General features: G+C 47.3%; 1 protein-coding gene and 2 long non-coding RNA genes across 3 annotated transcripts; 2 read left to right on the plus strand and 1 right to left on the minus strand.

Moving 5' to 3' along the window:
* The first annotated feature begins 9149 nt into the window (after window positions 1-9149).
* Window positions 9150-10935, plus strand: LOC144405438 (uncharacterized). Its single transcript, XR_013467032.1, has 2 exons — window positions 9150-9661; window positions 9763-10935. It is a non-coding gene; the product is annotated as an uncharacterized LOC144405438 (long non-coding RNA).
* Window positions 10936-44439: 33504 nt separating this feature from the next.
* On the minus strand, window positions 44440-45040 carry LOC144405449 (uncharacterized). Its single transcript, XR_013467042.1, has 2 exons — window positions 44916-45040; window positions 44440-44637 (listed from the first exon to the last, which is right to left on the minus strand). It is a non-coding gene; the product is annotated as an uncharacterized LOC144405449 (long non-coding RNA).
* Window positions 45041-45680: 640 nt separating this feature from the next.
* Window positions 45681-95490, plus strand: LOC120816315 (cadherin-2). The gene is made up of 16 exons (XM_078098579.1): window positions 45681-46214; window positions 47707-47815; window positions 76897-77108; window positions 80491-80658; window positions 81540-81695; window positions 82388-82532; window positions 82671-82843; window positions 83799-83936; window positions 84265-84450; window positions 84899-85152; window positions 85733-85875; window positions 86797-87030; window positions 87714-87947; window positions 88151-88290; window positions 92132-92296; window positions 94249-95490. The coding sequence occupies exons 1-16, from the start codon at window positions 46155-46157 to the stop codon at window positions 94453-94455; spliced, it is 2724 nt and encodes a 907-aa protein (XP_077954705.1). The 5' UTR covers window positions 45681-46154; the 3' UTR covers window positions 94456-95490.
* The last annotated feature ends 48689 nt before the right edge of the window (window positions 95491-144179 follow it).

The raw sequence follows: 144179 nt of genomic DNA on the forward strand, positions 1-144179 counted from the left end.
CAAGGCGAAGTATTGTGAGGGTGTATCAGTCGAGAGCAGCATATTGTTCCGCTGGAAGAGAAAAAGGAAGCAAAGCATTCCTACAACTGTGCTGCCCACCGGCTGCCAACGCCAACTTTAACTGGATCGATTCCAGATTGAATTAGCCTCGGCCAGAGTGACATCACATCACTCCAGGCCCCAATAAAGCCTCCAAATGTTACTCCCGCCTCTTTATTTCCTACTGCTATCATTCATCATCACCTCCATCTGAGGTGAAACCAGGCCTTTGCCGCAGTATTCAAGCAGCACTCCTCCTCTGCGCTGCGTTCTGCGCGTCGGGCTGTGGGTGATTCACCGTGTCTCCGAGGGTTCCGCGCACAGATGGATGCCTTACGTTTTGGCGTAACACCCCCCGCTGCTCATTACCTCGTCTCTTCAGTCTGCAGCGCCGCTGTCCTGCCCGTGAGGAACGCAGGGAGCAATCCGGGGAGGAGGCGCCTGGACAATAACCCTGCGCTCGCCGGGAGGCCCAGAGAGCTTCTGGGTGTGGATGTTCAACACGTCGCGGCCCACAGGCAGCTCACTTTCAACTGTCCAAGTGCTCCGCAGTGTGTCGGCTATTTATGTCCTTTGGCTGGAGCCTCTGCATTACCTCCCAAAGCCCGTTGACGTGGTCAATGTACTTTGGCTTTGTTTGATGAGTTCATTTACGTGATATATAAATGGGAAGAAGACAGAGTGGTATTGGTAGAGTGCCCCCCCCCCCCCCCCCCCCCCCCCCTCAGGGGGAGAAAGGCAGACTTTCTGCACACGGCTCTTCCCACAGGTCCGGATCCTTTCACACAGTTCTCCTTGTATAAATCGTATGAGAAAATGCCCACAAATGACACTAAACCACCGTTTTGTGTCCAAAGCGGATGAGTGCGTTTGCTGGAGGTGTCCCTTTAGTCGAGAGACGCCCGTGTGCTCCGCTGTCTTCACATTCTTTCATCACAGCATGTGGATTCCAGCGGGGCCTCTGCTTTATTTTTCTTGGATAAAAAACACAGGTTTGCTGTTTATCCGTACGATCAGCATCTGGCTCCTATTAGCGAGGGATGCGAGCTCGGATTATTAGGATTACTGGTGGAAGGACGGGATTCGTAGCAAGGTTAATAATAGCAAACTCCCCTTTTACCAGCAGCAGAGAGGAGGGCCTGCAGGCTTTCACTGCACTGCAGACGTCTGAGCCGACCCCCACTTCTGCAACACGGCCCATGAGAAAAAATCCTGGCTAACGCACAATAGAGACACACACGAGCAGGATAACACAAAGAAAACGTAGGTGCACATATGATGATGAAGACGAATCAACTCACAGCAATTCCCTTTAGAAAAGAACACACATTTACACTGATGTTGTGTGTGTTTGTGTTGAGGGTGTGTACGGTATGTGCACATATAAAAGGACCACAGAGGAATAAACACAATCCCTAATCTCATTGATCCGCGCAAAAATCATTCAATTATATCCACCGCTGCTGGTGGCACCGCGCACAGGGGGGGGGGAGGTAATAAAGGCATCAATCTCTTTCTGTCATTACACAACGATAGAGTCAGGACGCAAACAAAGACCACAATTGAATCCCGCAAAACGAGCGCGGCGACAGGCGGCCCACGTTTAAAACCTCCACGACCATGCAAAGATGGCGGCCGCCGCACAGTAACGCCGCGGAGGGACCCGGCCGCCGTTATCCAGGGTGGGAGACAGTGGGTGGTGTACTTCCAGAGGGGAGAACTGGGTCCGTGGGCGCTCTGTCGGAGGGTAAGCCTTTAAGTAAAGGAGGTCTATACGAGGTGTGAGAGAAGAAGAGAGACAAAGGATGTAAGAGAAGAGGAGGGAGAATTTACAGAGCTCCACGGATGCACGTGGCACTAAGTGACCCAGTTTAGCAGCCTATAGCCTGCTACCTATTATCACAGGGGAAGACAGTTTTTCTCCTGCAGCTTCGGCACTGAGGGCGCACCGGCTCTGATATCAGCGTGACAGCTACAGGCTTGCTGCCGCCCGCTCATTGATTCGGGGGCTGTGTTTTGATCCTGTTCATTAGAGCTCTCTAAGCGGTTCAAGGGCTTGTAGGTTTGTGACATTTCGGCGAGTCACATCAAAGGCTTTGGCATGTGGGGATGCGTGGAACAGTCGGGGGTGTGAGGGCTGTGAGCCTAAGGATGGTGCACAAACACACAAACACACACACACAGCCTCTCTAACTACATTATACACTAAAAGTAAAAATAAGTACGTTTTAGGGTTGTGAGCTAGTTTCTACTTTGATATCGCCCAATTACGCTTCCTGGAGATCGCAGAGAGGCGGTTCAATCGCCAGGGGGCGGAAGTGGGCTCAGCATCTTATGTGGCTTTGACTTAATAAAAGACGTTTGCAAGAAATACCGGAAAAGTTCACGGAAAAACAACTTCAAAAATACTGATCTTTCAATTCAATTCAATATCTAAACTCCAATGAACTCAATGTCTCTTTTATTCAAATAATGGTTCTGTCTTAAAAGTCGACACGCTTACGTGCAGAAAGTTGTGCTTCCACCGGTCCTCAGAGGCAGGACAGCTGGTCAGCCAGTCTGAAGAGTTCGTGAGCAGACCACCAACATGTGTGGGATTCATCTGTTCATGTAACAGATGCTCCCAGTGATGAACATCCCCACCTCTTAGTTCCGATGGTACGTTGGTTGGAATCCCCTTCACATTTGAGCCGGGAAAAGCAGCGTGGCGCCTCCCTTCAGTGGAGTTCATACGATCCGCTGACCTCTCCCAGTTCCACTTCTTGGACTGGCAGCGACCTTTGAAACACAGGCATACGAGAAGCTGTTCCGCCTCGGGCCCTCGGAGGCCCTTTCTCCCTCCCGTAAAGCAAATGTTAGTTTTAGAAGTGGGTTTGATCAGGCTATCAATCGGTGTGTGTGTGGGGCGTGGAGAGCGGAGGCGCTAGTTTGATGTATGGCACCAGATGCCCGCCGCCAGATGTTGTTGGGGTCTGACATGCCGGTCGGGCACGAGGCTGCTTTTCAGCGCTGGCCGTGAACTAATTAATCTACTCCCGCCCTGGTTTCACAGAAGGTCACACTAAAAATACGCGAGCTTGTGAATATCTGAACGTCTCGGTCTGGTACCGAACCTTTTGTGTCTGAGAATGCACCCATTCCCCAGCACGGCTCGCTAATAACGCGGCCGCGTTGCCAGCGCATGCCTGGTGTCCTCTTTGTGGGAGCACGTTACGGCCAGAGAGCGTGTCTGCCAGTGAGCGGATAAATTGAAACAAGATGTGCTGGCCTCTCGCTGCTTTGAAGGTGTTCCACATCATACCTCTGATTCTGTGGAGGGTAGGAGACGACCATAAAAGGACATTCTGTTTACCTTAACCTGCCAGCAGCTGCTCGCCAGATGTTCCAACGTTTTTCTTTCATCTCCTCGCACAAACTTTATTTTGATTTAATTTTTTTTTTCTTACAGCAAGTTTGTTGCTCTGCATTTTGCGGCGGTGAGAAAAGAAGAAAAGTCGACTTTCTCCTGCTGGAGGGAGGAGAGTTTGTTTGTCTGGCTGAGATGGAAGGATTTGGCTGGGGAGGCAGAAGGGGGGGGTCTCTCCGTCAGCCCCCAGTGCCGATGAGGACATTGATACCGCAGAGAGTTCAGGCTGGGACCTTTAAACATCCATTAAGTCCTCTGCTTTGGCAAACTCATTTACACGTGTCCGACTTTCTCTCCCTGTTATTCTAACGGAGGTGTTTCCTCACAGCCGCCTGCTGATAACTGCTGATAGCTTTTTAAAGTCATTCTCTTTTAGCACGGGGACTTGTTTTGATGAGAAAGTGGAAAATGATTGGAAACATCAAGTTCCAGTTACATTACAATACAACATTAAGTATGTTGTGCTCCAAAATCATAAAGTGTCTCCGAGTCACCAAATAGCTGAAAATACAGGATGTAAATAAGTTGGCAACGACCAATGAGCCAATGACTAAACGGTCTACGTTACCCTTGTACTTGATATGTTTCCTCTGTTAAAGATTGAATGCTGTCTGGTTTGATTTAGCAAAACGTCACAGATCTGATGGTTTGTGTCCTGACACAAGACTTTATAAAGAGGGGAACGACATCTTGATTCAAAGCTTATGAAGATCAAGGAACATGCGGTTTGAGGGACAGTGCTCTCCATATTGTCCATGAACAGAAAAAGAAACACAGGCACAACCCGGTTGGACAGACAGACGTTGTCGTATCAGCATATTTTAAATGCTGGATAGTGAAACATGGCAGAAGACACTCAATCGTATCATAAAAGGTATATTTACCATACAGCATGTAATGGTCAAGGACGCATTGCAACACCATTTCTACTCTATTGGGGTTTTCAGATACTTTCAAAGAATTTCCTGTTTTAAAGGTGTTTTAAGAAGAACAGGTATTAATGTAATTATTGATAATAAGTTCTAAATCTTGAACCTGGAGGGATTTCGATTGGAAAGAGAGTCATTGAAATGCAGCAGCAGTTGAGACCAGTGATTACGAAGCCCTAAACGAAATAATGAAAATGAAAATGTGCAGAAGGTCATCTGCTCGCTCTGCCATCAATAGCAAGGTTGGAATACATGTTTTGCATGAATGAAGGTCTGACCTGAGTGAAAATATCACAGAACTGTTACAGTATTTGTTTTGGATTTTGATGTGGCGTCGAGAAGAAGAAACATATTCTTTAAAATTTCCACAGTATTTTTTGCTGAATTCTCACTTAGATTCTATACAGTGAGTAATAGTGAGTAATAGGATGGTACGTCCATCCTAACCGAGCTATTAAAGACACTTTACTGCCGTGGTCAAAAGCTTTAGTCAGTGTTCATATCACAATATTCAGAGAAAAACATGAAAGGAATCAAAATGAAATGGAAACAGATCTCGTTGACTCAGAGTCACTAATGTACGCTGCGACTCCACTTCGGCTGAGATTACTGCAAAACTACATAAACCATCTGGAGCACTGAGAGGGCAAAGTTACGAGGATACTGAGGAACTTCCACTGTGTTGGTGGAAAGTAAGTAAGTATATTTAAGCTTCTCAAGTTGTATATTTTACTCTTATCTGCACAATATATATATATATATATTTGTTTTTGTAATTTAATATATACTACACTCCACTATACTTCATACAGCTTACCTTCAAATTCATGCATCAATAATTGCATTCCAATGATATCACTTTCATAGATGTATTATTTCTAATTGGACATTCCGTAGTGAGTAAACGTTTACTTGTGGTGCGTTAAGCACACGTTTCTACTACATTTCTACTGTGACTTAATTCACATTTTGAATCAGAAACCTTTTCCACAACGCGCTCTAGCAACTGATGAATCACAAACACGTTGCTTGTACAAATACGAATGGTGAGAACAGCACGACGAAGGAGGCAGGGTCCAACAACGTAACGCATTGGACGGTCCCGGGGGAACCGCAGAGCCGGAGGACACAGTGAACTCAGAGTTCACGACCCCGAGAAGCCACGCTGGACGTGGTGTCTGCGTGCCGCTGCAGAGCGAATAGAGCACGAGTGACAAGCGAAAAAAACATTGTTGTGTCGTTACGACATTTTAGCTGGACGAAAGATACAAACACATGAAGCATCGGTGGTTTGATGCTCGGGGCAATTAATCAAGTCCATTATTCTGCAAGTCAGCCCCTCTGCGTCCCACTGCCGCGTTTCGTCCCTCCTCTCCATCCTTTTCTTTGCTGAAGACACAGGCTCTTCCTCCAAAAAAGAGTAATTGTAAATCTTACTCTCCTTTCGTCTTCCCTATTGTTTCGGATGCCACCTGAAACGCTGTCCCCCCCCATCCCCCCTCCCCCCCTCCCCCCTTTTCGGCGGAATGGAAGCGACAGCGCTTTTCAAAGGGCTGCTTGATTAGGCAGAGTGCAGCCGTCGCTGGGCCCCGCGGCTGTTGTCAGGCTTGTCTCTGCTCCGCTGCCTCTGCTGGTGAGATTTATCCTGTTTGTTTTGGTACGGCGGCAACATGTTTCTCTCTCTGTGCAGATACGCACCTCCACTCCCTCGAAAGAAAAACACAACTGCATTTTCTCAGAGGGAGAAGAAGACAGGCGCTGAGTCGAGTACCTGCGCCGCTTCTAGGCAGATACAGCACATAAACACATTAGGTGTTCCTTTATCTGCTCGGCTTTGAAGGCGCTTGCACACCTTTATTTATGTGAACACTGATTCACACAGAAACTCCCGCTGTATGATTACACAGCACGCGCACAGAACACTGCAGCACCTATGAAGCCTGCGCAGGGATCACAGGTAACACGGTGCCACGGGAACTTATTCTGTGTGTGTGTGTGTGTGTGTGTGTGTGTGTGTGTGTGTGTGTGTGTGTGTGTGCGTGTGTGTGTGTGTCGGGGGTATTCACACACGCATACAAGCTGTGACTCTTCTCACAGACTTCATTATAAAATATTGGGTTATGTTAAAACGTGAATCCGCCGTGTTGTGCCCGTCACTGAAACAACGTCTCAATTGTTGTTTATTGTAATCAGCCGAGGCCAAACAGACATATGGATAAAACGGAGAAGAGGCCAGTGAAGCGCGATATTACTGTGCTCATGCAGCTTATTCGGATGCAGAGGGGAAACCAGAGAGGTGTCACTTTCCTCCTGCAGGCTGCTCTGATGAACAGGCCCGACGAGCCGATCAGAATTTCTCAACAAACACCTCCAACCGCAATGAACGTCTCTTTAAACCGTTGAAAAATTGCCACAATATTAATTGAATTATGTCGATGTAGCAGACACTGGCTTTGAGGACATAATTGGCTGAGAACTCAACCGGGAGAGGAAGTGACCCTGGCGACAGCCGGGCCGCATGATTGGACGGAACACGCATCGACTGCTTTCTAAGTGGATTCACATTTCTCAGAAGGAGAGCGGCAGATTTAATAAAGGTTATCGCTGAATCTGGCGTGAGGAGCCTTTTTCTCCCCAGCTGCCATTCTGAGCATTTTTATAATGATGACGATTTTTAGGGGCAATGGAGCAGAACAGATCATTTAAGGTAAAACGGTTTCCCTCCTGACGGTTCTCCTAACAGGGAAATGCCTCCAGACAGAACCATCTGTCCCGGCCTCGCGTTCCCTAAGAACCATTAAAACCAAAGAGGGCCTCGGACGGCACGCCGCCGCTCCCTCTGATCCGCGTCGCACTCAGCTATTGTCTCTCATTTACGGCTAGTGACGCGGCGCCGGCCCGGGGTCACCTGTAGGCCCCCCCGCGCCCGCCCGCCCGCGTGCAAGGTGGGGCGGGTCAACGAGCTGCTGAAAACGAAGCGCTGTTTCCTTCCAACGGCGCACTGGTGATGAACAGGAATGGGTGTCACTTTAATAGGCAGCCGGCGTTCGGGGGGAAGGAGGTTTTTGCCTCCTTGAATCCAGGACAGAAGAGTAGAAGTCTGAGCGCGAGAGACGACCGGCCGTGTCCGCGGCGCGTGAGCTGCTACGGCACACAGCGGTCGGCATCTGCTCGGCGCTAATTGCGGGCCTCAGGTGAGTTGTGGCAGCTGATGCCGTCTCAGACATGTGAGCCACGCAAGCCGCAAAGTCATCATCGCGGCGCCGCAGCAGAACGGAGAAAACCGGCGTGGGACGCGAACCCGGGGGGGGGTGGAGTCCACAGCACGTGGCCCCCGTGACCGATGCGTCCATGTGGTCCCAGTGGTGCTGCTTCACACCGCCCTTCCCCTACGGACACAGAACGTTTCCACGAGGGAGAAAGAGCACTAAGGAACACAAATAGAACAGCGAACGGTGTCCAACGCGTCCCACAACTCCATCGGTGCGCTCATCGCTCGCACCAAAAGGCCAACGAACGCACGCAGGTGCTTCCTCGCGCCCCGCGCAGACATCACTCACTGACTACCGCTCACAGGCGGTTTGTCAACCAACGTTCTGTTGCGGCGGAATAAATGGAATCTGACAGAGCGGCAAGACACGGCGTTGTTTGTTTCTTTTTTTCAAATAACAGTCAAATCAATGACACGTGCTGAAGACAGTGACACGAGTACGACCTCGCCGGCGTGGATGGTGGTTTTCTTCCGGAGGGGGCGGAGGAAGCGGTTACACCGCTTGGTATCTGCCCCGCGGCGATGACGCGGCCTGCGTTCCTCCATTAGTGTGCGCTGACCTAATGTAGCAAACATCCAGGCGTGATTCCTTCCAGACCGCCGGTGCTTTATCACAGATGATAAACCCTGTTGTGGTGGAGCTGGCGGGGGGAGTACAGGAGGAGGGGGGAAGGGGGGGGGGGGGGGGGGTATGGCCAACACAAGGGGCATCGGGCCGTCATGCTTTGAGTCAGCTCCGACTCAGCTTTCTCTCTTTGTCTCTCTGTCTGCTTTGGTTTTCAGGAAAACTGGCAAACAGTGCGAAGAACGAAGGAAAAAAGCAGATCAAGTTCAGCAAGATCCCAACGGCCACGCAGAGGAGTGCAAGTAAAGCGTCCTCCCGCTCGACAGCAAAGTGAGAGAGGAGGTTATTTTTAGCCTTTACGGCTGTGAGCGTTTCATACCGCAAACAAAAGGCCTGTTTTGACGGCCGTCTGAGAACTCGTGACCGTATGAGGAATGGAGACAGATAATCAAGGCGCAGATTACTTAAACTACCTTGTTAACATCAATGCACCTCCAGGAGAGTCGTGTTCAGATGGAGAAGTGCTGGCCAGGGGTGGATGAATGCTAAATGAGCTGTTAAACACTATCGCGCTGCTCATCGCTGCTTTAGGAACTGCAGGCGCGGCACAAACTGTGTGGTATCCGTCAGCCGGGGACGTGTTTATCTTACTGGGGATTTTTGCCCGTATGTGCAAAAAAAAAGGTTTAAACTCACAAACCTGAGGCAAAGCCTGAACTTTACACAAACACGCTCATTCTTTGAGCACTGTATCAATAAAAAATAACACTCTCGCCTTGTGTTGCTCCAGACCGACCCTTGGACCCGTGAAAACGCTCTCCTGGTGGGCTCAGAGTGAAAGCAAAGGAGGATTTTGTGTCCCTGCGTTGCTACAGCAACACTGAGCTTTAGTGATTAATACACCTCCCACGGCGTGCTCTCATTTACCAGAAAGCCGGTGAGAACCGTGGGAACCTCAGCAATCGGGTCAAGTGCTGGGCTCTCACTACTGTTTGCACTTTGGAGTTTAACTTACCTCCGACCCGCTCTCGAGAAGACAATAGATGTTAGACTGTTGGAACCGCGTCGCACAAAGAACCTCGCCTCGGGTCAATTGGTACCGCCCGACGTCATTCCGCTTAAAACAAAGCCGTGGAATCCAACCCGGGCCACTGTGACGTGGTGCCGCTGGTCAGACACAACGGGGCTCACAGGACCAGCAGCTCACCTACAGCGGCGCAGCTCTGCACGGGGACGTCTACGGGAGGACACTGGCAGGACGGACGCCGTCATGGAGACCCGAGCTGACACGGCTCACACCAACACTTAGCAGGAAATAGGGTTTTCCGTCTCACTTTTAGCTGACCAAAGTAAACAGCTGTGGTTGGACACCCAGATGTTTCTTCTCCATCTGGGTGTCGCCGGGCGGGAACCAGAGAGGGGATGATGCAGTAAACCGTTACGGCCCATTGGTAAGGGATTGTCTGACAGGGGGCAGTGCCCTGGAGGAGTTTACTAATGGATTGGCTTCTCTCACCCCCGCGCCCATATGTGTGTGTGTGTGTGTGTGCAGACTGATGGAGTGCGCGGCCATCTGGAGGGAGAGACGTGCGTTGAAGATGCTTCTTCAGGTGCACAGAGGACGCAGGAGACGTGTGTTCTTCTGCCCCGTCGAGGCGGCTGCTGACGCTCCAAGGCAGCGACACGTGGGCGCACTTCGTGTGTTGCTCCCCATTCAACAACACAACCGGCACATTCAAAAAGGGCCTGTGGGCCGCGGAAAGCTCTTCAAGAGGGCTTTCGGGGCAACGCACCGCCCGCCCCTCCGCGGGACGTTCGGGGGGCCTCGAGCTCCATGTTGCAAGGAGCGGCCAGGTCAAAAAGAGAGAGGACCACCGCGTGCTTCACCGGTGTTTACGCCGACAGCCGCAAGGTTGTCATGCACTATGGCGATACATCTGCTAAGGCAGGAGCTTCGAACCCGGCTGCTGCCTCACACCGACCCCCTCTGCGACGAGACGGGGGCCGCGCGTCTGTCCTCCAGTGGCCGTGACTGACTTCATGTTCCAATCATGTCCAACGTAATTGCATGTAATGCCGAGGGCTTTATTGGCTACGATTCCACTGTTGGTGGCTTTCCTGCCGCCCTCCCCTCCCTGCGCTTCCTCTCCATCACCTCTCTCCATCACTGCCTTATGTTCGGAAATGACAGCACTTTGGTGGAAAAGGTCCTTCAGGGGGAGCGTGACCAATGCTGGGGATGTAATTCGTTTTTCCTCCGTCGGCCACCCTCAGGACCCCCCCCCCCCCCCCCCCCCCTCAGGGAAACACATAACTGGCAAAAAGAAAAACATATTGGGTGTTCATTTCTTTTGCTGTGGGTCAGTTGGACCATCAAACAATGTTACGTTAAAATACCCAACAGATGTTCACTTCATCCCAATTGGAAGCAAACAAACAGTAAATATGGTTACTATTGGGCGGCTCCGCCCTGATTCCCCTCATCGTTCCCAACGTGGTCAGCTTCCTCTTTGCTGTCCCGGCTTTTATAATGTAACAGAATTGTTGCATGCGATGGTGTGTCCACGGAGTCCCTGAGCCATGTCCAGGACATGTCCTCCATCAGGTTTCCCAGTGTAGACTTGTAAGAATGAGAATAAGTCCAGTGGACCCGAACGCCATGTGTGTAACATAGATCTCAAATGAGCCACAGCCATTAAATCTGAGTTTGAAAAAATAATGAAGCGTATTATTTTTGTTTGCAAAAGATACACCTCAATTTTGTTGTACTAATGTAACCTGCAGGAACACAGAAAACGTCTCCTCGCAGGGAAAATCCCAAATCCAGTGTTAATTCTGACTCTTCAAAAAACCTTGTACCAGATTGACAATTAGCTCATCTGAACTATTTATTACTCTCAGTTCAAATGTCTCACAAACAAGAATAGCACACATCACAACACACAGAACACTCATTGATGACTCAATGTGTCTCTCTTTCATGGTGGGTGTTAATGTATTTCATGTGTTAGCTGCAGCAGTCCCGTTATTCACACAACGCCATGTTGAGCACATTGAGTACGTGGCGCGTTTGGACTGATGCCATGTCGCGCTCACAGCCTGTTAGGACGAGGTGTCATTGACATAGTGAATATGAATAAATAAATAAATAATACAAATGTTTGTTTGACAGCTCTATTAGGCTCTTACATTTAAGAGCTAACTGAAACACAGAGAAGTTCAGAAAAACAACAGAAATCATAAGATAATCTGTGTTTTGTTACACCGAACACAATGTTACACTGAAGAGCGAGTTTTCATGGATCAGACCACCTGTCAGACATATCTGGATTACATTACAACCGAATTCAATTATTATACGAGTGAAAACATTCTGACAGTTTTATTACCTTATTACTTTGTGATTATACGGTTTTACCACTGTAAGTACATTTCTGGAACCATTATAATGTGTTTGACAGTTTAATAACGCGCTGTAAGTGAAGCCTGCCCGGATTCAACGGTTCAAAACAGAAGAGTAGTTGTAGTAGCAGGACCACACGTTGCATTGTACCTTCATAACCATTCAGAAAGTCACATTTATATTGTTACACTTATTAAGTGTCCTGGCAGCCGCGTGCCGCCTTAAACATTTCGGTGCATCAAAGCAGCTAAAGGCTCCCGGCTTTGAGCCATAATTCTTACCCCAACACCTTTCAAACATCTCTCCACCACAAGACAGCTGTGTGCACGTCGCCCATTTTTAGACTTCTTCTGTCAAGTTCAGGGGGATACGGCCATTAGCAGCCGGGGGCCAGAGGGACACACCAAGGCTGTATGAGCTGTCCCGCCGCCCTGCTGCTCGCGGTGACGCGTTGCTACGAAAGTGAGTGAGTGGAACACACGTGGGACTTTCTGCTTATCTCCTAATGTTACTGTGATCAATGCATATTCAGCGAGCATGCTCTCTATTTCTACAGTGATGAAATGCTTATTTGTTATTATCGTATCCGTCGTTAACCCCGTTAGCCCCGCAGGCCCACATTGATGGGAGGTCGGATAGTTGAGCATTATGATGAGCATCAAATTGCCCATTTAGTTATTACCACTTGAGTTTGTGTCGATAAAAGAGACTTTCAGTTCATACTCAGACTTTTCGACTCATAATCTCTGGGAAGAAAAACAACTCAGGTTTTTCGATTCAACAGCAAAGTGCCTGTGCATCGGATGAAAGCACGCAGAAGAGGCCTGTGGTTCCGGGTCTGATGCTTTACGTGAGGCTGCCTTCTGTTTTCATTGTGTTCAGCGAACGCTGCTGAACATCAATAATTAAAAGTTTATAAAAACTTTGGCGGGATAAGACTTTCTCAAAAGCTGTTGAGCGGCTCTTCAACAGCTTCAAATGTTGTAAAAGTGGGATCGTGATTCCTCATTCTCTTTACATCCCAGAGTCAAACAGCGTTGTTGGCGTCGCACCGATTGAAACCACCCGTCGCTGAGCCGATGGACGACGTCAATCTCGGCTGAACAAAACTGTTCAGACGCCGCCGCCGCCAGGTGCAGGCAGGTAAACAGAAGCCATCTTTAAATCATTATATTTGACTACAGGTTCATGAAATATTTCGTCCGTCCCAAAGCGTCGGTCGCAGCTCATCTTTTGTGGACATTCTGCAAAGGTCAAAGCAGGACGGAGTACGGAGAGATCGTATTTCGAGTAAAGGAACCAAAATTGCATTTCATCATTTCCTAAGGAAATAGGAAACATGGGGTAGGAAACGTCCAGTCATCAGTAAGGACATGATATCATCTCCTTGCATCACCTTTAGAGTACCGCGTTGCGCTCTTCATTACGCAGGATCGCTGACCATCGCCATGAAGCGCAGGCGAGAGTGTAATGTGTTCATTCCACATGCACTTGTTGTAATTATCTTGACACGCTGGGTATGAAAACGTATGTGGGTGAAACAAGAGAAGCCAGTGTGTGTGTGCGCCTCGGGGCTCGCATCATTTCCGTCTCCGTAAAAATATGCCCTCTAACTGTTTCATAACCATTATTCTGCAAACCACACAGTGGCAAGCGACAGATAAAATGCCGTGGATTTCTATTTCATGGCACGTTTTGATAGATTTAAATCCCGGCCACGTGGAGACGTGACACCTCTTGATTCATTTATTAATTACTGTATCGTTTGTTCAGAAGGAACAAGAACGTGCGCTCTGGATCACACGTGTGTTACGTAACGATAATACAGCTTTTAGTAGAAACATCAGAAGCGTTGGTGGCTGACGTGATGAACATCGGCCATCATACGTACACACAGCACGAGGTCGCGCTCGCTGACCCACGCGTTTGGAGTGGTTTCGCTTCATTTCGCAGGCAGTTGACTGCATTTGTCCGTATTTATAGACGGATGAAAATAGTCCTTAAAGACTGCGAAAAATCTAGCGAATGCCTTTCAGACCCTGAAAAAGCCCCGGAGAATGAGTCCTATTTTTGGTAACTTAAGAAGTGTTTTCTCTCTGGGGGCAGTTTTGAGAAGCAACAAAAGGTAAATGATTTCAAAGACTCCCCGGGTGGCTCGTGTATTTTTCATCTGGTTATCGAGGCTCACGTGTCGGTGCTGCTCTGGTGGCGACCAGCAGCCGGTCTCGCCGTGTGTTTCACTGCTGTGTCTTTTGTCTTATTGGTGCTGCCTGCTGTAAGATAACTTTCCCCTTCACGGGACAATAACAGCAGGTTGAAGTGAGGAGAGATACAGTGTGTTGTTATCGTGATGGTTTGATATGAACCTTTATAGATAATACCGTTAGTACTGTGACGATAAAATGGCTTCTGTCAGATTCAAAAAGAAAAAGTCCCAACAAAAATATGTTTCAAATCAATCATTTACATTTTACGCATTGATTTAAGCGTTGATGTGAACCGTGTGTTGTTGTTTGCTCATATAGTCCGTCAAGATAACAACATTGTCCTCCCATCTCCATACAACATTATATATATATATATATATATATGTATATATATGTATATATATATATATATATATATATATATATATATATATATATATATATATATATATATGTACACACCTCCTCATACCCATAACAATTTGTGCAACAAAAGAGATCCCTGTCCTTACATTGTTACACAGTTTTGTTATTCACCTTGCAAATTGAAAGTATTTAGGCCACATTATGCAACATGTTCCTAATTTCCCTACAGGGATTGTGAAAGTTTAATCTAATTTATTCGGAGACGGTTGGGAGGAATTTGCAAGATGTTGTACATAATAGGAAAAACACTGATTCACCTTCCTTCATCAATATGCATTAGGCTGCGCTTTTTAATTCTGACGGTTAAACTCACAATATGACGACTGTTGGAAGTCCCGCTGTTCCATTGAAATGGTCATTTTAATGTTCCATCAGCCACGCTGGAAACTGGAAATAAATACCGTAGCGCATTGTGGCAAAAACTGTATCACTGAGCGGATTGCTGAAAAAGACAGAATAATTAATAATCCCTGCTCATTAATTCATTACATTAAAACTCCCCACAAGTATCACCTTTGAAGCTTTCCAGCAGAAAATCCCATCCACTTTTTTCTTCATCACCGTCTAAATGGAGACAGAGGGATTCATTTATATGCATCATTTATTTCCTATATTAATTTGTTATTCATAGGATGCAGCAGATTGAAAAGTGTGTTTCCACCTCCGTCTTCTCCGGATGTCGCCTCTTAGAGCTCGAGTGCTGCAGATGTGTTTCGCTTCCTGATTGAATGACAGTTCTTGTTATAATTTCTCCCAAACGTCCAGGTCTGTCTCCACATTTGTGCTCTCCTTCAAGCATTTATGAAAAATTGCTGCCTGATTTTTAGGTGCTTCCCTGCTCCCGGTTCAATGGCCGTGAAGTCACAGTTCTGCATAATAACCACTCAGGGCTCAGCCAAGGAATTCAAGGGGATTTTTCTTCCTTCGCTCTCTGTTTCCTTGGATGAGTTCGAGGCAGCACATTCTCCCTCCGACGCGTCACCTTGGTCAGTGGCACCGAGGCTCAAACTGTGCAAACTCGTCTACCATCAAAGTCTACCATCGGTCGGTAGACGCTCGATACGCACATGTCGTCCTTTCAAAACACAACAACTCACAGGGCCCAGCGAGTGACAAACCAGTCATGTGACCCAGCGAGGGACAAACCAGTCATGTGACCCAGCGAGTGACAAACCAGTCATGTGACCCAGCGAGTGACAAACCAGTCATGTGACCCAGCGAGGGACAAACCAGTCATGTGACCCAGCGAGTGACAAACCAGTCATGTGACCCAGCGAGTGACAAACCAGTCATGTGACCCAGCGAGGGACAAACCAGTCATGTGACCCAGCGAGTGACAAACCAGTCATGTGACCCAGCGAGTGACAAACCAGTCATGTGACCCAGCGAGGGACAAACCAGTCATGTGACTATCCCTCGACGCTGATGGCTGACGTGAGAATATGTGGAATTGAATGGCGGTAATGCACATAACAATCACACAACCGGAGGCCTATACGCCTCTGGGGGGGGGGGTTGTACTTCTGGGGCGTTCCTGTTCAGCAAGCCGACCTCCAAAATAAGACTTCCTGTTCCGTGCGTTGCTCACGGTTTACGGTCCGATCACCAGTTTATCCCTTTAAGCCTGAGGAAAGCTAATTCCTGGTCCTACAGCAGCTGGGGGGTTCAGAGACTGCATTTCTTGTCCCTGCGACAGCTTTTAGGAGGAAAGAATATTAAATATTTGACTGATGATATTCTTGTCGTGACTCGGCACCTGAAGCGATCACTCCGCTCAGGGGGAATCATTGTGACGCAGCAATGTTCACATGATCAAATGATCGTTTCTCTTCTACCTTAAGGAAAAGGAAAAATCTTATTAAAGTATTTATTTAAGAAGTTACATCGGCCTCTAAAGTCTTTTCATTCATTGGTTCATTAGAACCGTTTGGTTCAAATACATTTGCATTGCTGCACCAGCCAATACATGTGTGGAAGGTGATATCATGAATAAAGGTGTGACAGGTGGCCATTTTTCCCCACAGTGATAATTCATCCACATCCGAGCGCGGAAACGCTGATAGAGCCACAGCACCTTTAGAGGGGGGGGAGAAGCTGCATAGCCCAAAATAAGAAAACTTGCCTTATAATGCGTCCACTTGGGACATCATCTGGCCCAACCCTCACATCGGCACGGAGAAACTACCATCAGAACAATCAATCCCGTCTTGTGTTTGGTGCATTAGGAGAAAGGAGTCGATCACATACTGACACCTTGTCACGGGAGCCTTCCCTTAGTATCATTCGTCCTCTAAATGTCCATGAGCAATATCGTAACCGTTCCATACATCATTAGGGGTCCTCAGTCTGATGTATAAATATCGAGTGGATACAAACACACGCCTGCAGTTTAATAATTGCAATCACAATGTTTGTCTGAGAAACCGAAATGTCTCATTCTCCTCCAAGTGTTCAGCCCTAATTATAACTGTCTACCGGAATAAGCAACAGCTTGCAGACCCTTTTATTCTCTCAAGAAACATCCGCATTCTGGTGCAGGAAACAGGATTACTTGAGATTGTTATACAACAGGAACCGCATTGCTTTCATTGTGAGCTGAAGCTTTCATTCCTTTGTGCTGAACACAGGCGGTTTAATGTGGACGGCGTTTTCTTCAGGTAAAAAGTAAAAGCGTCTGGGAAAGACAAAGACGTGGGAGAGATATTCTCCAAGTGAGTGAAGGACAACGTATGTGGTCGATCTCATTAGAAATGATCTCCCTCACTCACACAATGACGTCAGAAACTTAAGATTCCAACAGATTAATTCAAAGAAATGTGCAAGTAGATCTGTGTTTTTAAACGCTTAAAGTAGACCGTAGGATTACTTCATTCAGCAGATGTTGACATGAAATAGTAACATCTGGAGAGAGACTGAATGATTTAACTCCTTGTTCTATTCCCATAACAATAAGAGTCTTTTTTGTTGGGATCAACCTGTTTAAATCACTGCCTCGTGGGTAGCTGCAAGATGAACCCCACACCTCGTTGCTGAGTACAATCTAAACGAGAAAAAGCTTTATAAAATCCACCACTGAGGTCAACGCCCAAACATTATTATTTCAAATGTAAGTGAAGACTTTCAGGCAGCGGATCATCTACAACACTGCTGCCTCACTGTTTAGTGTTGAGTAAAAGATAGAATAAGCTCTTGTTGCTTACTTAGATTTCCATCCATGTCCCAATCACAGCAACCGATTGGGGGATAATTGTTCCATACAGTCGTCTCCGAGTGCTCGTTCTGCAGACCAGTGGTTTAATATCTCATCAATCTGAAAGAATCATGAGCTCCTTGTGGCTGTATTAGAAGTACAGACTTGACTATTACATTTTTAATTAACCTCGGGTACAACATATTGGAGAGCTGTCCCAGATGTCACCATGTATAACTCCGGCTAATAGAATGAAATGGCTTCACGTATCTCACACACACAGAAATAAAATAATATTGGAAAGTGAACGTCTTTGGCCAGACTAGAGCAGAGTTTGTACTACTTATGAAGTGATTAAGGCAATCTCTATATTCGACTCTAGTTTCCATGGAGACGTGGCTTGATTTGACGAGCACAATGTGTCTGTGTGTGTGTGTGTGTGTGTGTGTGTGTGTGTGTGTGCGTGTGTGTGTGTGTGTGTGCGGAATTGGCCCAAAAGACTGAAGCAGGAAAGAGATACAGCTGGAAGCAGACACAAATTCTTTCTTTTGATGAAATGCACATACTATAAGAGTTTACAAGCACGGTAACCGCGGCAACCAGAAACATATAAGGAAGATATCTACAGACTTTAAATATTAAATATAAAAAAATAAATAACAGCGGTTTGTTCTACTAATTGCCAAAAACACTAATTGGTTGAAATCAAACCGTGTGAATCAGATCGAGTAGCCGGCCCGAGGCGGCGCACAGGGTCTGGGGAGCCAGATGTGACTTTAAATGATAGAGGTTTTTAGTGCAAAAAAACAACGTTGAAAGCCGCAGGGTGGAGCGTGTTACCAGGGGCGAGCCGGTTTGATGAATAATGCAGTCATCTATGATCAACAGAGTAGCAGCAATCCTCACAGCACATGTTTGCACATGTTTCTCACACTCGCTGACGATAAGCAGGGAAAAGTCCACGGCGGCTCTTAAAAACAGGCACGTCGTTATTCTCACACAAAGGGGGAAGATACCGGAAAAATATCCAATGCAACACAATTTTAGCTTAAGGCCTTAAAATAAAAAAAACATTGATATTTATCAGTTGGCAGATTCAAGAGGTTTGGTTATGTTGCATTGCATGAGGGTTTCTATGGAGGATGGATACAGATAGTGTTGAAGTAGAATGACTTTTTATGTACTTTATTGGAAACATTCAAATGACAGTTTAGTTTGCACCCCTAAAGGATCGGCTGTGCAATTAATGGAATCGTTATTTCTGTTAAGGTTTGGGTCTCCAACAATGAAAACGTGAAATGGTCATTAAAGTCAAATATGCCATCGGGATGTGCACAGTCATTTATTAGAAAGAATTTGACCTGTTCAACTTACTAACATAATTTACATTTTCCTTCAGTACCGCCGAGGCCAGCGTGTTAAATATTTTTATAAGCAAGCTAAAAACGTCTCACTTCAATATTTTACTGCCTACGACTTTCCTGATACAAGCCTGGAAGTTCTTCTTTTTGCACTGGCTTTGCACTTCTACACCATATGCTGATGTATATCTGCAGGTACTGGCTTGATGATTCTAAAATATATTGGTGTATGTTCTGAGGAAGTATTTTTTCCAGCTCAGATAAGATCCTTCGATATACTGTAGTCTGTCTATTCGAGGCCGGTTGGGTATTTACTTTATGTTAAATAAGTCAAATCTGCATCCATTTATTTCTCAATTCTGGTTTTATCTTCATAGCGCCATCTCTTGTATGAAGATTATTGCACCATCACACTCACTCAAACACACTGTACATCTGCTCACATGCATCGTGGCTAATGCTATGAGAGAGAGAGAGAGACAGGCTTTGTGAACTGCCTGAGGAGATACTGAATTTGCTTGATCCTAATTGCAGTGTCCTGCTGTGGAGAAAATACACGTCATTACAGCCATTTGTTATAATCATAGCCAATTAAGGCCAGAGCTGGAACGCGCCAACCCGTGTCACGTAACGTGGGCGCGCTCGCCCGAGCCGGGCCGGCGCTCCTCGGCCCCGTTTTCCCCCCGATGGTCCCGCTCTCCGGTGGCACCGCACTCTGAGGTGCAGCCATTGTTATTGTTTCCCGGGACCAAGTGATTTATAGCGTGCGGCTGATTGGTCGATGGTTGCCGTGTGTCACGGTTTAATGGCCGTGTATGATGGATGGTGACACGGCCGGGTCACATTTCCTCAGCTCAGAATGCCTTTGAAGAGTGAGGCTGTGCAGCGATAACTTCTCTTCCCACCACCGACACGACACGACCTCAACAAGTCTTTTTTTTCTTCATATTGGGCCAGCGTTATCTTCAGCAATCACACGGCCGGCTTTGGATGTCACCAGAGAGCCACAGCGCAATCCTTTCTTCTGGGTGCGTCTATTACGCTCCTCTCTCACGCTGTCCACGCTGCGGCTCAGAGCAGCAAAGGTCATCGGCAGTTCAGCCGGCAATTAACTCCATGCAAGGAATTGCCGATATCGGGAGCAGTATTTTGCAAAAAATAAGGCACACGGTGGAACTTAGGGGCGGGGGGGCTGTGGCTTTCATGGTGACTTAAGCGCCAACGGTTCATGCATAATGGCTAACGCTGTGCATTACTACGACATTAGGTGGCCTCTTGCGTATGGGCACGAGCCTGGGTCGGGCAGGAATATATAATTAAATACGCCCTGTGTGTTTGGGTTGCTGCAGGATGTAATTGCATTATTCGTGCAGGCTGCCCATTAGTTATCCTTGACTTTCATACAAATTAATTTAGCCTTCAGCACCAGGAGGAAGACAAAGCTATTCATGATGCATCGCCTGCGGAATTATGATTGTGCAGCGTGTGAGCAGGCACAGGTCAAAGGTGTAGGTCAATTACAGCCTGCACTGGCAAAATGTTAGAAGACCTGGGTTTGATACCATGAAGGAGGGGGTGAACAGGTCTGCAATACAATTACAGAGAATCAGGCATCCTTTGTCTATTAGCACAGCCCCCCCTTACAATTTGCTCAATGTCGTCCTCTTCTTTCTTTTTCTTCTCTTTTTTATCAGAAGAAGAAAGGATCCTGTTGATTAATATAGGCCAAAAAAAGAGTGTGCAGCCCTTTGAACCATTTTAGGAATGACATGGTAGAAACTCATCACAGCAAATCCAGCAGCTTGGAAATAATGAGCAGAAGGACACGTGCGAGCATTTGTGCACGTGTGTGCGGGCTGTTAGTTTGTATCAAGCATCGGATTGGGAAGGCGTTAATAAACGTTCCGTCTGGTGCTCGGCTCTGCATCCTCCGCTGTCAACAATCCCTAATCACAGGAGACAGGCCCTATTAAAGGAAGCAGGCTGAGATATCCGGCCCTCACCGGAGCCCCTCTGAGTGTGAATCAGTACTCTCCGTGTGTTAAGTAAAGACGTAGCTCACTTGTCAGCTCAGGCCATTAGCCAGAGTAAATGTGGAATGCTGTGACGTGTTGGCTGACAAACGCAATGTAAAAGTAAACTTACACTTGGGTTATTAGGAAAAAGTCAAATGTGGGGAAATGGAATGTAAATTTCCCCACATTCCCCACAATAGAGAGAGGAGACCAAACCGAATTCTGAACCCGACCTTCCCTCATGCACAGCAGCCTATTGTGCAACATGCCTTTCAAATGTATTTATTAGTACAACAGTTTACAGGATTACATGTCGACACGTCATGATTACCTCACTAATTCTCCTCCTCCTCCCAATACTCACTTTCACGGTAAGTATTTAATTTCCCGGGTAACGGTCCACTTATCATTTAATTACATCTACTGTGCGTCTTTCAGAACTTGTCACCTACATTGGTTCCATTTCATCATCATATTCGGTGGCCAACAACCAATTCGCCGTAAATAAAATGTTGCAATTCTACCTTTCTGCAAATAACTTGATTGTCAGTGTTTCTTAATCCAAAATATGCTTGATCCCAGCCTGGAATCACGCTGGGAGAAACGTACAATGTGAATATTGTTGTGAAAGGATTGTTTAGGTGGAGACGACAGAACTACTTGGTTGAGGTGAGAATAACACACACAGGTTGGTTTTCCTATATTTTATTTTATTGTGCATTGGTTACTGCGCTGTGCATCTTCGGACATGCTATGCTACGTGATGAAATGGTTCGTATAACTTGCTTCATTGATTAAAGGCTCGCAGAGACGTAAGAACAAAGGTCATCATGTCGGAGTTGAAAGAAATTCATCTCATTTTCATTGACTTTAAAGTTGTGGAAAGAAGCGACTGCCGTTCTGTCGGATTGAAAGTGCAGCTTTAATATTTCCTGTTTGCCACTCGGCACAAGTCGCTGCGTCATCCCTCCCAGAGCGAGTGGCTTATTCTCTTTGCCGCGGACGTAATGAAAATGTACAGAGCAGAGAGATAGCAAGAGGCTAAGCCCGTTTTGATTGCTTTCCCCAGATTGTTAAAGAGGCATTTTGAGACGTAGTAATCAGTCAGGCTGCAGCGCTGATTCACAGCCCGCCGGCGTGCGTTTGTTCAAACAGAGAAGCTCAAAGCTAAATGATGATAACATTCCTCTGGAGTTCATGATTACATAATCAAAGAACAGTACCGAGCCGCTCTCTGCCATGTACGGCGCTGACGCTCTCTTGTTGATGGAAAATTAGAGCGTGTTTCACTAATTGTGATCCGCTGGTATTTAGCAGAGTGTGCATTGGGCTTCTCTAGTCGGCCGTCTCTGATAATGTCTCGTCCACGCTTTGTGACGTGGCCGAGGCCAACGAGGTTCTGCTCGGTCACGTTGCGATGCGTTCAGGCTCCGTTTGGTTGTGTTAGCAAGAGTCTTTAATAAACACATTTGGAAAGGGATGTTGTTACAACAACATAAATTATGACCTGTCATAAGCAGCATACGTCATTAAAACTACTAATGAGCAATAAAAATACAACTTTTATGTCCATTTACCAAAAGAGGACAAAACCCCTTTAGAAATCGCACTGTAACAAATAAAATGATAACAATTTGTATTTTTAATGAAATCATTACAGATGATCTGTCAAAAGAAACGTAATCTGTAAAAATACCTTTTCTCACCTCTTTTTCTCTTTTTACTGACTGTGATCTTTGATACCAGGAGCTTCATACTATTTTAATGCACCGTTCTGCACCGAAGACTAATTACCGACGTCTGACAGCAGATGGTTTGAAGGTGGCAAGTAAAGACCAGGAAGGTGTCTGTGTTTTGGTAGGATTTGCTTGTTTGTGTGTGTAAAAACAAGGGATTTAGACACAAACAGAGCGTTTGCGTTTGCAGTCTGCGTCGGTTTTACAGCAACAATGTAGCCGTTGACAGTTTTCTCTGGAGGTTGCTGAGCGAACACTAACGAGAAACAACCTTCCATCAGGAGAAGAGAGAGCAGACCATCACGGAGCCCCGACAGGGACCCTCGTCAGCTCCGGACCCCCTAACTGGTCATTAGCGGGGGGTCATTCATTATTGCCTTCAGATGTCGTAAACCGGGCTAGTTGAGCCGGAGGTGAAGAGTTGGGGAAAGTTCATCAGTCTGTCAATTAAAGAGAAGAGCGAGTGACTTCCTGTTGACTTAACAAAGTTCCATGTGCACTATGTCAAACTGTCCCGCTGACCCGCAGACATTCTTGTTTGATGCAGCGCCGTTGAGACTTTGTCCATCGCTCTTTGAAACTGTCCGTCTTCATTCCTTACACGGCCTCGTGTGCCGATGGGAACGGGGCCCAACTTATTGAGTTTCAGCAGCGTTCGCTCAGAGCCATTTACAAAGGCTGAACGTGGAACATGTTGAGGACACCACTTTACATTCCTGAAAGCATCATGGCTGCGCTCCAAAAGCGCTGGAATAAATGTAATTAACAATTATGGTCCGCCCTGCCCGACATCTCGTTATTTGAGCTTTCCCGATGTCCTTCGCCTCGCCTCTCTAGCCCGCGTATTTCCCTCGCCGAAATGTTTGAACAGACAATGGCCGCCGCGGGGCTGAGACAGACAGGAGCCTAAGGGAATTCTTCTGGTTAAGTACATTTTTGGCTGGCCCTTCTGCGTGGGGGGAGGGAGGGGGGGTGGGGGGGTTGACAGAACTCCCAGAAAACAAGTGGATTAGGACATTTATTTGTGAGCTCTAATCACACACCAAAAGCAAAAATCAAAAGTATTTAATAAAAGAAAAGGTGTTGTGCTGAGAAGAACATCTCTGCAAGCTACAGGCCACCAAGCTGCCCTTTGACCCCCACAGTGCCCGTCTGTTGCCTCCACCAGCAAACTGCCTACAGGTATTTATACAGATCAGGTGAGACAGTTAGTGTCCTCGCCCCTGGCAGTGGTCTGCTGGTGAGTTCAATGTAACTTGGATTTTGAGCGTCTCTCAGTCATTATCAGTTGTGGTGCTATAAAGTATTACATGCATGCGTTTCGATTGGTTACATTACATTGAATACAATCATAGCTGTACATTGGTATTATTCTATTGATTACAGTGGTTCTCATTACTTTATTGATTACCTATAGTTCCAGAATCATGGCTGTATTCTGGTCCACTCAATGTATTTGATCAATTATTTTGCCTCAAATGGTTCACATCCGCAGTCCACAGCGCGGGCGGACGGGGGCCTGTGGAAGCTTCTCAAAGTCACTGAGTCTCGCTCCGCTCACCTCCGAGGGGATCAGAGTGACCTGCTGAACAGAATGCGAAGCTTGACCGTGACGCACCAATCACATTCAAGGGGCAACAATGGATTCAAGTCACATGACACGTAAACGCACGGCGAGTCTTCTTTAACTCACCCGCGTCTCACCTCAAAGTTATTAAAGTGGAGTCAAGTAGCCTGGCTGATTCTACCAAATAACACTTCATCCCATTTATTATTATTACTATTCCCCAGTCAGTTGCACACAACGAGGCTCTCGGCTCACGAGGCAAACACTCGATTTCAGTCAACACCCAAGAGCCAGTTATTGCCATCGGGACTGGAAACCCCTGATCTGATTACTTATAGAGTAAAACGGTGCGTGGTGAAGATCAATCCATTGCAGGTGTTCACTGCGAGGGGAAGGTGCTGGCTTGGTGGGTTGTGTGTTGTGAAATGTGCATTTATTTTATTTAAATATTTCCATTAATATTGAAAGCTGTATATTTTAATTAGCAATAGCTTTAAACGTCACGGCACACTTTTACCAATAAGATAAGATAAATACGTTTATTCAAATTCCAAAAAGACAAACAGGTGAAGTCTAAAACCATTAAAATGCTAGAAGGCTATCGACGTGAGCTCGGCAGGCTAAGGAAAATCTTGTAATTCACATTAAAAAACTCAGGCTAACATCGCTCACCGTCACCGGCCATGAGCATCAAAGAAAGATTATGCATGACTGATGAAACTGTTGCAAAATGACTTCCAAGCACCACAGCGGGTCGACAGGGAGCGGCTCCAACGCTCCGGAGGCTCCTCGCTCGCCACCGCCAAGCTCCCGCGTTGCTTCCAGGCCAACTCCACTTAAAAAACTAAATTATTCAGTCTCTTTTGAAAAAAAAAACAGGAGAAATGTGTGTCCTGAGTGTGAGACGGTATCGGGCTTTGAAAAGAGGCCACAAAAAAACACACGCTGTCCATAACGATTAAAGAACTGTGGCGGGAAATTGCTCATTACGGCCCCAGAACACCTGCCTGCTTGTTTGGACTCGGAGCCCACGGGACTCCTTTTTAAAAAAAGTGCATCATTTATTGTAGACTTCAAACAATTTTACTGATTTTTTTTAATCTTCTTGTTTCGTTGGCGTCCTCATGACACTTAAGTGTACGCCTGTTCCCTTTGAAACAAGGAAACGGGGATCCGGCTTTACTGAAGCATCTAAAAACATCCTATTCTCACACTGCAGACATGCCTGCATGTGAGGAGGGTCTCGGGACCCCTTTTCTATTTAGTGGACATTGTGGGTAACTCATCAAAGGCACAACTGGGTCACAGGTTTTAAAGAGCAGCACATTTTCATTCAAAACACAGCAGGCTAACTTCACCGGTGAATGCAGCCCACCTTATGCTATTTCCCTGCACTGGCACAGTGCGGTGAAAAACATATAGCTGAAATACAGCAGCCTAACACCGCTCCGCTGTACCACGTCGATGTTCGCAGCTGGTCTGGCTGTAAGACGAGTGGCCCAGATAAGTGGGGAGAGGAGTATTTTTCCCTCCTGCTGCTGCAGAAATCCCGGCTCAGGGAAGAAGAAGAAACTACTCCGCTTAGGAGGGATCGATACCAGCAATGACCCCAGTATAACGGATGACACGTCCCACCCGCTAAACTCGCTGGGAAAAAAAAAAGAAGTCATCGGACTGCTAACTGGGGGGACGAGGACGGACCTGGAAGACAGTCTGCTGGGCACAAGGGCCTGAAAGTCAAGCAAAGGCTGCGGCGTTTATCACTTTGTCATGTGATGTCATGATAAGCCGATTGTATTGAAAAAGTGACGACAATAACGTCTTTGCAAATGTAGCGCCGTTTCTTGAGCGCGCGCCGTTAGAACTTCCTTTGTCTGCTCAGACTAATGTGTTAGAGTACCGCCAGGCTGAATAACTGCGCCTTAATTGATTCGATGGAGCCCGTTCATGCACCTCTTATTAAAACATCCTGGTTGTATTGATCAGGTGAAAACGCAGAATCATAAGAGAGAAATCACTCTGGGAAAACGCCTGATAATTAAGAACCTGCCCAAAAGCATTAAAGTGCTCTCTAGCTGGAGGCTCTTCAGTGTGGAGAGCACAGCCTCCGATAGTCCATTACGCTGATACACAGGTCGCAGAGGAACAAAACTCAATTCGGATTGGATGATTCCAGATGCAGACATTTCATCTAGCTCCCTTTTCGGCACACTGTCATCAGAGAAAACGTCATCGGAAATATATTTTTGTGGATTGCAAAAATAACCTTTTCAGTGTATCTTATAAAGGGCCTTTCCACAAAGATTCAATGGCCTATTTTCTTTATATTTGAATTCAACTCATTTATCTGTTGAAGAGGATGTAGAGCATCCAGATGTGTTGCATTTAGTAGGAACACTGCCTGTCCTTCTAAATGGGAACTTACTGTGAGATTCTCTTCATGTCCTGACACACGCCTGAAGGAAGTATTTCAAAATGTACTCAACTAAAAGTGGCAATACGAGAATAATAAGTTCACATCATCACAGGCCTACTGAGCCTTACAGCACAGTTAATACAAGCAGGCAGGTGACACAAGAGCTGAGAGCAGAGAAACAACGAAGACAAGCAGTGAATGACAGGATGGACAGAAAGGCTCATTCTGAGCTAACAAAACACAAGCATCCTCTTCGGGTTAATGTACTCAAATGAGGACACAGTTCTGAATATTACATTCTGTTCTTCTAATAAACCCCCCTAAATCCTGCGTATTGCTCCTTTTAAAGCTAGGATAGGGAATTTATTTTTATTCATTTTATTTGAGTTTTTGTTGAAATTCTAGTTAAATCGCGACAGCGATCAATGAATGAAATGGTCTCACAAAAGAGGGAAAGGAAAGCTGGTGCCTGCGGCTTCTGCAGTAAGAACCGATCACTTCATTCGTCCTGCACAAGATGATTGCGTGCAGGCCGACGCGAGTTCTGACAGTAGCCGCGTCTGTTGTCGTTTGTATCATTTTACATTCAATATGACAATGTGAAGTTTTCTTATATGTGATATCAGACATAACGGAACGTTTCTGCCTGGTGTACATTTTTACTACATGTGGTGTGAGTATTGTGTTAGCCGACATGCTCAAGTGTGTCTAGCTGCCCTGCTCTTGTCGCAGAAGAAGAATCTTTACTTCTGACGACCAAAGATAAACGTCACCGTCAGATAAAGGTTGCTGTGTTCTGTGTCGAGGCCCTTTGGCCGCTGGGTTTCTTGTTCTCATATCAGCATACTGTAAGCCGGCCATTGACCCCCACCCCTGTAGCCGGGATGGAGCTTTTGCAATAATGTTGGTGTGCTTGGCAATGAACTGTACAATCCTTCTGCATGTTTGGTTGACTATTCAGTGTGTCGGTCTGCAAATATCCATTGATCTTCCACGACAACGGGCGAGTCACAAAAAATGGGAAAGCGAAAGAAACTGCAAAAAGTTACAAAAACATTGTTGGAGACTTACTGTTACTCAGCCTGCCTCATATTTTTACCTAAAAGTGACTTGATCTGGTGGGAGGTACAAAGTTTACAATATCACAAAAAGGTGTTTTTCTCTCTGGTTCCTTGGACTGATTGTTACAGTGAATCGTTCTCTCACTGGTGGGATTAGTAAGTGTTTCAAACGCACACTCGAGCTGAATGTTACGGACATTCAGAAATCTCAGCAATAATAACCCCAAAAGCTCTCAAAGGCGGCCTTCCTGCTCAAAGCCATCAGACGGGGTTTGAATAAAAGAAAGTTCACAGAACGTCACTGGAATCTGTTCAGACTCTTTTACGGAGGTTTGGTGCAAACAATCAGACAAAGAAACCAAGGAGATGGTATGAAAACACTAATTCCTTAGTGGGCAGAAAAGCAGAACAGGATGCAGGCAGAATGAAGCGTCCCTGCAGATGTACACAAACCGAGCAAGCGCCAGGGAGCCACACGTGATGATGGAGTGCTGTAATCTGGGCTGACGCTGGTTCAAGGGGAGGCCTGCGCACCATTGTCAGTGTCTTTGAGCATCGAGGGTTTCGCTAACGTGCTTCTCTGCTTGACGCGGAGTATTTGTGATCTCACAGCGAATTTACCTTTGACCAAACATTCTGAAAGGAAGTCGTCCAAAACCTGTTATTGTGATGTACTGCTTCAATCTCAGGGCCGCCGCTCGAAGGGGGAACTGCATGCGGACGAGCGCAGTGGCGCTGCTCCAACATCCCAACGCCATCGGCCCAAGGAAAAGCAAGAGGCGGAGGCCCGTACGTTACCGCGGACACCGCAGGCGGTGTGGGAGGGACGCGGTTCATTGGGCGTCACATCTGGTGCCTCGAGTACCTTTCACATCGCTATACAAACAGAATGGATCGTTATTATATAAGCATTATCCAGCCTGTTCTTCTGCCCCCCCACCGGAAAATTACAATCCAGGCCGTTTACATCTACGTGTTCACTTGTTAGATCATTTACAAATTTAGGAAAGCAACGTCTAAGTTATACACATACAGCAGTGCTCCCGGTCTCTTTCACGCAGGGAAGCTTATTGATTAAACACTATAACACGTATGTGATCAGTACTCAGTGTCAGTGCACAGCTGACGCCCACATATCGGTATCAGTTATTAGACCGGGTGCTACAATGATACTATGATGCTGTTTTGTTGGATCTCATGTGGCGGAGAGATCAGCGTGTGACGCGCGTACCTGCAACTTCTTTAATGTGCTCGTAAATTGGCCTTTCAACTTTTGCAAGTGTTGGGATAAGCTCTAGTGATTTGTCTCAGTAATTACCACCTTTACTCTTCAGCAGCAGTCTGAAAAACCTCCTCGGCCTCCTGAGCAGCATACAATTATAATATCTGATTACTGTGGTCCAAAAACGCAGGTACAGTGAGTGGTAAATGAAGCAGAGCTGCTCTCCCTGCAGAGTGAAACGCACCGACTGCTGCAAGGAATTTTCAGGAGGGGAAAAAAAAACCATGGGAGCTAATTATGTTATATTTCAGACAATCAGTAAGGCAAAACTCCTTTGTTCAATCGAATACAAAAAAAGAAACCGCAATAGCCCGCCATCCTTTTAGCGTTATCACAATTTTTACAGAAAAATAGAATAAAATCCCCTTTCATGCCCAGTCGGGTGAATGTTAAATACCTGCAGAATGCTGCTCCGTACTTTTCATGAGACACAAATCCGCTTTATTGTTTAAGAGAGGAGGGAACCTGATCAAATGCATCTTCTTTGAGAAATTGTAATCATATCAGTTATTAAGCGAGTAGATTTCCCATGTCAGGTGAGCAGCAATATCCCTTTCCATGATGGCGTCCTCCACAGCCCAGCTGTCATTGCATGTGACAACAGCACCGGTGTCCACATCTTAGTCTCAGGACGCAGTTCTTTTCGAAACACTTAATCAGCGCACTTCTGTGACAGTTTGACACCAAAAGATGCTTTGATTTTTTTTTGTATCAAAAAGTCTGTTTCTGCGATAAGCCGGTTGTTTTTGTTTCCCACATCAGAATGGCTTTTGATGAGGATCGTGCTCGACTAAATTTAGGCATCAAAAAAGTTCTTCCCCCGCTTTGAATTAGCCACACACGGTAACAAATTGCTGTGAATTTACGGTATCTTACAGTATGTCATAATAACTGTAACATACAGTCATACAGTTAAATTTCCATCCCTTGCTTGTAAATTATTGGCCAATGTCAAGAATAAACAGTTAAAGCTGTCAATTTACAATAATAGCAGACTACCGTATTTCAACTGCATGTCAGCCTGATCTCCAAAAACCTGTTTGTAAAAATGTGTACGAAAATCTTGAACATACAAATTCGTAGTGATACATACTAAATAAATACGGACTGCAAGTGATGACGTCACCCTATTCACAGTGAACGGGGACCTGCGCCCCGTAAACACACTAACCATGTCAAATAAACGTGTTATGATTGCATTTTTAACGAGAAATCATGGGATGCTACATATATTTTATGAAGTGGTGGAAATACAAGTGCAGTGAATCACAACCCATCTACATCTGTTGTAGGTTAATGTATGGAAGCCCACGTCAGCCACTGAAAAACAGGTCCTGTAAGTCACCATAATGAGATACGATGATGACTTTGACTTACAGGACATTACTATACATGCAGCTGTCACTTTTATCCAAAACGCTCATGGTTTGACATAATTTATGTGGCGTAATTGGAGGTTAGGTGTCTTGCTCAGGGACACTTCAACTTGGCACAGGGAGCAGCCAGGATTCGAACCACCAACCGTGTGCTGCACAGCACACCCTCCCTATCGCATCCGCCGCCTTCGCTGTCATTTCAGTGGACGGAATGTAAAGATTATAAATGTTTGTGTTATTCAAAGTGTTCATTACCTAAAAGTCATTTGAACACCTGAGCAGTTCAACATGGGAGGAGTCTCTCATTGCCTCGTCTCTCCAAGTAACGTTGGTAAGTGATATTTGCCTTCATGATTAACGTTCTCCTTCATTACATCCTGTTGTCTTCCTCATGTTTGTAATTTTAATATTTTACCAATGACAGTGTTTCTAAATATTTATTTTGATTTGTTTTACAGAGGCTCTGGATTAAGGACGCCAGCCGTTTTCTGCGGTCAATTGAAAGTGTTCCATAGCGTATTGTTGCAGTTAGTTTACCTTGTTCCCAATGATTTTATGATTCATGTTTTATTATTGTATACATGCGGCATATTTTATGTTTTGTTCTTGGTTACAAATGCCGAACATTTTTGTCTTAAAGGCATCTAATAAACTCCAACCACTATGACCGAAATGAGTTTGGTTGACATCGTGTTAACCCTCGTCCACTCCTTTTTGTAAAAACTACATTTTAAACATCGTCTTCACTCTGAGAAATGAGAGTCCCAGTGCGGAGTAAAAAAAGAAGAGATCAAATGCAAAACTCCACAGACTTGTTAATTGGCTTCTTCTAGGCGTCTATGTTGTGTAATGGGGATACTGTTTCCGTGTGAGAACAGGCGTCAGGCATTTTCCTATAATCCTTCAATGGAGAATGCTTTTAAACAGCAACTGTTCTGCTTTTAAAGCAGCAGCCTTTGGTGTAATTTAATGCTGTTTTTCCAGCGTGGCTGCTACGGCGTTAGCAGAATCCGTCTTTTCACATGTTCAAAACACACGTTTACACGTGTTTCTCATCTGTCCTCGCCTTATTTGAACGGTCCAATTTTTATGTTTTATCAACCGGATGAACAACATTGTAAACAGCAGCATCATTTACAGAAGCGGTCGATGGATAGTCGGTGCCGTCACGGCCATCAAATGCAACCAATTACTAAACAACAAAACAAGCCCGAGCTCGACCACGTCACAGGAAGCCAGACGCAGACAATGTCGACGTGACATAACGAAATAATATCCAGCAGAGAGAACTGTCACTGTCTGTTTATCCTTCAAACGAAAAGAACTTCATTTAAACACATTTGTTGAGCATATTTAATAAAATGAGTAAGTCATGTAAATAGCCTATTCAGTGATGTCACATTAGAACATGTGCCTGCGTGTACGAGGATGTTATCGTGAGCATGCGCAAAATAAACAGTCGGTGTGAGTTCGACCAAAGAGACAATCCTGTGAATATATATATATATATATATATATATATATATACACAATAGGTGTATATATAGGAGGTATTAGCTAACCACGTTGGTGACTGTACTGAGGATAGACTGCTGCAGGATGTCCAACATTTAACGATAAAGGACACTCCCTTTCCACTAAGAACTGTACTCCGGGTCCTACTTTAATGGCCATTGGTCATGTTTGCACTCCCTGATTACGCTCTACTGAAACACATGTGACTGTTAGCGGCGGTAGTGCGAGGTTGGGGAGGATGTGTCACTGGCGGTTCAAGGCCGAGGCCTTTGGAGATATCTCTGGGTGAAACTGAACTACTGCCAGCACTTCAGTCTCAAAGCCACCGGAGCAGTTTCGGTCGTAACTTATTGAGTATTTGCTCAGTCTATCTGACTAAGATTACTTCTGACCTTTTAGTTTGTGTTACATATTCCCGAAGGTTCTGCTATTTCACGGAAGGGAGACTGATATCAACTCCTGACATCTGGAGCATGAGAGTATAAAACCCACAGAAAAGTACGTTTGTGCTGCAACGCGATGCGTATTTCTATCAGTAGGATTTACAATGAAGCGTCGTTTCAACGTTCAATCCAAACAAAGGGGCACCAGAAACGTTGCCGTATGGTTGCAGTGTTAGATTGTATGAGGGCCTGAAGGGAAGTCTTAGTCCAACTGTTGTTGTTCCCCCAACTGAGAAGTAATCACCTGGAAGTTTGCAGTGCAGTGAACTGCAGTGCTCCATCTCAGGCCGTCCGCCAGGCTGAAAGAGGCCAAACGTGCAGCCACACAATTTCTCTTTTACGTGGCACGTTTTACCAAGAGGGGCTGCAGGAAAAAAATGTATATATGTATTTATCCGCTGGTGAGTTTCAGCCGGCAGAGATCAAGCACTCATTAAAAAAGCAAACATTAGTGTTATTTCTCACGTTTGGAAAAAGCCGTATAAGAGCCTACGTGAACGTGAAAGCCACAGTTTCATTAAATAGACAGTACCCTAATTGCTTGTGCGCCTTTCTGATTGTGCTGGATGACCGCATGCAGTCGCACAAATATGCGTATATGCTTTAATAGAGGTCCATTAGCGAATCGGGGGTGATTATTTGAAGCAATTATCTGAGGTGCAACAACAGCACGCAAATGCAACCGGTAATTTGTTATTGTGACAACATTAAAGATATCCATTTAACAACGCGGTGGGGGGGGTGGAGGAGCCAAAACGGTAAACAACTGCAGACTGTTGTGCGCTCTGACCGCATACAGTCATCAACGGAGCAGCATGGCGTCGATGGCGGCGCCGCCGTGAAGATGCATTCGTCTGTTGTAAACAGAGAAAAAAACCCTGTTGATGTTGCTTTTTCGCCGCAGCCTTGGAAAGTTTCACGCGGCATTCTGAGAAGAAGCGCTCGGACTCGGCCAATTGTTCCAGAGATGTTGACAAATCAATAATGTTTGTTTTTTCAATTTTCCTCATATGTGCTACGGTCGGCCGCGTGGCTGCAGTCGCCATGGAAGACTTATGTTGTAATGAAATGCTGGATAATGGAGGTGGGAAGCTGGATTTGAGCACGCAATCAAAGGCCGGTCAAAAAAGAAGCAAATCAGTCCTCATTAGGAAGTGACTTTCAGCCCAAATGTTCAACGACAAGGCATCAAGACAAAGGATGTTTTGGACGAGGTCCCGCTGGCGGGATTAATGGTGGTAACACGAGTACACTGCATGAAGGACGCGGGTAGGAGAAGCCTGCTCAACATGTCAGTGTACACATAGGAAATCTAATTAGCTATTATATCATATCACCCCCACCCCTCTACTTTGCACTCAGGGAGACGCCACATTCCCCTTTAAAATTACAAAGTGGGAATACAAATTGAATTAACATCACAATATTGCAAGGACAATTTTCCGCGTCCTATTGAACGCATTCGTTATTTCCACCCGGCGGGTTGATCTCGGATGTCTGATGTGACGCAGCAGACCAAATGCACAACAAAGACCTGAGTGAGCTCCCATGCATGTTCAGCCACATTTTTTTGACCTATTTTTCTCCCAAATCCCAGTAACGGCGTCGGGAGAGGACGGGGGGACGCGTACGGAGCCGGACAATGCTGACGGGGAGTCACAAAGTTGCTTCTTGGCCCGTGTGACGCCTCATCTCATCTGTGTCAAACAGAATATCATTAAACAGGGTTAAAAAGGGATTAAGCATCAGGAATAACATGCCTTTGAAATAAATCATTTTAATCCCAAGTAATAATGCCGTCTGTAACAAGGTGATTCACAGCGTGTGGGCAAACCGACTCGCATTAAACAAGCTAAAAATAGAATTCTATTAACTGTTGTTAATTAAATTCAGAATTTAAATTACAAGCATAAGAGCAAAGAGTTTTCTGAAGGAAACCATGAGTAGGGGACAGCTGAGAGCACAGAATGAGAGGCCAAGGCAGATCAAAAACACTCTGATGTTACAGTGCAATGGAGGCTTTCTTCTAATCTTCCTAAAAGCTGACAGTAAATGTCAACCATAAGTTGTAGATAGTGGTTAGCTGCTTTATAGTTCTGGATTTTTGCTTTAAATAATTGCGGAGAAAGAAGTAATGAAATGCAGTGACGGGAAGCGGTACATCTCAGCTGGGTTTCTCCTCACTTGATTCCAGCGCGTTGCCGTGGGGAGGCGGAATGTTCCACTTGTTCCCAGTTGACGCCGTGGACGAGGAGGTTTGATAAGCACGGGAGCTTTTAGCTTTCATCATGGGTGACATGAAAGGCACTCTGAGCTGGCTTTAAAAATGCGTTCTTGGATTTGAAAAACACATGGCACTTGTGGTACGTGTGGCTACCCAAGATCTGGCTAGAATAAAATACAAAACGGCACCGTGAGTGACGTGAAACCGGTGAGAAAGCGGCTTGGCAGCGGCGGCTCGTCTTCTCGGCGCTCCAACGGGCTTTCAGCGGGCTTGTCCGGAGGGAAAGCGCCTCGTGCGCGGACTACCTCGCCCGCCACCTCGTTGGGCCCCATCTCACATTAGCCGCTCTGCAGCCGGCTAATGTGAGATGACACTTTGTCACCGGGACTCCTAAAACCCGGCCCACAATGCAATCTGTCGTGGCAGTCAGGAGGCCGTGACATTGGCGAGAGCTTCTCTGTCACTATCGATTCCAGTCTTATTTCAAGGGGTCCGATCCCCGGCGCTGCAAGCAACAGATGCTCGAGCGGCGTCCCCGAAGGTTCGAGGCTGTCGGGTGAGCCAAGAGCGCGCACGGCCCTGACTGGCATCTGGTGGTATCTATAGCATCCAAAGAATATATCTGTCTCCTCCACGTTGCTCCTTCATTAAAATAGTCTGCTTGAAATAAATGTTTCTTTTGCATAATGTTGAGATCACGGTTTCTAGAGAATGCACTTTCTATATAAATGTATGTATTTATATACAAATATATTGATATATATATATAAATAATACGGTTGGATGAAATCCAGCGTTCTGATTGGTTGAGAGTGGGTCAGGAGGGGTGCATTATTTGGTGATAATGTTCAGTTCCTGGTCACATTGACCCGAGCGTTCCATATCACTGCGCACTCAAAGTAACAAGTCAGTTGACATTTTAGCTTTCAGCTCGGTGGCGATCGCCGAAATAAAACCCGGAAATCCCACAAATTATCGGTTTCATGCAACGAGAGCTTTCGCAACCGGACAATTAAGGTGGACGCCATGAGCGGTCTGAATGGATGAGATGGTGCAGGACCCGATGCTGTTTGCGTGCACGTACGGGGACAATTTTCTCTCTAGACTACTGAAACGAGACACACAACGTTTGGTGGCTACAACTTGTGACAAAGTGGGTGACAACTCACCTTGTCCCCATGTTGGTATGTGTGTTGGATGCGTGCCGTGCTCGGCAGGTGTTCCGGTAGGCTTGAGGGGAGTGCCGGCAGTGAGGCCTGGTGTTTGTGCAGGGGAGGATGTCAGCAGTGACATCTTCGGGTCGGACCAGGTATACGGGGGGGGGGGGGGGGTCATAATGGGTGTCACCTGTGCACATGGTGCAACCTGGGGCGGGTTGATTGACGGTGCTATAAAGGTGGAGGACATTGACCGTTGGGGGGTGGTGGAACATCTGAGTAGCTGAGGGCACGTGATAGAGGAGGAGATGTTGAGTTTATTCAGTTAATGACTTTTTTGGAGGTTTTGTTTGGTTGTTTATCTGTTTAATCGGCGTGTATCAGGAAACTTTTTTTTATAAATAAAGAAAACTTCTTTTTTACCTGGACCAAGTCTCGCTTGCCTGCCTCCTAATTCCAGGATTCCCTCGGTTGTGACGTCCTCACGCAACTGTGTTGTTCGAGGGTGGTTGGAACAACGGCCCCGAACTGTTACATTATTAGACGATAAAGTACAGCCTCTCTCACCTAATTGCTTTAATATATATATATATATATGCGTGCATTACTGGCCTGCGAGGCTTCGAGGTGACTTGTCTGTTGTGAGAATTCTCCTCTGACGCTCCATGCGGGGGATAAAGGATGGATCGTTAACATTTCAGCCCGGTCACCATTAAACCAACATTTACGTTGCCCTTCTCCGTATGGTGTGAAACGTAAAGCGGGTTTTTAATTGAGGGTTGGTGTAACCTTTTCATGTGTGAGGCCGGGCAATCAGTCTTAATGTAGTGTGCAATGCTCGGTTAGCCAGCTAAGGTTACGTCACATCTAATATGTCTACGTTAGAAAAGTAAAATAAATGAAGCGGAACACGGAACCTAATTAAAAAGTTGACTGTGACTCCGAATGTCAAAAGGTCTGCAATCCGTCTCACTGTACCTCGGACCTCACAAAATTAACCCTGTCAAGTTGGATTAGTTCAAGAAAAGAACACAGAAATGCAAATAAAAGCGACTCTTCAATTATAACCGGCGTGGCAGCAGAAGGTGCAGCAGCGGCCTGCTGCGGGTTTCCCACAGCGAGGCCTGGCGAAGCCATTAATATTTCTATTTTTAGATAAGTTTACAACGTTTCCCTCTTTATTTTTTTAATGGCAGACGGCACCTCTGCCAACAGAAACACTAGTCAGCAACCTGATTGCATTTACATGGTAGAGTGATGCCAAAGCTGGAGCAAATTAGGGAGGTAAGCCTTCGGCTCTGCTGGAATAACAGGCACTTCAAGAAATGCCACGAGACGCGACTTCTCAAAATCAGCCCCTCAGGAATGTCTTAACTTCTGGTATTTCTTAACATGCCCTGAAATTCTAACCTGCTGCCACGGGGCATGTTCACCCCATCTTTGCCTGTCGATTCAAAAGCCAATTTGTATCCTGAAATGAAGTGAAACTGGAGAAGATAACATGAGATTTGCCTACAGCAGCAGCAGGTCTGTATTTTGTTTCAGTAGGATGCTTTAAACCGGCGGATATTCAATTGCTCGGTACAGGAATCCTTCCAGGGTTTGTGATTTAGAAACAACGTGAACGTTTTTAATGAAGCATTTGCTCTAAGATGCTTTTCCATTTTTTAAAAATATCAAGGTGACCTCGCTTCACTTCCCATCATTCATAGCAGTCCGCCACAATGAAAAAATACGCCACTGAGCGACAAAAGGTATTATCAGTAATTGTTTTTAGAATGTTTTTGCCTAAAGCCGTAATAGTTGATTATTTTGGACACTTGAGGGGAAAAAAGGAAGCTGTAAACACACCATTGACATATATTCACCCAATACACCCGGTTGAGATCCGGTTAACTAAATGCTCCATTATCTTCCTTACCTGCCAGTGGTTAACTTTGTCAGCGGTCCGAATGCTGAGAATCGTGGTTTTATTAGAACCGTACAACCTAAACAAGGAGCTGAAAGATGCTTCAGCGCTCCATGTTCACTCTTTAATGTGTGCAAAGGGATTTTTTTAGGCCCTCATTTTAGTGTTAAGTCAGAGACTACATGTAGGTGGGGTGAAGGAGACAAGTATTAATATAAGAATACTCATATGTGCTGCTTTAAAACCTTGAGACCAACCGACCTTTTGGTACGACAGTATATCCTTCATCCTTTTAAAATATATGTTGTAAGATCTGGCCTCAGGTGGTATTTTCAATTATGCTCCCGGTATTCAAGTCTCCCCATTTTGTCCACTAAAATCATTTACCATCTCCAAAATTAAACAGTGTAAAATAGTGAAATAGTGGGTTTGAATCACGGCACTGTGAATATCCCGGTTGAGCGAGGCTGATTTACTGTATGTAACGTCCCCCCCCCTCTCTCTCTCCGGCCCCCGAGTCCCGCTGACACAGCAGCTGTGAGCAATACGTCCACGCGTGGGCGTCAGCCGGGTGTGTGTTTGTGTGCTCACTTGAGCTTGAGTGTGCGTGCCTGTGTGTGTGCGTGCTGTGTGTGTGTGTGTGTGTGTGTGTGTGCGTGCAGGTGGCACGAGGCGACAGCGATGCCTGCGAGCAGAATAACAAATCTAAAAGGCTGCACACCTGAGGAGCTGTCACTGTCATAATCAGCCGTTTATAATGCATGGCAGAAGGGGGACAGGAGTCGAGAGGAGGAAATGAGGACACAGCTGGTATCAAAGCACTGTGCTGTATCCTCTCCTTCTCATCCTTCTGTATTGGTGGACGTGAAATTGAAAATGTAAAGGTATTCATCTTTACTCCTTCGTTATCCCCGCTCTCTCTCCATCTCATCCAGCGAGTCACATCTCATGGCTGGACGCCTCATCCCACCCTCCTTCACACGTCCCCCCCCCCCACCGGCCCAGCAGCTCGGAGGCCGGACGCTTCCTCCAGAGAGCTCAAGGTGACACGTGGTCGTTCAGGCACAGATGAGCGGCCGTGTCTCCGAGCACCCTGAAGGCCGCCAGTTGCCCCCCCTCCTTTTTACCCCACTGTACTAAAGCCCCAGAGCGGCGTGCACATCACCCCCCGACTCCCCTGGAGCCTTTTGTTGTTTGCTGTGACGCAAATCTCCGGTTTCTGCTGTGAGGGCCACAGGAGCAGCAGGTTGACTCACTTCCAGCTCACTGACACAATCATTCACTGCTTGTATTTGGTGTGCTGGTTGTGTGTGTCTGTGTGTGTGTGTGTGTAACTGGAGAACTGCCTCTTAGACAGCCCGGCTGATATTTTTCTGCAGGGTCAGCAGAGACTTGGCCAAGCCAGCATCGCCGGGAAGTAAATCAATGAAACCCAATTAGGCGCCAAGAAAGGTGAGTGAGGAATTGAGCGACCAGAATGAGTCGGAAAAAAAAGGGATCCCCGACATTTTCTTTTTGTGAAAGAGTAAATCAAACACATCCTCCCTTATGTTTAAGAGTGCTGATCTATTGGAAAAATAACATATCTGAAGACAGCTTCACCCTTTCTCACTGTTTCGGAAGTGCTGTGTGGGACATTGTTTGTGCGTTGGGGGAGTGTGAGTCACGCCGATGCATCACTCTGCTTCCCTTTGTCCAAACAAAGCCATGCGGTGACTACGAGGGGCTCTGGGTTCTACAAACACTGGGACACCTCAACTGGTTCACTTCAGACTTATTCCGCTGCGTCCTGCAGACCCTTTGAAATTTGCATTGACGAATTCCCCAGCGGGTGAAGGGAGCAGTCCTGCGTGTGTGTGTGTGTGTGCGTGCGTGTGGAGGCCGAGGGTAAAGGCAATATGTGTCATGATCACCTCCTGAGCGAGCCAAATGAGACACCCTTGGCTGTGAGCAGCCTGCCACTAACATCTGCTGCTTTGGCCGCAGGATGCCCTTGTGAGGTTTGCCTCCACGAACAGTGTTCGGCTTTCTGCTTTGAACTATTGTCTGTGCACGACGGTGAAAAATAAAACCTGGGCTACTTGCAATCTTTCCTCGATTTTAATTAGTAACATCATGCTTTGCGGGACTTTGCCGGACCGAAAGGGAACGACGCAAAGTATATTAGTAGGTGACATGCAGGCGAGATCCTTGTAATTATCATGCTGTAATAAAAAAGGAACGCCCATAATCCCCAAGGAGGTGTGATGGAACAGGTTCTCTGGCAATTATTGTGAATTACGATCACATTTTAATCTCATTAAAACACTACATGCTTATACAGTATATGCCACCAGGATAAAGGCAACTATTGAGTATAATAATAATAATACATTTCAGTTATGAAATTACTGGTATTGCTGGTAAATTATTGGTATCCTTAATGCAACCACAATAAGAACACTGATAATTGTGCATCCATTTTTCATTTATTGTCTTGCAATATTAACCTTTTATCACATTTTTTATCAGGATTGAAATCATTTGAATGAACCAGTGTACCTCTTTAAGCAGCCGGCCCTTTGCCACGTTCTTGAGCCCGCAGTAATTAACACATTTATGTAATCAAGCTTCAGTGCCTTTTGCAGGAAAGCAATCTTACAAACTCTCCCCGCTGAACACTTTAAGATAAAGAAAACAGAAGAAAAAGAAGCATTTATTGGAGTAACCTAATAATCTCATTACCATTGTGATTATAAAAAACAGAGGCTCGTCCCCTGACTGCCTCCAACACTCGTATGGATCCAGCCCGCATGCAAACCAAGCGCTGGTCTGAGCGCGCGGCCTGGAGACCCTGTCGTCCTATCGCAGATCAACAGTGATAAAGAAAAAAAAGACAGTTTGATCTGCAAACAGTGAAGAAACCCAGAGGGGCATTCAGGGCGCAAGGAGCTCCATTGGCCCTTTATTTCAGAACGTTATGCTGGGAATACGTGTCAGAGTGGAAGGTGATGCTTTGGGCTCGTCAGTGTTGCTACATACATTATGATCATACTGCGCCTGTGTGACGCAATGTGGAAATTGGCCGTGCACTGATTCCAAACTTGTGACTGAAAGGTAGTTTTACATTTCCCTTTTTTATCTGCTTGTGAGGTTAATTGTTAAAGGTTCTCTACACAACGTGTATTATATCCACTGATGTGGCAGCAAACAACTATTTGCTATGCAGAGATGTGGTGAGGTATTACCACCTGAGCAAAGAACAAAGTCGCTCTCTGTCATCTCAGCTTCTGCCTTGTTTGTGGACGTAGTCGTGCACGTGCTCGTGCCCCATTGGCAGCTCACGAAGCTCATACGCTGCTTACAGATGATGACCTCTGAACTTTCTGTTTTTGCGTGATGTCAGAGCGGGGTGGCAGACAAACACAAGTATTTGTGTCCTGTGTGAAATCAAAATGAGATGTGATGTTAACGTTGTTACATTTGTTAACAACGTCCGCTGTGAGCAGCTGTTATCCAGAATTCACTAGTTACATCATGTTTTTAACGCAGACCACGATCTTTTAAACCCCGAACCAAGTAGCTGTGTTTCCCAAATGGAGTCAATGCTTTCACATTAATGTAGAACATACATTTGGTTTGGAAACGTCAACATTCAACGCAGTTATTCCTTTCTTTGGGTTTGTTTCATGAACCAACACCTTCCAAGCAAACAATGCGAGATGCCGAACTATAGTGAAAGTGGTTGTTGCGGATGCTCCACATCAGCATGTTGGCATGTCTTTGTGAACACGTTAGCATGCTAATGCTCACTGGGCCTCAGTACCGAGCTGCCAACACGCCAGCAAAATCATAATAATTGAATTTCCGCTATTGTACGCTGCCACCTTATCATTGTATATTAGCATCATAAGTGCGGCATATGCTTAATACAATGATTAACAAATAAACAAGAAGCAATTTACATGCAAAACAAGCGTTTGGATGTGATTTGTTTGCGGGGAAATACTGAATAACGAGTGAGCAATGAATAATTGAGACAACTGGCTTTTCGCACACGCGCTCCGTTTCAAATCAATAGTCTCACTTTTATTGCATCACTAACCCAGAACGCTATCTTCTCTTCTCGGGTTGCTCCGGAGTTCAGCACAATTTCCTTTAATCAGGCAATCAATCACTATTAGATCTGTGTGCCACAGCAGCACGCAGCAGGCAGATGTGGCCCCCAGCGAAAAACTACAGTGCCTAAATTGGGGCTGACACACACTTGTGTGAACCCCGTGACTCAGTAGATGTCGCCGGAGCTCACGGAGCATTTTGCCTTTTTCATAGTCGACAAGGGGGTGGCACCAAGCAGCTCCACTGACACGTCTTTTCACAAGAAATTACAGAGAGAAAACGCTCGGCGGAAATTGCATGTCTCTGTCACTGTCACTTTGCCTATAATACAATATAATCAGATCCTTTTTAGGACCCCACTTGTTCGGCAAAGTGATGGCGCAGTCGTTTTGTCTCCAACATGCCATTGTGTTGGCAAGTACAAATGCTGTGACCGTGCTGGAAATCCTGCAGAAATTATGTAAAAGAAATGTTTAAATACTGTCAAAGCCGGAGACAACGTCAAGAACCCTACATTTACACGCGTGTGTGTGCGTGCGTGTGTGCGTGCGTGTGTGCGTGCACGTGTGTGTATGCACCGTATTACACACACACAGCTCTATTTGGCTTTGGCATAAAAGATTGAATGAGACGATCTGGCACAGGAGGGGAATAATCAGAGCAATGCTGTGGTCCTCAGAGGTCTGTTATTGAATGCATAACAATGGCGCTAGATTGGAATTGATGATGGCTTTGAGGACTAAGTCCCTCCTTCCCATTCACTTATTTGCTCCACGGCGACCTCTGACACGTGCCGAATTGTCAACGACGCGGCAACACGCCACGTTGCGAGCGGTGAAAACATGTGCGTTCATTCCAGAAGAAAATGCCTTTCTGTGTCTCTGATTGAAAACTCAAGGCGCCGTCATGCTTCTGCAACTGCAGCTGCGGCTTTTCGCACAGTCGTGTCGATGGACTCATTTTAATTCATGGTTCTAAAAGGGTTGCGCGCGTTGCAGAGCAATTCACCTCCAGAACATCAGGTGGAGTAAAGTTTTCTGTCGAGAATGACGTCTTTGTGTGTGAAAGTCGTTGGTTGGTTTATTTATTTATCACAGACTTTATTGCCCCGTGCATCCACACTGCTGCTTTTCATCACGGACACATTTGTCCCGTATTTTCCTCCACGACTTTGTTCCCCTCGTTTGTGGAGATCTCCCTCCATGAATCAGAGGCCGTCCGGCGTCCTCATAGTCCGCCAGTGACGGCTTGTACAAGCGCTCATATTTAAAAGCTCTTCAATCTGATCCGTTCTCTCTTCAAAAATCTTCCTTTTAGAAATGGCCGTATTATGCTATGAAACCAGAAATGTGAGACTCCGGAAAGGACGCAGTTAGCGGACCAATCACGGCCTTGCGGGCTGCAGGAGGCTTGCGTAGCTTTTGACGCTAGTCTAGAAAAATTGGTCGACGCACGCAAGGAGGGGTGAAAAGACACGCAAGGGACACGCAAGGAGCTCTATAAATTAGGCTTCAGGATCCGTGCCTTCGTCGAATTACATAAGCGGACAATAAATGCGAGCGGAGCGGGCCGAGTGCGTCGTGCTCGCTGACATCTATATTTGGCTTCCAGCAGGAAAAGGCTGAGCACGTGGGAGCGCGGTGTGAACTGTGTGATATCCCCGTGTCAACACACAGTCAGCATGCAGAAGTGCCACCGACGTGAAAGGGCTGCTGACCTCGCCCGTTTCCCTCCCAGTGCCATCAAGGCCGCCGTGCTGCGGCGCTCCTCCACCGCCGTCCGGTTGCGCTGGAGAGAAGGAAAAAAAGGAAAAGAAAGAAAAGGTGTTGAACGGTGGGCCCCTCCGGGCCGCCCGCCCTCCGACACGGACACTTATGAGAGTCAACAGCGGTGTCAGCAGTGCGACCAACATGCATCACGCCGCTGTCTCGCATATGCCCCCCGCCAAGCAACGTTATCTGTCCACACACACACACACACACACTCGCAGCCAGGAGAATACATTAAGCACAGGCCGCGCAGCGACCTTGCAAGGCACTTTTCTCCTTGGACTGCACATTTCAGAGCGTGCCAAATTCAGGTACATGCTGCACACAGAGTTCTGGGGCGGCGGGCGGCTGTGATTGGTCTCACGAGTCGTGCAACATGATAGCGTTTGATTGAAAGCACAGAGTCCAAATTGGATTCCCACTAAGCCCCGCCCCTTCGTAGACAAGCGCTGATGAAAGATAACCGCCTCTGCATTAATCAAAGAGATGGAGCATTTTGATCCCACTTTCAATTAGATTAGATTACATAAAGTTGCACAAAACACGATATCAATTATCAACGGGTCATTCAGTTTGATCTCTTGCCCGATGCCCCCAGAGTGAACATCCCATTGGACAGCCGCCGGGTGAAAGACACGACTTTCAGCTATTACGTTTCTTAATAGCTGTGAGGGGACTACGAGCAGTTTTTCTCCAACTCTGTCTTCATTTTGTTTATATCTCCACTATCTTAACTTTCTTCTTTTGGTTACGTCCTTTAGCTCCACGGAGAGTTTGAATATTTCAAAACAAGGATAATCCGAATTGCTGATCAATGACAAGTATCAAGTGCCACGCGGGTCTTATTACAAGACACAAGCACATTTACACTGTGTGTGTGTGTGTGTGTGCGTGTGCGTGTGTGTGTGTGCTCTGACTATAAGTGGGATGTGATGCTGCTCACAGTTTGTTTAGGATTACCAGAGCCTCTCAGGAGCGGATGGTTTGATTTGTAGGAGGAGGGGAGCGGCGTCGCTCCCATCACGTACTCACATGTGCCACAAAACGCCAATAACTTGGAAAACAACAGGCTTGCCGGGGAGGAGGTGAACGAAAAGTCACCCCCTGTCAGTTTATTGTATATGGAGATGGAAAAAGTATTTCTTTTTTTTTTTCTTTCTCGCTCAACTGAAATATCTCGGGTTTCACAGATGCAATCTCCTCCACGGGGTCGTCTCGCTGTAGTTAATTAGATGTCTGCAGCACAACCAAGGTAATTTAACCTTCATCAGCCTGTATCACATGAGATGATAATGTTAGGGAATTATTTATTGCATATTTTAGCGAGACATGAAAAAAGCTTTACTCTGAGACTGAGTCACGATGAATGAATAGAATGCAAAATTCAAATAGTTAATGAAACTGTGTGAGCTGGTTAAGGAACACCGTGTGTGTGTGTGTGTGTGTGTGAGGAAGACACATACACCTAAACATTGACGATAAATAATCCTTAGGATCAAACGTGCAGTAAACAGCAATTATCTAAGGGCAATGTGATCAAAATCTCCCACCTCCTGATCAATAGAGGCTCCTCTTTATGCAGACAGGGAGACAACTGATTGGCTCCTCAATTACTCCTCAGTGCTCGTGACATTCAGAAAGCGCTTTGAGAGCAGAGGAGTCTGGAGCTAATAACCTGAAAGTGAAAAAACAACATATGGACATAGTTCACAACATGGCGTATCACAAATCACACGCTAATATTTGACTACAGGCGAAAATCAGGCACTAAAAACACGGGACACCTCAAGCAGCACGTATGACAGTATGCTGTTGAGTGGTGAGACGTTCACACAGTAATCTCTTGTGTTTGATGGTCTTTCCTTGCATTTTCACGCCAGGGTCATTTAAATACAATGAGCAGGGGTAAACGAAACAAGACAATAGGCCAATAAAAGGTGACCTCAACAGGCGTAAAACTACTGCGGGTTGTTGTGATCCGAAATGGATGAGATATTCTCTTTTGAGAGGTAATTAAATTTGTCTGGAGGGACAGCTCGGCCACATCGATGACAGTCATGTTACAGTTAAATTAACTACCAAAGCAGTATCTGCAGTTTGGCATTGTCTACATAACCATACAAGCAATGCTTTTTATTAATCCTATATAATATTATTTTCTCTCTCTCTCTCTCTCTCTCTCATATATATATATATATGTAATTGTTTTGTTGTTAATTAACCTGTATATATTAATCTATTCTATCCGTGTGTGTCTGTGTATATAATATATATAGACTAATTAGTTATTTAAAGTTGATTAACACTACTTTCCAGATGAGAGATGAAATGCCATAACGTCTGGTAGGACCACCAGAAACCGCCACACACTGCGCGTGAATGCTATAATTCTCTGTCATTGGGGATGGTGGTTTGAGGGGGGGTGAAGTAGTCGGTGTGGCCGGCAGGGAGCGACAGTGAGCGGGCGCTGTGTGCGCGCGGGCCCGGGTGGGAGGGGGGGGGGGGGGGGGGGCAGCAGCCTCAGTACCAGGCGCCGCGCGCCGCTCACTGCTGGCTGGACTCATAAGGAGGAGGAGGCTGCCTCGCGCTCGCTGCTGCCTTTTGTCGTAGAAGGAACCTGTGGTTTATTTTTTGTTGCTTTCCTGTCCTCGCGGATATTGTTTTGATTTTTTTTTCCTCCCTCCCTCCCCGCAGCCGCCGCCGTGTTTTCTAAATACAAACATATTTTTGTTTCGGCGGCACGCACGGATTCCGAAAGGAGGGTAACGCGAGCGGTCGCGGGCGCAGCGATGTTCTCGCTCCGGGAGAGCGGCGGTCTGTCGCTGCTGCTGGTCTTGGCCGGACTGCAGGTAAGCGTCCTTCTCCGGACACTTTCCGCTGCCCTTCGTCCTTCGGTGGCGACGACGACGACGTGTGTTGAGCTCCGGCCCCCCGCGTGGAGCCGCTAGCTTCCACTCGGCGGCGGCGGCGGCGCGGACTCGGCGGCGGCGCGGAGCCGTGCGCGCTCGCCCGCTGCACGTGCTGCGCTCGCCCGGTTAACGGTTCTCTCTCCTTAAAAAGAAAAGTGCACTATGCGCACGAGGCGCCCGGTGTTCGTCTCCACCGAGTGGTTTCACTCGTTTGAGGAGTTTTAATTCGGTTGTGTTTAGTTTAACGTGTACGCACGTCGCTGTCCCGCGATTGCCGCTCTGGTTAAAAAGAAAAAATCCGTCACGAGCAACGGTGAAAAGTATCCCGATGTAAATCCAGGTTACCGTCCGACCGGAAGCCGACTCGCTGCGATGAAGCGGCGGCCGCTGTGTGCTTTTCTTCTTCTGAGCACGTTTAGCGCGCGTCGCGTCTCCGTGAGACGCTCCGGCCTCCAGCGGCCGCCGCGCGGCAGCGGCTCGGTGCGATCAACGCTTAAAGCGCCGCGGACACTTTAACGCGGATCCTAAACCCGCGCATCGTGGTCCGGCTGCTGTTAGACGTGCTAATCCAGCTCCTCTTCCCCCCTTTCTGAAAACTGTTTTCCCCCCTTACTTAAACTCCCGTGACAAAAACATGGCACCCGCAACGCTCTTTATTTAGTTTTATTTTTGCAGCTGGACTAGTTTTTAGTCTCTCTGCAAACCAACAGGGCCTCTGGATCCACGCTGAGGGTCAACATGCCTGCGCATCAGTTGTGCTCTGGCTTGTGGTTTCGTACTTTGTTTGTCCTGCTTTAGGGATGTACGCCAGCCCCAGTCATTTAGATTTATTCATTTCCCTGCTTTGCCACATCGCCGTTATCTCCCCCTCCCAGAAAAAATCTTTTGTCGCACACCCTAAAGCCGAGTTTTCCTTATCGAGACGAGGCAAAAAGAGATAATATATTTCATTATGTAATATATATAATCAGAGATAGTCCCGCTCGACATCAGCAGTTGTTCTGTGTTGTTTATTCAGACATTGACACTTGAATGTTTATTTGCACACAACAGTGGGTCGTTAGCCTTTTACTTTTTATTGCTTTGTTCCCTCCAACGAGGAGTGTTTTGTCCCGAGTGAGAGTGTGTTGATCAGACGGACTTGGTTGTGGCCCGTCCCTGGACCCGGGGCCCCTGCAGGGGTACAAATGGAGCTTGTTCGTGCCTAGCCATGCTTTTTTTTTTCTTCTGGCTAATGCTTAACCCTTTTGGCCTCATTATCCTAATTGCGGCCCCTGCTGCAAAAACAACAGATGCTTTTGTACAACTGTGGGGACTTGGGAACGCAACCAGGAGGTTCAACACAGTGCGTTTTTTTTCATTTTTTTTTTTCAAGGTTGATTTATGACTCATTGTTGACCCCCTCCCCCCCCCCCCCACCCCTCCATCACAGATTGCAGCGGAGGGCAGAGGCACCCCACCATGCAGGCCGGGCTTCTCTGAAGATGTATACGAGGTTGTGGTGCCAGAAATCACGGAGAAAGGACGTCCCCTTTTTAACGGTGAGTGGTGAGACATTCCCAGTGCTGGATTCTTCTTGCGCCTGTGTTTTCTCAAGTGTGTGTGTGTGTGTGCGTGGGTGTGCGAGCGAGTGTGTGTGTGTGTGCGTGCCTTCCGACATGTGTTACATTTCTGGGAGGATCAGAACTAGCCTGACATATTTAAACAATTAGCCTCGGTGTAGCCGTGTTGTAGTTTGCCTTGTAAACCAGCTCAAATGTGGTTCAGCTTAGCCATGTCGCTCCTGTCCGTTTTGCTTACATGCTGCCCCCCCCCCCCCCCCTGTTATTTTGAGTTGACTCAAACATATGCATGTTGGATTATACATTGTTTAAACGGTATTTGTTTGGAGGAATATGAATTGCTTTCATTAAAAAGGAAAGCTTTGTTGATTGCACCAGCCCGAGTGCTTTCAGAAAAGTCGATTTACACACAGATTTGAATTCTTGCAGAACTTTTGATCAAGCAAGTGACTTTGCTGTTAAACATTGCGTGCCTTGTGTCTGGTGCATTTCATTATTCCTGTAACCGTAGTCTACCACTGCTGCGCTTTCCTCTAATCCATCATCACTTCAGTACAGATTTAAATGCTGGAAGTATTTCAGTCTGTTTATGCCTAAAGGTTCCTGCTGGAATCCCAATGTAATCCATTACGCTGCTGAGCCCACTCCGTGGCACTAATAACCGCAATTGCATCATCTTTACATTTTTTTTTTATTGCAGCGGTCTGTGCAAAAATCTGTATTTGTAAGCTCTATAAAATGTAAAACCTGGTGCGAGGAGGAAAACGAGAAAATAACGTTTTTTTTTAACCTTGAAGCAGTAGTCCCTTACACTGCAGCCAGCATGACCAACACGGCCGCTTTGCAATTTAATATTTGCAAAGCGGGGATGCAACAACCATGAAAGAGCACGCGGGCCCACAGACAGCAATAAAACCGGGAATATATCACCAGTGTGCCATTAGAGCGGTTCGAGCCTCGAGGTCATTTGGACCGGCAGACATTCTCACTTGGGTTGGATTTCACAGTGTGTGCCTAAAACTTGCACGCTGTCGTCGGTGTGAGTCAGATAGGTGGAGGTGGGGGGGGGGGGTGTCGGGTGGCAATGACGAGGGGGGAGGAGGGGGGAGTGCTTTCTGTGGGCGTGCCCGGCTTTCACTGGCTTTCACCTCGTGCGCAGGTCTTTCCGTTTGATCCTGCGGGAGATGGGTTCCCCTCTGTCGGCCTGCGGATGAGCCGTGACTCGGGCTAATCGGGTCCCCCTTTTGTCTGCGGGCCCTCCCCTTTTCTCCCCCCCCCCCCCAGCGAGCTGTTGCTCTGCGGAGGCTTCCTTGACGGAGAGGGGCACTCCTGAGTCATTGTGATGCGGCGGGGCTCAGCAGCGTGGGGCGATGTTAATGGAGCCGCATTCTCTAATGAAAAGCTCCCTCGGCGTGTTTTGGAAGACAAAGCCCCCACCGCGTGGAGAGCCCGCCCAATGTCTTTCAACGCTGCTTCCGCCATGCTGGTCGGGGATATTGTTTTTGACAAACAGCTGAGGGGTTTTATTCTTTTTTATTATTCCTACCGATGCTCCTGTAGCTGCGTGTAGCCTGCTGATGCTTTTCATTAACTTTGTCAATGGGGCCCTGAAAGGTCCTGGTTAATGAACAGAGAAGCATTGAGCGACTCTTGTTGAGGGCTCGTCTTTTATTATCCACACCTGAAGGCCCAAACCCGTTTGAGCAGAACACATGGGCTCTGTCCTGTTATTACTCTGCATTTTAACAAAGTCGTGTAATACGATCTGTGCGCCGTGCGCGGTGCCAGTAATGTGAGCCGTGTGCTCGTATTGCTTTTGACCTCAGAATGTGCAGAGATGCAGTGTGGGGGGGGGGGGGGGGGGGGCTGTTAGATTTCTTTGTCCTCTCTAATTGCGTCCTCTCTTTTTGTTACTGATAAAGAGAATACACATCATGCAGTTTGTAAAACCTGGAAATGGGGGCAGTTAGCATATAAACAGCTGACATTGTGTGTGGTAAATTGAAGCATCCTGTGGATTTTGACCACGGCAGTTGTGGCCAAGTAGTTACCACAGCTATTTGATTTGTAAGATTTAATCACATTCCAGGAGGGAGGGAGGGAGGGAGGGAGGGGCGCTTTGACTGGACTTTAACCGTTAGTCGGCCACGGGTTGCTCCATTGATTTTCAATAGATTTGTTAAAATGCATTTTCTAAAAGTTGCTCGGCCAGGCAGCACAGAGGAGACAATTATTCCAGGTATGAGAGCCGTCCTCCCCGGTGATCCATTAAAGGGAGGTTCCGCTCATTGCTTGCAGATGCAGGACCCCGTCAGGGTTAGGGGGTTACCCACTGTCTACTCTCTGGGGTCCGCTGGACCTTAATCTTGGAAATACCGATACGGAGCGGCCAAACGCGGTTAATCATTATCAGACCATCACGCAGTTCCAAGGCTCGAAGCATTTGTGCGGCTTTTCCTCTTCTCCTGTTCAGAGTGACTGGTTCTATTGAATTGCATGTAATTTAAGGTGGGCTGCTGCTGCTGCGAGTGGTTGGCGTCTGGGTGTCTAATGGAATTCTGGGAGCTTTGGAGGGTTGACACACATAGCATTGTTAATTTATTTTGATGAGGCCATTTAAAGTGGGGTTGCAAAGTGAGTCATTCTCTGCATTATTCAGCAGAGGTTTCCCTCCCTAAAAACTGGGCTAATGAAAAGCCCAAAAGCCTAATTGAGCTTAATAAACTCTTATGCTGCCGCTGCTCTGCCCCCCTCCCCCACCACGTATTCTGGGTTCATTTTTCTCATCTCCCCAACCCCCTCCCCCCCCCCCCCCCCCGCCGCTGTGTTTCTGCTTTTTTATTTATAGGAGCGCTGGTGATAAAAGAGAAGTGTCTGCTTTCGCTTTGGTTGAAGTGCTTTAAATGTGAGCGTCCGGCCCTACGGACGGGTCGAGGGGGAAGGGGGGGCCTCTACAGTTGACCAGTTCAATAATGTGATTATAACAATTAGTGTCAGCGGCGAGAACATGAACTCCGAGCTGCTGTCAGGCCATATAGATAATTCTAAATGTGTATTTTCAGTCGCTGTGTTTGGTTAAGGCGACTCCTTCTTAAACAAACCAAGTTTCACCTCTCCTGACAAAGAACAACACTGCGCTCCCAAAATCCATCTCTCCGTCGTTCTGGTTGTCTGCGCCCTCTTTAAGGCTCCGCCGCCCCCCCCCCCCCGGGTACAGCTGGGGCCACTCACGTGTGCTTAAGGGGCCCCTGTGTTTGGCGAGACGCGACCCCGCTCGACCCTCTCCTGCAAACTGGGCCGAGCGCTCGGCAACCCACTCGGCCTCTTTTTCTCCTGCTCTCGGTTTGTGCTGGTGAGGAGGGGGGGGGGGGGTATGGATGAATGAAGGACCAGCCAAAGAGGTCCCGACCCGTCAGCGGGGGAGGCAACACCACCTCATGTTGTTGTGACCTATGGAGTCCATCGCTCATCCCCGGGAGAGTCCCACCAAGGCCCGTGTAAAAAGCCCCCGCTTTCAAGCGTCACAAGTTTTAAAGTGTTTTTTTTGGCCAAGAGCTTGTTGGACATTAAATCACTGCGATGTGATCTGGACCAAAGACTACGAGAGAGACCGCCTCTGGAACAGAACTGGAGCTCTGTGGCTCCTTGAAATATTCAGCTTTGAGGAAAGTCCGATGGCTGCCGTTGAGATCTTTGTGTTTTGTGGTCTGCTTCGATGTCTGAATAATTCAACAGTGAAACAGGAATTGTTTTAACACTCAAATCTCCAACTCAAGGCGAGAAGCAGTGATGCAGCAGATGAGGCCAGATGGAGAGCAGTGCCATTTTTTTTGTGGATCAATGAATCCCGGGGCTTCGTTTACACTGATCAATATATTGTAATGTAGGCAGCGCTCCAGCTAAAGCATCGCTGTCTGGTCGGGGGTTGAATTTGTCTCATTCCGCGTTGTCGTCAGCCCGCAAACATTTATTTTTCATTTCCTGCCGCGGTGTTTTTATTCTTCTTGGGCGCTTGGTGGCCTAGATAACCACCACATATTGTGACAGCAGATTGGATCTTGGCGGAGCGAGGTTTTGGGAAGTATCCTCTTGATGCGGTTTGCCTCCAGTACGCCGGGGGGGGGGGAAGAAGGAGCGGCCATTTGTCGCGGGGTCGCGGCTCCGCTCCAGTCACGCTGCCGGCCGCCTGTGGCTAATTTGTGGGTGCGTTTTCCGAGCCCGCGGTTTGCCATGACATGCGTCACATCTTTATTATTATCTGACGATAATGCCTCCACATCTGGAGTACACTTGGCTCTTGAGCAACGGCTAAATGTAGATAAAGGGGAGCCGACACCAACCTGATGGCTTCTCGCCACCTCGGCTCCTATCGCTCCTATCAGCGGCGCCCTCCCCGCCGCCATCGGCACCTCACCGTGAGCGGCCCTGACATTGGGCCGTGGTTTAGGTGTCCCTCGCTCATGCCTGTGCGATTGTAGGGGAGTGTGTGTCCTTGGCATACAATTAGCTGGTTCAATCCAGATGGCTCTTTGTGGCGGCGTTGAAGGGCAGCTCCCGGTAACGCAGGCGTCTATGACTAGCTGCTGGAGGTCAACGGACCTCGGACACCTCGGTCAGCAAGGCGATTGGTAATGAATCCGCACCCCGGATCCCAGCAGCGACTGGTCAGATGCAGATTGTAACTCGTCTTTCACAAGGTTGCGTGTAACTACATTTACCGAATCCGAGTGTCGTCGTCCATCACGGCCCCCTCGAGGGGTCCGATGCGGATGTGGGGGGGGGAAAAAAAAGGCAAGGACAGGCAGTATTTGCTCCTTCACGCGGTCATGTGAAGGTTAGAGGGGTTTTATAGGTTATTTGGTTCTGGATCACACCTGGGCCCCCTCAGCCCCGATGCCGGGTCGCTTGATGTGCGCGCTTCAATTTACAAGACTGTCAAAAGGGAAACGATTTATTCATTCTGTTAAAACAATCATTTCCTGTCCAGGAAGTGCAGCAGATCCCCGTGATGAGGCTGTGTGTGCGCAGCTCTCTGCAGCCGCCCCGCTGTATCACCCGGCTGGCTTTGCCTTTATTAAAAGAAATATGTGAGGAAGAAGGAAATGTCAGCTTGCACCTACGAGACAGTCCATCAGCAGTACGGAGTGAATTGTTTACTTTACCTGGGGCCGGTTTGTGGGCTTCGGGGCCGTTGCTCTTCCCTGTGAGTCGGCCCTTTTTTTAGGAGGTGGGGGGCGGCTGTTTGAGCAAGCGGCTCCAAATCTCGTTCACGGATAAAGAGCGCTCTGTTTGCGATGTTGCCCCAGCTGTTTGTTTGATTTTTTTTTTGCCCACAGTTTGTCTTTTCTCAATGCGTTTCACTTTTTTTCCACGCCGGATGCAAACTCCCTGTCAGCGTGTCCCGGTATGTGACTGTGTTGCTTTTTCAAGTAAACACAGTACAGCTGTTCGCCGCTCACTGGCCGGCGTGTTGGCGTGTTAGTTCGTTAGCTAGTTAGCGTGTTAGCTTGTTACGGCTGCTAGTGTTGCCACCAGAGGCTCAACAGACTTTGCAATAAGTCGTTTTCTGATCTAATGTAACTTGCGTCGGATTTTCCAAAACCAAAAACCCTCCAAACGGACACGGCTCAGAATCTCTGGTTTCCGTGTTTTCATGTAATTGCAATTTTTTACAATAATGTACAATTATTAGTGTTACAAATTGTTTATGTGTCATAAGCTGTTGTCGTGGTGTTTTACCCCTTTTAAAGAGCATTGTTTTTATAACCATGACTGACTTCACACACACACACCAAGAAATTCATACCGTACGTAAATCTTATTCCGTGTGAACCGGTTCACCGCCCATCCCTCGCCAGTCCTTCTCTCTACGCGTTTGGCGTCTGCTTCGTGGACAAACCACGAAGCCAATACTCAAATGAATATATTAATGAGAGTTTGAGCAAACCTAGAAAAATAGGAAACGGCGCCTTGTGTTCAGTCCCCTTCTTCAGGGGAGAGACACACGCGGGTCACGTTTTCTAAAAGCTGCCCGCTGCGCTCGAGAGGCGCAATGAACCCGCACGCCATTGTTCCTCCTGCCCAACAAAAGGGGGAGTTTGAAGCAGGGGATGCGTTAATTGACCCAGATACTGTAACCGTGTTCACAAAAGCCAATATCCTGCCTGGGGGAGACACGTCTGCCTCCCGCGGGGGCCACGCCTACTGCTGTGTTCTGGGAAAGGAAGGGGGCAGCAGGGGGCCTCCCCGGACATCGGCCTCCGAGGAGCCGCTGGCTGATATCTCAAAACATTCTTCATACACACACACACACACCCCCCCCCTTCATATGCAGCCCTCTCTCACCTCCACAGCTTCCTCCCCCACCACCACCACGGAGCGTGAGCTTGAAGATGGAGCAGCCCCTTGGCTCTGTGCGGTGATTGATGTGACTTAATTGAGTAATGCAAGGACAGTTCTGCAGCCGTTAGTGGTTTATTCTCTAACCGGGCTTGATGACATTGATCGATCCTTTGCTTCCATTCTTTTGTTTTTCTTTAGCGGTTCATTTTGTTCAATGGATTTAGAGAGTTGTTTTTTTTATATATTTATTTTTCTTACCATTTTTTGTTTTGTATTACGCTACAGGCTAAAAAGAGTAACGCTATATTCATCTTTCTATTTGCTCTTGATTGGATCGTTGACTTGTGACGCCGGCTTCCATCACCCCCCCCCTCAGCATCCCGGGCTGTTGACTCATCAGATAAGCATATGTAGCCCGTCATATTACTTGCCTCGAGTGATCTACTGGTACCAGGTCTTGCTGACACCAGTGTCTGCCATCACCAGGCGGATATTATGATTGACCCGCAGCAAAGCAGCCTCCGTTTGAGCACACACACACACACACACACACACACACACACACACACACCGCGGCGACACGCCGCTCCACGGCCAGCGGTGTGCGAGTTTATATTATCTCTCCCTCTGTCGATATTTACCGAGGCATTAAATGGCGTGCAGCATGTCGCCACTTTATTTCCTGTAGCAATGCCTGCTCAGCAGGACCGGGCCTTGAGGGGGAGTGAGGGGGGCGGGTCGGGGGGCAAATTCCTACTGGAGGGTGTAACTGCTGCCACAAGATGAAGAACTGCTAATTTGTAAAACATGTCGAGTCTGACGGAGTCGTATGGCACAACAGTTTAATTGTGCTTCTGATTCAAAACGACTTCCTGCCTCGAGTCGTGAGCACAAGGAACGCTATTGTGGAGCCGATGGCGGCGGCGTTACCGGTCGCTCGCAGTGGCTGTGATTCCCTCGTAAAGCTCACGACGATTGAAACGACTCCCTCCAGCGCCTCGTTTCCTGGGCCGCTTCGGCCTGGCGGGTCCGGTAGGAGCCGGTCGCGTTGAAGTCTCTGTTCTCTGTGGAATGAGTCTTGTGATGTGGATTAGCAGGAGATTGTCGTTTCTCCCCAACTTACAAAACGGAGATCAAAATGAGTCCGCTGGCGAGGAAATGTAATCTCTTCAGCTTGTCCACGTTGGTGTTTACAGTACGGCAACATACGGGCTACATGTGCGCGACAACGTCGAGATGCCCGCGCGGCGTTGATGTCAGCCGCTGACGTGGGTCACAAAGAAAACCTCCGAGCCTGTAATCTGCGTTTAGAGGAGAAAGGAGCCGCGTTGCGGCGCGAGCGCGCGTCCCACTGTGAACCCCGTAGGCTTGGCAACCTACGCTTTCCAAATGTTCACCGGCGCCCCGGTCCGGCCCGTCCATCCGACTTCGCCAAAGTGCAACGCACTCCATCTCGTATAGATCATGTGTCGGCCCTTCACTCTCCCCCTAAGTGTTCCAAGCACTGTGACCTTTGCAGAAGATAAGCTTCCGTCGGCCCACTCGGAGAGTTCTGAATAACCCGCGTCAACCCGTTAATTTATGGCATTGCTAACCATATGAGAGCTGTGAGCCAAGGTTATTGACCTTTCACGCCTGTCACTAGTGATAGAGGGAGCGAGACCCAGCAGGGGAAATGAATTGGGCTTATTAAGGAGCCGGGCTTTGAATCAAACCGAGGGGGCGCAACTTTGCTCTCCACTTTTCACTTTCATTTAAATCATTTCTCCTCCTTTTTCACGTGGTTTGACCAGCGTTAGGAGTTACAGTGAATGGTAATGGTTCCCCTCGGAGGGTGTCTGGGATGGAGATCCGGGCGCAGTGCGTGAAATGCCTGAAGGATTAACACTCAGCGCGCAAAACGCATTACAGAAGCACATCTTCAGCTGAGGTCATTATTATCCCATGAGGGATTTTCGCAAACTCCGAATCACTAATCAAAGCTTTGACGCAAAGGCGATTTCGCCGGACTACACTTACTTCAATCCTGAATCTTTCTTTGCCATTGTGTTCCTTTTGCTTGGGTTAGTACGTGTAAAAACAACCCACAGCGTTTGGAATAAAATGAAGAATGTGGAGTATATGTCGTGCGAGCCACAGACAGCGCGTGTTATTTCAGCCCCCTGCTCCCTCAGCGCTCCCCGTCTGCGAAAACCTGGTGGGAGGCGAGGCAGGCATGCATTTATATTGGATCAACATGCTACGATGTTGTCTTTTTTTTTGTCCAGCTCCACTTGTGTTTATAATTAAACCCACTCCCTTGTGGGGCTCCGCTAAAACCGTTTTTATTGACTCTGGAGAAGCTTATCCTCCCCTGATGCATTGCTCGTACATTAGACCGCAATCCCATCCTGCTGGATAAAAACCAAGATCTCGTAGCGCGAGTGTGCTTCTGTTATTAGAGGACGTCCCCTGTGAGGTACGACTTGGAGGACATTTCTAATATCACGCGTTTGGCCCCGACCTCATCGAGGGGACGGAGCCCCCGGCGGTGCTCCAGACTCTGTAGTATTCGCACGGAGCGGCTTGTTTAATATTTTCCAGAGTTTTGTTTATCGGCAGCGCGATGGCCAGAGGATTAAGTAAAAAGGACTAATGCAGCACAACTGTGCGTGCTCGAGAGCGCCGCTCCTCTATGCGAGGCTTACTCGCGCGTTTGCGGGGGACTTACTCGCATGCCGAGGTTTATCAAAATGGACAGCGTGTGCAAAAAAAAAAAGTTTTATCTTTGCCTGTGGCAGACCGGGGAATGTGTGAGTGGGAGGGCTATTTTGGAGCAGGACGGCTCCATATCGCCAAGGCTTATACCTCGAGGGGGGACGGGGGGGACAAGTGGGTGCCAGCTGATTGGGGAAACACGCCGATCACGCCGCGGCTAAATATGGTTGTCACTCCAATGCTGCGGTTCACACACAGTTCAGCTTCAGGAGACGGCGGGGCACGTCGTCAGAACGCAACGGGGAAGTGGGCGGGTCGATGACGGCGTCTGTCGGAGGCGGGACTATCCTCCCGTGCCAGATGCTAGCTCCTCGCCGCGGCAGAGACGCGGTTTCAGTCCCGCGCGGCCTTCTCTTCCCGCTGATGCTCTCATGGCGTGACGCTTTGTGGCCTAAAGGCACAACAGTTGTCAGGAAGAAAAGCACATAAAGTCACTGTTTTTTCACCGCTTTTTGTCTGTTTTGAGTAACAAAGCGGAAAAAACCCCAACGTTTCAGGGAGTTCGCGGCGGCTCCATTCTTTGGTGGGTGCAAATGTTGCCGTGGTTACAGGTGTTCGTTATAGCTAAAGACGCATCCCCTGACTCTCACGTAGTGAGGGATTTAAAATGCCTGTAAGTGGTTGATGGAGCTGTCAATCATCAGCTCTCGGTGAGAACATCAGGGATGTCAAAAGGCCGTTCAGTCGAAGATTCTGTTTCCCTGGAGATGAGCCATTAGTCTTTATTCATCCCGGAAACACTTTTGGTACAATGGTTGCTCGGCAACGTATCAATTGTATAAGACCATCTTTATATCGTAATACGGCATTTGTGTTTTACTTTTAATGCCTTTTAAAGGCTGCTGTAATTTACTTAGTTCAGACTGCTCTACTGCTTCTTTTATCCACCTTTAAAAAAAGTTGTTATCTATATTACTCGCAGTTCATCAAAAAGATCATTTTTAAACTATTGTAGAAGCAGAAAGGGTCAGTCGTACTTTGAAGAACCTTCATTAAGTAAACTGTGGACAACTTGCCAAGGACATAAACCATCAGGTTTGCTTTGTTCCCTCAGCGCGCACACACAAACACGCAGCTTGTCTTTTTAAAGGCTATCTTATTGGATAAATAGCAGAACAACAACAGTGGTGATCCTGTTAGAATGTTTCCCCTCTGTCCTCCCAAGAATGTGTTGTCTAGGAGCGCCGAGGTCAGAACACACAGGCGAGGCTTTGTTCTGCCCCCACCGGGCTTATTCTGTGCAGAGCGACCGGAGCGGGCAACACTGGCACGCATTGTTCTCTCGCGCATCCGCCCAAAGATCGGTTAGCTGATCGAAAGGGAATATTTATTATGAGTTTTATTTGTTGTGATTTATTCATTTAGCCACACACTTGTGTCCGTCGTTGCATTGGCAGTGATCCCACGCTGGCTGCGTGTTGACGTATAGGAAGACATCTGCGGCTTTCGGTATCATAGAAATTGATTAAACTAAAATCCACTTGAGGCTTTATGTTTTAGTGGAAATTGGGTACATGCGAGAATGACTTCAGACTTGAATATTCACAATTATTCATACTTTTGAATCCAAAGCTGTTCCTCAAGCACTACTGCGTCACCCGGCGTGATCAGGCCGCCGGTATCCTTCAGGGTTCTGAGGACGATTCGTCCACGGCTTCGCGCCGCTGACGGGTACAATCAGTTCAAGCGCCGCTGCTGCTTTAACGGCAGGCGACCAGAGCGCTGATTCACGCCGCGTCCCTCACGGATGCGGCTGCCGCAAGCATTCGTTATAGGCGCCGAGCGTGTAGCATCATGTGTGACCGTACGACACCCTCGTGTGGGCCTTGGCCACCGCCTGCTCGCCCGCCACCTTCTCCTCCACCCGCTCGCTGACCCTCCCCCGTTCTTCCCTCATTGGCCATTGGACCAGCATTGATTAGTGTCTGTTTGCAGTGAGGCGGTCCAGACTCGAGGCACATGCATCATGGGGAGTTTTTCTCCATTTCCAGTCACCCGTTTTTCTCCCCCCCCTCCCCTCCCCCTCTCGCAAATCCATTCGCAGTGCGGCACGGCGGTTCCGCAGCCTCTTATCGGGCCTTCTAGCAGCCCACCAGACGGGCCCGAGCATGTGCGCCCTGGCAGCTGTGCACCACTGTTAAAGTCCGCTCTGTGTGGGATAAGTGGGGATTGGCGTGTACTCGTCCCGTCAGAGCGCGTTTCATCTGCTCAGAAATGCGACAGCTGGGCAGAGCTTCTTTTTTTTTTCTCTTTTCCTCTCTTCTTTTTGGCTCCTCCCACACCAGAAAGACGGGGCGGGAGACAGACGCAGAGAGAGCGAATGAGAGTGGGGACGCCGCCGCCGCCGCAGCATCCCGGCTGTGAGTCGGGGTAAATCAAATGTTGGCACATGCGTTATGAGCGCTGACGTACGTGATTTTAAGATTGGCCTGACGCATTAAGGGTGTCCAGCTGGCTCCGGGACGGTTCTTGCTTTTTGCTCTTGGTGCTGTAAACCCCTGAGCGTGAGGAGAGTCATTTATGTGCAGAGAAGCCCTGAGATGAGACCTCCCTCTGGGATTAATGGGAGTCTCTGTTCACAGGAAATATGAAAGGCCCTTTGTTGGTAAAGGGGTTGGTGCTGCCAGCAAATAACTCCCCCCCTCGAAATATCGAAAGTCCTCCCAACCTCTATATTCATTGAGGCTTCTGTCGCTCATCCTTTCTTTTTTTTCATTGTTTTTTTTTTCTGCAAGCCTGTGTTTTCTGTCAATAGTCGCTCCTTTCTGCTTGAGAATCCCAGGAGACGGCAGCTCACGCCGTTACGCTCACTTCGAGAGTTCATCGGGTGAGCAGAAGGGAGGGAGACTGCAGTACAGGTGGGGGTTCATAGCCCCACCACACCTGTGTGTTTTTCAGTCTGCGACTGGTTGTCATATCGGACGGGCGATATCTTATTCTAAGTATTTGCGGCTGCGACTCCTCAGGCCGTTCTTTTTTTAGCTTCGCCTATCAGGGAGGGGGAAAAGAACCGTTTGGCATTGTGTCTTTCATCAGGTCACACTTTGGTCTGTCCCACCTGTGACTCAGGACGGGGGGTGAATGGCTGGAAAAAGGTGTTAATTGCTAATAAAAAAAGAGGGGAGCTTCGCTGTATAAAACTCCTTTCTCCCAAGCTGATATTTCAAACGGAGTGTGACTGCTGAACAGTATTATGAAGCTGAAATGGGAGAAATAAAGGCTTTCACGGTTGATTGTACTGATTTTGGTTGGCCTTTTCATTCTGATTTCCTTTTTGATTAAGCACTTGAATAAACCCCAGCGATGAATGTGTTTCTTATAGAAAGAGCTTTTTCGGGGGCTCTGGATATCTCTTAAGCGCTCACATGTCCACCTATTCATTCCAGTCCCTTTTTAAAAAACCAAAAGCAATTTACTATGCTCGGAAGAAAAACAAGTTTAGTGGAACATCTCTGTCATAACTGAACAGACTGCTGTTCCCTAAATTGTGTATATGCAATACTGGAAGAAAGCGTCGTTTTGAGTCGTCCGTGATAGTTTGAGCTGTCTTTGCGTTTGCTCCACAAAGAATCATTTTGCTCCATATTGCCTTCCCCTGGCTGTCTCTAATGGATTTGACATGGATAATGCGGTTGTTTTTGTCACGAACGGAGGGTTTGGGTGGTGATAAAAGCAGGCGCCCCCCTCCCCCCCCCATAAACAGAGAGAAAGGGAAGGAGAGAAGAGTCAAACGAAGAAGAGGTGAACATAAATGAAGAGGGCTCAACTTGGCAGAAGCCTTGGGTTGTCAGGGACGACGGAAGTGGCTCCGGGCCTCCCCATGGAGACAGCTTAGATGTAGGCAAACGCAGATGAAGTGAATATGAGCCTGGCGCTAAAAGAGTGAAACCATATACGCACATTGGATGTCTGCCTTTTCTATAAACGGTTGATAATTGAGTTTTCCCGGGCTCTGCTCGGGGAGGAGATGAGCTTCATAGTTTCATGATATCCTATGCTTTGATTGCAATGCTGAAGATGCCATTCATTTGTTTAATTTACTAAACTGGGAGCCGATGGCGAGCTCGCGTGGTGCCGGGGGGGGGTTTAATGGCCGTCCTCTGGAAAGGATAAGGCTTATTAGGTCTGATGGGCCTCCTGTCTCATACAACTTAATGTGGCCGTGATAGACAGAGCATTCCGGCTCTGGCTGCACTATAAATCCAGGCATTTCCCCAGACCTGGACTTTGTAATGGCCCATTATGGGCCGTGTTTGTAGATGGAGAGGCCAGATGTCCCTGATGTGGCGGAGGGTCCATGGTGGCCTTTGAGGCAGCATGCAGTTACGTGAGAGATGGTGGACGGGGGGGGGGGGGGCACGGACTGGACATTGCAGAGAGCATGCTTTAATGAGGGGCAAAGAGACCCATTAAAAAAAATAGGCTTTTAATGTTCTTACCAGGGAAGATCCTCAAATTGCCAACAATTCCTCTGCCATAAAAGAAGGGAATAGGAACCCTGAGCTGTCGTAGCTCACGGCACCAGCTGTCCCTCCGTGTTAAAAATCTAACCCCTGGGCGCCGCCCCCCCCCCCCCCCCCAGTTTGGTGCGTTCCATATGCTGCATTGATCTAAAAAAGCTCGGCTCCCACTGGTCTACTTGAGCGGAGGACCTTAGCCTGATTGAGTGGGACATATGCACGGGCAACATCCAACATTTCAGCGTGTGGTGTACGATCACATGTCCTCGCCGATGTTATTGTGATTGATTCATGATGCAAATGGGCGGTCTCGCGTTACCACCCGACTCCTCTCCTTCCCCCCGCCCCCTGTTCTTTTTACCACGTGTACATCAAGGAGGGCTTGATTCCATTGAACTGGCTGTCGTGAAATGGTATTTTCCTTTTGACCCCCGGCACACGGTCACGGATAGCGTGTCGCCGTCGTGCTGTACAGGCGTGGCGGTCGCCCGTCTACCTCGGAGCGCCCCCGTCTCCTGTTTGTCTAAGGTCTGTTACCCCCCCCTGGCACAGCTGCTGCCGGGGTGGGGGGGGGACACACGCGTGCGTGTGGTGTTTGAGTAATGCCAATGACCTAATGTGGATTCCAGTCATGCAGAAAGGCAAATGTTTGTGCTCGCAGGTCTTCCTGGTATCCCGGGTCGCTACAGCTGTCATGTTATCCCCCGTCTTACCCGAGCCTACCCGCCGGGGAGGCAACACAATATCTGCCCCCCCTTTAAGATATCTGCCGTTGTTTTGACAGGCGGCTGCATACTTAATCAGCAGGCTTCCGCGTTGATGTACCCCCCCTCCTTAATGCTATGCACCTTAATGACATTGGTCTTTATTTATAGTATACATTTTAAATAATCTACACGGAATGGTATTTGTGCTAACAGGTAGAATCTCTGCTCAGACACGCTTGGATAATCTGCATAAATCCTCCGCCCCCCCCCCTTTTTAATTTCATTGTCCTCTTCGCCGTGGAATGTTCCGGCCTTGTTTGTATGCCGGTCATGGCGAGTGTCAATGGAAGTCTTATTTACACTGGACGGGTCGAGGAGTGCCGGCCAGCGCGGCGGAGGGTGTCCCGTCTCTGCCGGTCCGCGGGGACCACCCGGCGCTCCGTGTCTGATGGATGGGGCTTTTTTTTTTTTTTTTTTTAACGTGACAACTGAAAGAAGCCGCGGCGTTTTTGTGCCACGACAGGGACACAATAAAAACCGCTACTAGTGGAGCTCTTTCCCTTTGTTTCAGCAGGGCCTTTTTTTCTCCCCCCTCCTCCGGCCGTATGTTCTCTCCTCCACGGCTCTCCTTGCTCTCGGTGGAAAACTGATATGCAATAGACGGCTTCAGGTTACAGTCCGGCCTGCGAGATTCTTTTGAAATGTTAAACTAGGTGAACAGGATGCAGTAAGAAGCGCGCTCACGGGGATGGAGGAAGGCAGCACCGTGGGAGGAGCCGCTCCCCTTCGCCGCCAGGCTAAAAGCATTCAGCTCCTGCCCATTGTGAGTCCTCACTCAAAGGGATTCGCGATGGGGTTGATCTTTGACCCCTCTACGCCCACAGTATGTAAATGACCGCACAAAGAGGGGGATGATACGATTATTTTCCTACACACGGGGTTTATTTGGAGTATGTGCGCGTTGATTTTGCACACAATGAATCCGAGCCGACGTGACATTATGTGAACGATATGAACGTGCATAATTTCCCCGCTTTGCAGGTCTTTATTTGTGTTTGTGCGTTCTGCTCAGCAATCCGTGTCCTGAGGCAACAGCGTGGAGCGGAGTATGGCAGGATCAACCTGTCCTTGGATACAGAGCTTCCTGCATATGTTGTTATGGCAGTGGTTGGGAAGGTAACCGGACCCCACCCCACACCCCCTGATCCAAACGCTTGTTTTGTCCCTGTGCATAAAGGGATGGGGGGGAGTCAGAGTGCAGCGATGAGGTTCATAGACAACGCCCTTTTCCCAGACCGTATCAACCGGCCGGGCTTTGCCTCTGTGCAATGGTGACGGCTTCTACTGTATGTAGATCAAACCTCGAACCTTTCTAGTTGACGCAAACGGTCACACGTTAAAAAAAAAGGACGTTGTGCAAGGTTTTACTTTACGCTCTCAAGGCGACAATGACTTCAAAGGCGACCCGGCGTTTGCATGTGACTGTTATGGTTCGCACGGCTGGAACCTGGGCACACCTGTGCCGTCATATCCTGGTCCCGGGGGGGGGGAGGGGGTCAAAGGGACAGCGGACCCCCGACCAGGTAATCATTAGTTCTCTTAACACGTTCACAGGAAAAGAGCCTGTGTGATGTGTCTCACTCCGGCCTTTTGTGTGCATGTTTAATGACTACAACAGCTCCCCTCTCCCCTCTTCAGTAGTGGAAAGTCCACAGTTCTACCGTGTTGGTCTCTTTGCTTTCAGGTTGATGTTTGCATGTGAAGAAGGGAATGGCTAACCTAAATGAATTGATGAGCTTGTGGAAATGGGTTGTGATAGCTGATTAATTAAAGCCCCTTTTGGATTTCTGGAATATTTCCCAACTGAACACCATTTCGGGGGGAAATGCGTTGCGATACATTATGGTCAAATCTATGCAGTTAACCTCACTGTCGGATGCTGTTGAGATTTAAAAGGTTTTACACTGAAGTAGTTGGCAAATTAGATTTCTTTTCTGGTGCTGGTGAATCGTGCAGCCTCATAAATGCGGACTCAGCCTTTCCAGATGTCACAATGCATTTCTTGATGAAATCTTGCAAATACAATCATCGCTCGTTTTTGACTCCGATGTTCTTGATTCAAGCCACATGTTGGAAGGGATCTGCATCTAGCTAACGGCTAACTAAACATTTGCACTCGGATACCGCAGTCTCGTTCCAATGGATAGCTGTGGCAAGTAATCCGGCCTTACTGAGAAGAACCAGACGGTGATCCCCGATTCACAGAACTGGCATTGGTATAAAACCTGGTTAAGTCCTTCTTATTTATCGGCGCCGTGGAGGAGATTCTCTCCCACGTTGGTAAATAGCATGAGACGTCCTCAAGAGTATCACAGTCTGCACCGGCAGTGGACAGAGAGTTCTAGCCTGATCATTAGCAGTTCTAACACACTAGGATATTAAAGTTTGTTTTACTGCTCCTCGTCAATAGCATGCAGGGCTACGGACGCGTATTATTGAATTCATATACTGTGAGTTATTAGGCCGTGTTGGGCGTCCGTGTATATTGCCGGATCCGTCCAGCGTTGTCCTAGAGGACATAGAGTATCGGAGGAGATCATATTGGTTATTACGCAGCTGGGCCACACCCTGACCACAGCGGATGGGAACAAAAAATAATATACGGTTGTTATTGTCATCACCCCGGGACTGCTTAAACCCCTGCATGCATCTGAGCGTGCTCCCACGCCTGGTGCGGATCGACTTTGTGCACAACAATGAATAATAAGCCTCCTTTTAGTGCAGGGTTTCATCAGCCAATGAGAGTAATGAGATTAGGCCAGTAAAAAAAAAAACAGGACATAAATCCTGGACCCACTCCAGTGGATCTGAGGCATGTGGATAAGTCTGGAGAGCGGCCTTGGATCTTGGATGAGTAGCAGTGTAGGTAAGAAAAACAAGCTGCCAACCATGTGATGTACCCCCCCCCCCCCCCCCCCCCCCCCCCTCACTACCCTCCGCCCATTACCGGTGGTGCTACTTAAAAAAATAGGATCAAGTCCAGCTCTATGGAGCGGAAGTTTGAATGCCTGGTATCACCAAGGATCTAGACTTTGAGTCGTAGCCGTTGCGTTTGTGCCGGTGGTGTGAGAGCGAGACATCCAGGCATCGTTTCCTGAGCTACAAAAAAGCACATTGACGTCCTTTCAAACCAAAATAGCATCATTAAGGTAGCTGCAGCGTTTCGTGTAGCAGGTTAACTATAACAAAGGAGCATCCTTTCTGTGTAACAAAGTCAGTCTGCTACTTTTTTGTCATTGTGGGATTCATGCCAAGTGGGTTTGGTAAATTGTGTCTCTACCGGTGTGTACGTATGTGTGTGTGTGAAGGAAGAAAGGAGGAGACGGGCGCAGTGCAGTTTCAGGTCTGAACACTCGTTATGCCTAAGCTCTTCTGAGGAGATAGAGAGGCTTTTCAGTAAGCTCTGATGGTAGTGGGATGTCTCCCACCTCCCCCTATTCCCCTCCCCCGAATCTTGCCTCTCCCGGCATAACGCGCGGTGAACCTACATTTCGTGTTTGCCTGAGAGGTTGCTCTGAAGCAGAATGATGGCACCTCGCTTCTCCACCCTATCTGGGTCGCCCGGGGCCACTCGGCTGGAGACGGCAGCGGCGAGCGGCTCGGAGTGGGAAAAAAGCCCACTTCACACCAGATGCGCCATCGGGCCTGGAAGCATTTCATAATTTGACAATTACGCTGCCCGGTGACGGAGCGGGCTGCTTTTTAGAGCAGGGGAAACGGCAGTGGGCATTCGCCGTTACACTAAAACCGGCACCAGAAGACCGCGTGTGCCACCTGCTCGTTTTCTCCGGCGAACATCGCCATCACTGCGACCGCCCCTCCCCCCTCCGGGTCCCCTCGCTAACAGGAAAATAACCCCGCGGCCTGGAAAGCGTTTCCGGGGGCGGCCTTTCCAAGCGAGACCGATTTGTACGCGGCCGTGGTTGTGGTTTGGTGTTATAGCTGCAGACAAACCGAGGACAGATGTGTTTGGAGTCGTTTTCGCCCCCCCCCCCCCCCCCCCCCCGCCTCTCCCCTACCCCCACAATTTCTCCTCGCTCGCTCTCTCTCTCTAGCTCCAGTTTCCCTAATCTGGGACTCATTGTGGCCGTAATAAAGCACAGCTGCACGGATCCTTGCTCGGAGCCCCCTCAGTTCAGCTGATTACATGGATGGGAGTGAGGGGGGAGGGGGGGGGGGGGTCACACATGGTAACGCTCGGCTGTTCCCTCAGCGCAGATAAGGCGCTTCCTTCTGCCGGGCCGATGCCGAGACCAACCGGCCACACCTGAGGTTGTGTTTGCAGCGGGCGGCGGTTCCAGTTGTGGGAGCATCTTGTGCGTTTCTTTTCTTGAGCGAGTGAAGCAGATGTTGCTTGAGGGGAAACCACGCTCATTATTCACTTTTATAAAAATCTCTATTTTGTAGTCTTTTTCATTCGAGGGATGGTTTAATGGAAAACCTTTTTTGAATAGTTTGTGTAGTTATAATTGTATTCAATCACGCCGATGGATGCTACATGCAAGATTGTCGGGTTGGATTTTGTTGAATTTCGATTGCTCATATAAAATAAGTCATGCATATCAAAGTGAGCAGCTCTAATAGAAATATGTGTCACTCTTACAAATTGATCGCTGCATTGAGCGTCAGGCTGAACTTCTGCATTAAAGATTTTTTTAAAAAGACTCAATCAGAACCACCTTCATAGGGGATCAATAAGAGCCTTGGATTGTTCTGCACTTGTTTGTGTTCGGCAACAAACCTTCTATCCAACTCAGAAGTACATTTTTACTCATCGTAGACTACAAACAAGCTACATTTGGAAACATGAAGCATTTATTTTTCTACTAAAAGTACGTGTTTGCAATCAATTTAAAATATTCATCGGGCCTTTTTGGAGGGTAGTAATTTTCTTTTCACGGATGGATTTTATAGCTCCATCCATCCACGGAAGAAGCTGCCAGCCCTCTTTTCTCATGTTTCCGCCCAGTCGATCCCGTTTGAGCATCGACTCAGTGTGGGGGGTCAAGTGGGTCAAAGTAGGTTAGCAGCGCGACGCACACGCTGCACCTCTGCTCGATATTTGCAGGAACCGAGGCGGTGCAAAGCATAACAGCGTACACGCGGATGCACGCTTTCTCTGAGCAGCACATAGCAAGCCGTCACGCGTCCGTAAAATATGCATGTGTTTTGAATGTAAAAGCTTTTGAGAGGAACATCGGGGGCCCGTCTTCTAATCCCGCCTCGAATTTTTTGCCTTCTCTTTAAGGCTAATTGTGTTTCAGGCGGAATTTGAAGCGCATTGATTGAAACGCGCAGTGTCAAATGCGCAGAGCACGTGTATTGGCAGCCGCCCTAATCCTTTCTTCGAAGAAGCTTCTTTTTTTTTCTTCTTCTCCTGTGCTCATTGTTTTCCAGATGGATTTCTTTTACATGCTCTGCTCAACCTTTCAGGGGAGGCATGTTTCTAAATGCAGTGACGCTCCACACATGGGGGCTTTTTGTTGTCTTGTGTTAGTGTTTAGAACGAGAGACTTTGTTGTCTCGTGATGTGTGGCATGTGGGTAAAATGAGGATCGTGGTCGGTAGCAGTCACAAAGCATCCTCCTCCTCTCTGTATGGCCGGTTTTCTCATTTTCCTCTTTAATCTAGGAATATTTAAATGTTTTTTTGATGAATGTATGTTTTGTAGAATCTGCACAGGTTGCTATAAGCTGCTTCGGCTATATATATATATTTTAACTCATTTTACATGTGCAAATGACTCTGTAACTCATTTTTCTTTGCTCTGAGAGAGATGCAGAAGCATCCCCCATCTTACAGTATAATAGTCCTCTCTAGGGGCCGTGAGCCTCATCTTCCTTTGTCTGCTGCTTTGTTTCCCAACCAAAGAGGATTCACATGCCGCCTCCTTGTTCCTCTCCGCGCCCCGACTCCTCCAAAAGGAAAAGCCAGGAATTCCATTAGCTTTCTTCTCAAAAACTCCGCATGAACCTGTGACTCGTGACACGCACGACATAACGGCTCCCAGAACTGCTCCCAGATCCCCGTGCAGCTTTTATTTTACATCTCCTGCTGCAGGTGTGTGTGTCTCATCCCGTCATGTCCTTTTTCTTGTTAAAGGTGCTCCTGTGAAAAACCCCTCACTTTTTCAGCATGGCTCAAATTGCTGCACCTCGAGTGCACAGGAGGATAAAGGGAAACTCCATATGTGTGCCAGTGTGTGTATATGTGCGCATGTTAAGAAGGCGACGGACAGAAATGCTATGTTTGTGTGTGTGAGGTTGGGTTTGTAATTGGATGCAGTGGACCGTATCGCTCTTTACCTGAGCTCGTCATTTGCATGGGCTTGATTGACAACCGGGCTATGCAAAGCAGGCGCATGTCTTATTCCCCCGTGAAGGCCGCACACACTATGCGTTTCTCCACAGCGATCCCTTTTCCTGTTAATTGGTATTAAGTCATCATTGCCGCGGAAATGGCTGAAATCTAATTAGCATCAACGGCACATCCTTTGTCGGCCTGGGTGGCGTCATCAGCTGTGAGCCAACCTCTGTGGCGTGCACTCCGAGGCAACGTCGCCGAGGAGAGGCGCGGCGCCGCTCACGACTCAGCGAGGTTCGGCCCTCCGCTGCATCGCTACATGGATAATAGCTCGGAATGCGCTGTGCGATCACCAAATCGCATGTGTGAATATATTTTCACAAAACTCACCAGGCGATCACATTCGTATTCATACTCTGTTGCCTGGAAGTGCGTTCGGCCATCGTAAATAATAACGCACTTCCCGTCGGTATTAAATGAACAAGTGTAACAAGTGAACACGGCATACATCTGTTTTCAATTTGATCACAAAGGATAATGTACAATTGGCGTCCTCGGCCTCCCGGGAGATGTCTTTGTCTTCCTGAGCATTTCATTTCATTTGCACGACCTTTGCCCCTTTCCAATCAAAGTTTGACTGCACCCCTTCGTTAGCGGTGCTTTGTTTTCGCCCAGCAGGTCCCGTCTGTCATTTAACGGCCTTGGAAAATATCTGGTGTAAAATGTGATCAGACTTGTGTGTCTTGATTCAGTTTTTATAACCCTAACCCTTCATTATATTGTCTTATATACATTCTGATTCCCCCCCTTCCCCCCTTTTTTTTGTGAAGAGTAAAGAAACCCGGTTGAAGCTCTTCCCCGTTCGGTAGTGTTCCGTTCCTCAGCTCCTTTCCCAGAAAGTGGCTTAAAGCACAGCTCTCGACCGCCACTCGTTCAGAACGCCAGCGGTCGGGGCTTGAATCGATAACAACGCGTTTCCGACCTTTACCCAAACAAACTGGCATTCGTGTCTGGCACCAGCCGCCGCCGACGCCGCTGGCGTTTGATAACAGTTTACTCTCTTTCTCAGATGAGTAAGTACCTTCAGTGATTGTTGCTGTAATTTCTCTAAGCATGCACTTCTGACTGAGATGAAATTGCAGAGATCCTGTGCCGGCGCCGCTTGACAGACGATATTTACTACAGCTAGAGACAGCACAGCCGAGGCGGCGCCCGAGCAGCGCGTCTTTTAACACGGTTACTTTTCCACTTGCTGAAAGCAGAGGGAGACACTGACATCATTGCATAAGTCACCTGTTCAGTTTTCCTCTCTTCTTGGATAGCGATCGTCCCGGCGGAGCAATGATCTGCACCGTTCTGGGCGGAGGGGTATATTTGTGTCTTCTCTCGGCAACAAATCCAATACAAGACAAACTCTCTGCTGCTGTAAGTTAAAAGGTCTTACAAGGCCCAGCGAACATGCCGGCAGAGGTTACCTCAGCGCCGGTCACCGCCCCCGTCTTTGTCTCTTTGATTTTTCTGAGGGTATTTTGATGGGAATGATCAAGGGGAGGAACTAAATAGCTCTGAGTCGGTGCTTTCCGGATCAAAAGGAACTAATAATGTCACATTACGGGTTTCACCGAGGCGGTTTTAGTGCCCGGCCTTCATCACAAGCCCGAAGACAGTGATCAGCTGCTGCCCTTTTTGTCTAACTTGCCTTCTTTTGAACATGAACCGCCAAATGTATCCAAGAGGCTATATGGCATCACGTCTTTCATCTAAATCCGACCAAACGCTGCGCTGTGCATCAATGTATAACGTGATGAAATGGCCGTGGGTCTCCTGCACCAAGACCAATTCATGTTTGACTCGACCATCTTTGCATCTCAGCCGATGCATAAAAAATGAAAGCGATCAATATCTGATGTTTTAATATTCATGCTCATTCGTTTCTCGCCCGGCGTGTCCTCTGAAATGTTTATTACAGAGTTGCGCCAGATCACCGGAGACTGACCGCAATACAGGAGCAACGGCACAAAACGAAGAAGCCGGTGGCCACCCGGAGACGGCGCTTTGCACCCTGACCTGCTTTTGTTCTCCGTCACGGAATCACGGAAGCCTTTTGAGTAGATTGAACAGAGTGACCGGTGCCAGCAGTCCGCGGGGGAAACGGGAAAATGGAGAGTAATTAAAAATCGCTGACCTTTTTTATGGGAGGACAGAAGGTGGGCGAAGAGGAGCCGACGGTTCAACACCTCATTTCATTACAGCTCTGGATTTACATCTGAGAGGTGGGCGTTGTTGAAAGGAGGCTACATTACCCAACACTTACCCCAGTCCACAGTAATTACAAGTTTCATTCTGCACACAGTATCAATTATTGTCCTCTGAATGCCAAAGAGGAAGTACGCTGCAAGGCAGAATCCCTGTCGATCTGCACGCCGTCGGCGTTCGTCATTTTCCAGCACATCCGTGTGACGCTTAATGACCCGTGAGCGTCCGCTTACGTCATTCATCGGACAGAAGAAGCGACGGATTTGACATCCTGGTAACGCGGTCAGCGGAACGGCCCACTAAAGCCGGCGAATCGGGCCGCTTGTCTCAATGACTCGCCGTGCAGAATCCCACTAGCTATTCGCTGATAACCGCAGAAAGGATGTAGCTTAGCCTTATCAGCGCTTGGCTCCAGTGACACGGTAATCCACACAATGCTCGGCTGCCATTGTACTGGAAAACACAGCATCATTTCATTTACCCAACAAAGGGCTGGAGAATAATTGCGACGTCCCCGTGCGCTTCCCTGCCACTACCAACCCATCCAGATAGCTCATTTCCAAAGGGCAAAATATTACTTATTCAAAAGAGCCCAGCTGACGTCATGCATTTAAGTTTTTTATAAACCTCTTCTTGCAACAGGAGTAAGAAGCTCTCCCTGAAATGTCACAGCAGCCGGATGCTTTCAGCGTTCAGCGTTTTCTTCTTTATCTACCAATGTGATGTGTGGCGGTAGTTTACCAAAGGCTGACCGTGAGAATCCACTTGGAGGTGACTTTTCTGCATACTTTTTAATTGTCCTTTTTTTCATAAGAAAATAAGATGTTTGCCGAGCGTGATTGCCGGGTGAGAATATCACCGCGCGCAAACGTGATCTAAGAAAGAGGATGGAAGCAGTTTCCCTCTCATCAGAGCCAGTTTTTCTACATCAAGGGAGCTTCGAGCATCTTTAAGGCTGAGTAAGCCCGCTCAGACACCCACGCCTCTCCAGTGGGCTGCCGGTGTGTGGCGAGGGACGGTTGCATCACAACGCCCCTTTTCTTTTTTTTAGGCCTTCTTCAAAATCCCCCAAATGAGGGGGGACGTTTTTCTAAACTCGCTCCAACAATATGCATAAACCACACAAACCAAGATTGGTCACTACAATCGGGCGAGGAAAGCGAGCCAGCCGCTTATTAAATGTGTTGATGCTTTGGTGCAATCCGCTTTAGTTTTCTTAATTGCTGGAGACACTGGGCGGAGTACAAACACGGCATGTTTCTTCATGCAAATCCTTTACATATTTTAGGCCCCAGCTGTAAATGCACGGAATGCCTCTGCACGTTTGAAGTGCAGCACATTAGCAGAACGCCTTGAAGGGCTTAGTCTGGCGAAAGGCGGTATCATCATTCCCAGATCCGAGCTTCAGCTACAAACAGTTTACTTTCTCTCCACAATACCCCGTTTTCTGAAAAGGGGGAGAAGTATCTTTGTCTTGTCTCTGCGGCTCATCTTCTTAGAATACATGGATATCTCCGACACGTCTAGAGTCTGTAGCATCACCTCGAGCACCACGCCACATTCCCTCTACCAGCGCTAGGTTGTTTTATTAAAAAGGATTGACGCTGTCATCCCAGCCCAGCGTTTATTGACTGTATTCTCCACACAGTAGAGCTCAGCAGGCATGAAGTAACGTTTTAGTTCTCGGGTTGTTATGAATGGATTTGTGAGTAGATTCCTAAAATAAATTCTGTGGTTAACGCAAGGCTCAGGAGAACTTCCCGGTTGGCCTCCGGGGTGAAATCCGTCGGTGAGAAGCGCCCGTTTTCATTTTGAAGCTTTTATGTGTTTTTAAAAAAGGGCGCCATCACGCCGCCCTCGTGACCTCACGGCGTTCCTTCACAGCCGAATGTTCGTGCTTCAGCCGATTTTGTTCTTACGCTTAAAACGTGAATGCGTCTACGTGTCATAAACTTTTGTTTGTCAGAGTTCATTTTCTGCAAAAAATCCCATTGACTTTGGTCAAAGGAACGCGTTGCCATGCCAACCCTACCATCCCTGGTAGTATTTTATAATTATTCATTTAAATGCGCATAGTTTATACAATTATAAAGATGTATCTTTTTATTTATGGCATCATAAAGAGCAACAATTTTCCGGGATAAAACCCTTTGCTTTAAACGGTCTTATTCAAGCAATAACTTGGAAATGGCCGTGATTGTGAAGAATTGGATGTAATAAGTCGCTAACAAGCCTTGAAGCCGTAGACTAGACATTCATGATAGTAGCACTAAAAAAAGTACAGTCCCAGAGAATAAGATGCATTCAGAATTATGCCGAGCAGGCAGTCACACTTACAAGAATTAGGGAGCAAAAAAAATGTGTGTAATGCGCTTTTTAGCATTTAGCGCAATAATTGGGCAATTACAGATTCCGCTGTGAAGGTTGTTTTTGTGGTCGGAGGAACGCGGCCTCAATTTAACACGTTCTCCCCAATTTCGGACCGGATTAGAATTTCATATCACAGCAGTTGTTATTGAGGAAGCCGAGTGCGAGCTCCACCGGGGCTTAACGGATCTTCTGAACAGCACAATCAGGCCTTCGCATTGTCCCGTCCTGGCCGCACTGAACCTGCTCACGCTCATTTTCCAGTAATGCATTCCGTCGCCCCCCCCCGTTTGCCCGGGTCTGCGTGACGAACCGATGAAACACCTGTGCTGAGTATTTCTCGGCGGCCAGTCGCCTCGCTTATATCGGGATGATGTCACGCGAGAGGAGCGCGCGGCCTCGGCACATTCAAAGGGACCTTCGGCGCGCCGACTCGCGGTGTATATCTGGCAGGCGTCAAGAAGCGGAGATTGTGGAACATTTTCCACATTCCCATGTTTTAGGTTTGAAATGTGTCTCTGTCTCTGCATATCTCTCTCGCTCTATTTGTGTCCGTCTGAGTTGGAGTCCACGTGACGGCGCAGACAATAGAGAGCCGCTCCGGCACCACGGAGAGGTTTGCCAGGGGTTTTTGTGTTGCTTGTCAGTGGGGGTGGGGGGCATTTAGGCTGTGAATAGAACCATTGAGTCGGAGGTAATTTCGGGCCCCGGTGCAGGGTATTAGTTGGACAGGCCTTTCTGCTGACAGGCCTGTTTTTCATACCCACCCCCACCCACCCCCTTTTTTTTTAACCCCCAGGCCCCCGGTGCTGCATCGGCATTTTTGTATCCAAACCGAAGCCCTTTATCGTTGCACACGTGACGACGTGTCTGATGGAGACCTGCACCTGGGGAGGCCAATGCATCTAGATATATGGATGAGTTGCGGCGGCCAGGGTTTAACCGGCGCTCCGCTACACATTCCTGTGGTTTTTATGAGCCACCGGAGCGCGTCTGATAAATGAATAGACACATGCTGGACACGCTCATCCATTATCATTGGGAATGGGCGCGCCTGCTGGGAGTTTGTGCGCTGCGGAGGCCTCTCAGAGGGGTCCCCGTGGCCGCGTTTCAGACCGTGTTAAAGGGCCGCAGCTCAGCTCTTGGGCTGAAATAACTCACAGTGGGAGCGATGCTGTCGAGTGCACCGCAACGCACGGTCACAGGAAACGTGCAGTCAAACGCGCCAGCAGGACAGAAAATGGAAGCGCGTGTGCTTCGGCTTCAGTGGACCCAACGGTTGGGTGACACTTAGTGGGGGTTGTGCTGGTAACATGTAGACTCCTTTTGTCTAAAAGATATCAGTCAAAGTCATGAGGCAGGTTGACGTGTGTCGTCCTGTTAGTAATTAGATGGCAAACTGCAGGACACGCATTTATAGAACCTCCATTATGAATTAATTTTGTTTTGGTTAATTCTTGTATTATCCCACCAACCCGTGTCCAAATAATGTGTTTGCCGATTAATCGATCAAATAATTGTTTTGCTTCCGCTTGCAACGCCTCAGTCAGACTAGTGTGAGGGAGACGCTACCCAGCTATGGAGCGTCCTCTGCTGCATTGTGAGTCCTTTACTCTGTATTCCACCTCTGTCTGATCTGCTGACTGACTGGCTGCTGATTGCCTGAAGGCTCTGCGTTTACAGGCGGCCGGCTTCAGGGAGAAGCCTCCAGAGACAGAAGGTCATCCTTCTGATGTCAGCTTTGCAGACCAAAAAAATAATTGGTAATTGAACAAAAGCAGTTGGGAAGGAGATGGTCAATACTAAGTGTATTCCAGTATGGTGGAAAGATCTTGTCATGATCTTCTATCTTCACCATTAGAACAGCTGGTTCCATACACAGATTTTTCAGTGCAGTTTGCAAACCTTGTAGTGAAGTTTTCTTCTTTCCTCACGGTTTAAATATTTTAGCGGACGCTGTAATGGAGTGCAGCTCGTGGTTTTTGCAGAACATTTGTTTCTCCCTGTTGTGGTTTTGATAGAGTATCCCAGGATTGCCTTTTCACTCGTCAGGGCTGATTCACTGCGACTGCCCCGCATGACGTTGGTCCCTCACGCAACTTTCTATTTCCGTTAAATTCTGTCGCGTCCTCTTACTCTCACTCGCATTGTTTCCTCCATTGAAAAAGTAAATGCAAACCGTAGATTTGCTCCCCTTAGAACTCTGGTCCATCCGGGACCAAGGCCATCTGCAAGCGTTCGCCTTGGCCGCTGCCCACAGGCGCTGAATTCGCCGGTTGGTTAGCAGCGGGGCGCTGAGGTCACCGCTCCATCACAAGTCACCGGTCAGCGACGCCCGATGCGTCTCAATGCATCCATCCTCAAAAATGTGGAAGCTGTCAGATGGATCTGAACGCCCGGGTTATTTAGAAAGTGCTCTCAAAGATCAGATCTCAAAGCTGCATCTAAGGTAAGCATCTGTGTGAGACACCTCGCTACATATTTAAACAACAATTAAACGTGCATCCTGCTGTGCTGTAACCTGCAAAAAAAATGCACACAGCGGTTGCTTGAAAGCCACTGAAAGCATTTACACACTGCATGAGTTAGCCACCAGCTAGTCTTTTTCTCCCCCGCGGCTCTTCTTTGCTTCTTCGCCTTCGCTTCTGCATCTCCCTACGGGAGGGAAGCTGGGGGGGGGGGGGGGACTCGCTCAACCGAAGCCGTCGTCGCTGCGGAACCCTTCACTTCCTGGTTGTGGTGCAGCTCTTCGAGCCTCCTAAATTGGGTGGCGCACTTCAGGACAATCGATTGCGCTTCTTCTTGTAATGTTATTCAATCAGGTCTGCGGGCTAAACTTGTGACTTCCTGTGGAGCCCGAACGGATCCGCAGCATCCTCTCCCCCGAGCGCCGAGGAACCCGACGCGCCGCCCAGTGCACATGATACTCTGGAGACGTCTGTGGGTCTCCAGGGCAGCAGCACAAAGGAAGGTTACCCCCCCCCCCCCCATTCCTCCTTCAAGGCTTCTGTTAAGTAATTCTACTTTAATAATTCAAAGCGGCACCAGCGCAGACTGGTGATAGATGGTAACGATGTGATCTCTGTGGCCGGGAGGACTTTTTATCTTTTGTTTTATGCCGTTTTTTCGTGTCGTAAACATGGTGGGAGGGTGGGGAGGGGGGAGGTTCTGGGAAAGATATCCACACAATAGGATCACACAATGATGCTCTTAGGTGTGTGTGTGTGTGTGTGCGTGCTGCGTAGGCTGTATTGTCACTCACTTGAAACATGAACCGGTGTTCTATCACTGCCACTGAGGCCCCGCTGGGATTCCAGCCCCCATGAGCCACCTGTCTGCGGTGTGTGTTTGAGTTTGTGTTTTTCAGTGAGTGGGGGGGGGGACGTGTGAACATGCTGATGAAATGAACACCACGCACACTCTGTCTTGTGTTTCTTGAGGAGCTGAGGTTCGGCGCTCTCCCAGGGAATCGTCCCTGTATGTCATGGAGGGGGGGGGGGGGAAGCTAGCATGTGATTACCCAGCTGGAAGTAAAACAGGGTCACGTTCATTCCCGCTGCATATGTTTTCTAGCACAGTGGGGGGCATTTGGACCGTCTACTTTACACTTGAGGTTCTTAATGTAATGGTGGGGCCTTATTTACGAGGCCTTAGGGGGAACACCCATCTACTCCAACTCGCTCCTCCACTGCATCTGTTTTGAACAATGCAGCTGGAGGTGAATAATGCATGAGGACCCTGTGTGTCTCTGTCTGTCTCTGCCTCCATGTTTCTCCCTCTGACTTATTTGTCTGTTTTTCTCCCGCAGTGAGGTTTGTCGACTGTGGCCGAGGGGATCTGGTGCGCTTCGAATGCAGTAACCCGTCTCACTTCCGGATCGAGGCCGACGGAGTAGTTTACGCCGCCAGCACCGTCCGGCGCTCGGCGCTCGACGCGTCACCTCTGCTGATCACGGCCAGCGATGCCGCCACCCAGCAGCAGTGGGAAGCCCACGTCCTGCTTGCACCCTCCAGCCAGCAGGTGAATACAGCTCAACCACCTCCGCGACACCTCCGACCTGTTTGTTGACTGATGCCACCGCTGCCAAGAGGTGGAATGATCCACCGCCTGCCCCTCGCAGCAAATAACATGCGCTCATTAGACACACCGCACATTCACAGATGACTGAATCGTAGCAGGTGTTCCGAGGGACTGGATGGATGCCTGCTAATTAAAACTTAATGTGTCAATTTAGTAGGAGCACAAACATATACTCGACGCGGTCAGCGGGCAGCGAGAGCAGATGCAGAATAGCTGCTCGTAAAGTCGCTTCCAGCCAGCGTGATTTGTGAGGTTACAGAGGGACTCGGCCTCTCTCGGTGCTTCGGAAGACGGGCGGCATCTGTCTGGGCCAGACGCGGGCGCGCAGTCATCTGCAATTAGCTAGAATGGCCGCGTTTCAACGCCGCGGCTGGCTGTGGATCAGAGGAAGCGCGCTGCACATGTCCTGTCCGGTCCGCCTTGTAACCAGGAAATGAAAAGAAGCTGCAAAGGCCGTGTTGCTGTAGAGGTTTCCACCCTCAGTGGATTGTGTGATACCGCTCAATTGTGTAATGCCTGATGTTTTAAACCTACAGGGTAAAGACACACACACACACACACACACACACACACACACAGTTCCCTTTTTTTAAAAGTGTGATTTACTTACTTTTAAAACGCTATAATTGGAAGCACACAAACATTTTTGCAACTTCTCTAATAGAAAATTCTTCTTCTCATAAATTAAGAGCATTCAACGAATGAGAGAATATATTCCAAACTGTGTTTGTATGCCTATTGGTGTCAACAACTTATTATTTTTCTAAAACTATCCATTTTTCTATTCATTGTAAACTCTCTAAATCGCCATTGTCTGCGCGACGCTAATCATCGGTCCATGTGATTGACCTCCAGGGAATCTGCCGGGTCAAGCCCGATCAAAACAGCCTGATCGATCGGTGCGTCTCTACTGTCTCGACCCAGCAGGGTCCAATTATCCTTTATGTGCACGCGTTAACGGCCAATGCCATGAGATCGTAGATCATTAATGAACACCCCCCAAAAGCAATAATGGAGTTTGTTTTATAAAGAGCAATGCACGTCTCTTTTTGAATTATTTTTACATCCTTATAAAAAAAAACTTAAAGACCCTTTGTTGAAGGAACGACATTTCTTTTATTGTTGGTGCAGATTAAAAGTTAACTCCAACAGTTATGTGTAGTTATTGTGTGCTGAGCCGAAATTAAACCTGTGGCCCATAATGATTTCATGGCTTTACATAACACCGTTAGCCTGACACTCATTTTCTGTTGGGACTCTGGCAGGTTTGTGCTTTTAATGGCACCATTACTCAAAGCACGCGTTCTCCCCAACTCACTTTTTCTTGTAGTGGAACGTTGCACTACAATACCCGGCTGTACATATTTTATACTAATTATCACCGGCATCACCAGCAGCCGCACTCTGTTGTATTGGTCCGTAATGAAATCAGCCACTGTCTTTTCCGTATCTCCCACGTTGATGAGGTCAGCGGCTGTTACCCCCCCCACCCTCAGAACAATTATTGTCATGAATCATCACGTATTTCCTAATCACATAAGCGATTAACTTTTTACATTTTTTTTTTATTAGTCCATGATTGCGGCGGCCTTGGGGAAACATTTTAATCATGACAACCAAACAATATCGTCATTAACACGAGCGTCCTCGGCCACCGTCTCCACGTCTCCACCTTCCATTACTGCCTCAGCGCCGCGAGGAGAAAACCGGTCAATGTCTGAAAGGGAGAATTATTTTCTAAAAAGGTCAAATGCACACATGCCTAATCCTCCACACACACACACACACACACACACACACACACACACACACACACGTAGGTCATCACTCAGCTGAACACTCTCCTGGACTCTAAAACAGACTCCTGGTGGGAAGATGGAGGCGGCTTGGGGGAGCGAGGATAGGCGGGGGACCTCCGCGGCACCAGCGATGGATGCATGTTGGGCCCAACGAGCCCAGCGAGCCATTCATCATTCCAGGCGCCAGGTTGCAAATAATTACCGCTCTCACTCGCGCCCATTCTAATGGGGTAATAGATATTTCTGAGGCGGGCTCCGTTGCTATCTGTCCGCTTGCCTCTCTGCATCGCCAGCGTGTGAAAGCAGCATAATCGGATTTCAAACATGATTAGTGGAAGCTCTGCGACCGCTCCACTGATGTTGGGATTTTTGGGGGGGGGTGGTGGTATGGGTCACGCTATAAGGTGACAAAGGGGTAATTAATTTCCGTCTTTGCATAGGGCACTTGGTAGTATTCGGCCAGGCAGCGTTAGTGGAGCTACTTCAAGGGACTCGAATGCTCCATTGAAATCTTGGCCGTCATTCATTGACATTGACGCATTTTACATATTGTTTTTCTGTTTTCCTTCCCGCCTCATCTCGTTCAAGGTTATTTTAACTTTCCATGGCACTACTTCCGTCTCCCCACTCTCTGGAGCGGCATAGGCAATTTGAGCCATCTGTGTGTTTAGTGTCTGGCTTGCAGGTACCATCCTCCTTTGTTTCAAATCTCATTCATTACAGCCGAGGGAGGATGGCAGATCCATTATGGAAGCTGGTCTGTCTATGTGGGCTCATTTCATCAGGACGTGAGAAAGGGGGTCTGCCGCTTAAAGCAAAGACGGCTGACCGTGTGCGGCTGCCGTGGTAACCACACCAGAGCAATTTAGGGAATAACATCTCATATTGTACTGTAGATATTTTATGCTACAAAGAAAGTCGCAAAAATGGATTGTGTGATTGATCACACATTTCTGAAAACGTATTAAATGACATTTGGAAGAGCTTATTAGTTTTGCAGGAAATTGCGGCCCGTTTCCTTTCATCACCCCGTCAATTTCCTTTTGATGGAACCAAAGTGGAAAGGGCCTCAGTCAGCCCGCAACCCCGTACGTCACAGTAAGGTGTCGCAGCAGGGTTTGAGTCGGCTCTGGCCGCTGCTGAATGGATACACTCATTCCCACAGGATGAACACAATATCAGTCTACAGCAATGCTTCATGCTAACACGTCCACAGGCACAATAACTAACTGTACCCTATCGCCCGTCTCCGTAGCATGTTTCACAAGTACATGACTAAAAGAGTTTTGCACGTCAGCATTGGACGTATGGGGATTTTAAATTATGGGGCGTGCTCAAGGAGATGACTGTTCATCCTCATGGCCTTTTACGGTTATCTATGCAACAGTTGTATGTCAGTCTGCGGAGGACCGACCATCCGGGGAGCTATGCTGCTGGCGTGGCTAAAAATAAATCTATTCATATGTTTTTCTGCAGATACGATCACTGGCCGCCCCTCAAACTTAATCATTTCCTTTTCACAGGTCCAGCAAGTCGCTGCCCCTCCAGTCGTGTCCAAGGGTTTGAAGGAAATTGTGTTTCCATCACGAAACGCGGACAGCCAACTCAAACGCACAAAGAGAGACTGGGTCATCCCCCCAATCAACGTGCCCGAGAACTCACGAGGCCCGTTCCCACAAGAGCTCGTCCGGGTAACGTAGCTCACCCAAGCGCACACACGCACACACGCGCACACGCACACACACACGCACTCGCCAATCTCAGGACATGACAGAAAATGCCTTTTGCGAGATATGACAACCTTGCAGGTATTTATCTTTTTCTGTTCCCGGTATTCATGTAGCCTTGCATTACTCAGAATCAGAGAGGAATCTGAAGTAGCCACAAGCGCATTTGTTCCTTGTTTGCCTGTTGAGATATTGCACTTCTTTTTTGTCACGGCTCAAGGACACAAACGACCAAATTAATTTGCTACCATCCTCCGGTCGGCGCTGGGTGTAAAAGGCTCACAGAGGACAAGTAATGCTCTCAGGGGACGGCTAAGAAGTAGATCCTTTCTCCTCAAGCTAAGCTCACTCCTCAACCCCCCTTTTTTAAAGTCCCGTACGTATGTTATTTGTGTGCTTTTTGTATTTAATACGGTCATATTAGAAGGCGGTTTCTGGGCTGTAACGGGTGATACCAGGATGAGAGAAGCTCTATTTGCTCCGCATGGATCCAGGCGTGTGGGCACAGAGGGTCTCTGCTTACATTGCAAACAGGATAGACAGCAGAGATCATCAGCACACAGACGCTCTCTCTCTCTGTGTGTGTGTGTGTGTGTGTGTGTGTGTGTGTGTGTGTGTGTGTGTGTGTGTGTGTGTGTGTGTGTGTGCACTCTTTTACTTACACAACAACCTATTTATAAACCAATACTGTCAGTGCGGAAATAAACATCACGCCTGTGTGATGGTGTTTATACGTCCGTGTGAAATTTGAGCCATTAGACAACGATCTAACAGCTCAAAAAGAATTCAAACTAGTAGGCCGGGTTCGGTCAGCAGCTGTCATTAACTCATCTTTCCGCCCACAGATCCGGTCGGACCACGACAAGAACCGCTCCCTCAGATACAGTGTGACAGGTCCCGGTGCTGACCAGCCCCCCACCGGCATCTTCATCATCGAACCGATCTCCGGGGAGCTGTCTGTCAACAAGCCCCTGGACCGAGAGCACATCTCCAACTTCCATGTACGTCAGACTGCAGTTAAAAAAGAAAAGCCATTCTTACGGCCTCCTCGTGATTGTAAAGTGGTGTTCTCTGTGCATTCCTAGCAGTTGTCATGTGCTCGAGGGTCTCGTCTGGCTTATGCAGTCCCCTTGGACACAATAAAAAGGCCGGGGTCTCCGAGGAAGACTGACTTATCCGTCTGAGAATGTGGAGGACTTACCGTGATGTCTTTAAGCGGCGTGTGTTGGATGCATTATGATAACCCTCCAGCTGCGTCAGAGCTGCTTTATTCATTAGTGGTTCTCCCGTTACACTGCAGTGGTCTTGAAATGATATAGTTTAGCTTTCTATTCCACTCAAGCATGAGCTTTAACACAAAGTGTTCGACATCCAGCCAAGCCGTGATCTTTGAAGGGCACGAATGACTCTCTCGCCAAAAAAAAACTTCTCAGACGGCCTCGCTGAACTCTCAACTGTACTCAACTGAACTCTTAACCTTCATAAACAATGGGTTAGAGCGTTACACAATCATTTGTATTCATAATGTCCTTCTCTTTGGCCGTCCGCGCGCTCTGTGGGGAGGATCGAACCTTCACAAAGCCACAATCAAATGCAACCAGCGAGCGTTTGGCGCGCCGTCCCGACGTTGTTTGCACAGTTCGTCCCAGCGTGAACGGTTCCACAGCCCAGATGTGTTTGTGTTTCCTTCCAGCTGAGGGCTCACGCAGTGGACTTGAACGGCAACCAGGTAGAAAACCCTATTGACATTGTGATCAATGTGATCGACATGAACGACAACAGGCCCGAGTTCACTCATCAGATCTGGAACGGCACGGTTCCGGAGGGCTCCAAGCCAGGTAATGGACCAGGCGGCGCACGAGCAGCCGACTGGCAGAGATCTAACGGCATAAATGGCCACTTTGTAAAAGTGTTTAACCATCGGATCGATATTACAGAGCCAGTTCAAGTATCTGCTCTCTCTTCCCGTCCCTTAGGTACCTTCGTTATGACCGTGACGTCTGTTGACAAAGACGACCCGAGAACAGCCAATGGGATGCTGCGTTACAAGATCCTGTCTCAGAATCCAGAGAGCCCGACCTCCAATATGTACACCATCAACAATAAGACGGGGGGCATCATCACGGTGGCGGCAGGCCTGGACAGAGAGGTGACTGATGCGTTTAAGGGCGGCTCACGTTAGCGAAGTATTGAATCAATTAACTTGCTGCTTGTCGTGGGTGAATGTCAACGCGTCCGTTTTCTATGTTAACATCAATGTGCTGAACATTTAAAAGCACAGCTGGAGTATATTTGCTAATATCCAGACTGTCTGAGAACTAATGAGCCGAAGTGAGTTCCGTTGATTGCCGGCTAAATGAGAAGTATAAATGGACGCGGCTCGCTCACACTTATTTACTCGCACAAGGAGGCGAAATGTATCGCTGAGCAGCTAAATGTTTCCTTTCCTTCATTCTCGCCCTCTCAGCCTTTCTTTCTCCAAAGCAGAAGCTTCACTCACACTCTCCCCCCTGCTGTGAACGCTGCCCCACCCCCTTTTTATTTAATTGGATTGCATGGCTATTTGAGTAAATAAATGTAGAAAGCTGGAGCCATTTGGAGCAATTCTTCCGAGGGCAATCTGGCAAGGTGGCTGCTCAATCACTTCGGCCCTGGGGCCGCCGTTTTATGTCCGCCAGTTGCCACAATGAAAGCCATTTGCCCCGACTCTCATTACCGCGCAACTGGTGCGTCACCTGATCGGCTTTTAATGTGAAGCGAGTCATTTGTTGGCTTCGTGTACACAGCAGAGGTGTGAGTTTCACAAACACACCCTGAACCGGCATCCCCCATAGAGGGTAAATGGGATTTATACAAAAAGTGGCCATTAGTCATGATAATTAAAAAGCCGGCCAGATTTGTTTCATTTTAGTTGGACTCGTTGGCACTGATGTGCTTTGAGGGACGAGCTTATTAGGGACACGTGTGAAGTGCGCCAAGATCTAAAACAACCACAAACTAAACTATGCTGATGAATTTTCAAACATTTTCAACCTCATTTACGTACAAAGCTGCGTAGAATTGTGTTTTAATCCTGCTAACGCCTCTTTCCCTCCCCCATCCAGAAAGTGCCTCAGTACACGCTGATCATCCAGGCCACTGACATGGAGGGCAACCCCATGTACGGCCTCTCCAACACGGCCACCGCCGTCATCAGAGTCACGGACGTCAACGACAATCCGCCAGAGTTCACCGCCGAGACGGTGAGGAGCCGAGTCGCGTCTCAGGCCGGGCGGCTACGCCCACCTACCTCGTTCTGCTTGACCGGCGCTTTCCCGCCTGCCGTACAGATGCATAAGTAGGCGGCACGGGCGTGAAGCGCTCGATCCCCTGTGCAGATGTTGCCACGTGCGGCTACCGGGACGCACGGCGGAGCGAGCGAGGCCAATCGCTGAGATTTGTAATGTCACTGTCGTGCCATCGGGGGGGGGGGCGAGACGGCCGTGACCACATGAGTCACCTCAGATGTCCGTCTATCCGAGCTCGGGTGTTTTTCTTTTTCGGTCTGTTTATAGTTTTTATTCATTGCAGTTTTTCGGCGAGGTGCCTGAAAACCGCGTGAACGTCATCGTGGCCAACCTGACGGTGACGGACAAGGACCAGCCCAACACGCCGGCCTGGAACGCCGTCTACAAAATCACCGGCGGGGACCCAACCGGCAGGTTCTCTGTGCCCACCGACCCGACCACCAACGAGGGCCTGGTGACGGTGGTCAAGGTGAGCGCTCTTTTCCTAACTCCGCCCCTTTAGCGCGAAATGGATGATTGTGTTAATAATTACACAAAGTAGAGTTCATTTTCCCTTTGACGTTTTCTAATGAAACCACTTATTATACATTGGGGATAAAAGGAAGTGTTGTTATAAGGTGGCGCGGTGTTATTACATAACGTGTACAGAAATGTGGTTCCTCTGAGAGGTTTGGGGGCGGTAGTCTCTGCATTAGTATCTGAAAATTTGTGTACCACAGTCCACAGGAGAGAACTGATGAAAATGACGGCCACTGCAGCAGATTGGTCACATATTGTACATTTAAATTAAAGCAAAAGCAAGAAAGGGGCTCAAGTTTCTTTCGGTTCGCTCTCAGCAGCTTCACGTGATCACAAATGCGATTTCCGTCTTTCTAATTCGTCCCGCGTGAACCCTCCTCCCTCTCACCGTTTCCCAGCCCATCGACTATGAGATCAGCAGGACGTACGTGCTGACTGTGGAAGCCAGGAACGAGGTGCCCCTGGCCAGAGGCATCCACTCTCCTCGCCAGTCCACCGCCACCGTCTCCATCAGAGTGCTGGACGTCAACGAGAGTCCCTACTTCGAGCCCAACCCCCGGCTCATCACGATGGACGACGGAACCGGCGCCGATACCGCGCTGATCGCCTTCACCGCACAGGACCCGGATCGCTTCATGGAGCAAAGCATCAGGTACTTTCTAAAGAGAACCACGAGTGAAGCCCGTGTCATTTGGTAGAACGTTGGTTCTCCCGCAGCAGGAGCGGGAACTGAAAACAAAGATGCTGATTGTCACTGGCTGTGCCATACAGGAGCGACGTGATGATTGGTCACTTTCTGCCGCACTCCTGCTCCAAATAACACGGCGCTGCCAAAGACCTCTCCAGTTCTTCTTTCCTCCGCGTTCACCATCATGCGCCTCGCAGCTGTTTTGCAGCGATAGTTTATCAGCCTGAGAGCAGTCCATGTGAAATAAGCTAGCTTTGTAATTCCTCGGTTTGTCCTACAAATTAGTTTGAGCTTCTGATAACAACACGGCAGTTTGGTCTCCCATGCGAGGCAGTTCTCAAAAGATAGAATAATGTCAAATGCGTGTCTGAAATATTTATTCTGTGTGAACAAATAAAAACAGGGTGTTTTTTTTAGAAGATGCCAGAATTGGAAATGGAGGCTAAATTGAAAATTTCCTTCTGCCGAAAACACAACTTTCTATGACTTAAAAGAAAGATTCTGCAGATTAAATTAAACCTCTTTTTTTCTTCTTTTCCCTCAGTTACTCCAAACTCTCCGATCCGGCCAACTGGCTGAGGATTGACCCGAACACCGGTCGCATCACAACAATTGCCATTTTGGACCGAGAGTCTCCGTTTGTGAGGAACAGCCTGTACAATGCAACATTCATGGCGAGAGACAGCGGTATGTAACCCACTCTAACACGAGCACTGAAACATTCAGGAGGCGAAAATGCCACCTTTTTCTTTTTTTTCTTCAAAAGCCCTAGCAGATGTCTACTGTAGCCCACTTCCCAAAGGTCAATCTTCCACCGAACATTCCTTTGAATTGTACTGCGATGCATCTGAAGCCAGTCGTATGTGTGGAGGGAAAAAAAGCAACTCCGTTCCAGCCACAGATGCATCCTTTATGCTCGCGGGTCAAGCTCGCTCCGGCCGCTCTGCGTGTCTGCGACCACCTCGGTTGAAGGTTAACGTGCGAGCACTCCCAGAGGCATTCACCCCCCCCCCCCCCCCCCCCCCCCTCAGCGGTGGGATTCACCTCTGTTCAGGTTTACCCTGTTCTGCGGAGCGTCTCTTTGGGAGCCAAGAGGCTTAAAAGCTCGTCCAATAAAGAGGTTTCTCAGCGTTAATGGGTCAGGATTGGATGACTAGCTCCTTTGAGCGTGTTCTGAATTCAAAAAGAAGAAGAAGAAGAAGCCTCTTAGCTGAGCGAATACATAGAGGAGCCTGAGAGCAGCGACAGTGGGCTCTGTTTGTCGGCTTTAGTATTCCCTTCCCGCGTCCTTCGTCAGGAAGACGTTCTTCTTCGGACACACACGAGCGTTCTGATATCTCCCTCTTTCTGTGTGCCTCCTCACTTGAGATTAGATTCTCAGATCAGTATGCAGTTTGGACGGGTCTCCTCCCACTCGAGTAAATAGCTGTTCAGAGTGTCTTATTAAAGAGACCCAAAGAATACACCCCATACTTTACTTTTCTCTGTCGACTGCATAATGACTGTAAAAATGAGAAGCAGCATTTAAATGGCACATTTTCCCCGTGTCCTGCCCATAAATATGTATGTGCTGAGCGTGTGCTGCTTGTCATTCTGTGGCCCGCTCAGGTAAGCCTTCAGCGAGCGGCACAGGAGTCCTGCAGATCCACCTGCGGGACATCAACGACAACGCCCCCAAGGTGTTCCCCCAGGAGACGGAGGTCTGCGAGAAGCCCGAGCCAAATGCCATCAACATCACGGCCCTGGACGGGGACCTGAACCCCAACGCGGGGCCCTTCGCCTTCGAGTTGGCCCACCGGCCCTCGGACGTTCGGAGAAACTGGACCATCACGAGAGTCAGCGGTAAGACGCAGAGCCCACCGGTGGGACCTTTTCATTTGAATGTGTTACTGGAAAGTGGAAGAAGAAGAAGGGCCCTTTTTGGGGGATTTTAATTCAAATAAAGAAATTTTGTAACTGAAGCTTGAGCAATTGTTGACTCTGAGACGCGTCAATAACCCACTGCACAGGGGTCAGGTAGAGGCCATCAAATGTATTAATATTACCATCCAGTCATTAATTGTTTATGCTAATTTGAAGAAAGAAAAAGCGGTGGTTTGTGCATTTAGCGGCGGGATAGAGTGGAAAAGCAGTGAATATATCTTAATAGGATAATGGCATTTGGATTTGTTGCAGCTGGGAATTGAGCCTAAGCAGCATTATCAAAAAGGTATTCAGTAGATTTATAAGCTCCAAATCTAAATCCAGAGCATGTTTTGGATTAGATATGCTGATGCAACTTCCAGGTAGGAATTTACGCCGCGTATTTGGAGTGAAAGGAGTGTAATCTCGCTGCGTGGCAAACCACCATTCAGAGTTTGTGATTAAATACCGTCTGAAAGAAGCTGAAGAAACATGCTGTTGTTTTATTTTCATACACATGGAGTAACTTAATCTCTCTCCTCACTACTACTTACGCGCCGCCGAGGATCAACTCAACTCACGCGTCCCGCCGTTTTTCTTTTTTGTGTTTTTTTTCCTCTTAGGCGACTATGCCCAGGTGAGCCTGAAGATCGGCTTCCTCGAAAGCGGCATTTACGAGCTCCCCATCATCATCACCGACTCGGGCAACCCGCCCATGTCCAACACCTCCTACCTGCGGATCAAAGTGTGCCAGTGCGACATGAACGGAGACTGCAGCGACCAGCAGCACATCATGGCCGCCGGCCTGGGCACCGGCGCCATCATCTCCATCCTCCTGTGCATCATCATCCTCCTCAGTGAGTGTCTCGCCGGCGCGGCGCCCCGACGCTCGCCGGGGATTACAAACGCGGCTAAACGTTATCCGAGATGCGGCGAGATTACGCAGGATTAGCAGAAAAGATCGGGCGCCGGTCCAGGCCTAAAAAACATGGGATCCATTTGCATTTGTCTGAAAACTATTATGTTTTGTAATTCGACGTCTGTCTTGTCCGTCCGTCAGTTCTCGTGCTGATGTTCGTGGTGTGGATGAAGCGCCGCGACAAGGAGCGCCAGGCCAAGCAGCTCCTCATCGACCCGGAGGACGACGTGCGCGACAACATTCTCAAGTACGACGAGGAAGGCGGCGGAGAGGAGGACCAGGTGAGAATGAGTCCGCGGTGTCTTTTCCCGATCCCTGCTGGCGGCCGTAGCGTAATCAAAAGAGGGAAATTGAACCCCGGTCTGCTCGTCTCAGACTCTCGTACGGCGGCGGCTTCTCGAATATATGCTGGTGGCAGCATATGAGAATGTCAAACGCCACCTGGCCGAACGCGGCGCGGCGCTGCGCTGCTGAAAGGGAGACGGCGGGCGAGCGCGTCTGGCGGGAACATTCCGGTCACGCGCAGAACTCGCAGCGGGGCGCCGGCTTCTGTACGACTCGCGCAGACAAAAGGAGCCACCGGGACTCTTCCCGCCAGCACGCACGCACCCACAATGCATCCCGCCGCCACCACGAGGAGGCAGAGCCTTTTCATTGCGACCTGGAAATTGCGGCGTTTTTACTGGAAGGAAGCGAGCGGGCCATCGAAATGTGGAATCAATAAGACGAGCGCGTTTTCAATGGGCTCGAGGAACATTGGAACCGCTTCCTCAACTGGAAGTGGCTTCCGCTCCACAAAGACACAATAGGAACGCGGCGCCACAGGCCTTAATAAATTCACATCTCTTTATCCGCCCGCGCCGATCTGGCACACACACACAAAAACTCAATTGTTCTAATGACCCCTGGTTAGCGCAACGGAATCATTTCATACAAAAAAAAGTAGATGCAACAATACACCAAATGGGCCATTTTCTTGCCGCTGGCAGAAGAGCCTAAGTGGCTCCAGGGAGAGCAAGAGACCGGCGGGGGACCCTCGGTCTGACCCTCCGCAGTGCCAATTAGCCCTGGAGACTTGTAATTGGAGGGCGGATGTCATTAGCAGACAGACATCTGCCGCGGCACAATAACAAGGCTCCGGCTAAGGTGACGCTGCGACTGGAGAGCCGCCGAACATCAGCCGGTGAGTAGGCGGGCGGGGAATTAATTCGCATACCTCGGTTTCTCGCACGCGAAATGGCAGAACATATGGACCGGAACACGTTGTTGCACGGTAACGAAAACACTTGAATCTGTGGAGGGAGAGCGCGCTCAGTTTTTGAGTGACAGAGGAGGGCCAGCGTGGAGGAAAATAAATAAAAACATTTGCCCTTACTCGGTGCTCTCTAAAATGTTCACCTCTGTTCTGCCATCTCCCGCTTGGTAGTGTCAGGCCGTCGGACGCTTATTTTTGTCTGTGAAGCACTCATCTCGTCAGAAGGCTGATGGAGGCCACGCTCCCTGGACATTGGACGGATAAGGATGGAGAAATAACTGTAGCGCACAGGTGTGCAGGTCAAAAACATTCTTGTTTTGTTGCCGAGAACGGGACGAGTCATCGGCTTCTTAAAGTAACCTTTGGTGCACGTTAACCTCCGAGACGGCAACGCATGCTTTAAAAATAATGTTTTGATTTGTGCGTCCATCTCCTGCAGTGAAGGGAACAAAGCAAACCCGACCTGTTCGTGCATAACTGTACAAGGATTAACCTCAGGGGAGCTGAAACCTCTCTGATAACAAGATAATTCTGGCATGTCTCAATCAAAATGTCTCATTTCCCTACGGTGAATATGCAGCTCATCACAGGTCCAGCTCGCTTTTCCAGAGATCCTTTTCCAGGAATCTTTTAGGGACCTTTGCAGGGATGAGAGCAGGTATGACGCACGCTAATGGTTTCTTCACTGTGGACGTCTGATTGAAAAGACAAGCAGTCTGCAGCCTCGTTTGCGTGCGCAGGCGGGTTTTTTTTCCTCCTCCGTAACAGAAATCCCGTCCAAACGAGGCAGTTCTGCGCAGGCGAAAAATGCAAAAACACAAATCTGTGGGCAGGATGGGACACACACACACACACACACACACACGTGGGAGCGTTGCATTGATAATGTAGCAGGGACTGTCCCTCTACATCGAGTAGTAACTCATGTGTTGGCATGTTTCAACTTTTTGGGGTCACGCCTTCCCCACAATGGAGGTAACGGCTTCCACTCGAGTTTCTGAAAATCTTCACCCAGTGGCAGATTATTATTATTTTTTTATATTTTAATTTTGACAAAAGCTCAGTTTTAGTGACCTAAAGCTCTGTGTGTGGGAGCTGCTTGTAGCGGCCACCTGTCCAGGGTTTACCTGCCGGGATCAGCTCCACCCGGCCTTAAAAGACCAAGCAAAGCACGAGGAAAATAGCAACTTCCTGGGCCGAAGATTTGTGCTGCTACTCATTGAGGACCGTGTTCGACCAGAGATACAAGGTTCAACACAGAGACACTCGACAACAGAACCAAAGACTTATCTAGTTAATTAATTTAATCTAGCGGAAGGAGATGAATCTGTGTACTTGTGTGGACACTGCAGAGTTTTACGGTTAGTAAAACAATGAATAGTGTACAGAAACATGATGATGCATGCAGATGAATCGAGGCCAGAGAGGGAGACTTAATAAAGGTTACACGAAGGTCTGAGCAAGGCTGACCTGTGAGAGTGGTAGGAGTTCTCATCCAAGCAAATCTCCCCAAATGTACATTTATTTATTTAAGACCTCTTAACATCAGTAAAAGCCAGTCATATAAACGTCTCATGTTAGCTAGCTATAGCCAAAAGTGAGGAAATGTTTGATAATCCATCACTGCACACAGAGAGAGGGAGAGTTTTGTGGGGGGGTTGATTGCTAATCCAGATTCCAGAATTAATTTTGTGTGTACAATTTTATTAATTCCAGTGGGAATTATTTGAGAAACTGAAATCAAATCAATAAACGCGGCTCTAGTGGGCAAGGCCTTGGATGTGGGTCACAGAGGCCGGGGGCCACCCGGCCAGCAGGCCAGAGTACGTGTGGGGGGGGGGGAGTCGATCCCCGGGAGAGGGCCGCCATGTCATTGGACCTTCCCGCTGAGTCCGGCCATTACACGTCTGTGCTGCCTTTCCTGTCACCGACCCCTGACCCCTCTGAGAAGGTCGGCGTGTGCAGTGCGGCTGAAAGATGACGAGGACTATTGTTCTTCATCTGCATCGAGCCTCCAGGGGTTCGGCGCCATTCCCCATGAAATCCAATTGGCCATGAATAATCGATGTGTTTGTTTTGGATGCGCCATGATACTCATGAGTGTCGCTGTGCTGTTTGTGCATCGCTCTTGGGTTTATCTTTACATTGGAGCCATTTTCTTTTACCGTTTCCCCCTTTTTTTCCCTTCCCTCCCGTGGGAGTGAGCGTAATTGTGTGTAGGTGAATTTACAACTGAGCAAAGGCAATTTTGAAGGGGGATATTAGAGATGGACGGATTACGGAAAACCTTCCGAAGAGGCGCAATCCATCATGCACGCCTATTAGGCACACACCCTGATTCTCAAATGGCATTTTCTCCATCGTATCTGCTGTCGCCGGGACACCACGCCGTCATTCAGCTCAGCCCCCCGCCCCCCACCCTGCTCCTCCTTCAGCCCATGACTTTGCACAAACTGCGAGCCACTCATGTTGCCTTGGTGATGTTAATAGGATTAGCGACGGCTTATGCATATCCAGCGTCCCGTGTCTGGGCATTGATTAGAGCGAAGCAGTCGCCCGCGCGTCCTTCCTGCAGCACACGGTGAGAGTACAAACACTCTGCGGCGTGTGATGTGTTCCTCGGCTCGGACCCCGGCTCAGTGCTGCCTTTTTTTTTTTTTGGGATGTGTCGGATTGTCCCCAGGCTTGTGCTTCACAGACAACTCTTCCCAGCTGCATCCCAACTTGTAAATCTCTCTTCCCCTCCGCTGAATCACCTCGTCCTCTGTGCAGGATGTGTTCACCTACGTCGATAAGAACAGTCAGGCGCCCGCTAAGCTAACCCCCATCTGTCGATCTGTCTCCCCCCCCCCCCCCCCCCCCTCCAGGATTACGACCTGAGTCAGCTCCAGCAGCCGGACACGATAGAGCCTGACGTCATCAGGCCGGGGGGAGTCCGCCGTCTAGACGAGAGACCCCTCCACCCCGAGCCACAGTACCCCATGAGGTCAGCAGCACCCCACCCTGGAGACATCGGAGACTTCATCAACGAGGTAAAGAGGATTTAAAATCCAGCACGCTGATCGTTTAGTCACAAGTCGTAGGAAAACTGACTGAGGTGAAACAATGTGTGCGCTTTCATTTTCTCATCAGGCAGCCAAATGACTATTATTAAAAATAGTTCATCGGATGCTCATAATTCCACTCAGGCACACGTGAAGCTCAAAGAGGACATCACGCTAACTCCCTCAGACGTAATGGTTCTTCCCCTCACTTTGCGAGTTGTAGAAGTGTGGCAGAAATGGGAGATGAGAGGAGCAATGCATTGGCTTTCTACCCAGAGAGCCTGGATTCGCCCGAGGCCGTCGTTGACTCCGGCATGAAGGGAGAATGTAAAATGAAAAGAGCAGTCATGTATTTTTCACAAGCTCCAACAGACAAGAGTTGCACAGCATTACAAATGGAGTTCTCTCCCCCAGTTTCTGGACGGCATGTTTTTAAATTAGAACTCGCTCTCCAGCGACCCATCCCTCCGATCGCTTCACTGGGGCGCCGCTGCGTTTTCGCTCTCCTCGCCGCGCGCCGTCACTTCGCCGGACGCACTTCAGCGCAACGGCCTATTGGGCGGAGGCGAAATGTCCGTCCTTCATCGGGTTCCTTATTTTAACCTTCTCAGAAGAGCTTAGAAACAGTCCCAGTATCCGGAGCTCAGTCCAAATCTGACCCTAACTGATGAGGGCAGAGGAGGGAGGGAGGGAGGGAGGGATGGGGGAGGGGGCGGTGTCTGATCTGCATCCTGAAATGTGCACCCCCCCCATGAGCGTGTGGCTCTTAATTAAATTAGTGGCACAAATGAATTGGGCAGAGGTTTAGCATAAGGACCTTAACCTCCTGGTCGGACAAACAAGCGTCTATTGGACCCGTTTCCACCTTTGGGGGGAGGGTGGGGGGGGGTGTGGGGGGGGCACCACCTCGGCCGGTCAAAGGTGGACACGGCGCTGATGTGATGACGTTCATTTTTTATTTGTTTAACCCTTTCAAGGTCGTTCTCTGAACAGAAACACCGCCGGCTTTTATCCCACGTCTTCAGTGACCTCCATGACGCAGCGCCCCCCCGACCGGCCGGGGGGGGGTCAACACCTCACGGAGCGCCGTGATCGTCCCCAGGACCCCCGGTCACTGGGTTGTTAGGAAAGGACAAGGCTGAAATTGACTCAGCGTATGAACTGCTAGTGGGTCTTGGGTCGGGGATGAGGGGGGCCGGCGCCAGCGCAGCGATTATGGTTGTAATTGAAATGAACGATCCGTCTGTCATTTCTCTCCAAATTATCAGCGTTGCAGCCCGGAGCAAATACTTAACGGAAGCTAACAAGTGGAAAATAATCGCTAAGTGCACAGGCACTTCAATTCAATCCGTCTTTTTATTTGAGAGCATTTCAGCGGCGTAACGGCAGCACGGAGGAAGCTATAAATCGTTGACAAGTTCCCGATGGGCCAAAGCCTCAACCTTTTTTATTTATATATTTTTTTCATCTCACTTCTGTTGATTCATGTCTTATTTGTTGTGTTACCTGGCAGAAACCAGGCTCGGGTCCAGAGTGGTTCGTGGCCAAAGCACAACTCAACCCCTCGGTTAGCAATCCATCACGTCTCACGAGTTCCGCCAATCAATAACCGTCCCCGCGGACCTCAGCCCCATTTCTGGGAACGTAGAGCGCCATCTTCAAAACGCCAACCGGCACGGCCAGAATATAGAGACGTGCATGCTCAGAGGTTGCTCTCTAGAAGAACGTTTGAAGATGACCGGTGGGGGGGCCTGACTCACCGTGGGCCGCCCGACATGCTGACTCTTTTGATCAAGCGGCAGATAATCCGACATGCCAGAAACCTCAAAGCGCTCTGACCCAAACTCCCAAGAAACGGCCCCAATTGAATCTGTTTTTTTCTGTTTATTGTGCCGGGCTTGATTAGTGACTTGACCCGCTCTCCTCCTCTTAACTTCCAGGGACTGAAGGCGGCGGACAACGACCCCACCGCCCCCCCCTACGACTCCCTGCTCGTGTTCGACTACGAGGGCAGCGGCTCCACCGCCGGCTCGCTAAGCTCCCTCAACTCCTCCAGCAGCGGCGGCGACCAGGACTACGATTACCTCAACGACTGGGGCCCGCGCTTCAGGAAGCTGGCAGACATGTACGGTGGGAGCGACGACTAGGGCCCAGAGGGAGAGAAAACAACCCTGTCCATGGACACGGACGGCTTCTGGTACCCCCCCCCCCCCCCAAACCCCCCGAGAGCGACAGAACTGTGGCAGAAAAGACAAAAAAAAAAAAAAAAGGAAAATAAACAAACATTGATTCAGAATTTTTTTCAAAAACTACCAACCTAGGCTTATTGTTGTAGTCTACGCATACATATGCTTGTTGAAAGCTTAGGCATAGGCGGTGGTCCGGTGATGGAGGGAACACCGGCGGGCCGGCGCCACGCGGATAGTCGGTGTTGAATGCGCTCAGTTACACTTGAATTTCACAGTACAGAAGCACTGGGATATAATGTGCCTTTTTGTACATTTTTTGGATCTAAACGATTAGTTTTATGTTGAAGGCTTTAATGGTACTGACTTTTTGGAGTGGTTTCGAGTACGTTACACTCTGGTATGCTTCTCCACGCGTTCTTTCTTTCTTTGGTTACACAACGCTCCGGTTTGTTGGAAGATTATTTAACGAAACTACAAAGACGAAGAGGTGAAGGATCTTCTGTTGGCTTGGACGGAAAGAAAATTGATTTGAGAGCAGCACTGTACATTACGCTAGGCTTTTTCACAAAAAATTACAATGATGCAGCTGGTTGCAAATAAAGGGAGTTATGAATCATACTTTTGTAGCAGATTTTCTTTTTCATTTGTTTCTGAGGTGATGTAGTATTTTCCAAAAGAAGAAAAAAAAAAACCTGTTTCGGTCTAATCTATGTACACTTGATTTGCCTTAGTCAACTGATATTTCCAACTTTACTTCACTGTAAAAAGATGTGTGTACATAATGTTTCTTTTTTCTCCTTGATCTTTTTCTTTGATTGTAGTTTATGGAAAAAGTGCAAAAAGTTCCAAACTTGTAAATGTTTGATTTGGACTACAAATTCAAGTTTTTTGCATGTTTTTATCTTTTCATGACGACAACACAAAATTAAAAATGTTGTTTCCCAAAATTTATTTACAAAGTGAAAAATAAAAAAAATCTGGGTGACATTCAATGTGTAGAAGTTAAGTTTTTTTTTTTTTTTTTTTTTTTTTTGTATAAAATGTGAAAAAAAGCATTGATTAAAAATGGAAAAGTAGTGATCTTGTCAGCATAAGTGTTGGGTGGGGGAGGGCGGGTGACATGCTGTTACTGAATCGGCTTTAAGACGGGAAAAACGCTTTGGACGTAAGCCGTGAGGATAACCATGTGTACTGGGAAGCAAATTCTACATCTCTGACCCCGACCATTCAAATAAAATGCAAATTTTGGAGCTAATCACTAAACTGCCTCTTTATTCATTTGGTTTTTACTCAAACTCGACATTGTTGCAGAGGCGTTTTTTAAATTGCAAACTCTCTGAGGACGGCACTTTGAAACAAAACCAAAAAAGGTACATAATGTATTCTAGAATATTCTACCAGAGGGGAGAATAAATCATTTTCTCTTATTTGTTACCATTTATTTGTGGCGAGGCGATAAGTTGTGCGGCTCGCGGGGTAAGAAGTCAACAGCGAGCTCATTCTGAAACGCTTATCGGTGTTTTTAAGCCAAGTCAAGGTCGGCGGAATCAGCCGCTCGCACCGTACTGCCGCTCAGATTGGACTTGACCTCAAAATGAAGCGGGCCTCCAAGAACCTCCGGTAGGGAGTTGTTGCATGTGGCACTCGTGGAAGGATGAAGATGAAGTGTGTTCTTATGAGCGTGTCACCGCGGTAACAACCTGCTCAGGCGTCACGCGGCGGTCAATCTAGGTGTGAAAGGCGCGCGGCGTCGGCCATTTAGCCTTCACCCGCCCTCCCATTTCCCCTCCGGCACCGCGGGACACGACCCACCCCATGACACGAGGCACAATCTGCTGTTGGTGGTCCTCGCACAAGATAGAAGAACACCGCCGCTCTCGTCTTGGGCTTTTTGTTCATTATTTTTCACTCGCCCGTTTCCAGGTGACCTTGTCCGGCGCCCATCCCGTATCTCGCAGTACGCGAAGCTGCGTGCTGCGTTAGCCAGAAGCAACGTGACAGTTTTATGCGTTTCCTGCCGTCGGGTGAGATGTTACAGAACAGACTTGTCGGACCACCAGGTGATTTGTTTTGCAAATATACTCCCTAAAAGTTCCTTTTCTTTCTACTTTTGCGGCGTGAATCATCACTTAAAACTTGCTGTTGCTTTGATCTGTTCTCGCCGCCGATGTAGTCGGTGAATCAACATCTAAAAAATGAATAAAGGGCTTTCATCTTAATGCTTTTTTTAACTACAGTGCAGCCGAGCGGGACGTATGTCCGGAGGCGCATTGAACAGCATCGAAAGGAATTAGTGAGATATTTTGTACATTTAACGGACGTGTTTGAGAGTCGATCTTTTCGGCAGAGTCTCCGCCGGACGATCCCAGCAACCAAACCGCTCCTCTATGTTGCACCCGAGCGACGAGTAGCTTTACAGGTGCAGCATGGGACCACCGGGTGCAGTGGTTGGGCTTTTAAACACCGCTATTACTCCTCCTCAAGCTCGCCCGATTGTCGTATTGATGTTCAGACTGCTCCAACTGGTTCGTTTCCTCCAAGCAGTAAAGTCCTGTCTCTCTCTCCTTTCCCTCTGATGCCTCAGCGGAAGTAGGACAAAAAGAAACACACCATTGATATTCCAGCACTGTACTTCAATTTCACATGGATTATCCCCGAAGGAAAGCTGGCAATCCAAGAGAGCCCGGGACATAAAGGCTCCCTCCACATCCCCGCCCCGAAACATACAGCCGGTCGTGTGCCATTTATAGACACGCAGGGCGGATAAACAATGCAAGCAAATGCAAATGTATTTTATGGGAAATTAAAGGAGAATCTGCTTTGAGGATTATCGCCATTGACGGTGACTGAGTGAGCGGTGATTGGAAGGACTATTGTGCGACAGGCATATTTTCATCATTTACTTGGCATATGGTCCGGCGAGGATGTGTGAAATAATTGCTGAAAATACTCATACCATTTGCATATTTTAGCCAGCTGACAAACAGATAAAAATAGTAAAGCAAGGAAATGCAAACAGGCCAAAGTTATCTGCAAAGCTAATTAAGTAGGATGGGAAACGACGTTAAGTTTCATCTGCCAGTTTATGTCTTTGACATAAACTGGCAGATTAAAAATAAACAAATAAACAGGAATACGAAGATGAATTGAATAATGAACATTTACGTGTTGGCGCTCAGGGTGCAGTGACTCGGAATGTGTGCACATTGTTGTCTGAGTTCTATTTTGAAATATTAACTCCACAGTGCAGGTGCGACCCCCCCGAGCACTCCCAAGATGTTCTCCTCGGCAAATGCCTGCAGATTGCTCTTATTACAACCACCTTTTATCGACTGTGAAGCGGCGCTTCTACCGACGCCCCCTCGCCGTCGCAGATTTACTACACTGGCGGGCGCACGCACATGGACGGCCGACCGAGTGTTGGCAGATCCAGGCCTCCGCGTCGGTAGAGAAGCAGAATGGCGCCCGGGATGCGGTGCGAAGCGCCGTCCTGGCCTTTGGTGGACTTTGGGAAGATGGCGGTCGATAGAACATTTCTAGCCTGCAGTAGCGAAACCATGTTCCTTCTGGTTTCCCCCCCCCCCCGGCCCCCTGCGCGCTACCTTCGAATGAACAACTAAGCAGGCGAGACGACGGCGAGGGCCCGCGCACGCCAGGTGCCGCCTTCGATGTGCGTGCGTGTGTGTGTGCATGAACCCCGTCACTGGTGTATAATCAATCAATTTCATTCCAACGCCGCGGCCCTCTGAGTTCTGAGTGTGATATTAGATCGATGCGTTTGGATTGCTTCACCCGCGGGGACCGGCGGTGGCGGCGCCGGTACTTTGCCCCGGCGATGGCGCCGACATGGAGCCTTGATCTACGGCTCCCCGTGATGTCGCCGGCCGCAGGCGGATATCTCCCCTCCTGCTTCGGCAGATATTGTTCTGCCTCCTGTTGGCGGCGCGGATTTATCGGGCCCTCATTCGTCAGGCCCCATCCTGCCGTCAGTCCCGGGTCCTCGCGCAGCCGCAACACCGCCGCCACGAGAGACCGCCAGGCCCTTCTAGCTCCCTTTAATTCTCTCCCTGTGTTGATAACACACACACATGCAAACAAGCGCTTACCTTCTTTATCGCGACCTGAAAACAATCACATTAAGCCAAATGGCGCCTCGGCGCTCCGGAGAGATACTTTTTATTCCCCTCTGAAATGAAATATGCAAAAGTGTAGCGAGGAAAAGAAAGCGGCAGGGAAAACAACGAGGCCCTCGAGAGCCTTTGGATTTATTTGTGCTTTTTCAACACTTGACATTCCATCACGCTCTTGTCATTAAGCCTTTATGTCCCCCGGCCACAGCCACACAACAACTGGATCATTTCAGCAAACGAGAGCAAATGTGTTGTCGCCGACTATTGAGGGACGTCCACTGATCGCTGGCGGCCCCCGAGATCAATGCGCGGCTGATTGTGCGACGGGGTCGCCGCGCTGTTGTTCGCGTGGAGGAGAAAGGAGGCCACTGGGCGGGGGGGGGCCGCTGTTTCCTGTCTGCTGACTTCATTGTAGTGGCCCACTCGCTCGCATGGCCTCAATTCGAGTGCGTTTGGGGCGGCCTCTTGTTTGTTAAGACGTCTGTGAAAAAGGGGATCCGTGAATCGGGTCTCATCACTGTGACGCGCGGCGGTTAATTAGCAGCTGATAATTCAAGGGTCAACGCCAGAGCGGTGATGAAGAGATTCTGTGCTCCCTTCAATCCTTAAATTCAGTCGACAAAACTTGATGTGATGAAGAGCTCGACGGGTATTTTGTGCCCATAAGACGTTGCCCCAGCGACTCTCCAACAGCTGTACAACGGATTCACGCTGCGACTGGATGATGTCCAACGAGCCCTGTGGCCGCCGCGGGCCAGTCTCCCGCGGACGCCTTCTCTTCATTCGACCCTTTGCCCTCAATTCGGCGCGGCGAGGAGATTCAAGCGCAGGAACGTCTCCTCTCTCCGGCGCGCGGAGACATTTTTACAAGCTCCGTCTTTCAGGAGATTTTTCTCGGTGTGTCACATTGAGCCTTATTGCCGTGGAGTCATTGGCTCATTTGCATGTGTGTTTTGGGCAGAAGAGATATAAAAACACACATCCAGCTATTGCTGCAGCAGGTGAAGTCTTCCTGAATGGAGGTCGCTACAGTCTGAGTTAAATTACTTTTCAGGGTGTATTTATGGGATATCTCGGGGTATAATAACACCTTAATAACTCACGGAAGGGGAGTCTGAATGGAATTCTTTAGCATATTTCCACCACATTTAAAGTGTTGCAACAGACTATGAATTCCTCTCTCCCTTTGTTATCTTTAGCAGAGGAAAAAAAACGACCATCAGCATACAGAAAGGGTCCTCGACCCAAAGCAGCGAGGGGGCCGCCTCCCTCGCCCCGTTGGCCGGGCGGGTAAACAAGTGCACAGTCGGAACGCCGGTGTGCAGTGCGAGGTCGAAGCCGAGATGCTTCTGAAACAGTTTACTAAACTAACACATTTCACATTTTGATCTCGTCTTATTGGTCAAACTGTTTTTTTGTCCAAACGGCTGGCAGCTCAGTAGACAACTGCTCTCACAGGCTTTAAAAGAAACAACGTTAGGATCTTTTGTTGTCTCCGTCAGCGTGGAGATTATTCCATAAAAGAAAAGAAGGAAGAAAAAAAGAATCGGTATAGAAAGACAGATGAGGACAGCGGTGCCAAAGCTAAGAAGCCCATAAAGTGTTCATTTGAAAAGCGAGCGATGAGACGAGTGCCTGCCAGGACGGATACATTATATTCACGGCTTTAGAGCTACGATCATCAGTCTGGAGAGCGTAGCGGCGGTTTTGGGTTGTGCACGGCGCACGAGACAAAGACACAACGGCACAAGCCAGCGGTTTGAATATTGCCGTCTGGCAGCCAACACAAACATGCGTTTCATGGGCGCCATATTGAGCGAGATGCCGAAGCGCCGAAGCTAGAGACGGAGGAAAATAAAGAATTTAAAGACACATATTAATTCACGCCGTCCCTTCATCTGCAATTTCGGCGTCTTTGTGTCTCACGCCTTCCTTCACATCCACGGTTCCTTGCTCAATGAGAGCGTAGTCGATGACGCCCACCATCCAACACAGCAAGACGAGCCCATTATCCGCGCGCGTCGGCGCCGCGGCCGGTCACTGTAAACGAAACTCTGATCTTTGCTTCAATGCGAACCACAAATTGCATCACTGCAGCTGACGGTGCCTGCAGGCTCGGTGTGTGTGTGCGTGCGTGCGCTGGGGCCTCAGACGCGCTTTACGGCCTCGGTGAAAATCATCAATAACAAGGTATCCGAGAACTAAGACATCAATTGCGTATGAGGCGGCGATCAATAATTAATTTAATAGAACACGCCACATCTTGAGATCCGTTACTGCCCATTAGAGTCTTAAGCAGGAGCCATAGAGATGTCATTAGGACACATTAGCGTTGAAATGACTATGCAAAGCCAATAATTCCTCAGTTGTGGTTGTGGATGGAAGCTCGTCATTAAACAGTCATATGCAGAACAGGCTTTCAAAAAGAATCTTTGCCTCGTTTTCATCTGCGGCGGTTAAGAATCCCAATTTGTGATGGTAGTCGGCGTAGCTGGGAAGATCTGGAAGCGAGTCAGATATCGCCTCGCTGCACTGCACGATGGGGGAGCGTGACCTTGTTATCACGGTGGCTCCACGTCAGCTCACACACCACTTATGGCACATAAAAGGGAACATAACGTGATATGTAAAGCATTTCACCAGTGTGGATATGAACCATTAAGTCATCTAAACTTAACTGATTAGAATTTACATTTTTTTGTGCCATAAAATGTCACACTTGAAATTAAGATGAAATTAGAGAATCTTCAACCGACTTGACACAAGTCAACATCCATCCATGAGGCAACGTCATGGCAACCGTGCCCATGAGCCATTGCTGAGAGCGCCACGTGTTTGTGTACTTTACACTACAAATGATACTTTGATCAGACTCACCTTATAATAAGAAAGAGTCTCAGTCCTTCCTGAGGGACGTTTTCTCCTCCTTTCTGACTCACGCTGCTGGTTTTTGCAGCGTCATTGTGGTGCAGTGGCTTCCTGCACGACTCAATATTGTGTACTCACTTCAGCGTTTTAAGGGGTTATTTCTTCAAGTGTCACTTAGAGTCACCGGTCATATTGTCCTCGGGTCAGTGGCAGGTTGATGTATCGCTAATGACCGATTGGATGGAAAGAGGACAGCTGAAGGTAATGCTGAAGACATGAACGTTCAAATCAATGACGAAATAACAAAATATCTGTTTTTAATTTACATTTACAATCCATTGCTGTAAACCTTGAAACATTTCCAATCAGAGTATCTAACTTGGGAATTAATGCTGCATGCGCTGTGTTTTCAGCACACTGACACACATGTGACTTAAGTATATTTAATGCATTTTACAAACAGAGAGAGAGGGAAATGGGATAACTTAATAATTATGTCATCCTTTTTAACAAAATAGTCACCGGTTTTAAAAGAAAACATTGTACAACAACCCTGATAATGTGTTCACCCATCGCATGCAGTTTAATGGCTTTAGACACAGCAGGAATGTCATTTGATAAAAGTCACTGAATGCATGAGTGATCCCGACCAAACAACATCCAACAGGAATACATTGTTATTTATTCATTAAATTTGCTTGCGTGCTTGTTTGTGTCTGTTTCATGCCATGGAGGAAGAGGAGGAGAAGGAGAAGGAGAAGGAGAAGGAGAAGGAGAAGGAGAAGGAGAAGGAGAAGGAGAAGGAGAAGGAGAAGAAGAAGAAGAAGAAGAAGAAGAAGAAGAAGAAGAAGAAGAAGAAGAAGAAGAAGAAGAAGAAGAAGAAGAAGAAGAAGAAGAAGAAGAAGAAGAAGAAGAAGAAGAAGAAGAAGAAGAAGAAGAAGAAGAAGAAGAAGAAGAAGAAGAAGAAGAAGAAGAAGAAGAAGAAGAAGAAGAAGAAGAAGAAGAAGAAGAAGAAGAAGAAGAAGAAGAAGAAGAAGAAGAAGAAGAAGAAGAAGAAGAAGAAGAAGAAGAAGAAGAAGAAGAAGAATCAATCAATCACGATCAAAGATACATTTTCCAAATCCGTGACACAAGAAGAAAAACACCCTGCGTGATCAAATCGCTGTAGCTGCAGTCATTAAGATGCAGATGGATTAATGATCCCGGACAGTGCGAGTGGTTTGTGTTAAAGTCTCCACATGGTTCACAACTGACCATATGGAGAAACCCACACACTGTCCATGGCACCAACCAAAGGTCACTTTGGCTATTGATGCTAATGAAGCTATTATAAATATCAACATATTGTAGATTTTGTTGTCTTCAACTGTGACATATTGTGAATATAATTAGAACTGTTCCTTCATCTTAATGCAAGAAAATAGGATTAAATGTTTGAATCATGTAAATAATTACATCATTTTCTCCGGTTGTACAACATGAGCAAGAAGGCCGTCTAACTTTGGATGGCTACAGACGACAGAGACGACAGTGTGTCTTTATTTGAGGGACACCTTGAGCTGGCTAGTTAAACCTGGCTTGTGTTTAAAGCAGTGGGTTGTCGCCGTGTATTTAGAGCAGCAGCGTCTGGTTGGTTGATGGTTGACGACGCTAACAGCAGCTAACTGGCTGCTTTCGGCCTACTTGTGAGGACCGGCACGCCCCTTTGGAGAAGGAGGCACCCACATAAAAATAAATCAGTATCAGCAGAAGTGCATGCTTTAACTTCCCGTCACTATTACTACAAGTAATACTTTAAGCTCTCTCCAAAGCCTCTCAAACCGTATGGATGAGTTTCACTTGTTGGGAGTATTCTACATATGGAGTACACTTGGAATCATACGATTGTATTTAGTTGAGCCTTTCTTTTAGTTGGATAAGATATGTTTCACTGCCGTTTCCGTCCTGCATGGCTCTATAAACCGGAGGTGTCCCACCGAATACGTCATGTGATCATACGAGTCCTCTACAAATAAGCTGTAAGAAGAAGCAGCAGATACCATCGCCTCTCACACCTCTTTATTCTTATGAATTCAAGGCACAGAAGCTATTTCTCATCATCCGACTCTTTCATTTTTTCTTTCCAGCCGTAGAGTTGTCTTGAGCCAAACTCATATGGACCCATTGAATCACACCTATCTAATAAATCCACCTCACAAAGGATTTGAAAATCGCCGGACCGTATCAAAGCAAAATGACATGCTTCGTAGTGTACCGGTCTGGAGAGAGTTCAGCTGCGAGCCGCTTAGAAATAAAGACATTCTGGACAGAAAATCGAAACAAAAAACGTCTGAATTGAATTAACTGAGCTGAATAGATGAAATCAATTTAAAAATGTTCTTTCATTAAGCACCTCCTATCAATAACTTATTGTTCACATGTTATTGAGCAAAACTTTAATTGATAATTTATTTCATATTGATTTATCCAATATTGGACGCCGTTAGGATTTTATGAGTAAATACGGACATCAAGCAGCGGCCACACGGTCCATTATCTAAATGCTTTAATTGATGTGAGCGTACGACTGGCTGAGTTCCACCAGTAACCCCTCAGTGCCTGGCAGGGGAGAAACACATTGTCATCCAGGCACTCGACTCGGATCTTCCTCTGAGGTTTCATCGTCCTCCATATGAAGGAGAGAGAGAGAGAGAGAGAGAGCGACTGAGGACTTTAAAGCAAAGGCACTGTTCTCTGTTTGCCACCAGCAGCAGTCTGCATCTCCCGGCACCCAGAGACAGCATTAAGGTGGACTCCTTCCTTTGTGTTTCACACACAGTGATGGCTGCCAGGACTCACAGCCACTGATTGGCAAAGAGGGAGGAACCTTTTCATGTGTGCGTGTGTGTGTGTGTGTGTGTGTGCGTGTGTGTGTGTGTGTGTGTGTGTGTGTGTGTGTGTGTGTGTGTGTGTGTGGAGGGGGGGAGGGAGGGGGGGGCTCCCTTTTGACTTGACTCTGGTGGGAGATGCTGCGACTGAGCTGCCTACAAAGCTGAGGGTGGAGAAAAGAAGAAGAAGAAGAAGGAAAAAACACAGAAAAACAAAAGGGACTAAAGTAAACCGTTTGACTCCGGGGGACAAACTGGGATACCAGGTGTTAAATAATCTTCTCATAACCTGCTTAGCTTTCTCAAAATAACCCAATTTGGACGGTGCTATATGGCACCAGGAAATCAGCCTCCCCCTGGGCTCTGCAGGCAAATTAGTGGGACACTTGTACCCGCATGGCAATGCTAACAGGGATGCTGCTCAGCATTCACAGCGAGGGGAACACATTAAACAAGGTTACATTTGTGACTTTGGTACCAACACCAGATTCCACACACTGACACAGGGACATTTTCTTAACTGCCCTTTTGTTCTAATATATATATATATATATATATATACACACAAATTATTCTCATTATCAATCGCTTTGGGGAAGATTCAAATTCTATGCACGCACATGCTAGAAATTAGGCTCACAATGTTACCGTTCCGTGCATGTGATGATTAGCAGCAATCATGAATGTTTGTGGTACGGCCTGAAAATAAAATCTTGTTCCATCTGTTTTTGTTTCCTCTTGAAAACAGACAAAGCATATGACATATAAAAAATAAAAATAAGAGAATGAGATTGTCCCTGAAGAACGTGTCCTCCCTCTCGGCTGCGCGCAGTGTTTGAGATGCTGGGGAGGCTTTTTTCTCTCCGACTTCAGACAAGCGTTACAGCGGACAGTGTTTGCTTCACGTTGCCGAGGAGACGGCGCCTTTTTCGAGGAAAGAATTCCACAGTTTGATTATCATGCTGCCATGTTGAATTGTCTTCCAGTGTCTTAAGCCGTCTGAACAGAACTGGCACGTAAACAAGCTACTCGGCCGAAGGGACGCGGAGGTGAAAACACAGTGAGGTTGTTGACATGTTTCATTTTTAACCATGAATTCCAGTAAATAGATAAAAATCGATTTATTTATTGTTACCATGTAAACAATTGCGTAAAAAGCCTTGAGGACGTCTTCTACAAGCACTGGGATCAAAATACCGACGTTTTCCTGTACGGACACGTAACAGGGACCTATAGTTATGGTAGTTATGACATGGTATGGTAGTTATGATACAGCATGGTAGTTGTGGTAGTTATGATATGGTATGGTAGTTATGATATGGTATGGTAGTTATGATACAGTATGGTAGTTATGATACAGTATGGTAGTTATGACATGGTATGGTAGTTATGATACAGTATGGTAGTTATGATACAGTATGGTAGTTATGACATGGTATGGTAGTTATGATACAGTATGGTAGTTATGATACAGTATGGTAGTTATGACATAGTATGGTAGTTATGATACAGTATGGTAGTTATGATATGGTATGGTAGTTATGATACAGTATGGTAGTTATGATATGGTATGGTAGTTATGATACAGTATGGTAGTTATGATACAGTATGGTAGTTATGATATGGTATGGTAGTTATGATATGGTATGGTAGTTATGATACAGTATGGTAGTTATGACATGGTATGGTAGTTATGATACAGTATGGTAGTTATGATACAGTATGGTAGTTATGATATGGTATGGTAGTTATGATACAGTATGGTAGTTATGACATGGTATGGTAGTTATGATACAGCATGGTAGTTGTGGTAGTTATGATATGGTATGGTAGTTATGATACAGTATGGTAGTTATGATATGGTATGGTAGTTATGATATGGTATGGTAGTTATGATACAGTATGGTAGTTATGATATGGTATGGTAGTTATGATACAGTATGGTAGTTATGATATGGTATGGTAGTTATGATATGGTATGGTAGTTATGATATGGTATGGTAGTTATGATACAGTATGGTAGTTATGATATGGTATGGTAGTTATGATATGGTATGGTAGTTATGACATGGTATGGTAGTTATGATACAGCATGGTAGTTGTGGTAGTTATGATATGGTATGGTAGTTATGATATGGTATGGTAGTTATGATACAGTATGGTAGTTATGATACAGTATGGTAGTTATGACATGGTATGGTAGTTATGATACAGCATGGTAGTTGTGGTAGTTATGATATGGTATGGTAGTTATGATATGGTATGGTAGTTATGATACAGTATGGTAGTTATGATACAGTATGGTAGTTATGATATGGTATGGTAGTTATGATACAGTATGGTAGTTATGATACAGTATGGTAGTTATGACATAGTATGGTAGTTATGATATAGTATGGTAGTTATGATATGGTATGGTAGTTATGATACAGTATGGTAGTTATGACATGGTATGGTAGTTATGATATGGTATGGTAGTTATGATATGGTATGGTAGTTATGATACAGTATGGTAGTTATGATACAGTATGGTAGTTATGATATGGTATGGTAGTTATGATATGGTATGGTAGTTATGCTACAGTATGGTAGTTATGACATGGTATGGTAGTTATGATATGGTATGGTAGTTATGATATGGTATGGTAGTTATGATACAGTATGGTAGTTATGATACGGTATGGTAGTTATGATACAGTATGGTAGTTATGATATGGTATGGTAGTTATGATACAGTATGGTAGTTATGATACAGTATGGTAGTTATGACATGGTATGGTAGTTATGATACAGTATGGTAGTTATGATACAGTATGGTAGTTATGATATGGTATGGTAGTTATGATACAGTATGGTAGTTATGATATGGTATGGTAGTTATGATACAGTATGGTAGTTATGACATGGTATGGTAGTTATGATACAGTATGGTAGTTATGATACAGTATGGTAGTTATGACATGGTATGGTAGTTATGATACAGTATGGTAGTTATGATATGGTATGGTAGTTATGATATGGTATGGTAGTTATGATACGGTATGGTAGTTATGATATGGTATGATAGTTATGGTAGTTATGATATGGTAGTTATGATACGGTATGGTAGTTGTGGTAGTTATGATACGGCATGGTAGTTGTGGTAGTTATGATACGCCATGGTAGTTGTGGTAGTTATGATACGCCATGGTAGTTGTGGTAGTTATGATACGCCATGGTAGTTGTGGCAGGTCCTGCCTGCTTTATGGGGACATTAATATTGCAGCTCATATGTTTTGCTGCAGGTGAGCAGGGAGGTGAAGAGGCACTGACCCACTTCAATAATGAGGTACAATGAGATCCAATCCGAAAGCCAGCGAGGGAAGTCTATATTTTATTCATATGGATATTAACACTGGGGAGGGGGAGAAGACACTGATTAATATCAATATCTTGACAAAAGGAAGTGTCTCTAAAACGGCCGGCTAATTTGTGCTCTGCAGAAACACTTTTATGAAAAAGACAAAAAGCTGGGTGATTAATTTGGGCTCGTAGGGCCAAAACCCCCCACAACCCACACACACACAGACACACACACACAGACACACACATTCACACTGCTTCATTCCTCCCAAAAAGTGGTACCGGTGTTTAGAGCTACACTAGTTGAGCACAGGGGAGGTTCAGCTGCGGAATGCACCAGAGTTATGATGGCGGGAGCCCACGCACTCTGTAAGGTTCCCCCGTAGATGCAGTTAATGGATGCACACAATGAGCCTCAATGGCCCTGCGATGATGGATGTGGGCCACTGTGTGAAAGGCTCCACAGACAAACCAGCCAGGACAACTTAGAAAAGTGGTAGGAGAGCGAGAGGAGGGGAGCGTACACTGCAGAAATGTTGCCAGGGAACATTTGGAGAAATATAATTGCGGTGCAGTATTCCTGAGCGGGGTTTTAATTGCGCAGAGAGGGAAACAGATTGGCTGAGAATCTTGCTGAGGAACCCAGAAGTGTCTGAGCTGGAAATGAGCTTGAATGCATGTGTGTCACATAATGGTGTGGGACAATGAATAGATTTAATTTCACTTTTTTTCTGGCCAAAACAGTCTCAATTAACAATATTATCTAGACAATACATTATTAAAAAAAAAGTCAAATCATTTACATTTTGTTAAAAAACGAATACTTAAATTCATCAGAGAGAAGTTAATAAAGAGTCTCTAATACATGATCATAAATCATAAGGTCATAAGGATGAAGTAGATTTTTAAATAATTATTCCTTTAATTATAAAATCTGTCTATTATTTCCATCCCTCTACCATAATAACAAAGTCACTCGTCTGACAATATTTAAAATGATTTCATTCAAGGAAAAAATCTTTTCTTGACCCAGAATTAAAACCTGTATCGTCTCTAATATACAAATACAAATTTGTACAAAATAGACAAAAGAATCAAGAATATAAATATAAAATATTAAGATCAGACGAACAAGCATGTTTACTATGGACATAGTTCTGTTGAAACAGATAAAACGAACAAACTAACATTCACTGAATAATCCTTGAGAAGAAGACCTGATGTTATGTCTTGATTTCCTGTTGTGTCTGAGTGCATAACAATGAGACTTGCGTTCACGCTTTCATATTGTTCATGTTTTAACACTTGAGTGTGGGTGTCTTCTTTTAGCGTTGGAGCTATAAAGGTCATCTCAACTAGCACTCAAATATTCCTCTACATACAGTGTATGAACCATGAACTCAACAGTTTTTATTTCTAGTTGCTTTTTTATTGTAATTAAAAAATATGTAAATAAGTAATAAGTAAATGTCACGGATTTTTTGACTTTCAACCCCCAAATAGTTCCTACTTATCGGCTCAATTAATAATGTACTTTGTTTTACTTTGTTTTCTCATAAATTTAAACCATGTTTTGAGTTTCTCAACAGACTGCAAGAGCACCAAAGCCCCATTTGGCCGTTGACCTTCACAAAACCACACAGTCACGCCCTAATTGGCGCCGGTGCAAAACTCACCAGCCAAACCTGCTCCGCGCCTCGTGGAACAATCAGAAGAGCCCCGGCCTGCTGCAGTAACAGCGAATACGGCCAACGCCGTACCGCGGTAGTGAGCATTATCTACGGCGCCACTTGGCCGACTGCGTCTCGCCCCAAGTCCACAGCGAATCACCCCATTACGGTTTTCTTTTTCCTCCTTATACTTGGCCTGCTCCCATCAGCACATCGTCCCGAGGGGCAGCCATTAGGCCCAATGCAGGAGCCTCCACTCAGGGTCTGATGGATTTGCCTGGTGGGTGCGCTCGTCGCATTGGGCGGGCGGGGGTGCGGACCCTACACCGACGGAGGTGATTATGCACAGTGGGCCCATTGTGAACGTTCTGCAGTGGGAGGGCGCAGGCTGCTGCATTGCCGGTGTGATTGCGGTGCGTCGGAGATGACCGGGGGGGGGGCTCTCGCCCTCTGACCTCTGCTCCGCTGTTTACCGCTTCCTGTCGTCACACACCAGGTAACAGCAGAAGTGTGGGGGGTGGGAATAAAAGGGCGGCCGATCGGTTCCCTCCGCGGTCGCAGCCATCCCGAAGCCATCGCTTGACACCGTGGTCCGCTAGTTATGATGAATGGTATGAAGCCGCACCCCACATTCCGTCTGCTGAACTGCAGTGTCAGAGGAACTTTGTGTTTCGCTGCAGTGGCCTCGTCCTGCCCTTCTCCCGTAGCGTGTTCTGTTCCAATGAGCAGCTCCGCTCGGGCCTGTCACTACTCCCCTTTCTTTCCCAGACCGGAGCCTGGTCACATGGAGGAAAAGGGGGAGGGAGGATTCAACAATGGGCTCCATATAACCAAGAAAACTAGTATTTACTGCAAGCGATGCTCAAAAAGTGCGATTCAAGACAGAATGAATGTGCCAGTTGGACGGCGGCTAATCACACATTTGTCAAAAGGGGCTTTTTTTCGCGCCGTGAATCTGTTTTGGCTCCGGCTCGTGACGCCTGTCAAGGCGCTGAACACGTGTTGTGTCTCGAGCGCCCCGCCGAACGTTACATAAACACAGATAAATAGGGCGTAGCAGGAACAGCATACAGCGATGCTTCCCCGGGGATTGTCATTTATCGTTGGTTGTTTTTGATTGTTTAAAGCGCGAGCATGTGAGGCATGTGTCTCATATTCTCTTATCTGCTCGGCATTCGTTGCATTTGGAGATGACAGGCTAAACAAACACCGCATTCGCCTTTTCCAAATCATAACTGGTCCCACATGGCCCCGCAATGATAAGTGGGTGTTTTCTAATCGGGTTAAGTAAACCCGGGCACCGATCCGCTCCCTCCTGGAGGCGTTCTCCTTCTCCGTGTCATCGCGCCGGACCCCTCTAAGCCCAGTTCACGGTCTCACTCGTCTGAGACGAATACCAAAGCTCGGTGCATCCGATAATGAAACAGCAGTGACGGGAGAAGAAGGTCACATTGACTCCACGGCTAATCTCCATCCTCTCCAGTCAAGCACACACGGTGACAGACAAATGAGCTGCTCTCAGATACATTAACACCACAAACAAATCCGCCATTCTGCATCCAGTTGCAATGCCCAGGCGACGGCGTCTCCCCTTGGCGTCCCGCAGGGCGATCTCTCCGTCGGCCGCGTGACGCGGGGCCTGATGATGACTCTATCACAGGTGACAGTGACAAGCAGGTCCCTCATCACACCTCATGTACAAGTGATGTCAGAACAGCTGCGCGCTTCAAAAGAAAAGCCCGCGTGTCCTCATTTGTTGCTTTCCGTCACTTTATCATCCGGACACAATGACACCAGGTAGCCGAGGCGGATACTGTGAAAGTCATTTGAGATGAAAATATATTATCTCCTCGTCTTAAGGGGCCGAGAGAAGCCACCTGCCAGAACCCCCCCCAAAAAAACAATCTTTAAATATAAATAAAGCTAAAGCTTACAGATCACCACGCGAAAAAGAAAAGCATCACATCACACACAATCATTAAAAAACACAAACAGCATGTGTTTATTGAGGATCCACCTTCAGCAGCAGGCTAACACAGAAGCGCTAAGACGCCGCGTGGCTATGATTGGCCGGGCTGCGTCGGAGAGGGCGGGACTTGGCAAAGGGTCAACTGGTAATGTAACAGCAACCTGAAGCTGAAGTGCAGGTCCACACACGTGTCGGTCACACGTGAGCATGGCTTTGATATTGTGCTGTTATACCAGCAGGACGTTTTCCCTTCTTTCATCTGCAGCTCAGTTGTTACAACTTGATGGCACAATATGTGGCTGCTCATATTTAAAACGGTTTGTCATTTGCCCCAAAATAATAGTGTTTGTGTGTGTGTGTGTGTGTGTGTGTGTGTGTGTGCGTGCGCGTGTAGCAGGAAGGATCTGGCACCGAGCACACGGCTGCTATAACCGTCCCACTCTCACAGTTTGGAAGGTGCCAGAGAAGTCAAAGTGATTCCAACACGCCATGTGTTCCAATTCTTCTCAATTTAGTTAAAAGCGAAAGGGGTAAAAACGTGCGGACTGCACATTATCCTGTTGGTGTGTCTTTGCTCCACCCGGGACTTGTTCGGGTGGGGAAGCGTGTGCTCCACCCTCAGCTGATCGTTCTGACGATCCAGCCGGTGGCGTCTCTGCCGTGTGGCGTTGACCTCATGCTTCTAGTTCCTGCAGAGACCCCCAGTAGGGACACACATTCGTTCTCGCAGCAGTTCACCGGAGCCGCTTCACTTCTGTGGAGGCTAAAAGTTATTCCTTTTATTGGGTTGTTTTTTTGCACCAGAGACCCTCAGCTTTCCCCTATAAGACGTGCATTCCTTGTTAGATGTCCGTGTGACACAGAAGGTGGAGGACGTGTGCTCAGGTCTGTTAGGACGTGTCACATTAGCATTCCTAACTACTGCCATCGCTTCAATCAGCAGAGACAAGACGGAGAAAGACAGATAATTGTTCGTGATTAATAAATGATACGATGAAGACAAAGTCTTCTTGGTCTCAGACTCTACAGGGAGGTTTGTAATCGGTCTGCCCTGAGCAGCAGGATGAATCCCCCCCCCCCCCCCCCCCCCGTGGAGTCCGAACACTGGTGGAGCTGAATGATGAGCTGATGAAGCTCGGGCGGAGATGTGGAGGTGAAGTGACAGCAGCAAGGTGACAGGCTGGGGTCCCCCTGCCCCCCCACACACACACTATATTCAGCGGCAGATCGCCGTGGTTATTTTAAGCCAAAGGACCCAAACTTATTCTTAATAGGATTTTGTTTTATTGGGAAGAAGTTCTTTATGAAAAAGAGTGGAAATTGTCACGTGTCGCGGAAAAATGAGGATGTCACATAAACCGTTAAGAAGATACGTTGAATACTCACATGATCATGTAGGTTTCTGATAAGATGTAACCTTCTACAACCAGCCTTTTGTTTGTTACGGCAATGAGAGATACCAAGCCACAATCCTTCCCACTACCGTCCTGTGCGGGTTGTGGACGGATGTCTCCTCCGAGGCGGCGTGGAACCGCTGATGTGCTTTAAGGCTCACTAATTAACACATTAGCCTGCGAGCATTCTAATCTGATGAGTGTGAAATGTTCCTGGTTTCCCAGGAGGTTCTTTGCTCTAGAATAAGTTTGCCCGGCGCATTTTGTACGTACAAAGTCCCCTCACACAGAGCTGTGCGCTCTCCAGTCGTACTGCTGAGCTTGAGTGACGGACATTCGCCGTACGGACGTGACACTGGCTTCGACCGGCTCATCTCACTCGGCCTCTTCGCCAAGATGCTGAGCAAAACGTCTTTTAACGGCGGCTTTTCTCCCCCAACAAAGGAACCCGTTCGTTAGACGCTTGTCGAGCTCTCTCTGCGACCTCCGGGGTGCTTTTTAGAGGCTGCGAGCTGCAGAGTGAGGCCGAGACCAGAGGATCACTGGCTGAGCTGCTGTGAGCTGCTGTACTGTCTCTTTGGAAAACGCCGCGTGTGCACGGAATGAATTCTGCTCGTAAATCCAACGTGCGTGCGTGTCGTCGGGGCACACGGGCCGACGGCGCTTACGCACGCTCATCTTCCGGCAGATTTACGCCGGTGTCGCTGCGCTGGGTTTGGGTTGGTCTCCCAGTGTGTAGCAGCCAGTGTGTGGGTGCCGTGAGGCGGCCGTGTTTGCATAGTGGTCCTCCGTCTCCGTCTGGCTGCTCGGCGTCACGGGGGAAATATACAGCAGCAGCTCTGCAGGAAGGGCCCAATTAAACACAGCGCCCCGGCAACCGCGGCCACGCATCTCCGACCCGTCTAGACCTGACCGGCCTTCGCCAAGGAGACCCCCGTCGTTGCCATGATCACCGGCTGCCACCTCGAGTGAATGCCAGGGGGGAGGAGGAGGAGGAGGTAACGGGAGAGCACTCACAGCGGCAGCTCGTCTCTGCTCCGGGAAGCTGAAAAGTAGACGGCGGGGCGACACTCGAGGCAGTGAGACGGTCCTTGAGAAGGTTCCACCTGAGGTGGGGGGATAGTGGGGCGACCCGTGAAATCGTGTGATATCGTGTACTCGATGTCCCGGATGGACGAGTTAGCAGAAGGACAGAAGCACAAGTTCCAGACTAAGTGGTACTGATCCATATTCACGACTGATGCCTTTTTCAGGAAGCGCTATTTAAATGTTGTAGATGTTGACATAGAATAATACGTGTTCAAATTTCAGAGGAAGCATAAAATGGAGCACCGGAGTTCCTCGACACTAATATATCACAACGTAATACCTCAGAAGTTAGGGAATTCATTTCTATATCTCCGATGAGAAAAAGCTATTACATCCGACACAAAATGTTAGATAGTGTGTGAGTCCCACTTGCAGTCCGTGTAATACGTCATGAAATTGGATGAGATGTTTCTCAGCCTACTTTCTCCCACCGGTCGGTGAGCGGAGGAACCTACAGCAGAAATGACTTTTTTTTTTTTAAGGGTCTCACAGGAAATCAGGACAAGCCTCTCCTGTGAATGTTTGTGCGAAGGTGTGAATTAAGACGGCCGAGGGGTAGAACCCGTCCTCGGCTTAGTCCCGCTGCACTCGGGCCTCGGTGAGCCATCTGATCCACTCGGCGCGGCGTCCGCCCGCTCTGACCTCGCGCGCCGCTTCGGTTGACCTTTCTTTCCCCTCTCACGGTGTCACTTAAAATAAGCGGCTCCATCTCGAGCGCTATTCTTAAACTACTCATACTGCCGGAGGGAGAGGGGGAGGGAGAGGGGGAGGAGGGGGGGGGGGAGCTCATTCCCAGTGTGATGTTTATCTTACATTTTCCACTGGTCCGTGACTCTGTGGAGGCTATTGGGGGGCTGCATTCCCCCCTGATATACTGGTAGATGAAACCAGGATGCATCCTGTGTGTGTGTGTGTGAGTGTTTTGTACACAAAACGTGTGTGTCGGTGCTTTTGTCGTCCTGCGGCGTGTGAATCCGAGGCCAAATAGATTTCAATCTCTCCAAATGAATAATCAACGGCGTGGACGGATTTCTTTTCCTCCGTTAAAGCAGCAGCCCTCCGCGAGCTCTCACCCGCCGATGAAGACGCAGAGGAGACTGTAGGAGATTACAGGAGGCGGTAAATAAGGGGGAAGCGGTGCTGCTGCGTCCCGCCGGCCAACCTGCCCTCGCCTTGAGAGACGCGGACCGACCGAACGCTCACGCTGTGCGAACCTGCACGCCGAGGAACGCCGACAATTACTCCACCGCTGCAGCGTTCTTCATCGCACCCGAAAGCTGCACAGCTCCCCTGAGGCGACTATTAGATCCAACAAAAAGGTATAAACATCTACTTTTCCTTTTTTTCTTTCCTTAATTACGGTATCAGCCAGTGACTCGTGCTTCAACGCGCTTCATAATAATAATAATACGGCTAAAAACAGATTCCGGAGAGTGATGTGTTCACGTATTCCCTGACGGGCAACAAGCTGCACTGCATTGAGCGGGATGTTAAATGCTAAACGAAGAGGTGACCTGAGGAAGCCTCGGTGGCTTAATGGCCAGGTGTCCTGAAAACAGCCGCATTCATTCATATTTCACAGGCTGAGAGGGATTATTGTACACGTCACGTCCACCTGCCAACTTATTTCAGGTTTCAAACCCCTTCCTTCATCCCCGAAACATCCCAAAAGAGAAACGGAATGATTCCAGATGTTTGCACACTAATTTGTGTCGTAGCTACGTGGGTTTCAAAGCATCCCGATGATCGTATTAAGATATTTAAGGTTAAAGCCAAATGTATTTTTCTGGTCCCTGATTGAGAACAGCTTTAAAGCCCGGTAAGGTCATTGCTTCTCAAAACCACCAGACCTCTTATAATCAGAGCCGCATGAGGGCCGGGGGCCCGAGTCTGGTTACGGGAATCGACTGTGGTAACGATCCGGCGCATTAGCCTTGACACCTTTTCCATCATTTTGTTTGTCTGCTTTCAGGAGAACGTTCAAAGGTCGTTTTTCACCGCAATGAACAGAGGAGCCGCTCCCATTCATTCCCCCGCTCCGCTCCTCGCTCTCCGTGGACACAAGATGACCCGGCCGCGTCCGCGCGTTCCCCCTGCCTGCCGTCGCACGCCGCTGGTGATTAATAGACAATTTCAAAAGATACAGCGGGTAGTCCCTCTCCTCAAAGAAGATGACAACAAATGGAAAAAAAATCAAACCGCAGGTGTAGACGAGGCGCGCTCTAAGTAGGGGACAGCCGAACGTAGGATCCTCATAACAACCTGCATTCAAGTATGATGCATATATATATATATATATATATATATATATATATATATATATATATATATATGCCAATATGTACCAATGATAGAACCCCTAATAACGCCTTCATAGTGTCAATTTTCCTGCACACCGGTTCGGCGTCACTTCCAGCACCGACGTGTCAGTGAACGCTCATCCCGTCCAGCAGCACCACAACATTCCCCCCCCGCGTCAGTGTTATCTGCGGAGTGGGAAGGCCCCTCGTCTCTGCCGGCGGGCGCGTTTGGTCGCGGGCTTCAGATCACCAAAAGCTGCACAACAATAAGGAGAAGAGCTTCGGCTGCCGAGCGTCAGGACGGAAGCCTCAGTTACGGCCTCCTGACGCGCCGCTAGCAAACGCAAGTGTGTGCGCGGCAACCGGGGGAGAAACTGGGGAGAAGTTGACGTATATGATTTACAAAACAATACGCACATGATCTGTTCATGTTGTTGTTGTTATTGTGGGGGATGAAGTTTGTAATTACGCCTCACGATGTCTGTTTTGTGCATTGCTGTGTAGCACATTTAACCACTCGTCTTTTTCCTTTTTGTTATTTTCCTTTCTCTGCTGAAATGGTGAAGAAAGAACTTGGCCTTCTCCTCCACAATAGATGAACCTCTACCTTTCTTTTGAGGAGAATTACCTTTTATTTATTCACTGCTTCACAACTCTGTCTCGCTCACAATGGCCAAATAATACGAAAGAAATAGTGTAGTTTTTATCAGCAGCTCATATTCACCTTTTAAACATTACCATTTTTTTGTGTTAAAGCAATTTGCTACGTTAACTCCTTCCACACATTATTCCCGGCAAAAGTAGAACTCAGGTGCGAACCAATGTGTGAATGAAACAAATTTAATAAAGAAAATGGCGTGAGGACAAGAAGCGGCATGACAGAGCGTGACGGGGACACGGCGGATCACAGGCGCAGCGTTTAAGTGCACTGGGGAGGTGCAGGTGACAGGACGCAGGTGGGAACAATCAGGGACACAATCACAAGGGAGGGAAAAGCGAAGTCAGCACCATGACATGTAGATCTCCAATGAGAATCATGGAAACACTCCGCAGAAAGACTTGATTTCTCAATCACATCTTTCATACTTTAAGATCATTTTGATCTCATTCAAAAGAAACACGAAAATCAAAACATGTGCACACACAATAGATGAACCTCTTCCTTTCTTTTGAGGTGAATGACCTTTTATTTATTCACTGCACCACCTACTCGTGCAAACTTTGTGTAACAAACTTGATTAAAACTTCAACAGGTTCCACACATGTCATACATTCTGGGCATTCTTCTAACTTAAATACCATTTCAACTTTCAAAAATAATTGTTATGTGATTCCCTGATTTTTACATTGTGTTTTTTCCCAATATACTATATATGTAATTATTAGATTCCAATCAATCAGATGATTGTTATAGTCAAATTCGCTGTGATTTGTGTGTTTTCCTTTGTTAAATACAGGGAGGCGGCAGCGACGAGCTTCATAATTTGAAGGCAACACCTTCGAAATCCAATTGTTACTGAGAGTAACTATTTAAACACAAAGCTCAGGCAGTTTCTCCAAAATAAAAGCCTGCAATTCTAAACAGAGACTATAGGGACGGACCCTTTTTTGCTTTGTTTACTAAAGAAAGCCCCTGAAAGCCTTAAAGTCAACTGGGGGAAGACCTTTTTATAATTTTATTCATTATTGAAAATCTGCATTTAGTAAGTGTATCTAATGAGACAGCTCAGGCTAAGACTTATTTTTTAAATTAAAAGACCCCCAACTCTTCTCTATATGTCAAGCGGAAGCTTGGGCTAAGGCTTAGTTTCAGCCCCTTACAGTCACTGTATCTCAACAGGAAACCAAAATAAAAGTCCTCATAGTTCAAGTCATGTCAGGGCTTAGACATCAGCAATGTTTTATCCTAGACAATTAAAGTCCTTCTTAGTAAACTTAAGCTAATTGAAGTCCTTGCTCTAAAAATCCTATTTGAACCGCTTTCACGGCTTACTTCATATTTCTCATCCTTCCATTTCCACTTTTCTAACTATTCATACTGTCTCAGCTGCTTTTTTTTCATGCATTTTCACTTTTTACCTACTGATAATCCATTCAAAGCATAACATTTTCTGCTTCTTTCATTCATTTTGGGCATACTTCAACTTTCCCACCTCGCTCATAGTCCTTCAACTGCTTCTTAGATGGAAGCCGGCAATACAGTTACAGCTTTTCAATAAACCTTGAAATAGTCATCATTCATAATAGATCTTTCATACAATATTGGTTGTTACTTAACCTTGACGGCCAACAGTGCACTGTGGTGTCGGCTATTCAACATTCACATTCTGACATTGTGAATCAATTTCCTAAAGATTCAAGTGTTAAATGACAGCCGTTTCATATCAAAAGATTGTAGTTGGTGCCCTCCCACCTAGCCGGGTGGTGTGTGGTGCGCTGCTTTTATGTCCTCAGATTCACTGCCCACAGTGACAGAAATGATCTGATGTCATCAGAAAGCGCACAGAGGAAGCCTCGGCTCGCGTAGTATTAGTCTTCGTGGTTGAGGGCGGGTTATTTTTTGGATCGCCTCTGTCCTCGGCTCTGGTGCAATCAAAGAGTTCCTGCTCCTCGCAGCCTGAGACAAAACCATCTAATGAGGATGTTGCGTCCTGGCTGCCTCCGTCTCACTAACCCTCTCTTGAACGTCGGCCCCTGGACGCATCATTTGGCTGATTACAGCAGTTTATTTTCCAGGTTTTTACAGAGCTTTGATAGGAAGACCTCTCATTGGTGGACGCTCCTTTGCGGTGTAAAACCCGGCATTTAAGAAATAATTGTATGTTTGTGCCAACAAAATGAATAATACAATGCGGATAACATCAAAGCTACTGTAGACAAACTGACCATTTGAGCAACGTTAACTAGTGTAAATAGTGGTTTCCTGGTAAAGGTTTGTCAAATCTGGACACTAACTAACACTATTCAAGGCACGGTTGTGACTCATGGGAAATAAATAGGCCTATAGCCGCAGCAAATTGGTCGTTTTCCCCCCAAAATTGGAACTATTCCTTTTCTGTTTGTTTTTTTATTAGCTGAGAAGCCTGCAAGCCAGTTCAGACGGACCAACCTAAATTGCTTCACCATGGGCCCCATGCATCGCCCGCTTCTGGCTGGAACATCCATCCAAAGCGCCCTCTGCTACAGCGCGATCTGTGAAAGCTTCCAGGTTGTCGAGTAGCTCTGGTCATCGGGCGCGGCCGCTCGGCCACCGCCGCGCTTTGTGTTGCCTCTCATAGGAAAGCTCACCTGCTGAGAGGCCAATCGTGTTGCTTCGGGGTCGGGGGGCTTTGTGGAGGAAATAATTGTGCTTTGTGGAGGCATAATTGCGCTTGCGCCTCCCTTGCCGTCGCTGTCGCCCGGACTCCCTCTGCTGCTTCTGTCGTCTCGGCCCGGAAGACGCGCTGAGAGAGGACGGAGGACCTCTGTGGAGATGACCGCAAGCTACCAGATGGTTCTCTGAGGAGATGCCAGAGATCACAGCTTCCCTCTACCCAGCACGCCTCAAACCTTCTCCTGCTTGTACGGAGATGCACGTGTCATCATCTTTGCCGTGTGTGTCTTTTTAACAACAGTTACCAGCGAGGCTGCCATGTTCTAGGTCTGCTCCTAGGTGATGTGTTGTCATCTGCTGGCTGCTAACGTCTGCTTTTGTCGTTTGCTCACGCTAGCTGCTCCAAAAGTCGACCCCCGAGGTAATCCTCCCGCCCCCCGACCTACAATGCAACATACCAATAGAGCAGACACACACAACACCTGCAGCCTGACACACTCGTAAGAATAGATTGCCTGTCATTCTCATCTGAGATAGCAGAGATCTTCTCTGCTGGGAAACTCCACTGCGTTCATTCATCCATCCATTTTCAATACTGGCGGCTGAACTGCTGTTCAGGGTCCCAATAGGGTTAGATCCCGTCCCAGCATGCATTGGCCTTTAGACAGAGAAGCAAATACCCTGGAAGCTGCACGTCTACCCCGGGTTCTGAAGATGAAAGGTCAAAGCAGACTCTAAATAGAGCCGAGCGCTCAGTTTTGAGCATTGGACAAGGATGTGCTGATGTTCGAGTATGGTAAACATTGAGGTTTTAAAGTTATTCTCCTCTATTTACCAGGTCACAGAGAAGCGCACTCACTTATGAGTGTTGTTTTGACACGCTTTATTTACACAGACTGAGTCTATTCAAGGTTTTTTAGTTTATCCTCTTGGAATTTGCAAACATGTCTACCATTCCGCTGTGAGATAAGAGCTGCTCTCCATCGTGTGTCGGCCTCACCACCTTCGATTAACAATCAACATCTGGTAAATTCCTGAACACTGCAGATTGGGTTGAGTAGAATTGAAGCCCAAAAACAGTTGTGCATGTCTTTCTTTAAGGAGGCCCAGATTATGATGAAGAAATGTGGTTCCATTAATAAAGCGGCAGATTTAATGAGTACAATCAACACGTTGGTGAAGTGATTACGTTGCTCGTGCAAAATGTTGTAAAAAGAATAATTATTTTAAAATATTTTTTCAGTGAGAATAGAAATGCCATTAATTTGTCAAAGCCTGGTCAGATAACTATTTTGGTATTTTTATATATATATTTATAATCACGATTCTTTCCGCCACATCGTCGAATGCACCGTGTGTTTAGAGACTCCCAAAGGGTTTGAAGCTGATGGATCTCGCTAAAGTCACGTATCATCCTGGACCGGATGGAGGAGGAAATGTTAAACTAATGAGCATAATCATAATTGTAATGGCGTCACTGATGAACGGTGTTAGTAAAGGTTCAACGTTCCATTCATTTTGACCTCTCTCTCCTCATCAGCTCCTGTGTCTGTGCAAACTGTGTGCAGATATACATGTTCGAGTAATGAACTGATGCATGCACATGTGTACCGTAGGTGGTTGGTGGGCGGATGTGTAATTATTCCCAAGCAGTGACCCCGGTGACCTGTCTTACTAATACTAATGGAAGCCTAATGATCCCATGTGGAAATGGAATCAAACGGCATCTCAAGGCTGGTGCTTATAAGCAGTAAGACAATGTTTCACACTGGGAGAAGGAAACTAACCATCGCCTGTGAGATCTTATTAACGCCGCACATTTCAAGGCAATATAGATCATTACTGACTAATCATTATTGACTATTTAAGGCCCATTTAAGGCTATTCCAGTGCAGTAATAATCAAATGGCTTGCTGAAATGTCAAAGGGCATTGCTTGTTAGTCGCTATATTCAAGTAATAATAAAAATCACCTCGTTCCTGGAACCATTTGTGGTAAGCTCTTTTCTGCAGTAGCCACCCGACACATTGACATTCAGTAATCACTGGGCGTGTGCCGATCGGATCGTATATTGACAAATAAAGGGACAACAATGAGGCGATTTCACCGCGCATTCAGAGATGATGGAGTGATGATTTACCGCCAGTTCAGATCATTTAGGAAAAAAAAGAGTAAGATTCTTTTCTAAATGTTAACCCACACCGCCGCGGCCTTTTGGTGCACGTTAGTGCATGTGAGCATGCCTCAGTGGTTCACCCTGTGCTGCTTTTGCTGATTGCACTGTTAGCCGCCAGCCACCGGCTCAACCATCTCCACTTCAAATTTAGCACCTCTGGGAGGAGCTAAGCTTTCTGCATTTGGTTCAATAGTCCAAAGGACCCTGCGAGAAGCCCACCACGTGATCCCCCGCCGAGACCACCTCCTGTCCTCAGACCAAGGTTTGTTTGTTTTATACATCATTGTAGCCAGGCCATCACACCTGTAGTTTTGCTTAAGATCAAACTGAAATGTCATGAAGTCCAGATCAAACAAAGTCGGTGTGAGGACCCCTTGACCGCTCTAGATGACATCACAATGTCCAGTTCAACTTGAGAAAAGTTCTGTAGAATTAAAAGTTTGAAAGCCCTCTCTCAGCTCAGCAGCGTTTTGCCGTCTCTCCCAGTTGATTTTCATTCAAGCGTTAAGAAACCCGAAGAGGTTCACGGACCAACCCTGGCTTTGGATTTGACAGGTGGAAAGAGAAAAAAGGACCCCGATGCAAAGCCTACGTTGCTCCCTGTCTGTTGGATGTGTAAGCGGCCAATTTTTCGACTGATACTTTCGCCCAGAGCACTACACAAGCTGCAGGTACATAAGGCCTCCGTCGTGCTGTCCCGCCTCTCGTGGTAAACACTGCGGGATTTAGAGACACTCATTAGCGTATGACGGCACATGACAGACTTCCCTGAGGGACGTCTTGTTTGTACTCTTAAATGTCATGTTTAATTCATCATCAGACCAGAAGCCTTTTGCAATGCACTGCTGACAGAGTACAGAAACATTGATCCTTTTACATTTCTAAGTGTGCTGCGAAAAAAAGAGAAGAAAACTCAGGGAACGAGAAGAAGGAAAAAGCACAGAATTTTGAGTTTTTTGCACAAAAGAAGTGCACAGAAACTTGTGTCAGACCACTTATGATTTATGAAGCCTTCGCCGTATTGGATCAGTATAGTTCATGACAACTGGCAAAGTCATTAATCATGTGATGTGTTTCTTACACTTCCCATGCGGCTGATCTACTGTCATTGATCATTTTCACGTCAACGGCGACGGAGCCTTGAGATATTAAACCTTAAACAAAGACGATGGGGACATTTGCCCAACACGGCTCACTGGGACTCACACTACCACTCGTGGCTGAGTCGTCCTGTAAGTCCACAGGCCCCCTGATACCGAGCCCCCTCACCTCAGAGCGGCCCCTCTCACCCGGCGGAGATAATCCCTCCTTGGATTAACCTGGATGTTCACCGATGTAGTAAATATAAAAAGGCATCGGTTTGTACTCTCATTTTAATTAAAGATGGGGGCTCTGATTGGAGGCGGATTACGTGGAGGTGACTCTTGTGCACACGCCGCCATTTGTCGGTACATTTTGTCGTGACCTTTTCCTCAGGTAGCTCAGTTAGGTTGGACACCGTAAACATGAAAAGAAACGTGTAATAATTACAATAATGATTGTTGCTGTAAGATGTGTTTATCTCTCGATGCGTCGACGAGAGGAACAATGTCAATGTTTTTTTAACCACCGGGGGCCATCTGTCCTACTGGATGGGCACTTTGGGGCTGATGCATGCCACAGAAGACATAGCAACGGCCTTCCAGAGTCAACTCATGCCATTAAACAGCATTAAATGAAAGGTCACGACAATAGGATTGTTACTTCCCCCCCCGGGAAGAGGACACAGCAGCTCGGTGGTTGTCAGGATAAAAGGCGTGAATGCTCGCAGGTGGATGGGCGGGACCTCAATTCAACGACTGAGCACACGATGAAAGCGGCGCGGTGGAGACGCGTTGTCCCTCTCAATATAGAGTCTACATCAATAACAGGAGAGCCGGATCAAGACGACGGCATACAGCACACAAAAAACCCACCGGTTTTGTCCGTGGTGGAAGCGGCTACGAACCACTCAGTCACTAAAAGGACTCAGCAATTCTAATTAAATACACTCTTTTTCAGATGCAGTGAACATCTGGGTCTGCTCGCTGTCCAATGTGAGTGCCCTGAAACGAATGAAAACCTTCGTTTGTCATTCATGCAGTGAACAAAGTGGCACAAACAGCCGTACTTTCTCAGCCAATTAGCAGCATTTGGTGCTCATCAACAGGACTGTAAGGTGTGGAGGACAGGCAGGGCGAGAAGCAGGACGACGCCGTTTCAATCAAACCACATTTATTCACAATTATTGTGTGTGGAAAGTCTTCTACTCTTCCTTTTTGTCTGCAAACAATAATTCAATACTCTCTTTTTTCAACCTACCAATTCTGGTATGTTTTCTTTCATTTAAGATGCATTGATGGATGCACTTTGTGGCTGTGCTTACTTTGGGTTGGGTACAGTAGAATGTTTGATTAAACATTGTTTGCTCCCTATTCCTGGCTACATTAACGCTGAATCTATTCATCATAAGCTACAATTAACTCCTCCTCAAAGTGCTTGTTTTGAATTCTAATTCTGTTCACAAACCTCCCGCCACAAACCAGGGCGCCGGTTTCGGCAGAGGCCGACAGTGATGGAACTGAGCACTTTGAGAAGTGAAGCTGCAGAGCGCCTCAGCACACCCGGTTGAAGTTCAGAGAATATCAATAACTGGTGGAAACGTGGTAATCAAGTTTCACACTGCACACAGGCTGCAGACTGCAGCCAACTCTCAGAGCGGCCTATGAGCAAAGCCCGCAGCGCCCGCTCCACGGCAATAGTGTTTTAATCACTCTGTCACCGACTTGAGGCCGGCTGCAGGACGCGGGCAGACATGATGAGCGATGGGCTCGGGCTCAACATAGGCGGCGCCGTCTGCAGGACTGCGCCGCTGCTGTGATGGAAACGGCCGATTAGTGGCATCTGGGGGGATGATTAATTAATGCAAACACATCTCAATTTACTGGCTCTTTGATCAAATATTAATGAACAGAACCCCCACCCACACACACACACACACACACACATCCATTTGTTTTATTATGTACAAATGCAATGGGCGGGTGCTCGGCTGTGACCTGTCGCTGCCCTCCTCCTGCAATTCCGAAACGTCGCAGCTCTTCGAGCAAGTGCGTCTCCGTGAGCGCTTTCCGATTGTTGTTTGGACTTAAGAATACATTTGAATCGGCGTATTCGTGATTAGGGAGAGCCACTGACTGCCGTTCTGGACGCGGAGATCTTGACTTTCTCTCCCCCGAATGAATTAAATACAACAAAGAGCTTGAGTCCTCATTCGTGGACAGGTATTGTTCACTCTCATGGAAGCTGTAAATGGATGTAGAGATTTCTTCCGAGGACCTTTCGGTCCGACGGTGCTCATCAATGTGATGCCGGTAAGGTGGAAATTGTTTCCCCGAAGGCCTCGCTGCCTTCCTGCTTGTAATCTTGCAGACTGGCAAGAAGAGACAAAAATAAAACACCTTTTGACGATCCCCCTGGGGCTTTACTGTTAATATGCTTCCTGAAGAGTGTGGGTTTTATTGGTGGTTTCTGGCCGCCAGGTGCTGATGGGTAATATTTGACACGCGCTTTTAAAATTGGGAGAAATGGGCACATTGGATGACTCTGTCTCAACATCATCAACATTGAACGCCAAATTGGATTTCAACACGCAATATGTAGGAGGGTTTAATCGATTCCGTTAATGCAGCAGCCAGGAGCGGAGATCAACTGTGCCTCCGTCAAAGATTAATTATGATGAAGGATCTTTTTGCTCAAGAGCTCACCTGTTCCAGCAGTTCAGAACCCATTACAGCTGATTCTCAGTAAAAGGGACAATGATGCACAATTCCACAATAAATGATGAATAAACGGGTCGGTGAATAACAAAGGCGTAAAAAACAATACAAGTATTGCTAGTGTTCTGGGAGGGAAGCCAATGTCGCAGACAATTATGGCAAAAGGGGAGACTAATTCCCCCCATGTACTGCTGTGGCCCCACGTGTCCCATTGGCTCTGTCCTCGGCTTGTCCAGCCAGTGCGGACGGCCGCATTAGGACACACCGGTGGACTGATGGGGGGTTGAAAGTGACCCCTCGGCTCTCAGCGCTGGCGCAGAGCTGCCGAGCATCAGGCTAAGCCACTTTGACGCCCCCGCCTCTCTTAATTGCCCGGTGAACCTGACGGCAGCATCGAGCCGCCTGACTCACTGCTCCCCCGAGAGTGTATTACAAGTGCTCCGTCCAGCTAATCGCCTCCCTTTGCCCCCCTCCTCCTCTCCCGCATCGTCCCCCACACTGTTGGTCCACACGTAGATGCCGGCCGGTGGTCACCTCTTCTTTCTCCTGCTCCCCAAGTGCCTTTTTGTCTTCCTCCGTGCACCACCACATCAGTGCAGTGGGTGGATGAATGAAGGTTGTATTTTCTCATTTCTAAAGTAATAAAAAACATTCAGCATGGATTCCTTTTTGCATAAAAACATCAAATTGAGCCCTGCACACCAAAACAGTCAACCCGTCAAAGCTCATATCAACATTCAAGGCCACACGGAAAACTAAAAGCCACACGGAAAATTCATTTTTTCTTTGCACATTTACACAACCCTTGGAAAAGAGATTGGCAGCACTGACTGCTCTGGGGCATCCATTAGAAAGTCGAAAATGCGCCAATTTAGAGCAAATGGCTAAACCTTCATGTAAGAGCAAAAATGTCAAATCATCAATATTTTGATGTCAAAATGTCTGACATTATAAGTACATGTTCAATGGTAACATTCCATCCTTTACTTAGAAAGGTGTCTTCCATCTTCTGTGGCACTTCTTCAGTATTATGGTAATAGTGGCCATGCTCCAACTGTGACAGTAAAAGTTAAGTTATAAGCAAATATATAAATAAATGTAAATTATTTTATGTGAGTCACTGAAGGCAAAAAAAGATTCACTGCAAGAGCTCAAATCCAAACAAGACTAGGGGCAACTTTTTTGAAGTTATGCTAAAGCTCTTTATTAATATTTTACGGCTTTGTGAACAGGCAGTCTGAGTTTTTAAACCCATAACAAAGAAGAGATGAAAACGTATATCCCCAGAATATAGCTCGACCACATTTTAAAGTCTGGGTCTTCTTATTTGTTGAGAGAGCTTTTCATTGAGTGATTTCCGCTTGTTGTTTTAGGCTTTTATTGGACATTCCGGTTCACTGCCACGCTTAACTTTAGCTGCTCCTTCGCCTGCTTCCACTAAACTACACTTGACCGTATCATACCTTTAATGATAACCATAACTATTAGATTTAATTAAGTCCTCTGCCAGCTGGGGAAAATGCTAACCTATTTCCAGATTTTAAAAAATCTCATTCAAATGATGGACGTATCCATTACTTCTATACAATATATACGTTTTACAGGGTTCTTTTGTCAAAGATATTCAGCTTGAAATGTTATAAAAACAAGTCGACAGAAGACCATGTTTTCAACCAACTCACACATCTTTGGTTAGCTTAACAAGCTAGCTTGCGAGCTACAGCTTTTCACCTGCCAAAATCGCTCCCTTTGTCCTCTTCTGTTCCAAGTCTCCGGTTGGACTTTGTTTAATCAGCCGGCGTTAGAACTGTGAATTCGCACAGGACAGAATAACATGCATAGTGTTGTGTTCAAAAATGAAGAAACGCCGGACGGACAGAGGTCATCGCTGATCAAAAGGTTAAAATCAAATGTATTTAATAAAGGAGATGGCGTCGCGGTAAAAAGAACATCTCAGCTGAGGAGCCGCTGGTCTCAGCAACCAACAGGCCCCAGGTCAGTCCTTTGAGCATCCCTAGTGCCCGTCTGTCGCCTCCACCAGCGAACTCCAGAACAATGGTTCCTACAGGTATTTATACCAAAATACCTGGGTATTTAGGTAGTGAGTTCAATGTAACTCGGATTTCGAATGATCCTTAGTCAATATCAGTTGTTGTTCAAGTATTACATGCATGCATTCCAGTTGATTACATTACATCAAATACAATCATAACTGTACATTGGTATTATTCTATTACAGTTGCAGAATTACACTGGTTTTACAATATTGTCATTACTTTATTGATTACGCAGTTTCAGAATCATGGCTGTATTCTGGTGTAAACTATATGCATTTTATTAATTTTATGTTTATGTTTATGTTTTTATTTTATGAACCGGATCGTCAATTTGTTTCTAATATCCTACAATAGCAACAGTAACTACGTCGGCGGGAGGCGTTGGGCTACGCGAAGGGTCAAGTACCGTTCTTTGTTATCATGACGAATACTGTACAAGGCCGTAAAATGACATTGGGTAGAATTTGAATCACTGGGGCTCCAGAGATTACTTAGTAAAGTTCTCGTCCTGCCTAACCTCTTTCTGTCCATTATTTATGAACAGCCTTTGAAACCTTTTTATGTTCTCCATAAAAAAAGAGCATAACTATGAAGGCTGAATATTTGAGTCTATGAATCATTTCCTATACGAAACACACAGTTTGAGCGGAGCCTTCTCTTTATGTCTCGGTGTGCTGCTGGTAGAACGGAGGTCAGCTGTGCTACAAACGCTCACCAACAAAGACGTATTTCACGTATTTATCCATGGCGATGGAGTGTGCTGGTAATAAAGTGTCTCTTGCGGTTTGAAAAACATAAGCCAGGAGCTTCACGGGCATCACGGCGTGCCCTCCTTCTAGCCCAAAATCCACACAGACTGTACGGGTGGAGAAGCGGATAAGATGCTCGGGCGGTTAGAAGATTACAGATAACACAGACGGCGTTTGGATGGATATTACTCTTTGCAAATGAGCTTAGCTCCGGTTTTATTAAAGAACATCTGCCCTTCAGCACGAGCCATGAATCGCTATCTGGGGGACGTGACCTTTAAAAACAATGAGGTATTTACCCAAAGGTGGGCGTTGGCGTAATATCAGCGGGGAAGCTGTGAAAATATCTGTGTGCGGCGTCAGATCAGCTGAGCGCATTACGAGGACGATAATGGCCGTCTCAATGGCCCTTTAAGTGGTTAAATTGTATAATTATGATGCAAAGCCACCATCAAATCTCTCATCCTCCCGTGTTTGATCCTTCTCTATTCAACCGAGACCTTTTACCAACGTCTCCTCTCCCTCTCAGACGGATGTACACATTATGCCCTCACCACCACAAGCACCCCATTTTGAAATATTTTTTGCTTTTAATTGAACTTAATGTCAATCAAGGACAATGATGTTAAAGAGGAAATCGGAACATAATTACTAGCGGCTTTTATTGCGCGACACATCAACACGCCTCTCTTCAATCCGCTCTTTGTTGAGCTAAGAGCAGCGCTGATAATGTCTGCCAACAAGTGCTCTTTGTGCTGTTGGAAGGCGGCTGAGCTCCGTATCAACGGTGGCACTGAAGACTCTTTCCTGCACATCAGTAATACGCGGTTATGAGGGATTTGCCACTCTCATCGCCTCGTGGCTTTCTGTCTGCCTCTTTGTGTTGCTTTCTTTTGCCGTTCCCTCCCTCCCGTTCCTCCCTTCCTCCTCATCTGTTTTCTCCCCCACCCTTCCCCTCCGCCTCCTCTGGTCTCTCTCCCTCAGCCGGCATTAAAGACGTGCACAACCTGAAATAAATGCATGTGTTAATCACCTTCACCCAACAATAAAATAATCACCTCAAAGCACTTTGACAATCCCTGTGAAAGCACCACGAGGGGCAGTGACAAGAATAAACGTGTTTCACAGAAAATGGCTGTAGCAGGATATCAAAACCTTCCTGTTTCCTGCGTGAACCGGATTCCCTCTTTGTCTCTGAATGTTAGTCTCATAACAGTGCACACGCCTTTGAGATTTATCTTCCTCATTGCCTTCTCCATGAATCATCATCATCAAACACAGACCAGCGTTTAAATTGATAAGCAGGAGTTACAGAAGTATGGGCAGCCTGTATCGTCATTGACCTCAGAAACAACATGGGGAATAAAAGACACATAAAGAGACCACAAACATTCACAGCCAATAACTAAAAAAGTAGGTAAAATAAATAAACATTATGTATAAATGTCAGTATTAGAGTATTTATTCCACCTTAGTCAAGTGTTTAGAATATGACACAGGATGAAGGATAGACAGACTTCTACATGTAAACATGATTGTGTAGACCACAATAATAAAATCACCGCAAATTTGACAAAATCCTCAAATCTGCGTAAACAATATTTTTGCCACTTGGTGGCAGCAGCACCTGTGAACACAACCGGGACGTCTTACCTTTAGGATGATATCGGCAAAGTTACCAGCAAATCGCAATGTAATGTAGAAATAATGAATGTGTTTTGCAATGAAGGATTTTCCACCAAAAGAGCCCACGTGGAAGTTAATTTGATTATTTAATAATCTTTTAATGCAATTATATTGTGATGTATTTGAGATATGACAATACACTATTAAGTCCTCTTAACAGATTATAAGCACATATTAGCAAAACAGTCAGAGCACCACAGTGTAAGTAAATCAAGCCACTGTCTTACTGTGATTATTATGTCTACATGGAGGTAAATATAACTGGGAATATTATTCTCTATTATTTCCATCACAATAGTTATGGTCCTTTGGAGAAAATACGCAGTGCTTCACATTTGTCACGTATTTAATTCACAGAGGACTGATGCTTATATGTGGTCATGTTCTCACACTGAGTGCTTTCATATACTTCAGTAATTTGAACCCAAAGAACTCCCACGATATTGTCTGTTTCAAACAAGGATTCACACGCAACTGAAAACCCAATAACACTATAAGACAAAAACAGGATACTTATGGCGTCTGTAGTTTGGCTTTGTCGACGACGTTGTTCTTTCTTGATTCTTGTTGCTTTGGTTCTGTTCCCTGTTGATTGAATGCTCTAATGCTGAGTCACTTTAGATAAAAGCTAAATGAAAAAAAAAATCTAAATATGAATTCACGAAACAACATCGCAGCATCCTGTGCACACGGCTGAAGCGGCTTCATCGAGTCAAGGGAGGACTCAAGCAAATGCTGTCAAAGCTCCCAACGCTTCAGCACTCAGTGAACCCCTGCAGCGGCGTTGGAGGGGAGAAAAAGCTCCTGTAAACATGCTGTCAGACGCAGAGTTAAAACTGTAGGCGGAGTAGGCAGGTGGATGAAAGCTGAGAGAGGCTGGCCAAGCAAATGCATTAAAAAGCAATTACCATATGGTCCGCCGCACAGCGGCCTTTGAGCACAGCATTAACTAAGGCGAGTCCAAATGGAACCACTCTACCTTTGAGTGACGACGACAATTTGGTCTGTTTGCAAAATAAAAGAAAGATTCACACGAGATGTCTGGAAATACACATATGAGACTTTATCAAGAGGACTCTGACTCTCAGTCTGAGAGGTTGAGGACTCACGCAGGAGGATTCGGTTGTGATTCAAAAAGCTAAACGACAAATGAGAAGTTTAAAAGGAGCAAAGAAAAGGGGAAATCATTTTTCATCCCTGCATCATGAACAAAGAGCCCCGATGGTAAAGGTGGGAGTAGGAGTAACGCCGATCAATGGCGCCAATCCTCTCTGCCGCATTTCAATTATCAGAAATCCATAGTGAATTTAAAGGTAATGGAGTCTTTAATGAATGACCAGAGATTTATTTCACACAAACTTCTGTTTGATAAGCAATTAATGTTGCAGGAAGAAAGAAAGAAGCATTATGAGTGTGTGATAGTTGTAAAACCCTGAGAGTCCCTGTTTGTTAGTAGTAAATTAAGCAGAAAAATAATTCATCTATACTCTAAAGATTCAGTTTCGTTTACCAGAGCTTATTTTAATTTCAAGTTAATTTGCCATTTACTTTTTAAACAGAAGGATCAAACTACCATCATTCACTGCCCGTCAGAATGTTCTCCTTGGGTAGTTTTGTCGCACACAGTAGGACACGCATGGGAGGGAGACTTTGATGCTGAATCTGGGCATGAAAAGGGCCTCCTGTATAATCCCTCACATCCAGCAGATGTCATTTCTCATGACAAAGGGAGAAACAATTGGGGAACATGTTTCTGCTCAATGCAAATAGGAGGGAAAGGAAGCACCTCACACTGCTCTCCTCGTCATCGCACACTGTGAGGATCTCTCAGGTCATTTGTTTATCGGTTTCGTCATCATCATCTGTATGTTGACAGCTTTTCTCTCTACTATTTTCTTCTTAATCACTTTGAACCCTTTCAGCCATTTCACCATCGTGTTTGTTCTGTATTTTTTACTGACTACGTCACGTTTGTGCAATATATTCAGTAGACATCCAGAAGGGGCTACATTGAACACAACATCTAGAAGAACTGACAAAGAGCAGCAAAACATCTCCATTTCCGCCGCAGCGGTCTAGTGGACGGCTTCATTCTGATTCAATATGCTACTCGTAGCGTATGAGATTAGTCGTCCGCGCAGACGTTGTTTGGTGCTGTAATGCAGCTGTCGCGATGCTTTCAAGGACTCTCCAACACTGCACAGCAGGTTGACAGCACTGATCGCAAACGCTGTGAAGAGGACGACATCAATGTATGTTGTAAGGCGATCAAATGTCAGAGCATCCTTTAACGCAGCGATACGTTTCCAACAGTTTTGGCTCCTTTACCAAAACAAACTGACACTTTATTCTCATGTTGGGAAGAAATGAATGAAGACAAAAGGATTTCTGGACAAAAATCAATATCAAACTTTGGAAAAGACGTCACGGGGTGTGTGGTGGAGGAACAGAGGGGGGGCAGCGGTAACAGAACCCAGCCGGGCAGAGCCACCAAATACCAACAGAACCGGCTGCACACCCGATGCACACGACAATGAGACATGGGACACACACGCTTCACATTCACAGAGGGGATTGGACGGGACAAAGGAAACGCAGAACGTCGGGAAAAGCGGTGATTTTATGTGTGATATTTTCTCCTGATGCCTCCAGTATAAAACATAACTCTGACTCCAGCTGTACTTTTGTGAGATTTATTTTTTAACCTAATCTAAGAGGTTCGCCGTATCTTCCGAAGTTGCGCAGCATTAAAATGAATAATGGGCTGCTGGTGTCGGGCTCCCGAAGGCAGTGTGTCTGTTTATTTCCCAGAGTGCCGTTTGTAAAGGAAATTGGTTTATACTTATGAGCCATTGATCCGCAGAGAACAGTGCGGTTTGTCATTGAGTCGGGCCCCTCGGACCGCGGATGGAGCGATAGCGGAGGATCCGGGGAGAGATGGATCCAGATAAGTTACTTCCGCCGGGCCTATCAGAGCGGTCCGGGGGGACGCGCCGCTGCAGAGGATATGAACGGCAACCAAAGACACTTCCCAGCATCGCCAAACACTGACTGAGAGGCTCCAATGTCTGAAGCATCTGGCAGGGAGACGGACACGTGCTCTCACTTCTTTAGATTAAGTAAATGAGCCGGACAGAAGCTCGGTATTTACACTTTATACTGCAGCATTTCATTTATTTATGCAGATGACACCATGTAAAGGTCTTCTCTTCCCACTCGCTCAACTCACCTTTTGCTCTCGCAAAACAATTGTTTAGCCTCAAACACTGAACGGCTCGGTGAAAAACATACTGGCGAGTTGCTTTCAGTGTGAAGCACTTTTCCAGCCAATAAAGGCCACGATGTGATGACACACTGAGCTTACAGCTGGACGAGGCGTTCAGGAAGCTGCAGGGCCGGTTTGAGATGCTCCTCCTGACCTTTGCATGCTTCTACTTTCCTCAACTGCGAGAACCTAGAAGTTCCCTCTGAGCCCTTAAAGTCGGCGCCTGGTTTCACGTTGAGAAGAAGGAAGGCCTGAGTTTGCAGCATAATATAAAAAGTTCTCAAACCATTAGAACGATAACAATTACTCAAAAGTCATAATGACTTCGGCTAGTTTGAGTTCCTCCTAAGAACATAAGACGTAATGATCACCCCAAAAAATCCGACGCCCCCTCCCCCTGTGATTAAAATGCGGCGTGCGAGGCTGCTGTTTTATCCACCTCCGCCCACGTCCTCCCCACGGAGGGTACACACGCTGCAAATCTGCAGACGGATTCGGCTTTTTCGCACTGACGAATTGAATCGATAAGTGCCTTATTTGCAGAGAGCCGGCGCGGGCCCCTTTTTTTTTCGGGAAGATTGCATTGCGCCGCTGCGCGCATTCACAAAATGTCATTTACGTACTCGAGCTTCACGAGAGCAATCCGCTCTAGTGGAGCAATTACGCACAAATTATAAGGTGTCTGCGGGAAGGACTCCAAACGAGCGGCCACGTGACGGAAACTAACCGCGGACGGGGGAGGGAAAAGCTGCACGCGCTCCCCCCCCCCCCCATTCGACCTTGTGTTCCTTAATACCCGGCACAGCTCAGACACTTGAATTCTTATTCTTGTCTCCATTTGGATGAAGTTCACAGGGGGGGTAAGTGGATTCAGCCCGCAGAGGTTCAAATCTCACTGCCTTATTTAATGTGTGATAGTGAGTTTGATGTCACCGGTGATAGAAAGCGTTTGTAGGGTACCGGGACGCGCTTTGCTACTTTGTCGGTACTGCGGTTGAGGGGCTTAAACGATTACTCGGAGATTTCCCTTTTAAATCTCCAATCTAAATTCTGTGCTTTAAAGCTTCCTTTCATTGCAGAGAGGTTCCAGGACACTGTATGAACACTGAGAAAGGCAGAAGAAGGGGCAAGAAGGAGAGGCGGCTTTATTCACACGGCACACTTTCATTACTGAGAAACTCAATGTGCTTTACATTTCAAAGGAAAAGACAAAGAACGGAGCGGAAAATGAGTCAAGAAAATACAGCACAGTGGCTGAACAGCAAAGGCAAGAAAGAAAACATACGTATACATCACAAACCCAATACCTGCAGACACACACAGACACACACTCAGCACTAAGAACGCAAAGAAGAGAAGTAAGTAAAGAGGAGACAATAAAACATCTGCCACAGCTGTGGCGAAACACGTACACTACTTAAGGTCAGGAAGTCAGGGAATTGATGTCTTAAGGTTTCAAAGAAGACAATGTGGACTGTTGCTAGGAAGAGGATGAGAAGCTGATTGTCTCATAACCCCACTGTCTTACTCGGTATTGCAACGAGACATAAATACGTGACATATTTGTCATGTACAAACATTCTGTCCAATTAGATGTTTATTTGTCAAAGTAATCTTGCTGATCGCTTACCAAAGTCCTTGAGTGTTTTATTCCATGAAGCAAGTTGAATCCGTCCACCAGAAGATAAAAGCACAATTATTCAACATAAAATGGGAGAATACAAACCAAAATGCAACGAAAATTGCTCCCCTCCCTCAGACATTTCCTCCTTTTACTCCTTTGAATATTTGATAAGATTACAGCTTTAGGTCATGAGAGACTTTGGAATAATGAGCACAAAAGCCATACATCCGTATAAGATTAAGCCATGCATGGAGCTCATTATATTAAGGAGAAATGCTCTCAATACACCATATAAATATATATATATATATATTTCTATCATGGCTAATTGGAGCCGAGGATACCTTTACTGTCAGTGGGTTGAACTGCGTACTCTGCCATTTAGAGAGAGAATCATCTGTGCTCCTGATCCTGGACCTTCTTTAGTTGGGTTACGCAGAGCTTCGTAATGAGTGGTTGGGTTTAAAAGCTGAGGGACCACGGCACCAACCGAACCCCCCCAACCCCGACTGATATAATACAGTTAAATTATTCATTTGAAGTAATAGGCTTGCTGATGAAATATTCATCATTCTGTAATGAGGGATGTATTGATTTAAATAGCTGCACTTTGTTGAAATCCCTGGCTGCGTTTGATGGTTAAAAAAAAAGAAATCAGAAAGAATGAAAGGTATTCATGGATAATCTTTTTTGTGTTTTATCAGCAGCGACACTTGAGCTGATTGCAAAATTAGGCACACTTGTGTGGAGACTAACCTCACACAGTAGATTAGATATCTTCCTGATCATGAAAACATTGTTGCTCTCCGTTGCATCATTTCATTGCGAAGCCCACGGCGGCGCGAGCAGGGAGTCGCGCTGACGACTCAATGGCCGCTTGTCCGCGCTGCATTCCACGACTAATTATTCATCACTTCAGACACGGGCGGCACTGTTTCATTGGATCACAGCTCGTGCATTTTGGTTCAAAATAAATCCATAAATGCAAACAGGACAAAACGATGCACATTGTTAGATTCTGGGATCTTTCACAGGGGTCAGAGAGCAGGCGTCTCACGGCGTAGGTCTGCCTGAGCTGTGACTGGTGACTTGTGTCTGTGTTACCAGGTCTTTGCAGCCGAAAGTCAAATAAGTGTTATTTCCAAGGACCATTATGAGCATCTCACACTTATAATCATCACATACATCGATTCTATGAGCCCATTTCCGATTTGTCTGCACATTGATATCGCTTATGTCAAACCCTGCTGGTGTGCAATTTGAAACTAGTGTTTTCCCCCCTCGTCACGCCGTTGCTGTGTTCTCTATAGAACAATAACAAACTCTCGATGGAACAATCTTTTTCTTTCCTGCCGTGCGGGAGAATCAACAGGGTTATTGTCGACTGGAATCCCGATAGCAGCTCCAAATCGTATGCAAGACGGCTGTCATCGCCAGCCGGCCTGTCAAGAAATTGCTGTTTGTGTGAAACATGACATCAGACAGATTGTCAGACACTTTATGTCGGGAGGGGGGGGTGATTTTGTTTAGCATGGAACGGCAGCCTCTTGAGTCAAACTTAAGGGGACGCGAGTTAAGGATGTGAAGAGGTGCCATTTGTCTTGGGTAAGCACCAGCCTACATCTTCTTCACGCCACAGACGGCTGATTAAAGACGACGCGCCGACGGGGTCGAACGGGGCCCTTCAGAATTATGGCACAATCATAAACAAGTGAGAAACTGTGTCCCCGCTGGCTGCGAGGAATTAAAATGCAAATCTGCTGCATTTCTTTAAGCGCCTGAAAGGGTGCAGATTATTCATTAATGAATTATTAAGTATTAATATTGGTGTTGAATAAATTATACAGGGAAAATGATAGGAAAAAATTATAATTCAAAAAAGGTATACTTAATTTACATTCAAATAATTAATATAGCATGAGACTGTAAATGATTTAATTCTCAGGGATGGTGTCTAATTATATAAAGGTAACTTTTTTCATCATTACGTATGAATGCATCAGTTTTGCTTGTCAACAACACTCGTGCCGGGGAGCAAATATTGATGTCAACGCCCTTTGACATGCCGGTACGGGAAGCTCCCAGCTGCGCCCACATGCAAGGCGCCATAGAGAAACAACAACATGATAAATAATATGCAGGGGCACTGCAAACACATGAAGTAAAGCAGAAGAGAGGAGGTGAGGATTCAGACGGGTCGCAGCACTGAAGGCACTCTTAATAATAAGAACTTAACAAGAACTTTATTCTGTTTCCTCTTTTTCCATGTGTTGTTTGAGAGGGTTGTTGTTTACGGCTTAGTGGGCGACGTATCATTATGTTTGGTAAGAAATACTACAATGCTGTAACCTTTGCATTCAAACAGTAGGATCATGTGACAGCGGTGAAATCTGACAAAAAAAACACATAACACATAATGAAAATGATTCCAAAGTGTCAGTAATATCTCCATACACATGGACCTGAATGCATGTGCTCTTTAGTGATGATACAGAAATGTTGCACTGTGTTACTCGACATCAGTACCATACATCATACATGTGATTCATGACCTTTCTCACTGCAACAAAAACACACTCGTTTCTTAAAATGTAGCTTTTCGCACAGTTTAGAACCCTAACATCTCTCTTTTAAGGACCTTTAGCGCTCGCTCCACTGACCCGTCGTCTCGTGGCTCGAGCTCATCTGCCGGTCGGTCTGATTCAGCCTGAGCTCATCTGGGTGCTGCGCGGTGCCCCCCCCCCCGACCCCCCTCGGGTGGCGTCCGTCTCGTCTGTGGTTGCTGACGTTGTCACACCGGGGCTCGTCCCTCTGCCGCGTTAGCAGCGCTACCCGAGGTGCAACTGTGGAGGCCGGTTTGCTCCTCTCTTGTGGCCCCGCTGCTGCTGTGGTGTGTGTGTGTGTGTGTTTTTTGCTGATTTGAGAGATGAGTGGGAGCCCTCAGGCACTGCAGACCTCTTTGAAACATCCAGTCCTTCTGGGTAATTCAAGAAGTAGTCCACCAACAACACAAGACGCCGAGAGGACGGATGTGTGAGATCGATAGCGCCCCCTGGTGTCCGGCCTGAAACCGCTGCTGCGGCCTCGGCCCTTCCTTCCTTCCTTCCTTCCAGTGGTTTGGTGCTTTGGTGCCCTCCCTGAGGCGTACGTAGCTCCAACGGCGCGGCAGCATCGTCCCTCTCGGTGTCAGCCGAGTGTCCACCGGGTCACTGTGTCGGGGACGGGCGAGTCTGCAAGTGGCTGTCTCGCGACCGCTGCAGGGTTGCGTCTCTCCTCGCTCGCCCACCCGGCCGCTCTTGTCCTTTACGCCGGGGTAAGCTTGTGTGTGTGTGTGTGTGTGTGTGTGTGTGTGTGTTGTCCTTACACAGCTGTCTTCTGGGTAGCTGCACTCATCGCTTGTGCTCTAGTAGTCTCTGCAGCTCGACACGTGACTGCGAGCTTCCCTCGTGTAGAGTTTCTTCCATCTGAAACGTCTCCCCTTCGGGCTGTTCATTCATACCAAACACAATCTGGTCACGTCGTTGTCCAAGGTGCAAAACTCACAATCTTCTGTTACCTGGATTCAGTCCCATATGTCTCTATGGTGGAGATTCTGCCGGATAAGGTGTGCAGAGACATTGTTGGTTCACTGTAGGTTCCGAAAGCAGCTGGGATTTCTTCTTTAAGTCAGTTTTACAATCTCCATCATCATTATTGTCATGTCGAGCACGAAATCTGCTTCTTTGATTTCTTTCCCTCGTCCTGTGTGCACATTGATAATGAAGTTTTCGAGCACTGTTTCCATTGTCTTCGGTTTTCTCCCAGTGTGTCCACAAGCACCACCAGTGATGGTAATCTTAACTATTCCTCCCACCCGTTAAAAAAGCCTAATCTTCAGCCAGCGAGATGACAAACTGTTCTCTCATATCTCAGTATGTTGACCGTTGCCTTACCAGTTGTGATGTAAGCGGCAGCTTACAGTGGCTAACGTTAGCGACCGTTATTGCTGACATTGCTGTTTAAGTGGCGCCCTTTACCCAGTTAAACACAGCGCACTTCTCCCATTTCACTAATTCACAGCAATAAGTTCCACTACGGGATATTTGGAACAACATTCAGGGTTTCCTGCATTGGTTTTTGCACACTTGTTCAACGGCTAAACGTACAGAAGCATTCAAGGACAAGGAGTGTCATTCGCTCACGACACGGGCCTGTTACATTGACGATATCTCCCGTTCTCTGCTGTAAGAAACAAAGGCAATCCATTCATCCATTATTCTATTCAGCCTAGAAATGTCTGTGCAGTGTACGCGGGAAGAAAGGCGGCGACTGTTTGATGCTGTGCAGCCCGTCTAATGAGGACGTCCCCCCCCCCGTCAGTGCAGTCGATGCCGCTCTCAATATGGTTTATCATCAGTTACGCTGCACCGAGGGCGACTCTCCGCTCCCCCACTCGACAGGACACAACCTCTCTGCTGACCGGCACCGATACAGACAGATTGATCAAGCAGATGACGGACAGGCGGGCGGGTTTTCCCTCGCGCCAGAGGACCGCCTGCGTCCCGTGAGCACATCGCCTGCACCGAACAGGTGGCGTCATCGTTGTGCGTTTTGCAAGTGATTGTTGTGTGTTGCTCCACAGACTTTTTTATGGGTAACGTACCTGTCGCTCCCTGCGTATGAAACCAGGCCTCCGCCTCCGCCTCGTATCACGTCAGTCCGCCGCACGCTGTCTAAGTGGTAAGTTGATTAGCAGCAAACTCGGTTGTAACGCAGTTACCTAATAGTAATTATACAAAGGATGCCAAAACAGTTGCCACGGACGTTTTATCCAATTACACAACCCACCTGGAAACTGGGGCCCTATTGATTTCAGCTGCATTGAAATACTTGTTTGTTACTGGGAGATGTGAATATAAATATCCTTCCCGTCACATTTCATCCAACATATTTTCTACAGACAGCTTTCCATCTGGATCTGGTGGGGACCTTGATGATTAATGCAGCAGCGTGGCACCGCTGATACACTGCAGGGGCCCGTATCAAATATCCTTTTTATGTGAGCTCCGTCGACCGTATGATATATCAAGCTTATTATATTAGTTCAAGTTGTGCGGCTTGTTACTTTGCTTTGTGAAAAATAGAGACACTCAAAAACTCCTCTCATCCCCGACACTGAGGTTTTCTTTAAGTCTTAAATATTCATCTTGTCATTTTCTGAAACGACGCGGCCTCGGCAGCAGCTCTGTGTGGGCACAGAATACAGCCCAAGTGCAAAAGAGCATTTTATGGTTGTAACTGCTGGTGAAAAGCGAGGCGTTATCTAATGAAGGAACACGGTTCCCCCTGCAGAGCGTCTGCCTGAAGAACGCCAGAACTACTGAGCCCTGGTTGTCGCTCCCCCTTCCTTCTTTCCTAATGGATTCATCGGGCTTCAATAACGAGGCGATCATAGACCCCCCCCCACCCCCCCGGCCCGATGGAGAGTTAGAAAAAGAGGGCACCTGGTGCACCTGGGCGCTTCAGCAGCCATCCAAACAGATGTTTGCTCACCCTCTGATTCACTGCTTTCTTCTTGTGTGGCGGCGACGCTCCGTCATCTAAACTGACCCCATAATCTATTCAAATGTACATTAAGCATTTCTAGATGATTGTTGTTGTTTTTGAACAGACCCTGGCTTCTTATAGACAATGATACACAACGAGCACGAGCTTAAGAGCAACGGATGTCGGCCGCTGAGAAATTTAATGAAGAAAACGCCCCCCAGGATCCGTATGAGCAGTTAGCCTTTGCCATGAACCTGAAAAACAACTGAAAGGACAGATTTGCTCTGTGGGGAACTGTGTGGAATCTAGCTTATTTCTAACGCTGAGTGACATTGCATGACAATTTCAGGTGTAACGTTTGTCATCGTCATACAGAAAGGGGAAGAGTATGAATATGTTTTACATTTGTATAGTAATGAAAGGAATCGCCCCTGAAGACGTGAACGTGAAGGCATCCCCTCCAACACGTCCAGGGTTATCCAATTCAAATCCAGAGATTCAGAAGTCCAGTTTAAGAAAAGATCCAAAACATCATAGTGTCTTACTTGCATTGGGACTCTTTAGTGTCATTAGTACAGTAGCAGCTTCGAGGGGAGGGTGTGGAGGGAGGGGGGGGGGACTCAGGGACTTTGTTTAATCACCCAAACTGCGGCTGACCGCCACAGTTTCATTATGGACCTTAATATTTGGACACGTCTCTGTGGGTTCATCCGCCGCGCTGCGCTCCAACCGCCTCCACAAAGCCTCTGGTAACAGAGCGGCGCTGCTTCGGCCTCGAGCTTTACTCCACCGCTCCCACGGACATCGCTCATTCCAGGAGGGGGGTGGAACAGGTCCGCGCCCGCCGCGCCCTCTCTGGGTCTCTCTCTGTTCCGCGTGAAGCTGTCGACTGGGCCCCTCGGCCATCTTTAAACACTGAACCAGAGGTTCTCACTAGCACCTTGACGACCTGATGTGATGCACATATTTGTTGTGCATAGTTGAAGGGAATGACACCTTTAGGTGGAGGAAACCGTCTCTAGTGTTAACGTGGCTCCTAGGCGCGAGGCTGGGTGTTGATGTTTTTTTCTTTAAGTTATTTACGGGTATTTGCTGTTCAGAGGATTCGGCCAAGATGGCTGAAGTGTCCTGACGTCAGTTGTCACGCGTTGCTATGGTAACCCTTCATGCATTCTGCAGCTTCACGGACAGCAGTCAGACACCGGTGCCAGACCCGGCAAAGGCTTGCATCACTGGAGGGAAACCAAGTGCTCAGCCTCAAACCGTTTTTCCTTTCTTCGTTCCACACCAACGGGCGACTCAGATCACTGTGACATGATAACAATAATAACAATACTGTTATCCTATAGGCCCACAGACTACGACCCCCCGGGGGGCGACCCATTCGCCCAATCTAAGAGTCTGTACTTTCTTGATTAAGTACTTTTCACATTTCAGAGAGGAATTCACCCATAATGCAGTATGAAAACGATTGAAGTGAAGATGAACCAAGTAACACCGGATGTTGCCAAACTGCGTATATTTATAAACCGCTATGCATCGCAAAATATATCATCGCAATACTCAACACTTGAAAAAAAAGAGTAAATTGCAATGACATCTCAGTGTGACGCAAGTGTTGTGTGGCGGGGCCTCTGGCGATTCCCACCTCTAGAGGAGAAATAATGGAGGAGGATTTGACTTTTCTACCAAAGGCTTCTCAGCGCATCATCAGACGGGAGGAGGGAGACGGACGCGCGCCAGAAGCTCTGAGCCCGCGGGGCAGCGCGGAATCCTACCGCCCCGTCAACGCAACTGTCAAAATGTGGAGCTTTTGTAAAGAGTACAAAAGGTGGAAGACAGAAAGAAGCAGACAAAAAAGGAGGAAGAAGAGATTAGTAATTGAAATATACCTCTTGGCAGTGCTCGACGCCGTGTGTCATTAAACACTGCTGTGATTCACTCTATGATTAAGAAAAAAGAGGAATCGCATGCTACCGCAGCACTTCCAAATGTCATTTCTAAGCCCCCCCCCCCCCCCGACTTACTGAACAGTCACATCTTACAGGGAATTGTTTCCTAAAGATTTAAAGTGAAGAAACGGCTTTAAATAGGCTCTGTCTAAATGTCACCGTCTTATTGATTGTCGATTATGTGGCTCGTATGATCCTGAATCTCACCTCTTCTTCGGGCTCTGCAGCTTAGTCACAGTCTCTGCAGCGGCCTTCTCCCTCCTCTCTCCCCTCGCCGTGTTCGGGGGGGGGGGACATGATTTCCTTCCTTAATGCTTTATAACCCTGCCACTGTCTCCAGGCAACTCAAAGGCTGCTGAGCTCGTTAAGTCTCCAACCCCCCCGAAGAGCCTCTGACTTCCTTTAAGGTTTTCAATGCACTTGCAGAACCTCTGCGTGTTTCTGCGTGAGATCAGATCGTGTTCCAGCACCGGGCACTTTGAGAATAATTAGAGCAGTAATAGCGATGGGCAGTCCGAGGCGAGCCCTCATTATTGCTGTTAATGTGGCTGTTTGAAGCGGTGGGTTTTTGACACGGCTGTGAGTGGAAAACGATTCATATTCTCTTTCTAACAGAACACTCCACGGAGGCACGTGGAGCCACCTGGAATGCAGTTAACTCCACTACACGTCGAGCATTCCTCTGTGAACAGAATGCTCACTAACAAGGACTTTCCAATATTAATGTTTCCGCCCGTGGCGATCGACGTATTGGGAGGGAAGTGCTGCAAGATTACACAGATAACTGCGTTTAAAGCTCAGCAAAGTCGTACGCACAGAAGGATGGAAACCAAAATCATTTGCTTAAGGGTTGCAGAAGGTCACGATAACCAGCGGATAATATGGACGTCGATGGCAGCTCTGCATTCTATAGTTGCACTGAAGGCAAATCAATAACTCGGAGTAGCCGCCTATAATTACAATTCTTCGATTTGGAGAAACGTATAATCAGGCCCACTACATGCCGGGTCACTTCCACAGAACAATAGAAACCCTTTTCCGTCAGACGAAGGGAATCCGGTGGAGGCAAACAATCACACACACAATCACACAATCACACACACACACACCAAAGTGGAGGTGATTCGTTGACGATAGCGATTACGTCCTTGAGCACCGTTTTCCGGTTCTTCGTCAAAGACGGAGAACAAACTGCGGCTAAAACAAAAGAAGATCCTTGGTTTATGGACACAGACTAAAGTCACAGGCTGTGAATAAACAAACACACTATGAAAACAAATACGACTCAATGAAGAGTAGAGAGGGTGCGCCGGGAACTGGAAGGTTGGCGGTTCGAGCCCCCCGGCTGCTCCATCTCTCATGTCGAAGTGTCTCTGAGCAAGACACCCGACCCCCTAATGGCTCCCCGGGCAGAAAATGCCACGTATGTGTCTTCGGATACAAGCGGCAGCTAAACGACCTGTAACGTAATCCGTGTCCTGTGAGCGTCGGCTGTTCTTAACCGCTGCGAAACAACGCGTGCTTCTGGTTTACCTTCTTAACCGAAATACCAGCGCCGCCTCGGTGAGTTTCAGCAGCCGAATATGGAACCGATTCCAGCGTCTCCCACTGGCTGAAAATCCAACGCATGGAGGCAAAGCAACACACAGAGAAAACGCTCTTTTGAGCCAAGGATTTGTGCCCCAATTCGGTTTCCAATTCCATTTTAAGTTTTAAGGCAAGTACTTAGATTAAATAATAATTCTCCAGTTGACATATGCCAAAAAATCCCTCTGCCTCATCTGACAGTCTATTAGGTCTTTTAGATTTTAATATCTACCTCGGTTAATTTAACCGTGAATTAATCACGATATCGAAGACAATCTTTAGAGTAGTCGATACATAAAATATAGAATATGGAGGAGACGT

This window comes from Gasterosteus aculeatus, chromosome 3, assembly GCF_964276395.1.
Source record: "Gasterosteus aculeatus chromosome 3, fGasAcu3.hap1.1, whole genome shotgun sequence".
NCBI lineage: Eukaryota > Metazoa > Chordata > Actinopteri > Perciformes > Gasterosteidae > Gasterosteus > Gasterosteus aculeatus.

Bases quoted from the DNA above. Each gene is read 5' to 3' on its own strand.
- LOC120816315 (XM_078098579.1), top strand. From the start codon at position 46,155: ATGTTCTCGCTCCGGGAGAGCGGCGGTCTGTCGCTGCTGCTGGTCTTG. The intron at 81,696-82,387 runs GTACGTCAGACT...GTTTCCTTCCAG, and splicing joins AGCACATCTCCAACTTCCAT to CTGAGGGCTCACGCAGTGGA. The intron at 85,153-85,732 runs GTACTTTCTAAA...CTTTTCCCTCAG, and splicing joins TTCATGGAGCAAAGCATCAG to TTACTCCAAACTCTCCGATC.